We start from the raw sequence: 140,792 nt of genomic DNA, 5'->3' as shown, positions 1-140,792 counted from the left end.
ACAATAAACTTAACCAAGCTTCCCACGACACTGAGTCTGTGATTCTGTGACAGGTGACCGAGATGATTGAAGACAGTTGACATGTAACACAGCTATCAATATTACCACCCTTCCAGTCTCATTCGGAGGCCAAATTGACGTGTTACAACGAATCGCTTTAGCAAAAGCGTTGCTCAATCACCGTGATCTTTCACGGACATTCGGGATGTAACCCAGGGCAGGACGAGATGGCTCACAATGCTGAAAGAGAGCCACCAGCAGGTGTGTTATTGTGTCACGAACACCAGTGCACCCAGCCTCGGAAGGAGGACCCAATTTCATGGAGGCCTAAAATACAGACGATAGTTAAGAGATTATGACGTCCCTTCAAATAGATTTTTCAAATAAAATAAATACATGCATGACTTCCAGTATAGCATGTATTTTCTGAGAAAAAAAATCGACATGTTATTGGCAATTAAATTTGTACAAAATACAAAGCAATTCTTTGGGCTGTCTCTGTGAAGGTAAAGTATATGCAAAGATGGTTCAGATGTGTTCACCTGTGTATCGCAAAATTTACACATTACGTTATTGCACGGATATTAGCCTACGAAATTATACAACTATACAGTATAAGCCAATGACTGGGTAAAGGGACGTAACTCGTACGACCATTTAGAATCAAGATATTGCAATTCGTAATAATCCATCTGGTATCTGGAGGTATTGTTCATAAGTGGGATGAAAATATCTATAAATCTTATGATGTCATTTAAACCATTTTAATGTGTTCGAGAAATAAAAATGTGTCTGTTCAGCCAACTCGGGCGTATTTGAGGATGAAACACGCGTTCTAGCCATGTTCTGTATTATATTTCATATTTAATCTCCTCCTTGGTGACTTTTAACGTGTGTGATTGGAAATTTATTAACTTATGAAACCTTCTTTCCTTAAACATCTATTGTAATTCGCTTGAAAGTCGAGAAAACACATTACCTTACTATTTGTTCTTTTTCTTTCATTTCCTTTATGTTGTAATTATTCAGTCGTACTTAAAAATGTATTTGTTACATTTTGCAGCATATCTATACGTATAGCATTGCGCCTATAAATAGGATAAAATGCAGTAGAAATGTTTAATAGATTTTTTCAAGGAAACAAGAGTTAATTTCATCTGTAAATAACTATCATTGTATGTGATTATGATTATTACATATCGTATCATTGCCTCATTGTTTTGTTCTGGTTTCATGTGTAAACTTTATTTATTTTACAGCAATTCCGAGACAAATAATATCATTTATATTAATCACGCTTGTTGGTCAAGATGGAAGCGCGAGGGGTCTCACTATTGTTGCAGAAAACCGGAGTTCCATTAGGTAAAAGGCAAGTATATTAACACTGTGCAACCCGACCTTCCATGTTTTCCTTTGTATCTACACGAGTATATTGGTTTGTATAATTATAGCTTTGTCCCGGATTTGACCTAGATTTGTCATGTATAATTATAGCTTTGTCCGGGTTTGACCTAGATTTGTATGACACTCACTCTACCGGAACACCTGGTCTCCATTCTCGGCCTCCATTGGCTGTCGAGCTATCGCTTAACCATCCGACAAAATGAAAAAGGGAAGTAACTCTGATAGATCAGTACACTGATCTTATTCTCCTCTCATATGTTTTTACGAGTCTTCAGGATAATGTATATTTTGTTTATATATTGTACCCGTTTAAACGATTTTCAGTTGGAATTATGGTTTCGTTATTATGTCGACACTCTTTTTTTTAATCCATTGTTCTTAATCTATATGATATTGATATACACTAATGCCAAATATATATATGTAAATAATATGACCATAAAAATATTTTGATGTTACATTACACATTATAATTTCGCGGGAATCATTCCTCCGGTTTTTATTTTAACCTCCTTGCTACAGGTTACGTAAAATAAATGAAATTTTTAAATAATGTCACTCAATAAATAATTTTACTTAAGGGTAGAGTTCGACCTGGGGTCAGTCATGGGCTACATATCTGGTTATTTAAAACCAGTTCTAATACTATGGATAACGCGATGTAAGGACAATTTTGAATCCTTGGATGGAGTCCCTGTATCTGCCTAAACATTACGATAATATATATTTGGTCTTTGGCAAACACATATACCGCTAGGTGGCAGGTCCAAATTACCAAAGTCGGTATACATGTGTATAACAGGGTTATATGGCCTAACTTTAAGTAGCTAGTATTTTCAAAGAAAATTTTTGCTAACGTTTTCTTTAAAATCAGAAAAGAAAATATATTTATTCGTGAAGCTTATCGTGGTAATATGTTGCTGTGGATGTATATCAAATGTTCTCGGAAGTAAACAGAATAGCTATACTCCCCTGTACATTCGGAACACCTCGGCCGATTCTCTACGGTCATCTAGCAATCGGAACCCCTCGTCATTCTCCGAAACTAGACATTCGCAGACGGAGGCGAGGTGTTCCGATTGGGTCATCTAGATGACCGTAGAGAATCGGCCGAGGTGTTCCGAATGCTCCCCTGTAGTGTTATCTTGGTTGTCGCCCTTCTGCCGTGACGGAAGTCATGGGGCAAAGTTTGTAGGGCAGTTCTCCTTAACAAAATAAAACCTCCATAATCTTATCATTAATCACACTGGGAAAAAATTAAAGCAAACAGTTGCTTGTCTAAACAAGCGGATACAGTCAAAAGGGGAAAAAACCCCAAAAAAACTGTGAAAGCGTCTGCTAGATAACAAACTGATTTATCTTCTTAAATGTACAAGCTGTAGCCTGACGTCTTTAAATGTATGTAAACAGTTTGTTTAATAAAAAAAAACACACTAAGGGTAGTCATGTTTGTTTTGTCTGAATCCATGATTAAAGTTAGTCAATGGATACACCCGTATATCCTTAATGCGTCTACCAACATCAGTTTAACTAGAATGTTATTCAGTAAACAGTTGTAAGACACTCTCTGTGTTGCAAACGGACGGGTCGGTTACGACATTTTGTATAACTAAAGCAAAGTTATGAACAACCAGTATTGAACACGTCTGACGTCATATAACACAAAGGAATAAAATATTTCCAGACGAAATCATGATGTCGACCTAAAAGTTTCAGTATCATAAATTTTCCGTCAGTTGTTGGCATCAGACACGGAAATCGTGATAAAGGGAACAAGTCTTTGAATATCGATTCAACTTTGACCTGTATCCGCCGTAGGTAGAGGGAGCAGGCATGCTACCATCTAGATAGGGACAATTAATAATTGGGGAATTGAAATCGTCGCGGATTTTCATACAGCTTAGTAGTAAGCTGTGGCTTTGCGAAACGGATATATCAGAAGGAAAGAAAAGACAACGGTGTAAGCAAAACATGGCATGAGATATGATGAACATTGATCAGCTGAAAGTATGGAATAGCGCAATGTTAACAAATGTCACCTGAGTCGAGAAAGATCACTCACTCTGTCTAAAAACAATACTTTAAAACTTTTTTTGTCAAAATTTTTCTCATTATTCTTCAAAAATTGTCAAATAAATTGTAAATGAAGGAAACTTCCTAAATTTTCTCCCTCCATTTCCTTCTAATTATCACCCTATCTCTACTCTTCTTAAACTCACATTTTCAAAAATAAAATCACTTTATTTAAATTCTAATGTCATCTTGTGTAAATATTTGTGTTGCATACTGTTTTTGGGAAAGGGCTTTATATAATTTGGAAAACTTGTGCCCGATCCCTTTGTATATTTATGATACAATAAAATATGTTTAAACTAAAGAAACTATCTCTCCTGGTTACGTTGTAAGTAAAAATCGAATTAAACGGATGATGTTAAAGAGCCTACAATGTCCTTGATATCGACATGGGCAATAAGGTATCTTTAATTTAAAGATAACGTATCAATACTGTAGGAGAAGTTGCAGGAGTTCGTAAAATCTATGTTACCTGTTGTGATAAGCTATCAATGATAATCAGCTTCGTATAAAAACAAAAACAAGTTTGTGAAAGACAGACGCAGTTCTTTTGTTTTCGGCTGTGATTATATCCTTTTTATGTCAAACCAAAAGTGACCCATGCTATGCTAACGCAATCACTATAATCACTGGTTGACATCAAATTAAGTCGTAATGACTTCTGTGATGTATCTTGGGGTTTGCGATGATCTTGTGGCGGTACACGACTTCCTTCCGGTTGTGCAATGTACTGAATATTGGGATTATTATTCAAACATTAAATCCGTTTAGCAAATAAAGTAAACTTTGTCCATCAGGATATATCTTGTCCGTCCGGACCCAGTCTACTTGTAATTAGTCATACCACCCGAAGAAGTTATCTCCCCTGCTGACTCTCCACTTCATTTAACACAGCAGCAGACGACAGTTCCTGCGTAGCAAGTTGGTATAATAAGGGTATCAACTGGTAAAAAAATGTTTTGGCGGCAGGGAAAATTCACCAAAACTGACGGTGATCATCTTGATCCTTGTTGTGTGACTATGTTAACGAATTCAACAGTTTAAAGGTAAATACAGTGAAGTGTGGCCTTTTCAACAGTCACAAAGAGAAACAAACTACTAATTTGTTCCATATGTGACACAGATACTGTACAATTATCAAAGACATCGTGTGAGCTCAAATATTTTGTCATGTCACCTGTTTATAGTTCGAATGTCTTAACTGGATATAGCAATATACTATGTTCCATACCTATTTGAAATTAAAAGAAGGTACATGTATTTGAATTTAATTGTTTTATAATTTTGATATTACACTGTCGAGCGACATATCTGGGCCTATTGAATAAGAATGAAATTCTGAAACTATATTGCACCAGAATTATCATAATCAAGTGCTTTACTGTTGCTTCTAACATTAATTTGGTCGATCATGTAAAATACACATTTGCTGTTCAAAATACGCATTGAGAAAATTGAAAATACACACTTGCTTCCGAATGTATACCCAGGTCTGGTTATGAGACAGGGAGGAGGTTATATCAGATACCCAGAAATTGTTGAAGACAATGATTTATTTTCTGATGGTGTCCATTTAAACAAGTTAGGTAAAGATTTGTTTTGCTTAAGATTACAGAAGGCATTGTATACATTTTTAACATCTTTCCAGAGCCTCTCTCCTCCTCCTGGTGAAAATGGTCATTGACAGGTGTTTAATAGCTCCTTTGACACTCAGTATTGAACAGTCTAACTCTGTTAGTTCAGATAGTCCATAAGTAAGCAAATTCAGGATTGGACCTCTCTGATCTTGCAGGTTATAGTAAAATCAGTCATGATAATTTGAGACTCATTGGAGATCTGTGTATTGGTTGCATAACCAGCTTGGCTGGCTTGTAAGTTAAGATGAGAGCTTGTATTGTCATTTATATATCTGAAATACCTGAACAAATGTGATATAAGTTTAGATTGGCTAGTTCTATTAATGTAACATTTGTTTGTGTGATTAGATTGCCAAAATCGCCTACAAATGGTGGGTCTGTAATCTATAATTGCCATTTGCAATACTTTTGTGGCCCATTTGGCCAGTTATATTTGAATATTGTATTTGAGGCCCATTTGGCCTGTTATTTGAATTTATATTAATGGCCCATTTGGCACCTCGGGGCAGTGATGCCTACCTGTCTCTCGTCACCTTGTGGCCAGCACTGTGTCTGGTGACCACCCATCTTTCCTCCCTCTTCCTCCATATACCCAGATGTTAGCAACCTCTACCTGCCCACTTGCTGCTTGTATCAGGTTCCTCCGATCTGCTCCTATGACTCCCAATAGTCGTAAGGCTCTCCAGACTGATGGACCAGGAAATCTCCTACATCCGACCTCTATAGGCAGACACCATGTCCTCCATCCGTGCTGATGACACTCCTCTACTAGCTGCTGGTACTTCTGTTGCTTCCTTGCATTGGCCTCCTCCATCCTATCTTTCCATGGCACTGTTAATTCAAGCATCACTACCTGCTTGGAGCTATGGGACCACAATACGATGTCTAGGCGGAGCAGTGTTGAGACCACCTCTACTGGAAAACTCATCCATGCAAGTATCCCGCCTGCCTCCACGCTGCTTTTCGCTCCTGCCCCAGACTTCACAAAAGTGACGAATTTTGGCAATTTGGATAAAGTCCATCTCCTCCGTCTGGTGCAGTCGATGCTTGCCACAATCTCCTTCAGAACCTTGTCATGCCTCCATGTGTACCTCCCGTTCGAAAGTTGAGGTTTAAAAAAATGGAAAAATCAACTACAAAAATCAAACTACAATCACAACATAGAGAACAATATATATGTAACCGTAAAATATAAAATTTATCTTATCTTAAACAAATTGTGTAATAGATGTTTTGTCAGTCATTCGATAACATCACACTGAATACCTGTTAAGGTTTATGATGGTTTATATAATGGCATGATTTCCAAAACCAGTCTTCCAGGGGTTGAAAGAGGCGAATTAACTCTTCATTGACTAAACGATAAGGCCAGTTCTTACTGTGAGAGGGAACTGGGAAAGGATTTTGTCTCTCACTTACTTGCTCGAGTTATTGTAATGCATGATCATACTTGTGAGGATGATTATTTATTTAAATAACTATGGTAACTATTAAAATCCCGGATGTTACAGGATTATACTTTATTTCTAACAGTTAAAATATTTGAAAGTAACCCCCATTCATAGATCTACGTCGTATTGCAGGCGACATTCTCAACTTGGAATGTTCAACATTGTCAACAGAAATCTCCTTGAAAATAAGTCTCTCAAATAAGTCATGAAATCCTTACTAAAAGAATACAAACTACGGCTTTAAGGGCGTTATTTTAGATTTAAGACAATTCCCGTTAGAAGCTCGCATCCCACAGTAGATGGAAATGTCTACAAAGAGACCAGCTGACGATGTAAGTATTGAAGGATTTGAATTTTGCCGGACATATTGTAATTTTTTTCAACATAGTCCATTTTAATATCTATACTTTTTTACCAGCGGTGTTTAAGGGCCTCAATGCCACTTACATACAGCTCATTTTCTTGGCTGTTCAGAAAGTCATCCACTGTATGTATGGCGTCATCATCGGACTGAAAGTGGGTGCCTGAAATAGCTGCGTTCAGTTTTGGAAACAGAATAAAGTCTGATGGAGCGAGATCAGATGAATAAGGCGGATGCTCAATCAGTTTAAAGCAACAATCGTGAATGGAGCCATGACAATGACATACTTGTGAACAGGAGCATTATCCTGATGGAATACCACAACTTTAGTGAGCTTTCCACGGCGCTTAGGTTAAATATTTCCCGTAACTGCCTTAGAAGCGAAGCATAGTATGTGCCATTGATTGTTTGTCCCATTTGGAGATAATCTATCAGCAGGATACCGAGGCCATAACTTTCCCAGCTGATGGAACAGTCTTTGCCTTCTTTGGCGAGTGAGAGCCAGGGGGCTTCAGTTGTTTCGATTGTTGTTTGGCCTCTGGGTAAAATGATGGACCCATGTTTCATCCACAGTGACAAATCTCCGAAGAAATTTTAAAAGGATCTTCCTAAAAAGGTAAGATTAGCACGCGATACTGTGCTCCTGGTGTGCTTCTGATCAACTGTCAGACGTCTTGGTACCCATCGGGCCGAAAGCTTTCTCACTGCAAGATCCTCCGTCAGAATGGAATGTACTCTTTCCTGTGAAATGCCAACTCTACTAGCTATATATCTTCCTGTGACTAGTCTGTCATTCATAACAATATCGTGAACATTTCTTGGGTTGCACCATTGACAGGCCTTCCTAGATGGGGGTTATCCTCAAAGCTCTGTAGGCCGGCGCTTAAATTCCTGCACCCACCTTTTCACTATAGCATATGAAGGGGCATCTAATGTTGCAACCATATCATTATGGATAAACCTTTTTATGCAAGTAGTGGATCACTGCTCTTTCATCTATTTTGTCCATTTTACAAAAGCCGCCTGTCTTGTTTACTTTAGAGTGATACCTCATCAATATAAACTAACCAAATGAGACCAGTCCTAGGGTACACCGCCCTATATAGTCAGGAAATAGCAATACTTAAAAATAACATCCTTGAGTACCTCTTTCAATACGAGGCTTACAACATATCATTCATCCTTCGTTCAAAATAGTGCAATACGGTCCATCTGATGCACACACACTTCTATCGCACGTGGGTAAAATGGCGGCTGATATTGACCTGGAGAAGGTTGACGGACTTGGAGGGCGCAAGACTTGCGTCCCCTTGTATTAGGAGGCGCGGCGACGCACTCGGAATAGGACTGAGACCATAATTGAGTACTTCCGGGTTCAGGCCCCACGAATGAAGTCCCTTAAAAAATGTATGTATTGCTGAAAAATAAATCAAATGCCTCTTTGAACCTGATTTTTGTTGATGAATTTAATGTCATCTAATGTCAATCTAGGTTTTGTGATGTAAAATAGACATATTGATCATGTATTTTGTGCTCCAGGATCCTGTGTGAAGAGTCTTGATTTGACCTCTACCTCTGACCTGGATGTTTATCGTCCACATTGGTGACACATGTTGACAGCTATCTCCAGAAAATGCCTAACATGCTGTGTTGAAACTTTTACATTTTGCTTCTCAGATGTTAGTCTTGATGGAAAGTTAGATATGAGATTTTGGGAATTTATTATGCATGGTAATGTTACAATGAAACATATAGCGAAGCTAATTGCTGCCTTAGTCCTTACACTCAGAGGGCACTCGGTACTCCTCGAATGTAACTGAGAAACAGCCGTGGAGTTCCGATTGCACGGGTGAAGCGCGGAGCGTGGATATGGCAAGAGATACGATCCGATCTCGGAGAGATATCGATAGCTAATTTAACTTTAATCAATTTTCGCATGTACAGCAATAGCTAATCTGTCGTTGTGGGATGTTGATTTCAGCGAAAGAGTTCGTGATTCGCTCAAGCTAAGGCACATTAATGACGCAAGTGGAAACGAAGTATCGTTGTTTACGTTTTCGCCGCTAAAAACAGCGAGCCTGTGACGGTCTCGCATACATTACAACTTCAAAAGTAATGAGATTAAGATGTTAATGTAATTATTAATATTCTAACATGCTTTTGGAAGTAAACACATTTTGGTTGCTGTGAAACGTGTCTTTGTTTTCATCGGTCTTGAAGGGACAGTAGTATGAGCAGAGACCTGATATACAAGTCTCTGGTATGAGGGAGAGTCCTTCTAACTGGCGACGGCGAATGAGGAGCACATTCTTTAGACGACTATTGTAGAAATCATACTGGGTCCGTGTAATAACTGTATGCTTAAAATGTTCTAAATATATAAAAGAAACACAGAAATATTTTTGTTATTGACCAGAAATTGACTGCACCGTGTTAATTTTGAGTTTTTAAAGCCATCTAACACTGGATGGTCTCATTCTCCTTGAATTCTACATATGGTTTAAGCTATTATAAAAACAGTTTTAGCAAATTCTGGGTATATCTCGCAGGTGAGAATTGGAGGTCTATAGGTTATCAACTCCCTCCCCACCCCTGCTGATACAGGTGTGCAAAATAAACCTTTTATTATCGGGACAGTACCGGTATAGCCTGAGGAAATCTTTCAATACACTGGCCAATTAGAGTTACACAGACAAGTCAATTATATTCACATGTGTGAGACATTGATCTTCTAGTATGGCAGAAGTAGCTTCCATATCAGTAGGATGACGTAAAATATTTAGCTGAAACCGTTGAATGTCTTATTGTCCAGTAAATCTATATAAAACAAGCTATAACAGCAAGGAAAAGTAAACAAATATTTCATACAGATATTGAATCTAAGTAGTCAATCATATATAGTTCATCATCCTACTGATCATCAAAGTAATGTAATAATATAAACTGGCAATGGCGTCACATTTGTATTATTAATATAGAAGACCACATAAAAACGGAAATCATCACATTTTACTGTGCCCTACACCCAATATGTCTTGCATATTATGTAATATATGTATAACTATGCATAATATGTAAAATCATTTATTGTTTTTCTTATTTTGTATTATACAAGTTCATATGAAATTTGCATAATGAGGCTGTTGGAATTATGAAACATCAATATGTTTAAAAGTTCTGTTGCAGCATAAAAATAATAAGATTTTAAAACATTAAATGAATTCAATTCAGCAACCTTTGTGTTGATTATTGAATTAAATACAGTTTATTCAAGTGTCTTGAATATTTCGATTTATGTCTTAATGATTATATTATTTTAACAACATGTATTAAATTAATATTCAACTCCTGGAAGTGAAGTATGTAACCCTGGTAAATACTAGCAGCAATATACCGCTCAGCCAAGAGAGATCTTCCCTTTAGCTCGATCGGTTAAGTGTAAGACTAGTAAGCCAAAGGTCCCGGGTTCGATCCCTAGTGGAGGCAGTGATTTAAATTTAATCAATCATGCGCTCTGTTACAATATATATACACTTTTATTTATGTAAATATGATCACTGCACGTGCTTAGATTTGTATGCAGTTAATATGATATCTAAATGTGTATATGCAATAATATAGTCATCAACCATCAGCTGATTTCTCATTTCTGGTCTGCCTTATGTAGTCTGGTAAAAGCAGGCATAGATCATCGTCAACCAGAAAAAAATACCCCGAGGCCTTTCGTATGAATTGACCACTACAATAATTTCATCATCATGATATTGCAACGAATAAGGCAAGCTGTATTTCTTAAAATGATAAAAAGAAGGCAATCGATTACTCAGGTATATCCGCTATCTAAATTAGCATACCTGTAAAACAAGAACCTGCATATACAATCTGTGTGTACCCTGCTCCAGTTATACATTTCTAATCGAGGGTAGAGGGAGCAACGAAGCGTGGCAAAATACAATACAGGTATTCTGGTTACAACAAAAGTTTAAAGTAATTATGTACTGGACATGTTCTACCTGAGTTGATTTGGACATAGACTGGGTCAAATCTAGCTGTTATTCGTAGCAGTGTGACCTTCCATTTAAATTACAGAGAAAATATATGTAGTCTACAGATGTAGGATTTGTGTGGACTGGAACCCGTGTAGCAGATTGTGTGCTGTTATCAACACCAGAGTTTTGGGAAACGTTTGATTCTGGAAAATGAATACGTTGGGATATCCGAAAATCAATATAGGTGAGTTTATTGGAGGTGAAATGTTAAAAAATTGCTAAATGACCTGGGTATACACGCTTCAAGGAAGCTCTCAGTCAGGTTGTTTTCTTCCGATGTTTGTCTTTCTTTTTATATCCCTTTTACACATCGGACTTTAGTTTAAAAGTATGCGTGCCGACCTCGAGTTTTAAAGCTTGTACAATGGACATGACACATTTGCGTGTTTACATACCTTTCATTACAATGGGCCATGTTTATTGTAAAAAAGATAACACAGACAGTTACACCCCCTATATTGATTAACTCTGTAAGGAACTCTGCGCTCTGAAGTGGATAATTACAATTTTCACATTGTTCGTAGAGGATATGGAATGCTTTATCGTTCAATAAAATACTTCTGATGGGTACTGGCCAACTTCAACCAACTGACGATACGGTGTATATGTATATTTCACAAGCATGACAGAGTATAGGTATATTCTTGATATGAGTGCAATATATGTGATGTTCAAAATAAAACTATTCTTTTTTTTTTCATTTTGTATTTTAACGCATAGACAAGTAAAAATCAGAACGAAAAATAAATAAAAACAAAACAAAACAAAAATCAAAATCAAAATCATGCAATAAACAATTAGGATAAGAACAATCAAACAAACAAAATGTAATGAATGATGTACGGCATGTCAAACGTTGTAATTTTCATTTTTATTGAATATTTCTCATTTGTATTAAATAAGTTTAGATATGTGTTGTATATTATTTGTATTATATATTTCACTGTCTATGTTCTATTTGTATGACTTATATAATTTTCTATTTATATTCTACATTTGAGTAGTGTATATTCTATATTTCACATTTGTATTGTAAAGAAACAAATATATATATTCAGTGTTTTTTTATCTACATTCTAAAATGTTCCATTGTTATCTTTATTTATTTAACAACAATTGCAAAACGAGTTATACTAACTAAATATATTAATCACTCTCGAATGGAAGCGCTCAAGGATTTGACTGTGGGAGGAAATCAGTGGGAGAACCCAGAGAAAACCCACATAGTCGGACAGGAGACCCATATCTTTTACGTGCAACAGATGTCCTAGCTTTTCATATGTGTTTTTACATCACATTTTGTAATTTGTAACTGATTCATTTATATAGTAAAATGTTATTGAATATAAATGGAAAATGCACAATATAAATGGAAAATACACAATATAAATAGAAAATACACAATATAAATGGAAAATGCACAATATAAATGCAAGCAAATTTAATATAAACATAAAATTATTTACCTATACAACGGTTGACATGCTATGCTAAACGACCCCTTTAATATGTATTTACATATGCAATAATTATGAATAAAACGTTATCTCTCTGTCTCTTTGTTCTGTCCTATCCTAGCATAATGTAAGTTTCATATATTATGATACACCTGTATGTCCTACTATGTCCATATAAAATTCGGTGTTCAGGCGAATTATTTATCCACTGTATTGTTCCTTTTTATCGATTATTGTGATCAAGTTTAACGATCCTTTTACTAACTGCAATTACTTATGTAAATAACTGTCAGAACTGCGCCTCATTATTGGCAAATTACTGTAAAATGCCAATTGTATTGATGAATGAAGAACTGTCTGTATATCATATTTCATATCTATCATATAATATCATGCCAGTGAAACCATGTGTTACCATACAACGCCCTGTTTTGACAGGTAATTGTTTTCAGAGAAATATACTTAACTCTCCTATTGTGTTCACGACAAATGATATACATGCTTATAGGAGGGTGATATACCCCTTTTTCATAGATAGCATTATACTCCAAGCTAGTATGTATTTTGCAGTTGTCCAAGTTAGAACCAATTCAATGGTATTAGATTTATTACAAAATCATGTTAAAATTCTGTAATAGATAGCACGTCTAGGCATCTGTTTGTGTATACAAGTGTATGATACATGTGTATGCATTCATATTAGGTATATGCTTTCGCTCTTTGTGTAATGTCCGCGAACGGCACGGAAATAAAATCCACCGCGATTTTAACCAATTATGCAGTATGTCATTACCCTAGAAAAAAATATAATAAATCCCGAAATAGGCGATAAGCTATATAGTCACAATTAAACAATTTAATGTGTCTCGTTGCAATCTTAACTTCATGTAGGAAGCCTTTCATTTCTTGAGGTTGAGTCAAAAATGTACTTAGAGAATGGTGACATTATTCGTACGATGAGCAGTGCAGAAAACAGTATTTAAAAGGAAGGATTCGGTTGTACTTTGTCTTCGTTTAAGTCTCGTCTTATGTCGGAATGTTTTAGATGATATAAAGCTACTGTGAAACCCTGTACATGCTACACTTTTCTTTGTTTGTTGAATAGATAAATGAATGAGTAAATAAACAGAAACGACACTCATGAATTCAGCATTGTGAAACATGTAACTTAAAGTGTACCCGGAATGGAAATTTATATACATTTAGATATATTCAATTTGTTCCATAAAGAAAGAAGTCGAAAAGTGTATTAAAATCTGTACATCATGAACCGAGATATCGACCCAGGCGCAATTTGCACCTGTCGATTTACTGCTAATCATCGTACTGGTACTGATGCTGATTGAGAGCTTTCTGGCTGTGACGTCACAAGTTCAACCAACGGCAGCCAATATTGTAGCGAATGACAGCTGTACCGGGTCAATTTGCGAATTGAACGTGAATTTTAAGGAATTGGATTATGGTGAAGTGATTGAAATGAAAGTCAGAGAAAATTTTACAATTGGGGTAGCTTTAATTTATATAGAATGTCATGTATACTTTACTTTAGAATTGATAATTAGTAGATAAAAACATTTTAGATACGTGTGTCAGTCACAGTTCGCATTTGGGTTTATTTGTTAGATCAGTAGTATAAAATAACAAATATATATATCATACTGTTACTGATGTATAATCATCCTGCTATTGTCAGCTTCACAATTTGTTTTAGTTTAAACATTATTTTATTCAACAAGACACAATAACATTACATATACAGAAAATTGCAAATGGGATGGGGAAAACAAGCTTAAAGCTTATATTAATTCCTTTCCCAATCTCACAGAAAGCAAATACATCTTCGGAACTAGGACACCTTAATTTTGATAACTAAGAACAAAATAACATTTTACATAGTTATATAAATATACATGTGGTGAATAGAATGGACAGACATGATTTAAGACGCCATTATATTGTTAGACTATAGATAAATGAGTTACCTTTTAGTACGAAGTACAAATGTAACATTTTACATAATATTGTAAAAGTACATGTGTTGAATAGAATTGATTATAAATGATTCATGACACCATTATATTGTATGACCGTGGATATATAAATTTACCCTACAGTACGAAGTACAAATATGTATACGATACCATACAAAACATAAATATTAACTAAAGCGTTTACTTAGATGAATAAATTTTTGTACTGCTAAAAATATTTCCTCGTTTTTCTGCTTTGTAAAAACATCATTACCCCATAAAAGTGTTTTTTCAGTAAGAATAATATCTAACTGTAATAAAGTATTTTGTCTGATCGTGGTGTATTTTTCACATGAGAGCAAATATGACGGGACATCTCGCGTTCGTTTCTTTTTTTAGGTAGAATCTAATAGGGCTGTGTCAACCACATTTAACTTGTGACGTCACAGATCTAAGACACCGAAACGGGGTCATCGCTGTCGGGGCTACAGGTGAGATTGACAGAAAAATCACGATTTCTCTGAGACGGAAGTCGCTAAGAGTTCGCTTTTTCTCGACTTTTTGTTTTATGAAATGGTTAGTTTTCAAACTTAACGTTGTAAATCATTCCGGTATTGCGTACATTGAGCGTATGATATATGCCAATAACGGCAAAGGTTATCTACGACCACACCTGTATAGTACAAAATCATTTCCGTTTAACCAGAGACGTATCTATACGACCATGGTTTATCACTGTGGGCGGTTTTTCTTATCATCTTCGGGACTCGTTAAGTACGTTCACAACAAGATCATGAAACAACGAGATCTTGTTAACTCGTCTTCATGCAAAATTATCTAATAAAGTAAACAACAGTTTCCGGGAATAGATTAGTTCAGACATATTTTATCTTTAAAATTCAAATGAATTAGGAAACAAGTTGTAAAACTTTGTAATGCTCTCTTTCTTAAACTATTAAACAATGGTAAATACATTTTGTTTGAACATCGCTTTATAGAAAGTTTTAGTTATAACAGTTAATCCATGGAAAACAATTGGTATTCTTGTACAAATAATTGTATATCATCATGATCATCGCGGTCCAGATTAATATAACCATTCAACAAAGCATTCGAATCAACAGTTATATACTATACAGACAAAATATAGATAGAAGGTTTATCACGGCAGTGATTATATACATTACACTTAAAAAAATGTAATGAAAATGATTTTCTATCGGTTAAGAACAAATGTTGGTGACAATACTAAGTTACGTTTGAAGATATCTGCATTTAACGTGCTACAGCCGTGCCTGGGTCTAGTGTGTATAATATCAAGTTTTCTATTGCCAACAGACAGTTTAGTAACAGGTTTTCCTTTCCGAGAAACACTGTTTTTGAATTTTTGTACCGATTCTTTAGTCCCGGTAGATACATCTAACGAATTCAACATTTTAAGGTTACCGGTTTCCAAAAACAATTGTCATACAAAACATATCGAAACACATAATATTGACCATTTCTTAAATATTATCTACCATTGTCCTTTACTCTATTGGATAAAACGGCACTTAACTAAAAAGGAGCTAGCTTATTATGCATTTTGTACGCTAACAACTTTATCTGTTTTATTTGTCTTCGAGTAATCCCCAACCAGTTTCTTCATATATCGACTGTCTACTAGAAAATATAGACAAACCTGTAACTATTCTGGCCGCTTCCAGCTATATTTTTCAATCTTATTAGTATCTACAACGTTACAATCATCCCACACTTAACTAGCATATTCTAAAATAGGTCTAATGAATACAATGTATGATTTAGATAAACATTTCTTTTTGAACAGTGAATTTCACTTTTCGTAAAAGAGACAAATGCTTAGAAGCTGATCTGACAATATTAGATATATGTTTTCCCCTTTTGCATTCTCGTTTAAAGTTACCGCTATTTTTTTATGTGTAGCAACCAAATATCAAGCTGTTTGCAACACAACTGTGTAACACAATGTCTTTCCTTTTTTTCATTAAAGGCCAAATGAAGATGAAACACAGACGGAAAAAAGATTCAATCCAGTTATGTATAAATGTTAGGAAATGTGAGTACTTAATACTTTTTTTATATAAAGACCGGAGTTACGTTTTTTCCCATTAATTTGTCAAGAAGGTTAATTTTTTCATTCTTATTCAATACGACTCAAGACCCCCTTTTCCAACTGAGGTTTTCTGACTTCATGAATGTTTGACGTTATAATGGACACTGCCGTTTACAAATAGCTAATTGAATTGGTTATTTAACGTGAAATAACAAACTGAAATAATTTTCAAAAAGTAAAAACAAAAGTCAGGTAAATGTTATGCAGTATGATAGTTATTTTTGTTATTATTAATACTAGATTTTAATAAAATCGATTTGATTTTAGTCAAAGGCCTTTTTTATCATATTATTGCGTATATAGGTGGTAGACGGTGGGCAACATATCAATTTAATCAACAACCGACAAAAACTCTCACTTTGTTATTCGCAAACATTGAGAGATATGAAGAAGAATCTAGTTGCAGTTAGATTAAAATAAAAATCGCAGTGAAAAATAGCACATATCACCAATGAAAATGAATGACATTAATTAATATATAAATGTGACCATTAAGTCTGCTGGATACAAAAGTACACAGATCAGTTCACTATTGATTAGCTTTATTGAACAGAGTATTTTGAGGTACAATTATGTATTAACCAATCCATAAAATATTATTCTTAAAATTAAAAACATTATAAGATATCATATATATATATATATGCTATTCTTTCCATAATGATATGAAACACACAATACATATTTTGGTAACATATTCTTGTTTTGGAGGGTTAGAATATTGTTATATACTAGTATTCATAATTGTTGGAAATCATCCGATTAGTAATATAGTTTTATCATCATGATGGTTGAGTCAATTATGTTTTGTGTTTCAGGGTTTGTTTTCTCTCTTTTCGGCGGTGGTTTGTCTTGTCTTCTTGTTGCTGCATACCTCTTTCCAGCTACAATAAAAGTCAGCTATAAGAAAACTAGTTTGGACTTGAGATTACTTACGTCAAATACCAAGATTGCTGTGGCTTTGTCAACAACACATAGGGGCCTGCCATCTGCTCAAACATTACTGCTTGACTTGCTTGAGAGAAATTTGTCAAGATCTGAATTTTCTAGGACGACTTTACCAGGAAACTTCACAAATAAAAATCGTACTCTGCAAAAATATTCAACAGCAAAAGTTTTCACGACGAATGTTATGAATGAGTCTATAACGTCAAGTAATTTCATACAAAGTGCTAGTATGACCACGAATATGCAAACAATTCAGGCGACTGCAGTGCCAACCTCGAATATCAACGTCATGCTAACGCTTCAGCCTCCATCTGATATAGTTCCCATGGAAACTGCCAATTATAGCGTATGCGCGATTTTAACGGGAGGTCTTGGAAACCAAATGTTCCAGTTTGCAACTACGTATCGCCTTGCGGCCAGAAAAGGAATGTCTGTAGCCATTGACAAAACTGATGACTTGACGAAAGTTTTTAAACTAGATATTGAGGAAAAGGAAAACTACCGAAACGTTTGCAAAACATTCGTTGGCAGAGCAGAAAAACTTAATTGTGGATACGATGAAGAAATGGCCACTTTTTCAGCAAATAATAATTATAGAGTATCAACGTATCTACAGTCATGGATATACTTCTACAATGCCTCAAATTCTCTTCGCAAACAATTTGTGTTCCGAGATCACATTTTAGAATCTAAAAACAAGTTGATTGATTCAGTTTTGAAAAAATATAATTTCACATCTCGTTCCAACGTGACTTTGATAGGTGTCCACATAAGAAGGGGAGATTTGGTCAATCATACGTTTGGATATAGAGTCGTAAGTGAAAGTTACCTTCATAAATCTGTTCACTATTTTCAGTCAAAACGACTTATAAACGTTATATTTATAATTTGCTCCAATGATATGAAATGGACAAAAGAATTCATGCCGAAAGGAATCCGTTCGGAATATATGGAGGGGAATTCCCCTGAAGTTGACATGGCTATTCTAGGTTCCTGTGACCACATGATTAGCAGTGTGGGCACGTTCAGTTGGTGGTCAGCGTGGCTGACCGGTGGAGAAGTCACTTTCTATCAATGGCCAGCTAAAGAAGGGTCATCCCTACGAAAACAATTCAGCAAAGACTACGTAGACTATTTTCACCCCGGTTGGATTGGGTTATCTTAGCATCAAAGTCAAACCGACGTCATATATTAATGATAAATTCCCGGTCATTATTTCTAATGAACCAGGAGAATATAATGAACTCGTTATTGATTTCCATAATTTCTAAATTTTATTTTTACTTTTTTTTTTACTTTTTAAATTTTAATTATTTTAAAACTGATTTCAGACAATGAAAAAAAACCCAGAAAAACCTATGTAAACGAAACCTTAATTCTAAATAAAAACCGATAAAACGGAAAAAAATACGAACAAAATCAAATTTTGCAGGAAGAGCCTTAAAAAAGAACAAAGAAAATAAGACCAGGTATTCAGGGAGGTTAAGCGTCATGCAAGTTTTTATATCCATGTCGGAGAAGTGTGTTATTGTTTTGGTTCATATACCGCGGTGTATAACTACTTTCAAAGCATCCTATTGGTCATTTACGACCTCCAAATATTCTGATTGGCTAACGTCTGACCACGGACTACTTTTCCTACTCCCATTTATGATGCCCCTGCAACGCAGCTAGACCGTGTGACCGTCCGTCTGTCCGGAATATTGTGTCGAGTTATCTAGTAAAGTACTGAAGCAATATTTCTCGAACTTGGCGTACTACATCCCTATGATATATGATTATGTTCTTTTGCTTTTCGTGAAATTTCGACAACATTTGGTAGAGTTATGTCCCCTTTTTGTAGATATACTGAATAGAATACTGTGTCAAGTGTATCTTAAGAAAAACTGAAGCAATACTTCTCAAACTTTGCATTCTTCATTCTTATGATATAATTTTGTGACCTTCTGCAATTTGACAAAATATCTTACAATTATGCCCCTTTCCTTAAAAAATAGGCGACCATCTTGGATTTTGGCCGGGTGTTTGTAATCTCCATTTCTTGATAATTACTTGATGGATCTTTCTCAAATATCAAATGTAAGATCCCCGTGATGCGTAGTTGTGCATTGTGCCTTTTTTGATTGATTCGAAGAATTTTGGCACACATTGCCTGTTCAGCCTTGGTCAAATGGTGTAACTAAACATAGCATATACTGTAGTTTGACATATCAGGTGTTTCCGAAACTATTATCATGACAAAGAAATCCTGGCTTCTGATTTGTCCAAATTTAGATATTGGTCGATTTACTTTTCAAATTTGTTATACAGAGGTATTAGGTTATGTTGAACATTGCTGTATAGGTTTTGTTTCCAAGGCAACCATACTGAAGCAAATAGTGGCCTCTTATCGGTTGAAATCTAGACACTGCTCTATTTCAACCAGATTTCATATTTAGGTAATTAGGGATGCCGTATAAATATTGGTATCTGGAGATTTGGCATGATGAGGAATTCAAGGTTAAACATAAACTATTGTATTCACTGGGTCCGAAACTAAAACAGTAGATGTATAGACAACACCTGCGGAGTGTATAACGTATCCTCAGAATGAAAGTTCTAGTTCTTTTTGTCGTATGTCATTCAAAATATCAAGATGGACACGTTTGGTTGATTTGCCGGGGGGTCAACATTGCCATAACTGAGTGAGAGGAATGTCCGAATGGAAAAGTTGATTAATCTGGGGTTTGAGTCGTATGGAATAGAATTTGATGATGGTAACATGGACTACGCACGGAAGCGAGATATTGCATTAATAATGGCTAACCAAAATTTACATCCCTCTCCCCCGTCATTTTCAATATGCTCTGGATCCCAATTAACATGAATGAATCGCAAAAACAAATAATAAATGTACGAAAATAGAGTTAAATCGCTGTCCCTAATCGTAGTCATTAGAATGAAACGGTCAGCAGCCTCTAACTTAGGCCTAAGCCTCGAGTTTCTCTTACCCTGGTACAGTGGTAGCAAGGTCGGTGTCATTCGGTACGAATATTGTACCAACAGAAACAAAAAACAAATAAACACGTTCCTTGTCATTCTACTTACCTTTATAACGAATGTATATCCCAAACACAAATACGTAAAAATCCGTATTGGAACACTTGTCTAGTGTTCGTAAACTGATAAGAGATTTCGTGTAAACACACAAATGTAGAATATACTCATTGCTCAGCACTTCAGCTCGGTTTCAGAAATATTTTTTTGAAATGTGCAGAGGCCTTTAAACAAGTGATCTATTAATAAAATCATCACTTGTTTGGAAATCTCTATATTAATGTGACCACACTGTTCCATCCGTTAAATTCTACATTGTTTATATTTTACACTCGTTATCTCGATTTTGAGATAAAATCACTGATTTGAATTCACCTTTGCATTGTCGTGTTGTTTTCCTGAGTTTTAGTTGATCAATGTTATTTTAGTTTTGTTGTATATTGTTTCCACGAAGCGGTTGGCGAATGTTGATTTTGTGTGTATTTTTTTTCCAGAAAATACTTCGCATGTACACAAATAAAAGGTAATTATAAGTGCAGTTGTAATTGTTTGATTGTTTTTATCACTATTATTATATTCGTACAAATAAACGAATTCCAGTCGAGACAAGTCTCAGTCCGATAACAAAACAGACGGGGGAATTCTCCATTCACAACAAATGTGGTCATGTCGGCAAGTCATGACAGCGCGTGGTGTCAGCTGATATTTAGCTGGTATTTATGAATAAGCGAGACATATAATCAAACTTGTGTCAAAGGCCTCTTGCTGACATTTCCAAACTCTTACAATCGGGATGAGATATCCCTGTCCACGGAACAGACCTAGGTAAAGGTTATATTAATATCTCCTTTGCAGCCATGGGTCACTATAGATCAGCTATTATCGAATACTTTTAATTTTGTATTTCGCAAACGGAAACAGAAGCATGTCCGAATAAGATCATGCTACATCACACATGTCCTATGCCTTTTCCATTGTTTACATCAACCTTCATCTCTCTGTTGAGTGTTTTTCTACTAGCAGTCGACATCTAACACTGAAATTGTGATATCAGAACAAATAATTCTTTGGTAAACTCCATCTCGCCCAAACCTTTTCCTTCTTTTAGTTTCTCTTTCTCTCTTACACTTTCTCTCCTTTATCTTTTGTGATTACAGTCCTCTTTCTTAGTATAATATCTAGTCACTTCCTCTTCTTTCTTTTTTTACAAAATCAATGCAATGTACTTAATCCTTACTGATGTCACTTCGTTTTTCCCTATTGAAAGATAACAAAATACTGAAATTTCGATCAATTAATGTCTGTATGTTGTAACTTGTAAAATTTGCTGGTAAAAAGTGTTTATTTTAGTATACTTTTCTTCTTTATAACAAAAAACAAACAATGAATTTGGATTTAAATGACCGCAGCCTCATTTAATATGAAACATATACAACCTCAGAATATGGCGAGCAGGCTTATCAATTTATGAATTTTAGTATGACAATGGCCGCAGCCAAAACTTATTATTACAAGTGCATGCAAAGGCAAGGACCCATGCTAAATGTCTACCCGCAGGTACCCGGACATAAAGCCCCTTGCCCTCTGACCTAGCAGATTTTGCCTGCACGTATATATCTGAACATCTAATAGGTGGACAATGCTGTATTAAACAAGATGACCCCTCAGTCTTATCTGTCTGGGTAGGTGAAGGTCAGCCTCATATTAAATGTTACATCAATGCTGATCAGCACATCAAATTTCATGGGACAATAGTGCAAATAGAGTAAATTTTGATTAGATATTGTGTTGAATATTGTATCCTTACATCTTGTTTTTTCGCTATTTTTATTTTTGTGATGATACTCGCAAATGGTTATACAAAAGACACACAGGATATTATCACTTTTTCATACAAATTCAGAGTTCGACAAAGTAAAATCAAAATTAATTAAAATGCATCATTCAGCTGTTTCGACCTTCCAGGACTCGTCAATAATGCTAGGGACATCATACATCTTCTAGGTCTTGTCAGTGGTACTATGGGCCTCAAAATCAATAACTGAACCCAAAACCACCATCATGGAGAAATTTGTAAGGCCTGTCCCTTTCAAAGGACAGATAACCTCCAAATCCTAAGAGCATGGTTCATGGATAGCGGAAAACGCATCCTTTCTTACGCCTATTTCCGATTGTGTCTGCCTGATTGATCGTCACTCGTCCTTCCTAATTCAATGTGTGTGCTATTGGCGACGGATTTGTGTTATCAACGACAATTCCAAGGTGCATGAATTTGATGCGAAACGGCGATGTGTCATGACTTCATTGCATATAAAAGATAACAGAAAGAATAAGAAAGTCAGACTGAAATTGCAGGAAATCTAAGCATAACACATGATTTATTAAATCTGCACATACATTTTTGCCGAGTTGTTTTACCTCACTTTGCCTTTTGCGATACCCTATATAAATATATGTGTATCTGAACGATTTGTCTGTCTGTCTGTCTGTCTGTCTGTCTGTCTGTCTGTCTGTCTCTGTCTCTGTCTCTGTCTCTCTCTCACCCTCTGTCTGTCTGTCTGTCTGTCTGTCTGTCTGTCTGTCTGTCTGTCTGTCTGTCTGTCTGTCTGTCCCTCTCTCTCTCTCTCTCTCTCTCTCTCTCTCTCTCTCTCTCTCTCTCTCTCTCTCTCTCTCTCTGTCTATCAGAAACAAAATTCAATCGAAATATTTGAAATTGAATCAAGAATGAGACAGATTGAATGCGCAGGCGAGTTTTCCAGAGGCTTGTATATCCCCGTGTTTTCCTATGCATGTGGTAATTTGATCATCTCTAATGCATGTTGCTATCGATCTCACGAGTTGTCTTCGTGTCATGAAACATATATGTTTGCACAGTAACCCCTTTTTTCCTGACGTGAATTCATACACAGCTGCCACAGTTGTTCCCTGTAACATGACCCAGCACCAATGAAAGAGGCCGTTAATTGGCAGTCATATAAGATTGTCACTGAATAAAAAAAATATATAAAAAGATTTTTTGATTTTTACTTCATGTTACCAACTAGAAGAAAACAACATCATAAGTGTGTAATTACTTATTTGTGGTTTCATAAGTTTTTTCCTTTCCTTTTTTTCTGCTTCGAGAGCATCGCGCAATCGGTCGCATTTTCTTGTTAAGATTTTTTCTATTATCAAAATTTTCCGGGTTTACAAAGAGCTATCAGCCGTAAGGATTATTTTGTGTGGTAATAAAACGGACCATAATTATTCTTCTCAATTGAGAGAGTTATGTCACACAATGGAATATAATATCATGCAATGAGATCGTGATGTTGACCAAAAAACCTTGGAGTAGTCATTGTGAGATTTTGAGATTACAGCCAGGAAGGTGGAGACATGATATCGCACCTTTATCACGGACGTAAATGTGACCCACTGGATACCAGCAGCTACATATTAGTGAGATTAGAGAGATTTCTATGCATGCTGATTTTTCGGTTATATTTTATGAATTTTCAATGACTATATATTTGTCCCCCGCGGTTTCCGTAACCTCGTATTTCAAGAATAACTTCTTATAATTCCATTGATGCCCAAGTCTGACACTATAAATCCGATATATGCTATCTGCCTCACCTGCTGAGAATTTCGTAAAGAGAATCATTGCATGTGTGCCATTTTACAATCTAATCAGTATTGATCTATGGCAGAAGTTTTGGCTTAGTATTTGTTTAACCAAGAACTCTTACATCAAAGTTTAAGTGCACGTAAAACATCGTTCAAACAATATGTACAATCGTAATAAATCTCGGATACGATCACAGGGATACAATGACTGAACTACAGACAAGAGTGAAATACTGTCACTACGAGATAGGAGACGATACTATAAAGGTCATATCTAACTACACTTTGTATTCGTATCTTTATTGTATGACCTCGTATGTAGGAAATGGACGCCGTGCATTTATAAAAACAATCAAAAAAGAACAGCTCTTTATAAAGAGAATTCGTCAGTCATCATTGATATGACGCCAATAAAGATAATAATGTCTACAGACAAGTCTTCAACGTATAAAACAAATGCCTATCGCTATACGTTGTGGAATTATCAAAGAAACATTGTTAAAAAAAAATGAAAAACTATCCAAATAACAACTATTTTGCAAAAATGCATAAACGAGAGATTTTGAGTATGTATTGTTACATATTAAAACTATCTCTTTAATGTCATAATGACAACTGAACCTGGATTTGGCGATTTGACCTAGATCTACAGAGCGAGCGTCGTTGATGAACCTTAAGACGCCAAACCCTTCCAGAACACATTGATGTTTTCTATTTTTTGATAAATCTGAAAACGCCAAACCCTTCCAAACCACCTGGACATTTTGTATCAATGCTAATCTATCGATCATGTTCCATGAGTTGCGTTAAGAACTATGTAAGTATTGGATCCAGTCAGGATACCAGCGCAAACGTCCAAAATTGTTAAAGGTCGCATATCAAATTCAACGAAGATACTGGCACCACTGTTAAGATCGATAAATGTCTACATATTCAGAAAGGATTCAAGATAAAAGTCAGTGTTGAACAGAAGTACTTCTAATAAGCAAACCAATCTGAATGAAAAACACATCACTTATTTGATCCGTTTGATGAAGCTTTCTCAAGGATTTTTTTAAAAATTGTCCATCAGACGAAAATATCAACAAGGGACGAAACCAAACACTGCCGCATACGTTATTCTGAATGACAGTTCAAGTTCGCAGAAACTTCAATTTTTCGAGCAATCTGATTGGCTGTTAAAAGAAGCGGGAGTAGCTTCAACCTGCAAACTAGCAAAAGATCAAAGATATGTTCATTATGTACATGAATACCCCATGGTACGAATACTCCATGGTAGAGACGGAGATGGTTTTACTAAGTCTGACGTCTTTTCAATATCCTGTTGACTCAAATTATGATGCTTTGCCGACAATTTTTCCAAATTAATCACATGCTTATTTTCCAACGCTAACCCAATGATAATTAGCTGGGTGTTTTGTTGTTTTTGTTGTTGTTTTTTTTTGTTGTTTTTTTTTCTTCTGTTTTTTGGGGTTTTTTTGTTTGTTTGTTTGTTTGTTTGTTTTTGTTTATTAGGTTTCTGGACACCAGTTGACTTTGTCCTCCTGGTCATATAGAGTTCTATTATGTAATGTAAATATATAGTAGGATGAGGTTTGACACATGTCTTTATCAAAGGCTAACATTATTAGCTGCTATGTGTGTTTCGTATGTCTGAGATTTTATCTCGCATCGTGAACATATTGACAATACATATTTGTATAATATTGTTGATATATTTGGTATTGTGTTATTTGTTTAAGATTAAAGATATATGGATGGTATGTGTTATATCAGTATGGATTATCCATTATATCGTTAAACTAGTGTGTATCCACCTGTACTGTACATGTGAGTGTTATCGATGTGGTGTGTCAGTGGTGTGTTAACCCAAGCATAATATACCTGCAGCCACTTCCTGGTTTGTCGAAATCATGCCTAAGTTAATTTAACATATAAGATACTGTAATGTTTGGTATGCGTGTGGTATGTGGCGGTGTGAGTGAGGTAGTGTGTGCATATTAGATACAATTTCTTCAGACAATTTTGATAATGTAAATATAAACAATGTAGATATTAGTCTGATATTGTTAAAGAAGTTAGTTCCAAATCTTAATATGTGCTACGCTATAGTTTTAGTACTACAATATAGTTGGCTTTTCACTGCAGTCAATTATCCTCAATTTTACCTGTCATCAATTTTATAAAAGCATGATAGTGTGCAACATCCTAATATGTAGTACTCCATGAGTATTTATTATTTTCATATGATACTCACTATATGTAATAAGTATACAAGTGAGTGTTATATTTCATTATCAAAAAAAAAAAAAAAAAAAAATGTTTTATTACATTTTTACCAGTGAAATATCCTCTATTTATTCATTCTATAAAAGTGATATTTTTCACTAGTGAAGAATATCATATTTTTCACTAGTGAAAAATATCACTTTTGCTGATTTGACCAATCAAATTAATGATTAGAAAATACCAAAATAATTGACCAATCAGAAAGCCCGACATATATGTCAGCACCTGGACAGGGGAAACTACTTTTTTTGTTTACAAAGTATCGCTGTAGTCCTAGTTAGCAGGTTTTAGTTGATAAAAAATGTAATAAACAGAATATCTAACAGTGTCTTCAGTAAAACCAAATATATTTCACTCGTGCGGCTAATATTTTGATATTTTTCACTCGTGCTGCGCACTCGTGAAAAATATCAAAATATTAGCCCCACTCGTGAAATATATTTGGTATTACTGAAGACACTGTTAGATATCCTCTATATATTTCATGCATATATATTTATTAACAATATCCACAGCAAAACTGTAACAATTGTTACCTGTATTACAGATGTACCTGTATTACAGATGTACTGTGGATATTGTAAGTAAGTTTGACAATATACCGGTATATGTATGGACAGTACATCTGTAATAACTTTTACCTGTATTTACACAGTACTCTCCCTATAATGGCTCTAGTAAATGTTATAAAAGAAAACTATGTAGTTCAAACATGTATTTCATATGGTAAAGGAGACTCGTGTCTTCAATTATTTGTAAATGAAGAAATTATAGATATTGCCTAAAACCTGACGCGACTTTCATTATTTTTTCTCCAAAATAAACTGCGTTGACCTTTTACACCCAAATGAGTTATGTCTATTACCCCATTGCTTAACGTGACTTAACAAGTTATCTTTCATTTTTATATCTCTGTAATGTGGCTTACTCTTTAATATTTTCAACATTTACCGTGACACAGGATATCAAAATCTTTTGCGTTTGCTTTGTTCATCTATAAAGCCGGTTCGCTATCTTGAAAATATATGTTTCTCCTTGTTTGAAAATGGATAATTCGTATATGTGTCACAGAAAAGGGTGTGATGAAATCATTCACATTTATATTCTTTATTTTCATTTTTTGTGACTGCTTGACCGTGGTCGATTGCATCTTTCTGATAAAGCGATTAAATTGTATTGATGTTTTCTAAATCTTGACTTTTCAGTATTTTCAATACTACTTCTATTGTAGAATATGGTCAGAGTGTCCAATCCTAGTCCCAGGCTTGTCGAGCTTTCGATTTTCCAAATGAACGGACACAAGTAAATTTAAGCAACAGCAAGATAAGGTTAACAACATGAAATAGCATGCACGTATACTATTTTACGAAAATATTCATGGTATAATTGAAGCTTTTTTCCACTTCTGATACGAAATCGCACTCATCAAACGACTGCTAAAATCAACTGGTACTTCCCAATCTGTTCCTCTCATTAATACTGTTATCACCAATGATGAAGATAAAACTTACAAGTATATGGTTCTGATATTGAAATACCTGTCATTGAATAAAAGACTGACAAGACGTTCATACTATACACAAGTGAATAATATTGAAATTCGAGACGCATTACAGATACTGGAGCTTGGCAAAACCCAAGGCATCCAAACTTTGAAACATAATTAAGCTTTCCAAGTCATGCCTTCAAAGAAACATTGAAATACATCGTTACCTTCCCTGAATTTGTTCAAAAACTCGATAAACTCAAACTCATAAACTACAATTATGGTGGAAGAAAGTTAAACATTTCATATACTAGACTGAGGCACCATTGTCGTGTTCTGAAAAAGTATCTGTATCAAGTAAATCTTATTTTTGGTCCCTGTGGACATCCTTGCGAAAATGTATTTCAGTGTTTCTTTGAAGGCATGACTTGGAAAGCTTAATTATGTTTCAAAGTTTGAATGCCTTGGGTTTTGTCTTTGATTTAGAACTTCTCTTGTTTGGAAATTCATATTTTTCTGTAGACATAAACTCTCTTGTGTTCTGACATGTACAAAAATAGATAAAATCCAGTACTGGATTTTGATGTGCATTATTGTACTCATCTTTCAAACCTGTGTTTATGTTATATATTCTTGATATCTACTTTATGTTTATGCCTACCTCTATCATTTCATGTAATGCATTTGTATAATAGAAGAGGGTATCCATAAGTTAAAAAAAAACTTTCGCTAATCCCTTGTCTCAATCTAATTGGCAATGAAATATGTTTAAAAAGTCAAGACAATGCAAATGACTCTATAACTGGAGCCTAATCCTCTCAAATATCAATATTAAAACACGATTCCTATAGGTTATCCTGACTCGAGGTCAGATTACCTATTGACAAAGCAAATTTGCTATTTGAACCAAGCCATATAAACATTTGTTAATTTGTTACGTACAAATTGTTTTAATAAGACTAACCTTTACTTTTTTTACTATGTTGAGTATTTGTCTGAATAGATATTCAGTATAGTATGATATTGTGAAATAAATTTTTTTGAAACTATAGGCTTAATATAAATCATCAAAAATATCAACTTCAATTTTTGTGTCAGATGAATGATTGAAAATTAATCAAGCTTTTATCTTTAATTATTTGTCTTTTATTAATTTGTTTTAGTGTTTAAATATAATAAATCATGAGATATCGTTGGGTATCGTAATTCCGTGGATATTGTTTGATTCGTGGATCAGAGTCAATCCGCGATCTTTTTCTCGTGATCTGTAAATAAACAAATCTCTGTCACCCGAACGCTTTAGAACATTCTAGAGAGTGTTTCAACGTACTGCTTTAAGAAAATGCGGTTTAAACAGGTAAGATATAACAATTTTTATAGAAATCATCGTTAGAACACCATATTTCACTATTCCCGTTTCTATAAATAGTATAGACGCTCTATTGTTGGGCACCCCTGCGTTGCACACCAATGAGAAGATGTCGTCTGCATAACTCCGCCCTCCAACTATGAATATTCAATTCCCTATGACTCAAATAAGGCCACGGCTATTGCCCCAGAAATGACCCACGGAATTCCAATACTGTCATGGCGGCTGACACACTTCAAATGTGCATGATGCTTTGAACGCTGGCGTTATGCATGCCGTATCATAGGATGACGAAATATGATCGTTTTGAAGCTTAACAATAGCTAACGTAAATAAAAACACATTAAGTAAGGTAAATGTGAGTTATGACTGTTATTTGTTTCTTTATGTTGTTATGTCCACGGAATTACGATACTCCATGATATATAGTGTATTGTAATCAGACTTTGATTTATTTCTACGTTTACAAGGGACATAACTCGTTGAACATCTATATATAGGACACCTCTTTAAAGGACACTTTTGCCTTGTCCCTTAGGTGTCCTTTATACACAGGTTCGACTGCATTACGTACAAATGATTTACACATACTTCAGACAAATCGTGCTCAACGTGTTACACTCAGCAATATAAATATTTAAAAAAAAAAAAAACGAAAACGAAAAACAAAAAAACACCAATACAAAACAAAACAAACAAAACAAAACCACAAAACGGTGTACAAATAATCTTGCCCGACACTTTCTCCAAACTATTCACATATTTACCATGCTATACTGACCCGATGGTAATTAGCCGTTGTTTTGTTGATTAGGTTTGTGAACACCTGTTGACATGGTCCTCCTGGCTAGTTAGAGTTCTATAACGTAAACAGATATTAGAGAAATGCAGATATAAAGTAGGATGCGGTTGACACATGTCTTAAACAAAGGCTTATGTAATTAGTAGGCAATATCACGGTTACAGCATGATATAGTAACAGGTGGTATCGGGAGTCCATCCCTCATTGTTAGTTTTGTACCTTTGTATCGATGATTTTTATGTCATATGCTGAATAAATTGACGAATGCAGATAAATCTAAAACTACGTTTGGCTTCTAACGAGTATCATATCACAAATATATTTAATTAAATAAATTATTTACTTATTTAACACAATTCAGGCTAAAACATTTTGGTCAGACCACATAAACATACATATATTAGGATGCACAAAACAACAGGTGGCATTTTATACGGTAATATATACTGATACCATCAGCATATTGTAACGAACGAATCCTGAGGCTGGAGAGGATATATCAAAATGTTCTCGATGAAAGTGATATCATATTGATACTTTGCATCATATGGGTCAAATATCAATGTAGCACACTGAGAGAATACTGTCAATGGGGAATACTACCAATCAATATTAGTAGCTTTCATGAGAACACTGTCAATGTGTATTTCTAGCATGCTTGGGGAATACTGTCAATGTGTATTAGTAGCATGCTTGTGGAATACTGTCAATGTGTATTAGTATTAATCTCGGGGAATACTGTCAATGTGTATTAGTAGCATGCTTGGGGAATACTGCCAATGTGTATTAGTAGCATGCTTGGAGAATACTGTCAATGTGTATTAGTAGCATGCTTGGAGAATACTGCCAATGTGTATAAGTAGCATGCATGGGGAATACTGTCAATGTGTATTAGTAGCATGCTTGGGGAATACTGTCAATGTGTATTAGTAGCATGTTTGGGGAATACTGCCAATGTGTATTAGTAGCATGCTTGGAGAATACTGTCAATGTGTATTAGTAGCATGCTTGGAGAATACTGCCAATGTGTATAAGTTGCATGCTTGGGGAATACTGTCAATGTGTATTAGTAGCATGCTTGTGGAATACTGTCAATGTGTATTAGTATTAATCTCGGGGAATACTGTCAATGTGTATTAGTAGCATGCTTGGGGAATACTGCCAATGTGTATAAGTAGCATGCTTGGAGAATACTGTCAATGTGTATTAGTAGCATGCTTGGAGAATACTGCCAATGTGTATAAGTAGCATGCATGGGGAATACTGTCAATGTGTATTAGTAGCATGCTTGGGGAATACTGTCAATGTGTATTAGTAGCATGTTTGGGGAATACTGCCAATGTGTATTAGTAGCATGCTTGGAGAATACTGTCAATGTGTATTAGTAGCATGCTTGGAGAATACTGCCAATGTGTATAAGTAGCATGCTTGGAGAATACTGTCAATGTTGTATTAGTAGCATGCTTGGGGAATACTGTCAATGTGTATTAGTAGCATGCTTGGGGAATACTGTCAATGTGTATTAGTAGCATGCTTGGGGAATACTGTCAATGTGTATTAGTAGCATGCTTGGGGAATACTGTCAATGTGTATTAGTAGCATGCTTGGGGAATACTGTAATGTGTATTAGTAGCATGCTTGGGGAATACTGTCAATGTGTATTGGTAGCAGGTTTGGGGAATACTGTAAATGTGTATTAGTAGCATGCTTGGGGAATACTGTCAATGTGTATTAGTAGCATGCTTGGGGAATACTGTCAATGTGTATTAGAAGCAATCTCGGGGAATACTGTCAATGTGTATTCGCATGCTTGGGGAATACTGTCAATGTGTATTAGTAGCATGCTTGGGGAATACTGTCAATGTGTATTAGTAGCATGCTTGGGGAATACTGTCAATGTGTATTAGAAGCAATCTCGGGGAATACTGTCAATGTGTATTAGTAGCATGCTTTGGGAATACTGTCAATGTGTATTAGTAGCATGCTTGGAGAATAATGTCAATGTGTATTGGTAGCATGCTCGGGGAATACTGCCAATGTGTATTAGTAGCATGCTTGGGGAATACTGTCAATGTGTATTAGTAGAATGTTTGGGGAATAATGTCAATGTGTATTGGTAGCATGCTTGGGAAATACTGTTAATGTGTATTAGTAGCAATATCGGGGAATACCGTCAATGTGTATTAGTAGCAATATCGGCGAATACTGTCAATGTGTATTAGTAGCAATCTCGGGGAATACTGTAAATGTGTATTAGAAGCAATCTCGGGGAATACTGTCATTGTGTGTAACTAGTATGCTTGGAGAATACTGTCAATGTGTATTAGTAGCATGCTTGGGGAATACTGTCAATGTGTATTAGTAGCATGCTTGGGGAATATTGTCAATGTGTATTAGTAGCATGCTTGGGGAATACACTCAATGTGTATTGGTAGCATGCTTGTGCAATACTGTAAATGTGTATTAGTAGCATGCTTGGAGAATACTGGCAATGTGTATTGGTAGCAGGTTTGGGGAATACTGTCAATGTGTATTAGTAGCATGCTTGTGGAATACTGTAAATGTGTATTAGTAGCATGCTTGTGGAATACTGTAAATGTGTATTAGTAGCATGCTTTGGGAATACCGTCAATGTGTATTGGTAGTAGGTTTGGGGAATACTGTACATGTGTATTAGTAGCATTCAGGGGAATACTGCCAATGTGTATTAGTAGCAATCTCGGGGAATACTGTCAATGTGTATTCGCATGCTTGGGGAATACTGTCAATGTGTATTAGAAGCAATCTCGGGGAATACTGTCAATGTGTATTAGTAGCATGCTTTGGGAATACTGTCAATGTGTATTAGTAGCATGCTTGGAGAATACTGTCAATGTGTATTAGTAGCATGCTTGGGGAATACTGTCAATGTGTATTAGTAGCATGTTTGGGGAATAATGTCAATGTGTATTGGTAGCATGCTTGGGGAATACTGTTAATGTGTATTGGTAGCATGCTTGGGGAATACTGTCAAAGTGTATTAGTAGCATGGTTGAGGAATACTGTCAATGTGTATTAGTAGCAATATCGGAGAATACTGTCAATGTGTATTAGTAGCAATATCGGGGAATACTGTCAATGTGTATTAGTAGCAATCTCGGGGAATACTGTAAATGTGTATTAGTAGCAATCTCGGGGAATACTGTCAATGTGTATTAGCATGCTTGGGTAATACTGTCAATGTGTATTAGCATGCTTGGGGAATACTGTCAATGTGTATTAGAAGCAATCTCGGGGAATACTGTAAATGTGTGTTAGTAGCATGCTTGGAGAATACTGTCAATGTGTATTAGTAGCATGCTTGGGGAATACACTCAATGTGTATTGGTAGCATGCTTGTGCAATACTGTCAATGTGTATTAGTATAATGCTTGGGGAATACTGTCAATGTGTATTAGTAGCATGCTTGTGGAATACTGTAAATGTGTATTAGTAGCGTGCTTTGGGAATACCGTCAATGTGTATTGGTAGTAGGTTTGGGGAATACTGTCCATGTGTATTAGTAGCATTCAGAGGAATACTGCCAATGTGTATTAGTAGCACGCTTGAGGAATACTGTCAATGTGTATTGGTAGCACGCTTGAGGAATACTGTCAACGTGTACATATTCAACAATTAGATGGTGGGTTTTAGATCCAGGTTACGTCTGAACATGTTAAAGAGTATTGCTCAGTAGATTATAATGAATTCCATCTACGTATATCTTATTTTGGAATGGCTTCTTTTTAATGGTATCAAATATTACACCACATTAATAAGTCCCGATGAATATTCCACGGCATCCTCGATACTTCAAGAATTTACGCAAAAATCACTCTGTGTACCTCTGGAATATGTCATGGCAAACTCAAAAGAACACTACCATATAATGGTGCCAGGAAAAATCTGGACCAGTCGATAAGCTAATGCATTTCTTTGAAGATCAAATGATCGACAACCGAGAGCAAAGCCAGTCAATATTTGGTCTGTACCAAAGAATCTAATCATTCTTTGGCTGTAAAGTTGTTTTTTTTTTTTTTTTTTTTTTGTTTTGCCATGACATATTGCAGGTGTGTAGTGAACGAAAGTGAGCATAACCCCCGGATTATTGATGGCGATTCTACAGAGACATTATCTAAACCCCCATCAGCATCATTGAACTTATATAATTTTCTTTTGTACAAAAACAAAGAAACCACCAGCGAAGAATTTAATATTTGACTGGGTTGTTAGTGTTGATAATAAATATACCCATATATTAATAGTAATTGTTCATTAATATGTGTTATAATATTTTCAATGAGTAAATGGGACGTAAGTACAATACCTCTGCCATTATAATACAATGATTAAAAGACGTTTCAAATCCATGTTCATCCAACACTAGTTCTTCAAAAGACTGATAAAGATAAATAATTACACAATATGCATATCGGATATAAGTAGCATTGTTGTAGTCAATGTCTGGTTATATTTCCTTTTCCACAGGATCTAGGTAGATAGATGTTTTGTCTCGTGAAGAGATGCCAAGCATAGAAATGCCTCGAGAATCTGTCGTCTTTTCTTCTCATGTCACACTGACTGACGCTGGGGATTTGTATTTACATACACTTATAGACTGCCAAGTGACGTATTTACATACACTTATATACTGCCAAGTGACGTATTTACATACACTTATAGACTGCCATGTGATGTATTTACATACACTCATAGACTGTCATGTGACGTATTTACATACACTCATAGACTGTCATGTGACGTATGTACATACACTCAGACTGTCATGTGATGTATTTACATACACTTATAGACTGTCATGTGACGTATTTACATACACTCATAGACTGCCAAGTGACGTATTAACATACACGCATAGACTGTCATGTGGCGTATTTACATACACTCATAGACTGTCATGTGACGTATTTACATACACTCATTGACTGTCATGTGACGTATTAACATACACACATAGATGGCCAAGTGACGTATTTACATACACTCATAGACTGTCATGTGACGTATTTACATACACTCATTGACTGTCATGTGATGTATTTACATACACTCATAGACTGCCAAGTGACGTATTTACATACACTCATTGACTGTCATGTGACGTATTAACATACACACATAGACTGCCAAGTGACGTATTTACATACACTTATAGACTGTCATGTGACGTATCTACATACACTAATAGACTGCCAAGTGACGTATTCACATACACTCATTGACTGTCATGTGATGTATTTACATACACTCATAGACTGTCATGTGACGTATTTACATACACTCATTGACTGTCATGTAATGTATTTACATACACTCAGACTGTCATGTGACGTATTCACATATACGCATAGACTGTCATGTGATGTATTTACATACACTCATAGACTGTTATGTGACGTATTTACATACACTCATTGACTGTCATGTGATGTATTTACATACACTCATAGACTGTCATGTGATGTATTTACATACACTTATAGACTGTTATGTGACGTATTTACATACACTCATTGACTGTCATGTGATGTATTTACATACACTCATGGACTGTCATGTGATGTATTTACATACACTTATTGACTGTCATGTGACGTATTCACATATAAGCATAGACTGTCATGTGATGCATTTACATACACTCATAGACTCTCATGTGATGTATTTAAATACACTCATAGACTCTCATGTGATATATTTACATACACTCATAGACTGTCATGTGATGTATTTACATACACTCATAGACTGTCATGTGACGTATTAACATACACGCATAGACTGTCATGTGGCGTATTTACATACACGCATAGACTGTCATGTGACGTATCTACATACACTTATAGACTGCCAAGTGACGTATTTACATACTCATTGACTGTCATGTGACGTATTTACATACACTTATAGACTGCCAAGTGACGTATTAACATACACTTATAGACTGCCAAGTGACGTACTTACATACACTTATAGACTGCCAAGTGACGTATTTACATACACTCATAGACTGTCATGTGATGTATTTACATACACGCATAGACTGTCAAGTGACGTATTTACATACACTCATAGACTGTCATGTGACGTATTTACATACACTTATAGACTGTCATGTGATGTATTTACATACACGCATAGACTGCCAAGTGACGTATTTACATACACGCATAGACTGTCATGTGATGTATTTACATACAGTTATAGACTGCCAAGTGACGTATTCACATACACTCATTGACTGTCATGTGATGTATTTACATACACGCATAGACTCTCATGTGATGTATTTACATACACTCATAGACTGTCATGTGACGTATTTACATACACTCAGACTGTCATGTGATGTATTTACATACACTTATAGACTGTCATGTGATGTATTTACATACACTAATAGACTGTCACGTGACGTATTTACATACACTCACAGTTACATAACGTAATAACATAAGTCACACACATATTATTTAGTTTTCCTTTTAGCTGCCCGAACAAGTGTTTATATATATATTAATTTCTTAAAGTGCCTGAAGTCGTTTTTCATTTGTCAAATACGACATTCCATCGTAATCGTTATTGCACCTAATACTCATACATTTCTATACCTGATGCAGTATCAGATCTTGTTTTTGTTGTCTGTCTACCTGTATTTACACGACTTCATATATACATGTATATATAGATATATACATATACCTAAATCGAATAAAGTATGGTCGCTGCATATTGCTAGACGAATTTAGGTACAAGTGCTGTGCATACCTGGTATACAGATAATCACTGAAGTATGAACAGATCAGATATATATATATATATCATCAACGGCTGTACATCTTCGACAAGAGTGAGGGTGTAAATTCCCATTAACCGAATTTCCTGGTTATGAAATAGATTGTTCAGTTAAGCAAAGGACATGGAAAACTAGATGATCTTGATGAGATTCAACAAACTGTAAGTCGTATCTATAGTCGCCATGATGCCGTAGGGCTTTCCTCAGGTACTCCGGTTTTCTCCCACACTGCGACCTCTACTACGCTTCCATCCGCACCAACAAAAGAAATTAATATGTTAACAAAACTAGTATAATATGTTTCGCAACAATGGTAAAGTTCATATTTACACAATAAAATCTCTACACATGCCAAAAGGACGAACAAAATAGGTTTTATTATGAGATTTTAATAAGCATTGATGTCAATTTTTTTTAGTTTCATCGGGGTATAAAAATTTGTTTGTAAACTGTATGAATCCGCGTAGCGGTTTCTTACAGATGTTTGCAAAGACATTTTTTTTCATACCCCTATGAAACTAAAAAATAATTGACATCAACTCTTATAATTATTTTTTGAAAATAATTTTCTAATTTAAAACATGGTTTATGTACAATTTTACTAGTTTTATATGGGATTATTTTTCTCAAATCAATACACAACGTCAATTGTCGTATTGTGACGTCACATTTTTCGCGCCATTCTCGGAATGTTTTTCATAGTGGTATGAAAAAAAACCCTTAACCAATCAGAAAGCCGCATTCTACGTACAAACAATAGAAAATTATTTATAGTAGTTTTTACTTATATTCTTGATATAAACATCTTTTTATCATGCAATTACTAACAATGATGCAATCTTGAAATAAAAAAATAACTGTTGCGGTTCTTAAATGAACGAATGTGCTTTATGCATCAAATTTATTTATACTATACATGCAATATATTAAGCTGCCTTTGATGAAAACATAGAAATTCAATTTATTCTGCAACTACACAGCATGGAACGTTTGATGCGATATGACTTGTTTTACCATTGTTTCATTTTATATAAGTACGAGGGAACCTTATCTTTAGGCTTAGATAAATTTCCTAAGAAATACATTCAGCCTTGTCCTTATTTCAGCAATATTTCACTAAATATGTTCGACAAAACGTAGGCCTTTCTATAGTGTCGGATCTGTATATAAGTCTCCAAGCAGAGCACCAACTCATCTATGATAGAATTTATAGTTCTTTTGTCACCAACCTAGGTCTAATATTCAGAAGGTAACCTAACCCGGATTTCACCCAGCTTTGTATGGCTGGTGTCGTTCATTGGCGAACCAAAAAACGTTTAACCTTTCTGAACGCCTGGTCATTTTCTCCCTGTACTTTTTAAAGGTTCACTGTGCAATTCTATATTTTTTATTGCATTTGCCCTCGTTTGTTTCTATTTTCAGTTAGAAATTATGTTTCCGCTTTAATGTGGGTCTTCTTCGTCGTTGTTGTCGTCATCAATTGTTGTTGTTGTTGCTCAATCAAGGAAATAAGCTTAATCCAATAATGCTTCCCTATGAAACATTTTCACTAAAGGGATAACGCTGATATTGTATATGTCTGTTGCCCTAGATGATAATATAAACAATATTGACATTGTATATGCCTGTTGTCCTAGGGGATAATATAAACAATATTGACATTGTATATGCATGTTGTCCTAGGGGGTAATATAAACAATATTGATATTGTATATGTCTGTTGTCCTCGATGATAATATAAACAATATTGATATTGTATATGTCTGTTGTCCTAGGGGATTATATAACCAATATTGACATTGTATATGCATGTCGTCCTAGGGGATTATATTACCAATACTGATATTTTATGTCTGTTGTCCTAGGGGATAATATATACTGATATTGTATATATCTGTTGTCCTAGGGGATGATATAAACAATATTGACATTGTATATATCAGTTGTCCTAGGGGATAATATAAACAATATTGACATTGTATATATCTGTTGTCCTAGGGGATTATATATACTGATATTGTATATATCTGTTGTCCTAGATGATAATATAAACAATATTGATATTGTATATATCAGTTGTCCTAGGGGGTAATATAAACAATGTTGATATTGTATATGCCTGTTGTCTAAGGGACAAAACAATAAAAACATATTGTTATTGTATATGTTTGTTGTCCTAGGGGATAATATAAACAATACCGATATTGTATATGTCTGTTGTCCTAGATGATAATATAAACAATATTGACATTGTATATGAATGTTGTCTAAGGGGACAATAAAAACATATTGTTATTGTATATGTATGTTGTGCTATGGGATAATATTAACAATACTTACATTGTATATGTATGTTGTCCTTGGGGATAATATAAACAATACTGATGTTGTATATGCATGTTGTATTTGGGGATTATATAAACTGACATTGTTGGAATACAACCTTACCACAACACAAGACAATAGTAACAAAATGTTTAAATTGATATCAAGATGTTTTTATTGTTTCTGTGTTTTAATTCGTACGACTTGATAAACATAAACAACAATGAATTAAAGAACAATAACAATAAGATCAACAGGGTGACTATAAACAAGGAAATATTAAACAGGCGAAGTGAATCCAAAGAGATCAAGGAGCTTGTATAGGAATATTTGTGGAATTCGTGGAATGAATAAGTAAAATCAATAACAGGACTATTATCTGGCGACTATATAGACACGAAATAAAACATAACTACACGAATAAAACCTGTAACAGAAACGAAGAGACTCGTTATATTCATAATGGAAATAAATACAGTCAAACCTGCTCTAACGGCCACCTTTAATAAGCGGCCACCTCCGTTAAGCGGCCAGTCTGTGGTCCGCCCGATTGAAAACGCTATATAATGAACCTTAAATAAGCGGTCACCTGTCTAACGCGGCCAACGGCCACAAAAATCTGTCCCGAGTTGTTATATCGTCCTGTATTAAGCGGCCATTTTGTCCGGAAGTAGACATCCGCGATGATCACATGACCAGGTATTTTTATCAAATTCATCAAAACTTTTATCTTTGTTGGTTTTCATTTCAAAATACACTGTACATGGTATATTGTTATCAATATCAATAAGTGCGTTATAATGTGATAAATTCAATAAACTGTTGAAAAAAAGAATTCGGTAACAGGCCGTTCCTGGCCGACCTGGTTTAAGCAGCCACCTGTCTTAAGCAGCCAATATATGTCGGTCCCTTAGGTGGCCGCTTAATACAGGTTTGACTGTATAGGATTTCTATAACATCTCACCAATGTCCATTCATGGCCCCAGGTGAAAGTCACACTATCACTTATTTAACAAACATAAGGCGACTTTCATCTGAGACCGAGAATGATGAACGTCTATTCAACATTTTATACTAAAAACAGTTACTAACATAAATTATTAATTACTTTCTCGTTCTGTCCTGCAATTTAAACATATAAAATGGAATGTCATTAGTTACGAGGAATGTAACAGTCAAGTTAACTGCACGTTTCGTGGAAGTCATCTATCTAATAAAATCTTTTTTTTTTATAATTCCCAGCATATTGACCAATATAATCCTCTTGCAATTTTCTATAATTGTGCAAGATTGTAGAACAATATTATCATTTATTTTCAGCTGCTATTATTTAAGTGCAGTTTATATTCAAATAATATGCAATTTATAATTTTCATTGATTTTGACAATACATTTACGATTTTCGATAAAACAACAAACAAACAAATCAGTTTGCAAACTATCATTACATTATCATAGATATTACGTCACAAATGCTATGATGCCATGATCAAAAGGCTTCATTAATGTACTCATGATTTTGAAACAGCTGATTAATATTTGAGTTATCAGTTCATCCTTAATATAGATACAACACAGATGTTTATGTTATTTGACCACTTGTGAAGTCATACTATAACAAACAAATGATATTTCATACTTCCAGATAAGTACTATATACCCAAGATGGCATTTACTATTTTCAACCATTTTCCATTTCATATCAAATTCATCAACTTGTCATGTATTTATTTGACTCATTGTATCAGATTAATCATTCTCAAACATTTTAATCATTGTATATATACATTATCATAAACATCAACATCAAACAATTTCGTTATATAGATTAAATTCCATCTTTAAACGTATTGAACATACTCATTGAGCACCAATTGTTGTTTTTTTCCCTTTCAAACCGACTGAAATTATTGAATAAACTACAGTTTTTTACACTCGTTTCATAAATCTCATGACTGTACAGCTAAACGTTTCACCAAACCTACATGTACATATTATGCTAATCATGTTAAATTTTACATTTTGTATTGATAAATATTATGCATTTTCATTAAAATCTGTTTTGAATATTCATATAATGTAATGTTCACTGATGCTCGGTATATGAAGCATAATTAAAAAGGATGTAGAATTATTTAAAGCTGAAACAATTAAATATCACATATATCGTAACAACCCATGTAAACATAAATACGTGTAAATAAACGTGAAAGTAAGGATTTCGATGACGCATTACAAAGGATTGACTGAATAAGTGTAACAAAAGGATAATAATTACGTCCAAAAACGGACAAAACAGATTACACGTCAAATTTTCTAAGGTGACATTTAAATAATGGGGTAAAATATAACCATATATTATATATATATCTTAAATACTTAGAAGTAAGATTGGACGAAAAACCGGGAGGTTTGGTGTATCCGGAAAAGATTTACCGGATAATTGTAAGTGATTTAGGAGTTCGATGAGAACATAATGAAAAAAATGTATTGTTTAAATTTTAATAGATTTTTATATCAAATTCGTCTAAAGTTAAGTCTAAAAGGGTATAATTGTCAATATGTTAGTCAAGTAATTTGCATAGGTCATCGTGTGGAAATTCCTCTCGCGCTAACTAATGTAATTTGTCAGTGACTACTGAAATATATACATTATTTCAATTGTTCAATTAAACACCGTATGAATATCACTCTGGTCGTGTTATGTATTTGAGACCAAACCTAGCAACATGTTGAGAAAGTAAGAATAGGAGTTTAAGATAGTAAAACAAAAAATAAAACGCTGCTTTTCTCGGACAAAAAACAAGATATCAAATAAATTGTGGTCACCAATGTAACAAAAATATATGGAACAAAATATATGTTCGTTAACTCAAATATTGATCACTTACAATGCACTCGTGCACATCTCATGACTCGTTTCCACCCTCTTTTGTCACACAACATTAGAGAAAATCCCCAAAAACATATTAATCTATCGTTCACCTGGCTGTAATGTTAGGGGAATCCAATCCATCCTGGGTAGAAAAAGTCTTTGTAATCTTTGCTAAACTCTTTTCTTAATCCTGACCCTTCTTTAGCTGGCCATTGATAGAAAGTGACTTCTCCACCGGTCAGCCACGCTGACCACCAACTGAACGTGCCTACACTGCTAATCATGTGATCACACGAACCTAGAATAGCCATGTCAACTTCAGGGGAATTCCCCTCCATATATTCCGAACGGATTCCTTTCGGCATGTGTTCTTTTGTCCATTTTAGATCATTAGAACATATAACGAATAAGGGATATTTAAAACCCTTTGACAAAAAATAGTTGACTGCTTTCTTAAGGTAATCCTCACTTGCAACCATATAGCCGAATTTATGATTCACCAAATCTCCTCTCCTTACATGAACACCTATTAAAGTCACGTTTGAACGAGACATCAAATTGTGCTTTTTTAATGTCGAATCAATCACTTTGTTTTTACTTTCAACAATGCGATCCTGAAACGAGAACTGTTTTCGGAGAGATGTTGAAGCATTATAGAAATACATCCATGACTGAAGATAAGCTCCAAGTCTGTAGTTATTATTTGGTGGAAAAGAAGCCAAACGTTCATCATATCCACAGTTGAGTCTTTCACCCCTACCCACATATGTTTTGCATATATCTTTATTTTTTTCTTTAAGGATTACATCAAGTTTGAAAATTTTTGTCAAGTAATCAGTTTGTCCAACTGTTACGGACATTCCCTTTTTGGCAGCCAATCCATAAATGGTTGCAAACATGAACATATGGTTACCTAAGCCACCCATAAAACGAGTACATAAGCTGTAGTTGGCTGACCTGCTCGGGACAATATTTGTAGGTGGTTTTTGTGTTGGCATGGCAACCCCCTCATTGACAGATGTAGAATTTCTGGACATATTTTCAGTACGTGTGACGTCAGCAACAGGTTTTGGAGTGGTATGTTCTGCTTTTACAGTTGGCACAATTTTCGTTGTAAATGTTTTTGTGGTGTTTGTAGCTGTATTCCTGCTTTCTGTGACTTTCTGGGTTGATGTGATAATTGACGTTCCATTTGTTACCGCTTTAGAACTGTTGAAGTTATAACTTCGTACGCTTGGAAGTATATCTATTACTTTAGGAGCTACTTCAAATGTACTAAAGGTTCTGATGATTGTGATATTCTGTTTAAGTAAATACTTTAACATCGATGTATGCCGGAAACCTGGACTGAAATTCATCCCAACGAACAACACCACACAGCACACCATCAGACAATAACCGAAATCTGAAACGATAACAAAAACATAATCTTAACATAAAGGAATGTTAACGAAACAAAAACGGGTATGACAATGCCGATAGCAGAGACATTGCGTAAGTGGGTACCTTCGATGAAGTACTGTAAACGTGGTTATTTTCGCGATTTCGAGACGTAAACTATACGCGTGGAGGTAATTTTCGCGATTGACCCACCTTCGTTTGCAGTTCGAGTTTACTCAAATTAATATCAAATTAGAATTCCCCCCTCGCGTTAATGTCCACGTTTACAGTAGAAGACGCTTATTCTGCCGGAGCATCTGGTTTTATTGTTCTTATGATTGTTCATGGATTTCCATGCAAATCCGTATTTTTCTTCGTATTTTCCCCTCGTTTGATTAATTTTGAGTTGGAATTATAATTTCGTTAATATGTCGGTAATCTTTGCTGTTTCTTTGTGGTATCAAACATATAATCAGATCTTGCATTACCATGGAGATACGTGATACGCCCGTCAAAGTGGTACCAATAACTGAATATGCAATATACATCTAATCTACTCGCAGGCAGGAGACAAGCAGATGAAATATACATACAGTGAAATACAACAAGCATGTTATTTTTTCGCTCCTGCACGAGCTTTCTACAATTATAATATGCTATTTATAGCATAATCAGCCTGATATCCAGTTAATTGCCCATGTAGTATTTTGCATGTCACTGGTGTAATATACCCTGGTGCGTTTTTAATTAGTTAGGTCATTCGGTAATCGATTGTGACGTCATAATATGAACAATGGCGTTACTCATGAATCGAAAATGGATAACAAAACAGCGTCCTCTATTTGATTTTGTCCTCCGTATTTTGACTTTAAAACCTGTCAAACTGTTTTAAGAGTTATATGGGGGAAATAATGCCAAACTTTTCAGTTCAAATGAGATTTTATGAAACTTGGCAAGACTCGCAAAATCAAAACCTCAGAAACTCGTTTATAAAATCTCATATGAAATGAAAAATCATACAAAATCCCAAATATATAGGCCTATAATGTCCGGAAGTATACGTATGTATGTATGTATCTTTGACGTTGTCGTCATAGTAATCTTAGATTTCATTTTCTGCGATAGCTAACCATTTTATTTTTTTTCGCTTTGACAAAATAATGAATGTCTGTGCATACATGTTATACACAAATACTCAAATAATTAATTGCATCCCCAAGAATTTAACCGGACTCCATTCCTTTTTTTTTTTTTGTATGTAACATTTTAGGGCGCTTTCATTATAATCATTAAATATTATTTTATCATTATTAGTAGTAGTATTTGTGATAATCAGATATATTCATACACTGTTTGGTGACATCTTATGCACTTTCAACGTGAAGTGTTAACACTGTCAGTTTGGTTTGGTTTATTTTGTTTAACGTCCTATTAACAGCTAAGGTCATTTAAGGACGGCCTCCCGTGCGTGCGACATGCATGCGTGTGGTGAGTGCGTATGTGTGTTTTGAGAGGCTGCGGTATGTTCGTGTTAAGTCTCCTTGTAATAGGCCGGAATTTTTGCCGATTTATAGTGCTACCTCACTGAAGCATACTGCCGAAGACACCCAGCAGCACACACCACCCGGTCACATTAACACTGTCAGGAGTGTAGCATCTTTAATATCTCACACATTATAATATTATCAATTACAAGATAATGTTCAGCGTTAGAGTCGACCACGTTTCGAGAAACATAAATCCGTTTTGTATCCAAGAAGGGACAATTTTCTATAGTCGTGCAGACTGTCAGAGTAAGCTAAGATACATAAACAAACTTTGGTACTGAACAAGAACATGCACCGGTTCTTTCTCGTGTGGCGATAGAACAAATTGACCAGCTCTCCTAACGTCCTTGTAGGTTCAGGACAATCTAGGCAAAGTAACCACAATTGGTGGTGGATCGTTGGTAGAATGTTCCCAAGAAAGCACGTGTGGAATAGAAGTCGTCAAAGATAAAGACGAAAAGGCCTGAGGATAAGCCAGATATGACGATTACTATATCCTGCATGAAACTTCATCGAGATTTTTACTGAATTCTTTGCACAGTCGAATGATGGAACAGTTTCCCAAATTAATGCATTGCTTACTAAGCACAATTTGTTCCGGAGAATTAGACTTTACCATTTCCGGAGACTTTTCCCCAAAGCCTTACAATTTTTGAGCTTCTGATTTTTACAGTTATTAGCGCATTCAAATATCTCTTTAAATTTTGTTGGTGACATTAGCTTGTAATCACGACACGACACAACATTGAATGTACGTAGGTGCCCTCTCTTATCGGTATTGGACGCTTTTCTTGCACAATCGTATGGAAACACTTCACCTGTCCGTACTTTTGGTTTAATCGATATTTCTTTAGCGGCAAGGTAACTTTTTGCGGCTTTGTCCATAACGCTAACAAAATCCCATTTACTCTTCTTTCTAGCAATACAACATCAGCAGTCCTTGCTCGGCTGACTATGTATTCACTCAGCAATTTAGGAAAGCGGGCACTATAGTTTGTGATTTGCTGTTCAGTATTTTTTGCTTTTCTTTTGTTTTTGTTTTTTTGTTTTGTTTTTTGTTTTTGTTTATAGAATATTTATTGCACTCGCGATCAAGTATGACAACTGGTTCGCGGTACAGTACATGCACCGGTAAATGGTCGGAGACATCCATACGATAGTTGTCCAGGGTAGGTACATTCCTAAAAACAGTCAACTCTTCGCGATTGAATTAAAATTTATCTATAAGAGATCCGTTGACACACCATCTGTTGTCCATACCTGCGTTTGCTGATCTGGGTATTAAAGTTACCAACAATAACAACATTACCTAAGGCCATTCACGCGATACTATATATTAACCTGCTTTGGGACATTACTGGATGTTATCAGAGAGCCTATGAACAAGACAGGTGACCTAATCATGGAGTTAAACAAAGTAGCATATTATTCTACTGCTTTGTTAAACAAAGTAGCATATTATTCTACTGCTATGTTCAGACATACATTTAACTTTCGCAACACTTTAGCCCTATCCACCAAATTCCTGATTATATCTTCTATTATCAAGCTCAATAAGAAATCCACTGCAATATGCTTTTGAGACCCGAGTCAATGCTGTGTAAGAACTTTACTTGTTCGGAGAGCAGCAAGGGCTCAATTATTACCGCAATGTAGCAATGTCAGTTTCTGCTTGTTATGGGTAACCCGATGCCACGAATGTTCCAGCAAAACAAAAACAAAAACAAAAAACGGAAATACAAAATGTACGGTGCAGAGAAAACAAACGTTCCCTTTTGAAACAGCAGTGACTTATACGTTCCCTTTTGCCTGGTGGTATATTACGGTAATCCAATCCATCCTGGGTAGAAAAAGTCTTGGGTTACCTTTGCTAATTTTTTTCGTAATACTGATCCTTGTTTAGCTGGTCATTGAAAGAAAGTGACCTCTCCACCGGTCAGCCACGCAGACCACCAACTAAATGTATCTACACTACTAATCATGTGAATATGTCATGTAAAATCGAAAGCATGCAACAAGCTACTACAATATTTGATTGGAGTCAGGAAAAAGTCCTATCAAATCGCTTAGCTGATATATTTCTTTTGAAGATCGAAAAGGAGCGACCACATAGATCAATATATATATATAGGATGTTCAATGGTTTACCGTTTAATATCAAATATATTTCACGAGTTTGGCAGATTTTTCTTTTATTTATTTATTTTCACGAGTGCGTAGCGCGAGTAAAATTTTGTTTCGTCTGCCATAAGTTTAACCATGATAACATTAAAGTCACGTGATGGATTAGAGAAATCTCCTACTTACAGCGTTTGTAATCCATATAACGGCCTGTGTCTTCTTCCGAAATGGGGCTCAAATATCTACAACAAATAACATAGTGTGTTATATTTTACAAGCGAAAATATCAAAAAGTATTAATATGATAATTAGGTGTCGTTGTATATAACAACACAACCCTCTGTTCTCTGGTCTCCTGGGTGATGTCATAGTCTCATATCATAACTTTATTATTTTTATCCTAATACCAAAAATGTTGTAGAACAGCATAGCTCGTCTTGCAAATGTTTGTCAATAAATAATCAAGATACATCAATTTGTATTGTTTTGCATGTTGGATAAATAGGGGTTACACAACGAGTGACTGTTGGATATGGAATTTATTTCAGACGAGTAAGTTAAATTTTTTTAAAGTTACAAAAGACACGAGCTTTAGTGTGTGACCTGTTTCTACCACAATAATATCGGCTTGAATCAAAGGGAAACGTTGCCAAATATAATTTCGCGTATGCAAATAAAGTGTACCGGTGACGTCCGGGACCCGGTGATGTGACGTCATTAGATTATTGATGACGTCAATAACAATTGCAGCTTGGGTCTAAGTTCGAATTCTTGACCAATCAAAAGACCGGAAGGTCATATACCACAGGTGGTATATAACATATATTTATCCAACAGTCGGCACATTTATACAATGGCTTGAGAGTGGAATAACACGGCGTATTGTGGTAGAAATAAGATTAATGTTAGTTACTTGACGGAATTAATTTGTGTTAATCAACCTGGTATAAATTGTATACAAGCTTAAACAGTATTAAGGCACAATTGGTTGTGACGCATGTAGACATAGAGGACAGAGTTATTCCAAGTCAATTTTAATTATTATGCAAGACTTTTTCAAAATATCAATTTAGTGGGAGAGGAAGGAACTGCAATATACATATCCCCGACACATACATAGGTACATGTTTTTTCTTGTTTTTTTCTTTTCAAAATCGTTCAGTTCAATTCCGGCATGTGATAATCTAGCCACACAGAGACCCTAATGTCAAATACCAGTAGCCTCGCTAATGTTTAAAACTTTCTGACTTCTATTCCGTCCCTAGCCTGTCGTTACCTACATGCGTCATAAAGATTTTCTCCACTTTTTCTTTCTCTGTTTTCTCTAATTGTAAGCGTTAGCCTGAATTTATTACCATACTGACACCGGATATAAAATGATGTTTTCCCCCTTCCCGTCTACTTCTATAGTGAAGTCATCATGCTTATGACGCCGTGAAGTTATGTCGTCACATCATGACTGTAATGATATATCGGCACGGGTTGGAAAAAAACTGATTTATCAACCATTTAAAGAACTCCACTAATCACGTGGTCAATATATATTATGACTGAAAAAATGTGTGCAAATAATGTATCATCACAGCAATGGTAATAAAGGAAGAGCATCGACCAATCAGAACAACGTTTTCTATTCACCACACAGAAATCTGGCCATTTCCCCGACAATCTATGATTATGTAGCAAATGTAGAATAAGCTGTTTTCTAGCAACTTTGCTGCAGAAACTAATATGATTTATAGCAAGACGCAACATGCGCTACTGTTTTGTATAGAAATTCTTACCAGATACAAGAGAAAAATAGCGGTGAGGAGAAAGCCATTATTTTTCAAAATGGCGCTGTCTTTTATCAATCGGAACACCTCGGGTATTCCTTCCTAGCTATCCGGAAAGGCCTGAGGAGTTCCGATTGGTCTTTTTATGTGATGACGTCATTTGAATTCTTCAAATGTTATGCTATTGATTCCCGCGTTTTTTCGGATGTAGATACTTTAGGCCTATCTGTTTCATGGTGGGTTTTTTCCCCAACTGTTTCTCGTTTAGTTTGCGTTCGTTTTTCCTCAGTTCACGTAAATATTTATATATATAATTTATTATAAACAGTCCATTTGTACTGAGTCCAAGGAGAAACTATTACATCTCATATTTATATATAGGTCAATGAGTTGGCCCAGTAAGTATTATCACGTGGGTAAGTACCCTAGGCCGATTCCTCTCACGGCACTAACTTCCACTCGTGTTAAAGACTCTGATATTATAACAAAATTCGCGAAATAACGAAGCAGCTGTCTAGAAGGAAAGTAAATAATGCAGATGTCACGTATAGACTTCAGTACTTACACATTATTGAATAAACGTGAACAATGGATATTTTATTTCGTCATTTTAAAGTAATGGACAAACTACAATACAATATTCCTGGCACAAAATTTACATCTGTCGCGTACCAAAAAAATAAACGTTGTATCTACGTAAAGAGTATCAACATCTATAAAATGTTATAATTACTAATAATCATAAGGACGGCTGTTACACATTGTGGAGTGCGTTAATTAAATACATTAATCAATATAATTTCAGATGAATTCTATGCTCACAGAATCATCAATATTTCTTTAGTTTTCTAGGGGTATTTTTACATTTGCTCCACATGTTCCCATTGGCACAATGCTAAGAGGCAGTTGCCGCCATACGCCTATTACACCCAGTGCTGAGTGGGTGATTTTTTCTCTTTTTTTTTCCTTTTAGCTTAGTGTTTTCCAAAGTTGACGAAAATGTAAATCAGTATTGAGCAGTGATTTCAATGTTGTTATAGTCGATATGAAAGCAAGATGTATGCTTGCCCCAATTACATCTTGCTGTCATATCAACTATAACAACATTGAAAACCACTGTTTATTGCTTGAAATGAAAAAAGTCACGCAATCAGAATGCTGCATTCTGCAAACGAACAACGAAAAAATAATTTAGTTAATAAACATTTCAGCATAAACAGATAGCAAATCTTCATAGCTACTTTTGAAACGAATATCTTTAAATAGTTTATACTTGACTGCAATTTTACTTATTTTAATTTTTATATTGATAATGTGGTTGTCAAACGCCTTGGTAAACTAGACCTAATTTACACGATACAGCTAATATATATATCTCCAAATAAATATAATTCCAACTTGTTCTAACTGTCTCCAACAGTCGACACTCATGGCGGTGCGTCTGCTCAACTAACAAAAATCAGTTTTTAGTTTAGTTTAAACATATTTCATTGTATCATAAATATACAAAGGGATCGGGCACAAGTTTTCCAACTTATATAGAGCCCTTTCCCAAAAACAGTATACAACACAAATATTTACACAAGATGACATTAGAATTTACATAAAGTGATTTTATTTTTGAAAATATGAGTTTAAGAAGAGTAAAGATACTCGGGTGATAATTAGAGGGATATGGAGGAAGAGAATTTAGAAGTCTCCTTCATTTACAATTTAATTTACAATTTTTGAAGAATAATTAGAACATTTTTAACAAGAACGTTTTAAAGTGTTGTTTTTAGACAGAGTGAGTGATCCTTCTCGACTCAGCTGCCAAAATCAGTAAAGTCAGACACGACGTTGAAAAAACCATTTTGGTTGGATTTTCTTCATTACATTTCCTCATCGTTACCCTGTCTGCTCTAACGGACTGAACCCCCAATGGCACAAAAATTTCAAATGTGAATTTCAAATTGACAGTTGGCATTCCAGATAATGCATCCCCGTTGTGAAATAAATATACATGTCATATGCATAGATCCCCAGATAAATGCATTGATTGGTGTGAATTAAAAGTCCTTGCATGAAAACTCCAACGAAGATCGTTTATAAAAAAAGTTATAGTTCATACACTGAAAGACAGCCTATCAGAAATGCTTTGATGGATTGAAACGAGTTTAAATTTTCATAGATAACGTAGGACATTTAAGCTTGTCATATCGCGAGTAGGTTTTGCGAAGAACCAGCCCTTTATTGTATAGCGATATGGAACTGTTCAATGTGCCTCCTAAAAATTAAAATTGATTTTTGTTACACATTTTGGTATCAAAACAATATTTGATAAGAAAGAAAAAAACTTTTTCTCCGCTGAATGTTACATTTTTTGTATAAAAGGTGTAAATTATAACATTGTTCTTGGACAGCAATTTAATTAGAAATGGCTAATTATCATTTCTCTGGTATAGTGTATGCTTCTTGGAAATTGCTGACACGCTGTCGTGAGAAAACCTTAACTTAGTAACTTATACCTTTGTATTGAATTTATCTTTAAACAACAAAAAACAAGTAAAAAATTCGGTCACGTTGCCAAATTCAAATTCATTTATTACCCTGTATCATCATGAATTCCCTGTACCATCATGAATGCCCTGTCCCGTCATGAATGCCCTGTACCATCATGAATGCCCTGTCCCGTCATGAATGCCCTGTACCATCATGAATGCCCTGTACCATCATAAATGCCCTGTCCCGTCATGAATGCCCTGTACCATCATGAATGCCCTGTACCATCATAAATGCCCTGTACCATCATGAATGCCCTGTCCCGTCATGAATGCCCTGTACCATCATGAATGTCAAACTAATCTATTATTCAAAAAATAGTCTTTGTCGATCAATACATCTAACAAAGAAATCTAGTTAACAGGATATCAGGACCGCATTGCTTATACTGGACCTAGTTTAATCTAGTTTTTGAGAGTCATGGTGGCGCTGTTGCTACCACATTTGTCTCTCACCAAGGTATTCAGCAACACGGCCGGTCACTCGGGTTATCGCCCGGTAATCTGGGCCGACTTCTACATTTGGTTTGTTTGTTTTTGTTTAGCGTCCTATTAACAGCTAGGGCCGACTTCTACAATAAGATCACCTAAAACGATACGAATAGTATCGAAACTGTTGTAAAATGAACATTATATGACTTAAATGAAAGCTCCTACTTCTGACCAAATGTTGATATTTTTCAACTTTTTTTTAATAAAATGATTTTATAGTTTAATTGATTCCGTTTGACTAGATTCTGCTTACTAAGGGCTGTGACCATATACATTGTACCGACAATAGACTAACCAGTCCTGGACCCTAAAGCCTAATTGGACGCAGACCACCGAGACCAGGGTTCCAAGCGAACGTGTGCAAAGTTGGACATTCGGAAAGAAAAGAGTAATTAGAAAAGGGGAACTTTGGTTTGGTTTGGTTTATTTGTTTAACGTCCTATTAACAGCTAAAGTCATTTAAGGACGGCCTCCCGTGCGTGCGACATGCATGCGTGTGGTGAGTGCGTATGTGTGTTTTGGGAGGCTGCGGTATGTTCGTGTTAAGTCTCCTTGTGATAGGCCGGAACTTTTGCCGATTTATAGTGCTACCTCACTGAAGCATACCGCCGAAGACACCCAGCAGGACACCCAACCCGGTCACATTATACTGACAACGGGCGAACCAGTTGTCCCACTCCTAATATGCTGAGCGCTAAGCAGGAGTAGCAACGACCATTTTTAATGACTCTGGTATGTCTCGGCCAGGGGACAAACCCAAAGCCTTCCTTACAGGGGCAAACGCTCAACTGACGACCAAAAGTGAGGCATTGTCAAGGGAGACATTAGGAAGAAGAAAGTTGTTCAGAAAAAAAAAGAGAAAAGATAAGATCCCAAATTTAGTCGCCTCTTAAGATCATGCAATGGGGGCAGCAGGTACAATTCTTACGCCCTACCTGCAGGGCAGGAAAAGGGTAACAAATGAGAGAAAATTATCTCAATTATAGCATTGAGTGAAATAGATTTATTATAGAAGTTTCCATGTCCCCGATATGACGACGCGGAAGGCTTTTTTTCCATTTTTCACTCTTCCGAGATTTACCACATTAGTCGCCTCCTATATACAAAAACTGGATAACAGCAGTCGTTATTTATTTTATTTCATTGTTTTCCATTCCCCTGCCTTCACTGTTGATTTTAGAGGAAAACAACCAGAAAGATCGGAAAGAGGACCCAGGACCCCAAAACCTGTCAATTTTCTTTCGGTACTTTTCTTCTAAGTTTTTCTCTGCTTTAAGAAAAAAATAATATCAACGCAGGAAAAAACAAAAAACCAAAAAAAAAAACCCAAAAAACAAAAACAAATACAAATAAAAACTAACAAATATAAATAAAGCAAGCTAAATCTTACAAAGCCCGTTCCAACAATATGTTCGACCTATTAATATTTAATATATTTCACATTGTAACACTGTTGATAGCCTACTGGATTTCTCCCTGGGGTATAGAACTGCCATATAAAACGTCGTCGTTATTATAGCTGCAAATGGCATTTAAATATGTTTTTTATTTACTTTTTTTAGTATCGGTAGTGCTGTTATTTATTCATGATACTCATAGTAACCGGGCGCTTTTAATCGTTTGCTTTTTAACTAGATAATAACACCATTTGAAAGAATTTCGCTGGTCAGAAATGAGTTCGTTCTTTGTATAAGAAACATCTGTTGCATGGCCAAGGTTCTGATGGTCAATTATTTAAATAGAGAACGTTTTGAACTAGCTCCTTACCAAATACAGCTATGTGGCTTACGTGTTTTTTCAAGAACACGAAATAAACATATGATATTGACATGAGCATGGGAAATCAATATCGACCTGTCTGATGAAAGGCGTGTTCTCGAGTGGTATCACGCGAACAACTGTGAAGGTAGTGAAAGTATTTGTTAACGTCGTATTGTCGTGATGAAGTGGCAAAAAGGTTATACCAGAAATATACTGGGGTAAAGTACAAGCCACTCTGTAGATAGTTTAGTCAAATAGAAATCTAGACATAAGTCTGTCGCCTTGTACCCGTTCCATTTGATTTGTAAATTCAATGAAATATTTGAGGAAAAAATGAAAACAGAAGATAACAAAAAAAATTAAAAACATTTTTTTAATTAAAAAAAAAATTAAACTATAACAGTAAGTTACATAATATCTCTTTACATCTTCTTTTTTTCCCGCAGCAACATCATGTGCGTCAGCGATGTAGGCTTTGTATTGCCAGAACCACAATAAACCCGTCATGGATAAGAGACACCTGGAAAAGTGCTGGACTGACGGAGTTGTCATGACCATCATATGTCTAACGCCTCTTTATTTCATGGAAATGTGAAAAAGTGTCGCATCACTTCAATATTATTCTTGTTTTACATGCGTGACAGTTTTCTGTGTATCGAATCCAACTATGTTTGTTTTGGTGTCAAGGTTTCTCCGACTGTAATATCCACAAAATATCTCAGACATCGTGACGGCCTGATACTCTTTAAAAACACATTTCCCCCAGTATTTATTTATTTATTTATTTATTCCTACTTCGGGAAGTTAGAGTTATGCCCATTGGAACCCTGAAACCAAATATCAGACCCCTACAACAATTATATAAAGGAGTTTACTGACGCCTTTCAACGCTTGAACTAAAAACCTAACATTTGGAAGCCAACGCCGACGCTGCGGTAACATAGGCTCGCCCTCTCTTTGACAGGCGAGCTAAAAAAATGTCAGAATACAACATATACGGGAGTTGGAATTCGGAAGTAGGTCAAAGGTCACGGTCAGCAGGTCAGCTAATGTTGTGCCAATGGAAAGGTTTTGTCACAAGGAACACAAACGTCAAATAATCAAGCTTTATTCTGACACCATGTGTGGTGTAGGGGCCCTACACCAGACATTGTGCCAGAGCAAGAGGAAACTCGGGCTAGCAATCCTCATTCATGATCTAACCCTATTAAAAAAAAGTCTTATATGATTTGCATTGTGATGTGTGTACTTGAATGTTAATAAAATATTGTTTAAAAAAAAAAAAGTCTGCACATCAAAAAAAAAAAAAACAGAACCAAAAAAGAAAAATCCAAGGAACGAACTTCTGATGATTCAAATAACATACCATGACTTGATGAAATATCTCATCATAATTGGTTATGATTTCCGGCCCAATTTGACGTCTTCGTCATGAATTTTCCTGTATATTGTATGGAACAGGAAATATGTACTCGTGGGCCGTAAGGCATGCCGTCAATTAAATGAATCGATTTGAAAAGCTATGAACTGGTAAAGTGATATATCTATGTTACAATGAAAATAGAAATACGATGTATATGTATATCAAATATGAGCGAAACAATCAATATTTTCTGTGAAATAGCTAGAATTTAGTGAAATGATAATTGTATTTTGAGGTTTCCGTACTGTTAGTTTGCATCACTACGGAAACGTTTAAGTTCAAATGTCAAAAAAACTATACCGTTAGTTATCTATTTTTCTGTGAAATGAAATCATCCAAATTCTAACCCTACCCTAAGGAAATAGATGTAATATTTGTTTTTAAAAATTCAAATGACTTCTGATTAACCACGCACTTGGATCTCTAAAAGTCCGTGGATTAGCATAAAGGCCTATAATCGAGATGATTGGCTGATTGGTTCCAATGATGACACCCGACAATATTTGGAAAAATAAATGGCTTTAAGTCGCATTTAAGGTCACATGGGTCAAATTTGACAAATTAACTGAAAGACATCAGTCACCAAGCATTGAAAAGCGAGTGAGCTACGTGAACCATTTTGACATCTTCTTTCGGACCAGTTTCAAAAATAAACACGCACAACCATAATATTTTTACGTCCCTGACAGATAAAGCTTATTTCATAGAACGAAGACAACACAGTGTATATGAGTAAAATTTCTGCCATGCGGGCATTAAAATCAAATTTCCCAACGCTTAAAATTTGAAATATGGATAGAAAATATACAACAATGGCGTCTGAAAATTTCTGACGAGCATCGAAGTTTATTGACGATTTATTCAATTAAGTCTGGGTACTCCAGAGATACATGTACACAAGCGGTACAGAATGCTAAAATGATGTTTTTTGAAAGACATGCAGACAATCCTAGGTGATAAAACGCAATTTTTTACTTGCCTTCATCAATCTGCCAAGTCTCGGTTCGCTTCAATAAAGCACAGCTTCAATAAAAGAAATTAAGAAGCTCCGTGGGAATGTGAAAACGTAAAATCAAGGAAGTCCATAAGGGCCGATGACTGATCTAACAATTTGAGTATATTTCCGTCCATACACGGTGTGTATATGAAATATCTCGTATCATATCCTGTATGATCCCCATATAAATAGATTTAAATGCTTTACAGTCATAAACTGACTGTCACTATTTCTAATTCAGATTCGTTCCCCTTGGGAGATGAAATATAAGTTGTATAGACTATAGAGAGAGTATTCTGAAACAAGGTTCGTTTTACACCTAGTACACATCGAATACGCCACATATAAATATGAAACTGACTATGATCCATACGGACCATTGTCGCGGTACAGGTTCCATGCATCCATTTGATCTCAGCTCCTATCAACATGACGTGATAATAATTTATAACCACACACTTTATGTGTGGTACGAATATAGAGGTAAATATTGGCATACTTTATGGTACACCTTATTATGCAATAAAATTTCAATCCCGACAATTACCTCAACATGTGCATCGCTTGGTTTAAAACTTTACTGAGGTTTTATAATTTTATGACTACGTCCATGATCTAGTAAATCATTATACAATGTCTACAATATTTACCCATCCATTGATCCTATACTACAATACTGATATGATTTAATGGTTAATGGGAGGGGGGGGGGGGGGGGGGGGAGGGGGGTGTTCACATCTACCATGCGCGTATCTTATTTGAGTAAGGACGGCCCTCCCAGATTGTTTCGCTAATGTTATGGTCCCCCCATTGATCTCATCAACGTCAATTTCCATTTGAACTTTAATTCAGGACTAATGCCTTCCCCGGTATGGCGATTTAAATGATATAATACTGTGATTTTAAATGTGTCTTTTCGTGACATACACATCGGAAAATCGAAATTTGATTTCAGATAGTGTAAAACAATGATGAAACCTTTAACTTAATTACCGCGAGTGGATATGTCCTTAATTCTCATGATAGCAAATTACCGATCTGTCATTAGAGGTCATAAAGGAACGTACAGCTGTTCAATGAGGGAGCAGAAATGTTCAATATCACAAGTTCCACGTTTGCTCATTGATTTTTAAAACAAACTTTCCATAAAAAAAATCTGGCCCTCAAACATTGATTCCACACCCGACCGAGTGTGAAAACCAAACATTTATCACCGACATATTCTCTGCAGTATTTGGAAAATAAACTGAATAAACGATTATCAATACTGTAGTATTAATACTGTAATTGAATAAAAACCGTATGGCTTCTACTACAAGGATATTCACGTGATTTTTTTTTGATATTTTTATAAATTTAGGGACGGGGTAGCGGGGATATTTCTACATTTCAAATATTTTCTTAAGTTAATTTCTATGTTTGTTTTAATTCAACAAATGCTCATGGTAATTTTTTTATATTCAATATGGTGTATATATCAGTTAATACACATTTAGAAGGTATGTCACCGGTTCCTACTTCAGTTAGACTACATGTAATATGCTAATTAAGTGTCTTTTCATTGGTCGGGGTCATTCTAGCCACTGTGGGCCATGTAAAGTGACACTCGTGCTAAATCCATAGCGTTTGATTGGTCGAGGAGCTCAGCCAATCCCCTGCAAGACAAAGATAATACTCCCCATTATATATATATATATATATATAGAATTAATTCATGGAAGAGTATGGCACCACCATCTTGAATATTTTGTAAAGACTTGCGAATAGTTTCAATTATTAGAAAAAATCAACTTAAGACATTAATGTTTAAGGTAACATCCTTCCACCCCCAAATTCCTCCTTTTATTTGAGAATCATCAGTTTATCACTATCCTTTGATGTACTTGTGTAGTATTTCAATATTTATTCATGTTGATCAGACGTTCTCGTTTGATATTTGCTGTCTGATGTACGTTTGTTGAAAGTTAAGAGATATCGTATGCTGTAACGGTGGTGTCCGCATGCTTCCGCTCTGGTCATTCTGCCTGCGTGCAGGGCGCAGATTTCCTGTTTAAAGGACTCGCACAACTAAATATTTTACTATGTGTTATAACTAGTGACTCCATCCCCCTAATGCGCTTATTTGAAGTTCAAATGATGTGAAATTAATATCAAATTAAAGTTTAAACTTTTCGCTAACTGAAAAATGGTATTATTATATAGATCTAATGGCAAATAAGAGCACACGGGTACTCGAAAGACAGTAACCCTGGCATTTGCAGTGGACGGGAGAACCCCCACCTGAGGAATTCCCGCCTTTTTTCATCTTAGTCATATGTCATTCTATTTGCAGAAAGAGTGCACATTTTTGGGTTTTTTTTTCAAGTCCTACGATATTACTCTTTATTCTCATATATAAGAAATACCTATTCCATATGTTGATTACTAAAGAATCTTCGTTAGGTACTTGGTTCAGTCAGAGACGTATATACCTGATATACAAGTCTCTAGTTCAGTTGAAACAGCAGCTGAATTGGCTGATGTAATTGATGCGAGTCCTAAGGGCTTTTCCGGAAATGCATGATGCCCTCCAAAAGAGGGGTTTAGTTTAACTATAGTTCAAACATGTTGATTAAGGCGAAGGTGTTGTTCTCACTTTTGCTAAAATGTATATAATTCTCTGTTAGCGTAGTTCTCCCTCGCCTTTGCTATATGTAAAGATTCTGTTGATAAGAAAACGATCCACTTTGACAAGGGGTATGCCAAGATGTTTTATCATTCTACAAATTTAGAGCAAACACAGCTCCATGAGTGGACCAGATTGTGTAGTAAATGCTGATATTAGTTTTTATAAGGTTGATCATTTTTGGTCCTTATCACGACCAAAAATTACGGTGAATACATCGTCGGTACTCACGTACCAGTAATCTGTCTTCACAAAGCTCCGATCACAGGGACCTGTCAAGCCTTATGTTATAAAAAAATATATAGGTTGAAATATCTATATATAAAGATCTAATTTTACAATGCAAGAATAAACGATTTTTCAAACCCTTTTTTTCATTTCACTCAGCCACACTTTGTGTGGAACAAGAGGTCACATTTATACAGTGAAGTGATTCACATAATTATTCTTAAACGCAATCTTTGTACACCTGGTATATGCAGTGATGGCTGTATCTCCATTTGCCCACTTTTTAAAATCCTATAATGAGGGAAGTGTTGTGACAAGAATTATAGTCTATTTCAGAGTAGTTAACCTAAATTTACCTGTGTTTTTTACCTGTGTTTTTCACCTGTTACCTGATTATATCATGATGGTAACTTATACCTATAGGATGTACATATCAAGAAAAACTTATTAATTAAAAACAAAATGCAATAAATTACAAAATATATATATATTAATTCCATTTATAGACTATAATGAACTAATTATCTAAAATCAAAGATTTTTTAATAATCATTTTATCATTACTTATAATAACAATAAAATTTACAATGATCATATGTAGCAATGTCCAATAATATTAATGACTGAATGATGGAGATGACTCGCGGATCATCAGCTTTCCAACCACGGACAGCTTATTTGACCTCGCCAACGCCGACACCATCTACTGCGACGGAACATTCTTCACCTTTATTATGCAAACATTTCAGTCTCCATGTTAACTATACCAGTGCGATTTATTGTCTAATGTTAATTATTTGTGTATATTCTGGGTGTCGCTCATGTATCGTATATATGATCTTAGTGTCCAATAAAAAAACTTCTGAAACTTCTGAAACCTGCCCAAGCTTTTCTATCAGATTGATACCATCCATGCAGACATAGACGGCGGGACCCAGCAGACCTACACCCCACCCTTCTGAAGATGACCATGACGAACTACAACCCCCCCCCCCCCCCCCCCCCCCCCCCTTCAGCCCGCCGACGCAGCATCACACCTTCTTCACTTGAGTAAAGATAAAAATCAGGGAAGAAACCTGCGTATGAACTGTAATGACATTAATAATATTGCCATATATACTGTATCTTAGATGTTGTACAAATGTAGATATGTTTTTATAAAAAAAAAATTATGAATTGTTTCCATCTCATGAAATTTACATGTATATGGTAAAATAATGTTTAATTAAAATGTATTAATATGAAACTGTAGTCGATATGTATCGCATAATGTATTTAAAGTAACATATTGTAATGATATCTAAAATATGTCTTAAATGAATGAAGGGATTTGTAGTGTAATATCTTCCATAAAAAAATGAAATTAATGTATTTAGTGCTTTCTTGGTGATATATGTTGCTGATTGAAATGTATTATCTATATACAATTTGTTTGTCTGTCGTTGTATAATTTAGTTTATGTCATTAGTACTCATTACATGTATTCTTTCTAAAAAAAAATAATTTTTAATTAAAATGTATTGATATGTAACTGTAGTTATGTATCGCACAATGTATTTAAAGTAACATATTGTAATGTTATGTAAAATGTGTCTTAAATGAATGAACGCATTTGTTTTATAATATTTTCCATAAAATGAAATTAATGTAATATTAATGTTACATGTCACAGGTATATATATCTCTATTTCCCCACTTTCTCCAGGTAGCACAGGTAAATGACTACAGGTAAAACACAGGTAAAATTAAAATGGAACAGACTATAATTGGTTTTCCTTTGTTCTCCTATATCAACACTTTTCTTTGAATTTAAAAAGTGGGCAAATGGAGAACACCCCGCAGTGGCTCACATTTTCTTAAAGAGGCTTACCGCAGACGGACCGGTAAACGGCACATCTCCGATCACTAAATAAACTTCAGTACACGTTTCTATGTGACAAAATTAGAGGCTTTCCGACTTTATTTCTTGAAAACAATTACAGAATATGTATTTAAAAGACGTTTTAAAACTCAACCTGAGAGGGAAATGTATGGAATCGCCGCTGCCTTTGAAGTTATCACTGTGCGGCACTGTGCACGTGCTTGTTTCTTTAGCAATGTGTCCTCCATAGCATGATGTTACACATCATGTTCATCTTGACTTGATCTTTTTTTTTTTTTTTTTTTTTTTCTTGAAATTATATAAAATGGTATCATGCGTAACGATATGGTTAAATATCAGATGTTTTGATAAACTAATTGATACAGTCTGCGTGTGCATACTTTATACACTGGCTGAACAACTGTATATAACTTTTGTATTGTGTAAATATGTTTTCTCTGTACTGTTATGTATGGTTAAAGAGAAATAAATTGAATTGAAAATTTGATGTGTCAATCAAATTAGACTCCACTTTATAGCGGGGACTTATTACGGGTTGCGATTAAATAAATAATATTTAAAAAATGAGGTTTTAATATCACTTTTCAGCGTTTTATAAGGAAAATAAAATGAAAAACTCAACAATTCCAACAATCTGTCACGTGTAAAAAAATCTTTTTTCTATTAGCCAATTTTTCTGATCTCTCTGCGGGCAAGCCTCTTTAAACGTTATATTTGTACACCTGGTATATGCAGTGATTCACATATTCTAAACATGTCCTTGTGGTCCGATCGCGACAATGTGATCACGTTGCATTTCGCTCGCTAACCGACCCGTGTACAACTACTACACACCACACAACTTATTTAAACAGGTTTGGTTGGTTTTGTGTGGACAATTCGTAATACGGTGTTCAAATAATCATGTTTACATTGTTTTGAAAATAGTTGAAATCCTTCATAGCTTATAGGACGGTGCTGTATAGTATATTCTATACAGTTTCTGGTTTATAGAATACATGTATTTCTTGGTATTTTTCATAGATTAAAATATTTGAACAAACTATGCTTTAACGTTGACAATTTACATGTGATAGCTGGACATGCTTTCTGACCGTTTAACGATGAGACCCCTGGTCAGACTCGGTACACCTGTGGAAATGTCTCCGTCAGTCAACCGTGAAGAGTAATGCGTACTTACCTGCGTAAATCCTTAGAAGATCTATATTCGTTCACGATTCAACAATATTTCAACACGAAATGTCCACCGGAATTTGATGTGTTTTTCCTCCTCACAGTTTCCCTGTCACGGTTACAGGTAAGACACAACTGTTATTGTCACACAACCCCCACACCCATGTGTACCTGTGTACGCCAATATACCCGTAGACTAAGTCGTACTGGCTGGGCCGTGGTCGTTATTGTGTTGTCTATGGGCCGAAAGGCCTAAGGTAATAAACGAATTGAATTGAATATACCGGGCACAATAGCGGTGTAGTAAAATTCAGGGATAATAGAACACTATCAATAGCATTATACCTTATATCCTTATAGATTCCAAGATTTTATTCAACACTCAAACACATCAGATATGTGTAACATGAGGAGGCATACAAATACATTTGACAGAATGGACAGTTAAATTTGGTAATAACAGTTACATGTACATGTGTGTATATAATAACACCAGCCACACACACACCCAATGCATACGTTCAAAACATAATATTCTCATACATGAGCGTGTAATTATACAATTTAGACACGCGCTCGCACACGCACCTACATATAACTCATTCTTATAAATCTACACTATGTTTATAAATGTATACATATAAACAGGGACGTATAATATGTCCCTGATATAAATAGCTTAATATTTAAATCAGAACAGATAAACATTTGCACAAGAATTACAGTCGAACCCACTTAATTTGAAATCGGATATATTGAAATATCGTTTAATTTGAAGTGAAATAAAATCCCCGTCCAAATGCCTTCTTTGTCTTTGTATTGTTTCATCGGTTATTTTGAAATCGGTTTATTTGAAATATCGCTTTATTTGAAAGGAAATTATTGCCCCTGGCAATGCTAAACCATTGTTTATGTACCGCTTAAATTGAAAGTCGCCACGACTAGCTTAGATTATATAATTACCGGCCGTTACGGTACGTGCGTCCGATCAATAGATAGGTAAATATGAAATTCTAATTTACACAATACAAATATATTGTGACTTTTAATCATTAAATGCGTTCGTTATGAGCATGAATCTGTATTTGTTTATGAATATACCTCGAGGGACACAGCTTATTTTGGCTTCTGCTACATATATACATCTAAATCGACTCTCATTTAACTACACGCGAGACAATTACAAACGACGAGGCCATTCTTAGGGATTCGACAGAAAATGAAAACAACGTAACCAGACCAGTGATTTTGACAACGACCCTCAAACAATTCGTGAAAATCCATCTATCATCGACGCACTTGTCTGATTTCAGACGGTAGTTTCTTGGAAATTAGCCCGGATGTACGGAAACTTCTCACGTGTGTCCGCGAACTCAACATAAACAAGCAACAGTCGAAGACTTCTCCCGTCGAACTTAACATTATTTTTAATAAACTGTGAAACTATTATCATTTTGCAACCGATTGTAAATACTGACTAAGTAAAATCAACTATATTGAACAATGGTGTGTTGTTTGACGTAGCGCGGTACTGAAATATGTCGGCAAAAGGCTGGATCCCGGTTATATTGAAAACCGGTTAATTTGAAGTATTTTTTCATTCCCCGAGCATTTCAATATAACCGGGTTCGACTGTAATTACAAAAGAGGAGACATTTTGGTTAGGAAAATAGATAAACCTGTCAGAACTTGTTGGTTGCATATTGATAAAAAAAATCTTTTAACTTATCGATATTTGGGTTTTTATAATAATAGCGAGGTATATATTTGTTTCTTAGGGAAGATAGATAGAGATATTATACCATCTACCCGTTTCTATTGGGAATTTAACATTCGAAGTGCGCAGTTTTGTTATTTGTATTCTGGCATGTTCTGACAGATTTAGTAAATATTTTTCTATACAAAATTCTGTTTTGAATACAGAGTAGAATTGTCCACGAGATGAGTTAGCACAGTCGGAAAACCATCTTTGTATAAACTGATCAATCAGACGTTGTTTCAATACATCTTTGTAGAAATTATCAGGCATCTGTATTTTATTATCGAATATAAAAGAAAATCAAGTTTCGTTAAAAATATTTCGTAAACATTAATCCATTTAAAAGAAAAAACTAGCGTCATTTTGTAATTGTAAGGCTAATTGTAATAAAATGCTACTTAGTTTATTATCATTGCTTTAATAGCAGTCTATTCCAAAAACATACTAATCTTAATTTAACATTTATTTCTAACGGCACACGATCTAGCTCACCATAAATCATAAAATTTGAGGTAGTAGACCTCACTTTCAGAATTCTTTTGCAAAACTTAAGGTGAACCTGCTCAGTCATTTTCAAATTTTCGAATCCCCATACCTCTGATCCATACAATAGAATCGGCTCTACTAAAGAATCAAAAAGTTTTAGTTGTATATCTATCGGAAGAGAAAGATTCCTGATTTTTTTTTATATATAGAAAATATTGACTTTTGTGCCTGACCGATCAGTCTACGTCTCGCGTTGACCAAATTGCCATTGTAATTAAACGTAATTCCTAAGTAAGTGAAATTATCTACGTTTTCTAAAGTTTCATTTTGCAATAAAAATACATGATGTTGTTTGCTTTTTTTCTTACAAAATACCATAACTTTTGTTTTATTTACATTAATTTTAAGCTTCCAAGTTTCACAATAAAGCTGAAATACATTTAAAGCACTTTGAAAACCTTCTGGACTTTCTGAGAATAACACAGTATCATCAGCATAAAAAAGCACAAAAATTTCAACAAAAATATGTAGTTCATTAAAAAGCTTATCCCGTACAGTTTCAAGTGGATGACTACCTAAAGAGGCAAAATAACTTTCAATGTCATTAAGAAATACAGAAAAAAGAAAGGGAGTTAAGTTTTCCCCTTGTCTGACTCCAATTAAGCAGGGGAAGAAATCAGATGTTTTGGAATTGAATTGAACACATGATTTAATATTATTATACATGTTAAAAATAACTTTGAAACATTTACCATTTACATTACTGTTATGTAATTTTTGCCAAAGGCCTGCTCTCCATACAGTATCAAACGCCTTTTTAAAGTCTATAAAGGTACAGTATATTTTTTTTCCACTTGAAAGATATATAGATATGAGAATGTGCATAACGAAAACGTTGTCCATAGTTGAGTGGCCTTTCCTAAAGCCTGCCTGATTTCGAGATATTAAATTAATTTGTTTTTCATATTCATTAAGGCGAGTATTTATTATTGAAGTAAATAATTTGCCAAGACAACTTATCAATGTGATAGCTCTATAGCTATCTGGGTCTTCCGGACTACCTTTATTTTTGTATATCAGTTTGATGATACCGACACTCCAACTATCCGGAATAATCCCCGTGTCTAAAATTATATTGAACAATTAACAGTAAACAGGGAGCATCTCCGGTGGGGAGTTTTTCAAATATTCACTCAAAATACGATCTGGGCCGGACGCTTTGCTATTTTTTAGTAATCGAATCGCTTTCTGTATTTCTAGCTCGTTTATTGGTAGGTTCAGTGTATTATTGACGTCATTATCGTTATCATCAAGGTTATCAATTTCATTTACAACATTATTATTTTCTTCAGATGTGTTAAGTTTTTTTAAATAATCATGTAAAACGTCTATAGGTATGTTCGTTTCCGTTTTCTTGTTTTGTGAAAAATTATTAAGCGTTTTCCAGAACTCTTTTGGGTTCCGTTTCGAGTTCTCCCTTAATTCTTTTGCGCATTTCGCTTGATATTTTTTGTAGTTCTTTCTTAGTTGTTTTCTATATTCTCTCCCTTTTATATTCATCGTGAGCTTAGTTTCTGTTGATTTGTTAAATTTGTACCTTATTTTATATTTATTAAAGGCGTTTCTGGCAAGTTTACAATCTTTGTTAAACCAAGGTTTATTTATATTTTTATTCTTTGTTTTATGGCGGCGAGTCACACCTATCGTGTTTGTAGCGCTATTTGTTAGTACTGTACATATGTCTGTCACTAGACCATTCACTTGATCACTTGTGATAGTATCACTAAGTAACACATTATTTAAATTCACATCAATATTATGCAAGTTGTTTTTAACTTCTCGTGTAAAATCTGTCGATTTCAAGGGATCCCATCTGAATGCGGCTGGTTTCTCCATTTCAATCTCAATAGGAGCTGTCCTCTTTATGCAGATTCGTTCATAATATCACAGAATGATAAGTCCAGCATATGTAGGTATGTGGGATAGGGAAATTCTACCCTCGGGTGTAGAATTTTAGGTCAGAACCAGAGAAGTTTCCTACATATATCGGACTAATTATCTCATTCCTTTTTTTCGTGAAATGCATTGGAAAATCGATCCAACATTGCGAAACCATATAGAAACTTTGATTTTTTTTCCCTCGGTAACCGTTAATAAAACCAATTACATATTTCGAAAGAGGAGAAAAAAGTATGAGATTAAGACATCCAACATTGGTGTACCACATTTGACAAATGTAATATTATGAAACGACTTTCATTCTTCAATGGATTACACCATACTTGATAAAGCTTTTAATAAAACCACGTAATTACAGTGGCGAGTGATTTCGAATAGTTTTATTTCAATAATTCTCAATAATTCAAAATTATTGACCTTTGATGAGGTCGATATGGTTAGCCGATATTAGGCCCTTACTTCTTATATTACATGTGTACATATGTGAATGTGTTGTATTACAGGGCCCAGTTCGTAAACAATTTGCATTTTTGACTTCTTCTCAATATTAAACCAAGAGGCCTTGATACCTATATTGGTCATATAGCAAGCTGGTGTGAAAGGCTATCAAGGTTATTCAAATGAAATTACCTTGATCATCATCCAAGGTCGTAAAGGTCAAATATGCTATAAAATTTTATTTACTACTTCTCATTAAGCAAGAGCCCCAGATACATGGTATTAGGCCTTTATCACTCTTGGATGAAAGACAGTGTCTTCAAAGTCAAGGTCACAGGAATCAAAGTTGCCAAAATATATCAAAACTCACGTGACTGTTTTATCTAGAAACATGGTTTCAATATGCTCTAGTTGTTCTGAATTTAAAATATAGTGTTCGTATGCTCTGGTTGTTCTAAATTTAGAAACATGGTGTTCATATCCTCAGACCGTTCTAAATTAATTCTGATTTAAGAAAAAATGAAGTCCATGTACTCTGGTTTTAAATTTTGAAACGTGGCAACCGTCTAATTCTTTTAAATCACACAGTATTTTAACAGAATTAGACCATTTCAATTGACATTATGTACTAATTCTATAAGAAAATCTCACTCGTAGTTGTAATTTATTAAAATCTAAAAATGGAAAAATTTGAGATACGGCCCTTTACTTCTAAGCACTCCATGTTGGAGATACGTCCTTGTTCCTCTAAACAATTGGTATGGTATGTATCACCATGCATGTCACCATTCTTATCCAATAAGAACAATGGGAAATCTTAGCATATGTCACTAAATATGGTACTAATATACACATGTATTCAAATTGGTTTCAAAATTTTTGTCTCACGAGTAAAGAACCAAAACAAAAATTCAACGTGATTCAATACGAATCAAGGCATCGCAAACGATACAAATCCCCTCGCGTGCTAACACATGAACTCTGACGCAAAATGGGGGGGGGGGGGGGGGGGGGGGGTGTGTTCTCTAGCACCGTTACTATTAATAGGATTTCCTATTAATAGTAACGGTGACCTTGACCTTAACCTTGGCGCCCTGAAACACGAACTTGTTTGAGGTATTGCCATGCTTGACGCATATATGAAGTTTGGTCAGAATCCGTTCAAAAATGAAGTCGCAAGAGCGCTGACAAAAAGTGAACATACGTACGTACGTACGTACGAACGGAACGCTATATCCCCCTCCCCGACTTTCGTCGCGAGGGGATAAAAAAGTGTTTAGTGGTTTCAACAAGTATGAAAAATTCCACTGCATTTTACTTACAAACAACATGCATTGGGTTGAGTTGTAAATAACAACACGAGCACAAACAAATGAAGCAGTGTCTATCTATAGGGGGGTCCGCACTTCAACACTAACATGGTTTCCATTCTCACTCCGAAGAGGGCCTAATCCGGGGAAACAACGAAAATGTAACCCAAATGTTCATAAATTACAGTACGTGTGGGTATCTGATAAAGTTTATGGCATTTTAACAAATAAAAATCGTCGAAGTGCTTGTGTCAGTGTCAGGAATAACAGCTACAGTTCCCTGAAGTTCTCGTACCACTTTATAATGTTTACATCCCAAACTACATGTATACGAAATGAATTGATACTCCTTATAGGTATCCGGGTTGTCAGCGTTGTACCACCAAACATGTCAGTACCTACGGCAGCTCCAAATGTAGCAGTCTTTTTCTATGGGTCACATTGTACATACCACTACAACGTTGGCAAGGTTTCCATTCTCATTTATTACATCAATTAAACCTTCTTCGTAAATCTTGAGAGAAAACCACACTCGAGTACGTGACCAAGTACACAATCTGAATTTGGAATTTCACAACTCAATAGCAAGCAGTTGGTAGTGAACTAAAGCAGGTTCAACACCCCCAAATCTTGAACCGAGTGACAAAGCAAGCGCTATCAGAGTTACTTCCCTTTGTCACTCCGTCAGACAGACAGCTGGTGCCGGTGTCGAGAATGTTGCCCACTGACCCACGGTCAATCTAACATAAAATAGATTGACAATTACCCCTGACATAAAGATATACTGTATACTGGAAGTACAGCAGAGCCGACATACCCTGCTCTTTATGAAGGATCAAGTTTAAAAATAAACAATTTTACAAGTAAAATATTATTACTGTCCTTACAAACTGACACTGTTACACAAACATATACAATGCAAATTCAAACACGTTCCAAACCAATCTTCCGTCCTCCGGAAGACTTTATTATGAAGGTACCCATATTGTGCAATCTTTGGATATAACAAGATAATAATAACAACTGTAGATTTCGTAGTTAAAACATCTGAACTTCAGGCCACAGGCCCTTGTCATCGCTATGACAGTTTTATTGGCTTTTTAGCATTTCAGCTTATCAACATGGACATGTATAACACATAATGTATATTCTAATTGAGTCAATGATTCAGGTTATGTAACGACCAGACAGAGACTCGAACCCAGGACCTCCGAACTTTAATAGACAGCTCTAACCATTTGAGCTACCTGGCCGCCAATCGGATAACCTCGGGCCTTTCCGGCAAGCTCGGATTATTGAAAAGAATACCCGAGGAGTTCCGATTGCCTGGCCGCCGATGTAACGTTGAAAATGGACCCCCGTGGAAAATGGAACCCGGGTCCATTTTCCACGTGGGTCCATTTCCAACGTTACACCGGCGTTCCATCCAGTCCAGTTTTGCTACATTCCTCCCTATTTCCACAAAACCTTCGACCCTGAAGGCACACTCGAGACCTGATACCATTCATTTCAATTTCACATGCGATTTGGGAAGCTTCTCATCGCGAATTAATATATTCACTTTGCCAGAGGCTCGGTCAAATGAAGAATCTCGTGTAAAATCTTGGATATATCACGCATCGTTTAACCAGTGCCAGTACCCATAAATATTAGCTCTTGTAAAATTATTGTTGCTGGAGATGCAGTCAAACCACCACCACCCACCACCACCACCACCACCACCACCAAACACCATCCTTTTTCGGGGGGGGGGGGGGGGGGATAGTTTATGATATCATTTATTACAAGGATTCATTAGAATAAAACTCAATAAAGTATTTTCACAGCCCATGTCTCGTTAATATCTATTTGGTTATATGTGGTGACAGATGTAGAAAAATGGATAGTCCCCTAATTTGAGGATAATACATAGAATTTCCACCATCGGAGGTCTCCCTTGTCTGTCAAATCCCTCGCCAATTCCTCGGGTACTACAACACTGAAAATCGTCCCCAGGGGGAGGGGGGATTTCTCTGACCTACCCTCGATCTGGGGAAATATATCATAGTACCGCGATTGCACTACAGGGTTTCAGACTGTTGTTTCGCGTAGATTCCATATTTAATTATCGTTCAATTCGCTAAGATTTTTTCTTTGCTATTCCATGTCTTTGCGGCCGAAATCTAGAAAGTCGTCTTGCAAGTCTGCATTAAGCATGCTTAAGCAGTACATATCCATGCTTACCCTTACGGGTCAATCGTTTCAAAAGTGTTTTCGATTATACTCGTATCTATGGGAACTAAAGTCATTAATATAAACACAACCTTAGCATTAGCAAAGTACAATGTACTACCAAATCAAGGTTCGCAAAATACGTTATGTACGTAGTAGAAAGATAGAAAAAATACACTTACCAGTTTCAGTAGAAAAACAACAGTTCTAGTCGACGTCAGATACAACATACAGCTCAGATGTATACTTCATTTATTGATAAAGGTACGGACTCACGGTTTGATGTTTTTACCGACAGGCTGAGGGAAAAATCGATATCTTTATAATTAACACACGTGAACAGGTAGTCTGCTTAGAGACCGATGTCAGGTGAGCAGAAATGGCACCGACATTATAACACATTGTATCGATCGTTCTGGCAGATGTATATTTATATGATACTAAGACACCACTTTCTATACAATACCTATCATTAGTATTATCACATTCACATAATGTATCAACAGGTCGGTAAATGACTCACTTTAATATCAACATTTTTAGTCAAAGGTCGATCAGTTATGACGTTTGTTTGTTGTTTATTTGTGTTTGTTTAGTTGGTTTTTTTTTTTTTTTTTTGCTGTTGTTGTTGCTGTTGTTTTTTTGTTTTGTTTTTTTTGACAAATAAAAAAATCGATTGGTTTATATTGAGAAACAGCTAATATTGTGACAGGAAAGAGTGATGTACTGGTGGCCTCTGCTCTCCATGTGGACATCCTATCGTTAAACTTGAGATGGAAATGTAACCTTATGCTCACAGGGATTTGGCTGGCACGAATCTCCAACCCACGGTCCATGTATATATATTTCTCAAACCCAAGGTCCATATACTGTATTTCCCCTACAGGAATCCCCAACCCACGGTCCATGTGTGTATGTATATATAATACATATGTAATTTCTTTCAAGTCCCTGTGCTACCGTGTACCACGGTTGGTGTTGGAGGTTTCTTCCTTATTTGAGTCATAAAAACCCCGACTTTTTAACAATTAATAAACAAGCGTGAATGCACCTCTCGCGTCATATTCACGGACGGGAAGTAACTTACTAATTCAGCAAGAACGAAAAAAATATTACGGCTAATACAAATTATTCAATAAATACCTTCATCTTTGCTGACGAACTTTATAGTAGTACAATATAAGATGTAAATAAAGGTATATGCTATAATCGATGAAATAACATAAATAAATAAAAAGATAAATAAATAAATATAGAGACCACTTTTAAAAGGTGTGCCGAGTCCCTGTGTTAGATAGGAGTTAGACTATCAGGGACGACATTATTGTTTCCTTTATAGTATACATTACATGTCCAGCACATAATTCATAATCGTGCATGTATAACATCTTTTGAAATATCATCCTTGAATGTTATAAGTTCAAGTTCATTTATTACTTTAAGTCTTACGACTCATCAGTGTAAACATATGTATATAGGATATTTACATATATACAAAATGTTAAATTGGCCACAGGAGAATGAACAAAGCTATAATATAATATAATAGTAACATCAATCAATATTATTATTACAATATATATATACATGTATATATATCTCATGCTTGTGATCGGCACTAAGGTAGTCTGTATGGGTTTGTATGATATTGAATCGCTCGCTTCCTGTCAGGTAAACAGTGTAATGGTTTAGAGTAAAAGTCTCCGTCTGTCAATACACAGATTATTGGCACATAATGCCAAAGCACACGTTTCGTATCCGACTTTTGGAAATGCCCGGTATTAAACACCTCAGGTATTAAAAATCTCAGGTAAATATACAGATGATTAATGTTATATACTTCCTTTCTTTGACGTATATATCGCAGTTTAACTTGTGACAGTCTGGCATCTTTAGAAATTGTTTTAAATCCCTATATTGAAATATTTACATATGTATGACATGGATATACCACCGCGTGCTGACAACAATAGAGAAGACCAATTTAATATTAATATATATTTAAAGTTTTAAAAGATAAAAACAAAATGCATCCGCGAGAAAAATGGATTGTTAATATACACACAAGATGAAAAAAACGAGGGAGTTCTTTTCAAATTGTTAAAACTGTAGAAATGTACACAGGCGATCAAAGGTTTGTTTAGACAAATTTAACAATGTCTAGCACGTGGTTAAAGGGAGACCACCTCCGCTTTGTATGAATAACTTAGGATGTGAGTTCTTATATTTAATATAAAGATTTGAATTCGTGTGATCCTGTCACCTTGAACGTCGGTCAAGGTCGTATATTCCAATTCGCTACTGGCTTCTAAATGGAACTGAAAAAGAAGCTTAAAATGTGTTTTTCTTGATGGCGGCCATGGATATTTTGGGTTTAGAACCGACCTGGACAGCTTCACCTCGGGGCCATTCCTTGAAACTTTCAACTCAATCCCACTGGTGGAACTATAGAAGAAGTCCAGCATATGTGTTGTTTACTTAATAGGTGAGTGCGCAATCACATTTCAAAATGGTCTCCGTTGCCATCGTTTTTAACTTTCATGAAATTATCATGAGATTGGGACCGTTTCCAAACAAGAAATATCTTTTTAAAAATTTAAACGGCATAATTTTAATGCTGGTGGTTATAATGTAAAACTGCAGGTGAAATAAATCAACGAACTAATGCGTTTCAGCACGGATAACAAAATTATATCAGTTTGAAATCATTTTGGTGATAATAAGACTGCATTTGAATCAGGAATATAACTGCATAATGTGTCATTTGAAAAGATACATCCATTCATTCAGCCTGCATTCAATCTGAACTTTGTTTCGATTTTTACTGCATATGTGCATTTTTCATTTACCGCTTCATTGACCAATCACATGCTTCATCTTGACCAGGAACGCCACCTGTCGCGTCATATCCGGGACCAAAAGACCAACAGAGTAACAGCGATTTTGGGGGATATAATAATAAAGCTGTCATCTCACTAACCAAAGAGTTACTAAGTATACTGTACAAGTTACCTCCCTTGCGCTATACATATGCATCCAACATTCACTTAGAGATCTCGAAGACAATTTGCAAACGTAATATCATATTCCGTGGAGTAGCATGCCATTTTAACATCGGCAACCGTGATTAAATTCATAATGCGATTGGATTGTAGCCCGAGTGGTAGACTACCTGTCACGTCGATGGTTTACATTTATGTAAGTTTTTTCGGCATAAAAATTATTTCCGTAGTTTTTATTTATTGTTTTAAATATTTCCTTGTTTATGTGTTTTTATGACGCGATTTTATATACCTAATACGCTATAATTCGTATTGTGTTATTTAACGATAAATTAAGCATCTTCTTGTTTATATGTTGTAATTGGATAAATTATGACTAGAGCTCGAGACAGCGTTTATCATCTTAAACAGAAAAGCATATTAAGGGTCATCTATATAGCAGAATAATTTACAAACAGCTTAACAAATTACATGTCAACAGCAAGTCCCAGGGTTTGCCATGATATATACTAAAAGTTCATCATGTTACTTCTGTGACATTGCACCATAATAGGGATTTATAGGCCTGTAAAATATCAATGTTTTGACTGGATTTGCTGTTTAGATGCCCCTTAAGTAGTTCCCTGAGTGTGCATACATCTTCCTACCGTGAGAACCCATATACACGACCCATTCAACTGATATCGAGGTCACATGATATGTTAGCTTATGCTAGGTCAGGTTGACTTTGTTCTGATCGGGCACCTAAACATAGATGTAACTGAATGTCGGTTTAATCTTCTTGTGACAGGTAAGCTCGTCGTAACCATATCTTTTGCTGTTGTAAACATATGTACGCTTTACATTTTACATGACATCCGCGTCTGTATTTAGTTGGCGGTGTTGTGACAAAAAGACACATTAGATCTTCACCCAGTATCCGGGAGCCTTGGTTTTTAATGGACTCACACAACTAAATAATTTACTACATATTATTACTAGTGACCCCATCCCTTCATTCGCTCGTTTGCAGTTCAAATGATGTGAAATTTATATCAAATTAAAATTTGAAGTTTTTTCTATCGGATAAATGTTGTTATTGTATAGGGTTTAATGGCAAATAAGAGCACACGGGTACTCGAAAGACAGTAACCCTGACATTTACAGTGCACTGGGGAACCCCCACCTGGATTCACCTCGAAACCTACGTCGTTCTATTTTCAGTAGGAGTGTATATTCTTGATTTTCCAAATCTCAAGACCCTACTCTTTATTCTCGTACATGGAAAGTGCCCATTTCATATGTTATTTACTCCGGAAGTCCTCAGGGACCCCAGGAGAAAACACCAGCTGATTGGCTTATTTAGTTGTGCGAGTCCTTAAAGTCTATGTCGCGATCGGTTCATCTAAAGTCGGCTTCAGAAATGTTTATGTCCTAGCTAGTCATTCTTTCATATCCTATCATTGAGATAACACTTTAAACTTCTCGTTATCAGCCCGAAAACAAAACCCAATAACTGTATAGGAAATTTATAACAAAGCCTGTGTTACAAGCCTATCCTCTCCTGCCCAATTAGGCGTCTGTTGGTCACTGTCTTGAGCTGTAGTTTAGGAACCTTGTCCAGTTCAATCTCGCCTGATAGTGCATTGGTCAGTTTTCCTTGACCCTAAATGTATATGTTTATAGCAAAATCAGTTATTGTTATCCATTGCGAGTGTTCCGTAGAAACTGCTTTTTGTACTGTAGACTTCATTTTTCCTTTAATCTACCATGCATACCTTCTCAAGGTTAAACTTTGGCGGCGGTTTTGTTTACTATTAAAGTCTCTAAAGTTTCCTTCCCATCTACATTCCTGATGGTCTGAATACCTTTACAGAACAAAGGTAGGTCTTTTTGTGAGTTCTGTAGAAGCCTTTTTACAATCCAAACACACAGCTCTGTTTCCCCTTTTTTTGGATGAAGGAGACAATTTGTGCGTTGTCTGAATCTATGTACATAAGCAAACGTCTGTCATTCGGAATGTGTACTTGTTTTGATCACTTCGCCTCGGCTATTGACAGTAAACTGGTTACATTTCTGAAGCGTGTGTAGCAATCCATGCATTCTTATCCGTGTGCATTCTATCAGTTGAAATCTTAAAATCGTTTTAATCAGCTCGTTCTCATTCAGTGGTGCGTCTGTTATATAAGCGGAAAAAAAGAAACGCAAGTTTATTTTCGATAGTTATTATTTTACATTATTCTTTGATGATGTGTGGGTTTCTTGATTTTTTCATCATTACTGATAACATTTTGATGACATTTGTTGTCCTATCACAAACGGTGTTTGCGTAGATGCCGTTAAAACAAGGATACCCTACGCCGTTTCGTGATCCAAATCAGTAGCGTGTGTGCCCACCCCTGGCATCAGTCACTGCTCTTACTCTCCTTAACATTGACCCCAGCAAGATGTTTTGCCCTTTGATGGATATTATTCCAATCCTTAATAAGGGCCTGTGTGAGTTGAAAGAAGTCATATGGGACGTTGACGCGCTTCCTAACCCTCCTGTCTAACTCGTCACACAAATGATCGATTGGGGACATATCTGGACTGTATGGTGGCCAATAAAGAACTGGAACGTTGTTTTGAACCAGAAAGTCACCACAAACCAAAGCAACATGGGACCTCGCATAGACCTACCGCAACGTAAGGTTACGTTGACGAATAAGAGAATTAACGGGTGGTCTGAAGACCTGACCCCAATATTTTACCTCTGTACGATTACCATCGATAATGACGAGAGGTGTTTCCACGCCTTGAGATATCCCTGCCTATACCATAACAGACCCTCCCCCGAATCCGTTACGCAAGCGTCAGAATATCGCTCACCACGACGTCGATTGACACGTTGTCATCCATCTGACATGTGAAGCGTAAATCGAGACTCATCAGTGAACAACACGCGTCTTCATTGGGCCAAAATGAACCGATTAGGTGCATGTGCACGCAGCCACTGCATTCGACGTTGGCGTTCTCTTTGCGTAAGTGGCGGACCAACATAGGGACGTTGTGGCCTTAAATGAATCTCCCGTAATCGATTCCTAACCGTTCTTGGACACGCTGGCCGACCATGAGTGCCGACAACTTGACCTGCCGTCTCCATCGCCGTCTGAAATCGGTTACGGAGGTGCGAGAGACGTATGCCTCTATCTTGACGTCGCGACGTAATGCGCGGGCGTCCGCTCCTTGGACGGTCAACCAATCTCCCTGTGACTCTGAGACGCCCAACTAAACGCGCAACCCAGAGGTGGAGGGCTAGTGATAAAGTGTCGTGACACCTTAACCACTCGGCAACCGCGGCCCCTTTAAGTTCATGACAATGTTATCACTCCCCAGAAGCTCTAAAAACCCGAAATGTGTACTATCATGTTTTGATTTTTTTCTTTTCAGAATATCAAAGATGGAATTAGTAAAAATTGTTGATGAATATGGCAACAAAATACACTACAAGCGTTACCAAGGGCGGTCATTCCATCCGGATTTTTTGGGTAATGTCCGTGACCACCTGGCCGAGATATCCGCTTACGAGGGCCAGCGTGACGATATTCTCCTGTGTACATTTCCGAAATCAGGTCAGTGAAGGAAGCGAACACGGTTCTTGTAAAATTCTATTACAAATAATGTATCAATAGTACAATTCTAATACAAATAATGTATCAATTGTACAATTCTAATACAAGTCATGTATCAATAGTACAATTCTAATACAAATAATGTATCAATAGTGCAATTCTAATACAAATAATGTATCAAGAGTACAATTCTAATACAAGTCATGTATCAATAGTGCAATTCTAATACAAATAATGTATCAAGAGTACAATTCTAATACAAGTCATGTATCAATAGTACAATTCTAATACAAATAATGTATCAATAGTGCAATTCCACAACTTGTTGTTGTTGTTGTTGTTGTATATAGCGTCATTCATTTAAACGTTAAATTTATCGGTTCGTTATCGACAGGAAGTCACTGGGTTTTCAACATGGTCCAGATGATACGAGCAAATAATTTTGAATACAATGGAACACCAGCTGTGATGGAATTTCAACCAATCAGCGATTTCGAAAAGCTGCCATCACCGCGCATGTATCTCACGCATCTCGGATATCCTTTTATCCCTATGGCTGCAAAGCGGGGTGATATCAAAATCATTCACGTTTTGAGAAACCCAAAGGACACGGCATTATCTTATTACGAGTTCTTCAACAGCATGAGAAATGTGGCCTACGAAGGGACGTTAGGTGGATTCCTGAAGTACTTCCTGTCAGACGAGTGTAAATTTAATTATTCGTTATGATATCATTTGCTTGAAAATTGTCTATTTATCTACTTAAAAATCAACATGTACATGCATATTAATTATGTTAATATACAAATATATAAATATCCATTTTATATCAACCAGACACTGCAAATTTAAACATCTAAATATAAATATTATGTATTAAGACCTCACTTGTATTTTTGGCATATTAATTACTTACGTTTAATGTGGTTTATTTTCACAGTCGTTGCTGTTGGTAGCTCACTGTTCCCTTATATGAAGGAATGGGAAGACGCTAAGCGGAATAACAACAAATTGCAAATTCTAAATCTTCGATATGAAGACCTCAAACAGGTTTGAATAGTTAATGCACACATCCAACATCCAACATTCAGTCTGACGAACTTTAAATACCACTTTATGAAGTCGACACAATGAAGGTTTCATTTTTAACATATCAATCACCATGTCACGTTTCTATGTCTGCATGTTCGTCCTCGATCAATATTACTGGGAGAGATTGTAAGTTTCCTCAGTTACGCCCACCACCACCACCACCACCAAGTTTGCCCCAATATACTACTTGTGCTATGTTTACGCTTGTACTCATCAGATGAGAACAGGAATATATAAGTATCTGACAGTAAACTATCCTTTAGATTTTTACATCAGTTTTTGTTTACAAATTATAACATGGTACCTATCCCTTTACACGTTGTATACGCACATTTGGTATGTAGGCGATCTTAGAAGGTAGATTATGGCTTAACCAATGTAGTTTTCTGATGCCCTATACCTACTTTTAACCATATGATATCAATTGTTAGGAAATTTGATCTAGGTTAAATCGTATGCATACTTTTTTTTACTGTTTCGTGAGATTTATAATTTTAGACTGGTGTATTTTGACAGGAAAACTGTCAACGTAACTATATTGGTGCTCTCAAGCTTGAGCGAAAAACCAGGCAGATAAGCACCAAGATGAATTGGCGCACTTGAGCTTCAGCCATAATAAATTGGAGCAACCACAATGCTTGTCATCAAAACAATACATTTCACTCATAGAAATGCAGAATGCATTCAGCAAGAAAATGGCTAAAATGAGATAACCGCTGAAATATGTACCATTGCAGTAACATACATTGCTTTAATTAGATTTACATTAAACTCATTCATTGTACCTTACCAGTCCATGCGATGCTCCAGATAATTTGATTTACCTTACGTATAATTACTCTTGTGTGACTACGGATTGGCTTACAATTCTTTGCCTTGTTTCATTTTTCCACATTCCAGAATCTGTTTGAAAATATCCTAAAAATTACGAAATTTCTGAACCTCGATCGACCGGATGACTTTCTTCGTGGAGTTGAACAGAACGTGTCGTTTGAACGGCTGAAGGAAAAGCACGACTCCAACCTTGGGGAAACAGAGAGGTGGAAAAATAATGCTGATGGCGGGAGGCTGCCGATATATAGGAAAGGTACTATTTATCAACGATGGCAACAATTACTGTATAGTTGTTAAGTTTCACGGGGATAATATTTCGCGGTTCTCCAGTCGGATCTAGTTCACGGGTATTAAATTTCGCGCAACTCTACAACCAGCTATAATATATGTATTCTACAGTGAACATTTATACAGAATTTGTTTGTATATATGAATATCTGAATATACAGTAAGGATTAGATTTTTAACGATTCGATGTCATTTACCGATTTGAAATTAATTTTTTCCAGTGTTATTATGAGTTAATGATATTAGCTATATATTCCATTATCATTATGTGTTTAGTTATATTGATTTATTCCATTGTTATTATGTGTTTAGTTATGTTATTATTATATAATTCCACAGTTTTTCTATCAGTCGAAACTACACACATGGATATAGTTAAGTTGTAGGATGTTTTACGGTATTTATAAACTAAGATAAAACTGTAAAATGTTAACATCACGCAATGTAATGATAAGTCCATGGCTGCTGACTATAATCACATCGACTATATTACTTTTTTCTCCTTTAGGTAAAATTGGCGATTGGAAGAATAAATTCACTGTGGCGCAGAACGAAATGTTTGATGCCGTCTACAAAGAGAAAATGGAAGAAATGGGGTTGACGCTTGATGAATTTATCTTTGAGTAGTTTAAAATAAGCAACAAGGAAAATGCTAGCAATGATTATGAAACAACTTTATATCTATCTGCTATAGTTCAGCAGTAGAGAAGTTACCTAAGAAAGATAACTCTTGTTAGTTTTTATACGTTTTGGTTGTATTTAAATATAATTTGTTTACCGGTGATGAAAATGATGATATCTTTATGAAAGTATAAACCACATTGAAAATATGAAATTCATTGAATTATGGGTTTATTTCACTTCCCCATTCAGGTTTTGACATTTCCCTTGAACTATTTTCGAGCTTTTCGGTCGCCTCATCCGAGTAACACTTAAGACCCTCGGAATCATTGTCTAGTCGTAGAACAAAACAGTTGTTCTCCTGTATCCAACTTTCAATTTGCTTTTGGAAATAGCACTATTGTCTTTTGTACGTACAATTCTTCGAAGACACTGATAATTCTCATGTATTTTAGTTTAAATCAATATATTGTCCAAATATTAAGTCCCTTTTTTGAACTTTTGAAGAAGACGTCGCTGAATTCTTCATGTGATAGACTCTGATAGATTTAAATGACAAATAGTTGTATGATGCAGTTTTATTTAACATTTTTCATAGGGTTGACTTTTGAGTAAATATATATTTGATAGAGCTATACATGTGTTATATACTCCCTGATAAACGTCAATATAATCTCCTGTCGGAAACTAATGGAGTATGAGCGATCGTTAAATCGGTGGGGTTAACTCATTGTGCCACACAATGTGATGTGAACAACAACAGGTACCATTAGTATGCTCAATGTACCACGTAGCATTGCTTTTGTCCCCTCATCTACAATAGTTATATTTAATATCGATTTTTAGTTGTGCAAGCCAATACAATTATATCAATTAAGAATTGAATAATGTTATGTTGAGGTGTATGGGGGTATAAACCTCAATAAGTCTTGAGACAAATTTATTATGAACTGCGAAGCAGATAAACCTCAATAGGTCTTGAGACAAATTTATCATGAACTGCTGCTTCGCAGTTCATAATAAATTTGTCTCAAGACTTATTGAGGTTTATACCCCCATACACCTCAACATTACTTTATTCAATCCTTATATTTATGGGGTTTTTTTTGTATTTTGTACAATATTGTGTCTTTGACAAATAGGGACTTGTGCAAGTCTACCACAGAACTTACCAAAATATACGTCATCACTCTTCGTCTACATATGGTCAATACTTTAAGGATTTCTTTCGTAAACAAACTTAATAGCGAATTAAAACAAATATTAGTTTTAAAGGAATTTATTTCATATAAATGTGATCACTTTTGAAAAGGAATTAAAAAAAATATAGTCCAAGCTTGACAAATGTATTCCTACGCCGGACTTGATATAGTTCATTGAAAAATGACTCGAGTTAACTGTGGTAGGTTCATTGAGTCTGAATTGAGTGGAAATATAAATATTCTTTAATGTTTAGAATGGTGCTTATTGTATGTATTGTAGCATGTCAATTTTATATCATGTTTAATAAAAACGGCCATTTTCAATCAAACCTGATGTATTTTTTACTATTGTACTATAACATAACCCGCGACAGGACTGACTGATGCTAACCAAACCATACTAATATATATATATGTTTAATACAGCTATTCATAGGTACATTTTATACACTCCTGAATACACAGATGATACTAAAATCAAGGAAACGTCAATATCATCTCCTGTTGGAGTCGTCAAATCACATATATTTATTCAGTTGTAACATATGTCCGGTTCGACAAAATCCAGTGTAAAGTTTGTATTGGTCCATAAAGCATGTAGCTTGACGAGGGGTCCGCGATAACTCACGGACTTACAATGTACACGCTAGACCGGCAGCGAAATCTCAGGGAAGGATCCGAGGTGTGTGGTTCGACGCTCCCTACCCGTGTCGGTTTGTGTTTCGTGTTGTACGACGCTCCCTACCCGTGTCGGTTTGTGTTTCTCGGTAGGATGAGAAATGGGCTGGTCTGTGCTGTCGTGGTTGTGTCCTCGGACAAGACGATTCACCATAATTGCTCTGGATGGCATGAGACTGGACTGCCGTATGTTGTTTAGTGAGTTTATTACCAACTTATAAGGGGACCACCGCTTCAAAATGACTGTCCAACGAGAGATACTCAACAAACAAACAATCTCGACGAGATTAATTCTAAAACCAGAAAGGATAAGATAGTTTTGAACAAAGTTAAAGATGTTACATCCAAGACAAAAAAAGTAAAAATGATAGACAATTGTTAATTCTTCACGCTTATTACCATCCTCCAAAACTTTGGGCTTCCCTTTTTAGTTCTTAAATTAGAAAGTACACGTATTTTCATGCAAACTATAGTGCTTACCACTGAAGGGCTGCAGATTGTCAAAATTGGCAGCCATCCTTTCAATCTTTGGTCACACCTAGTTCCGTAAAATTATCTGCATGTACAATGCCTTGGTATCATTTTTGTTATGCCATAATGGTACCATCCTTTCTCTGTATTCTCACAAAAAAAACTGATTAAGGACGCTTTGTCGCGGAAAATCTAAATAAATATAAGCACCAGTTACTAGAAAGGTAGCATGTATTACAAGCAAATAACACACGAAAACAACATGTAGTAAACAAGTTCATGTTGTTGTCATACAAGTATATTTACATTCTGAGTGTTGATATTTATATGAACATACCAGGTAAAAAAACATTTGACCATGAAAACACTGTGAATACAGTATGAAAATGTCATTTTACTTGCTGATTTTCGACACCATGCATCAGTTAGATATTTATACATCAGATTATTAGCTCGCGTTTCGTTTCCTTAAATTTTGCTTTTGTCATCTATTCACATAAAATCAATCTAAATTTACACGAATTATTATATTTGATGTTAGTTATGTTATTTGATGTCTTTTTGTTTTCAATAAACAAAACAAAAACGACTGGAAACTGCGGAAGGACACGGTAAACGATGGCATGGTGAATTGGCGGGATCACCGACTGTCCTATTAATTTTGAATCTTTTAGTATATAGCTATTAAAAAAAAAAGTTCTTTGTGTTTTGATTCCAAATCACCCTAATTCAATATATGAATTGAACGGAATTTTTCATTTTCATTGTGGCTATGAATAGCAGTAATTATCTTCATACCTGAGGTTAACGTGCACCACCGGATATGAAGATACCTACTGTTATTTAAAGCCGCAATGAAAATGAAAACAATCCATTCAATCACTATAGATCAAGCTGATTTCCAATATTGGTCACAGGATGAAAACATATATGGCATATTGTATATGACAGAGATAATTTGATGAAAATCTATTTGATGTTAATCACGATATGAATCGCATACGGTATATTTTATAGACCTGCAGCCTCCACTTCCCATGCATAGAAGGCTGTCTTTCAGACAATTGTTGGTGAACACATAGAGATTTGCTTGGCAAGTTATTCTAATCCGTAATCGTCTAAAACATCTTGTATTTTTAACTTTACATTCAATAATTGATAAACAAGAAATATCAACTCATATTAATCACATGTAGTTATTGGCCCTGATGAAACTGTGCGAGGGGTATAATTGTGGAACCCGGGGTACCCGGACAAAAACACACGTGGTCGGTCAGGTGATCACATACTGTGACCTTTTCTTGTCCGAACGGGAATCGAACCCCGGTCGTCTATCTGCCTCGACCTTCTCCGCTATCTTCCCTACGTGTTATGTTATCAGTGATTTAGGAAGCTATGTAGGATTATTGTCGGGAAATATAAAATAAATCTGTTTAAAATTTGTCAGAGAGAGGAAATTGAAACCCTACAGATCATATCAGATTTCTAACTAGCACATGTGTGTATATATACAGAGACAGTAAATGTAGGTCGGTTATCTGTGACATGCACAACACTAAGTTATACATGTGTAGTATGAAACCAGACCGGTGTGTAAAGCTCGCCAGACTAGAAAACTACCTTCCTAACGGGTGCTAACATGCTAGCAAACTAGCATATTAGGAACCTATGTAATACATGGAGCGACGTTATAAATAGGTTCGGCTACTTGAACTTCGTTCAAAACGCCTGCTACGATATTGGAATAGACACCATACACAACGACCATTATCGTCCCCTAACAGCTGTCACAAGACATCTGGACAAAACTGCCCCACGAGGCATGCGAGACACAGGAGTTTAGACCAGCCACACGAATAAGTCATGGCGTCCTCTCTAGGTGGAAATACCCGGATCCCTAAGAGAAACAGATCTGGTAAGTATCGGCGGTAAATGACTGTTGTTGTGTGATTTTGTTGATGTTATTCTGTATGACTGTTGATTGAAAACCTGTCCTTAACCATTATGGATATGACGACACCAGTATTTAACAGAAATCAGACGTCTTCACCATTTCTGATTTTGCTTGCCAGAGCATGGATTGTTGAACTGATATATGAGGCAAAAAAGATTTTACGTTCAACATAATAACGAAATTGTCAAGGAAGTTGTTGAACAGGAAGATGTAATAAATTCAACTCACATTAAAACATATAGGAAATTGAAAGTAGAAGAAAATGTGGAAATCCCAAAGTGCCCATTGGAATGTGTGGACCTGCTTTGTGACAGTATCTAGCAGCTATCAGATCACCGGACTACAAATCATTGGCCTATACCCGAACAAGGATTGTACATATACACATATATACAGTGGTGTTTGGTCACTTCACGTATGTCATTGAAACTTCAGGTTTCATCCATGTAACACAATTTATGCAATGTATACACCTACCCTGACAATTATGTATGAGTCATATGTTTAAAATAAATTCAAAGACGTCTCGGCCGATATACTTCATTATATATTTCTTTGTAACGTATTCTCCATTGATGTTCAAGCATTTTACATAAAAAGCTCTTAGCATGTATTCAATACAAGGACAAAACAGGTGCATCTGGTATGGCGTTTTTCACATTTTCCTTACACGAATATCTCAGAATTTTTATTTTGTATTATTGTAGACATGAATTAAGTGTGTATAACATTTTACATATGCAAGTATTATATCAGTGTTATTTCAAAGAGTAGTGCATTTTATGGTAATTGAGTAAATATTGTGCAGTGTATATTTTAGTGGCATCTGTAACTTTTCTAGTCCAGTGTATACTTATCCCGATGTAGTATTTTATGTTTTGTAATCACACCATAGCTATTTTAGTGCAGATAAGTTACTGAATTGTACTTTGTTACATTTTAATACTTCGGTGCGATTCAGTAAAATCTTGGTATTATTTGAGTGCAGTATTGTTACTTTTGTACAACATATTTACTTAAGTAATACATATAATTACTGAATCTTTATTACAATATAGTTACGCTAGTACAAAATACAGTTACTTTAGTACAATACAACTAAGTTACTTTAGTACGATGCAGTTACTTTAATTCAATACTACTTTTGTGCAAACGTTGCTGTATTGCAATACAGCTAGTTTAGTACAATATATAGCTTCTTTAATACAATATTTTTAATTTAGCTCAATATACTTTAGTACAATACAGTTACTTTAGTACAATACAGTTACTTTAGTACAATACAGTTACTTTAGTACAATACAGTTGATTTAGCTCAATATATTTACTTTAGTACAATATAAATGTGGTTACTTTAGTAATCGGGTTGCTTTCGTACAATATAGTTAATTCAGTAATGTAGTTGCTTTAATACAATATAGTTACGTTAAAACAATGCAGTTGTTTTAATTCAAAATATTTTAGTACAGTGTGTTTGATTTAGATCAGCGTAATGATACGTATCTCATTTTGTAGTTTTCTCTTGTTTCCCGTTCCTGTCGTGTTGAAGTGCTTGTGTATGTAATAGAGCGAGCGATGAAAGAGATATGTTAGTAAATAGTGACCGGCCATTTATATTTTACACTCTAAGCATTTCCGTAATGAAATATTATATACTGAAATATTTATATACACTTTAATATGATATACATTGTATTATTAAAGTGAAGAAAATGTCCCATAAAATTACAGATGAAAGTGTAACAAGTAGAAATGTAACAAATAAAAAGTATTTTACTAGAAGGTCCCATATGGTACGCATTTTACATATCATTGCAGTCTCACAGCATCCATAGATCGTCGCAAACTAATGATGATATTCCCCTATAATTGGTAATATTCGTGGAGGATTTAGTTTCGCTATGTTCGCGGTCACTGATTATACCGTAAAAATGAATAACCCGCGAATATTTCTATATACAAAATATGTTGTATACGTGTTTCACTGTAGAATATTTATATATACAAACAAAAGCTGTATACATGTTTCATTGTAGAATATTTATATATACAAACAAATGTTGTATAAGCGTTTCACTGCAAACTATTTATATATACAAACAAATGTTGTATAAGTGTTCACTGTAGAATATTTATATATACAAACAAATGTTGTATAAGCGTTTCACTGTAGAATATTTATATATACAAACAAATGTTATATAAGCGTTTCACTGCAGAATATGAATAACGCGAACTAGGTCCGACTGGAATAACAGCGAATATTACCCCCGTGAAACTGATCTGACTATTTATAAACTCTGTTTTACCTGTCTAAAACCATCGTCGTATTTCTATGACACAACATGTTCTAACGCAATACCTGCCTGTAGCTGCTGTTATCTGTATTACAATCTGTTTTTCAACGACACGTAACAAGGTTTATGCTGATTATTTCAACACGCAAACTCTGGTTGACGTGATAAAGTTTCATTCAGGTCTTATTCAAACTCTCTGTTTGTCCTTCAAGTAAGGATCAAGGTCAAAGTACAATGCTACGTTCTATGTGTGTCTAGTCGGGAACATTATCTGATCACAAATTTGTCAATATCTTCTACAGGATGTGACAGGTACATAAAAGGGTCTATTGTTAAATCCACTTAGGTTTAGAAATGTCGTTGAATATTTTAATTTTCACATTGAAAAATTTCAAGTGAAATTGTTCGTCAATATTATTAAAAAAATGTTATTGATAAGGACTTACTAAGATCATCTCCAAATACTAGATATAGCAATCATAATCGATAGTCTGTTTAGAAATGCGATATATTGTATACTAAATACAATATTTATCTATAATCTGCTAAATATGATCATCATAATCTATAGTCTGTTTAGAAATGCGATATATTTATACTAAATACAATATTTATCTATAATCTGCTAAATATGATCATCATAATCTATAGTCTGCTTATTTTTCGACAACTTTATACCAAATATGAAATTAAATTACATGTATATGTGTAAAAATACAATATGTTCATACTAATTATATGAAACTTAATATATAGCATGTCTACAAATACGACATACTATATACTAGATATAATAATCCTTATCTATAGTCTGTTTAGTAATGGCGATATGTTATGATAAATATAATAATCAAGATATATGATATTCCAGATATTTCAGTTGAGAAATCTATCCCATTTCATGATACATGTGACGGTGGAGTATATGTTATAGGTCACACCGATAAAGGAGATGATTTGTGATAAGATATCAATAGACAGGCTTGTATACGTCTGGCTATAATCTCTTGTTATCTAGACATCACACATTACATGGCACTGTGAGGTGTTCAGAGTACATGGGACTGGTTAGAGTCTAACGGCCCGGGATTAAATGGACGCGTTCGTCTGTAAATAATTAAAACCAATTCAGTTTGATATATTTTGTAAACAATAAAGTAAAACTTGGCAAAATCAACACCTCCATAAAATTCTTAATTTGGTTAATCTGTTTCTATAGTATAACCATATCTATTTGCTTATTCTATAATACCATGAAGATATATATCATATATTAGTATATACAATATTATATATATTATATAGATAATCACCATGTACAGAATAGTCGTAGACATACATAGCAAATACCTTCTACAGAATAGTCGTTATTCATATAAAATACATCGTACACAGTAATCGACATTTATAGAAAAGTACCTTCTATAGACCAGTCATTATCTATAGAAAATACCATCTACCAAATAGCCGGCATTTATAGAAAATACCATCTACAAAATAGCCAGTATTTATAGAAAATACCTTCTACCAAATAGACGCGATTTATCAAAAAATGCCACAAAGTGGCCATTTATATGTAACTTGTTCTAAATAATCTTCATATGTAGAAATTATCTTGTACAGAATAGTCATTATTATCGAAATATACGTTGCACAAGAAGTCGCCATTTATAGAAAATATTTTGTACAGAAGAGTCATTTCTTAAGTACCTTATCCACTAATTATATGAAGAAGTCACCCACGTACCTATAGTGTATTGTCACATTGTACACTGTAAGTACATGTATTGTATTTGTATGTATACAGTTACCAAATATAATATACTTTAGTACTTCCTATATAGTATATATGTATATATATATATCAAAAAGTGTTGAAGGTGACAGAATGCAAGTAATGTATATAAAAAAATAGTAATTAACAATCCAAGGCGTTACATATAACGTCTTGGATTGACAATTACTATTTTTTGATATACATATATACTGAAACGAAAAAGAAACGCAACTTCAAATTGTAGGTTTAATAAAATAATACTTGTGAGCATTATGTTTAAATTTCATATGTAATAGTTAATATTGAATATTGATGTAACATCCTTTAAATGTTTAGAGATTTTTAAGAACAGGTCACTTTGCTAGAAGGTCATGATTGGTAGTACCCTACGTGAATCCAAGTTGAAATGGCAGCAGTTTTGAAACCGTGCCCTAATATCGTGTGTGTCCTCCTCGAACAGTTATCACATCTCTAATTCTTTGTTGCATTGAGTTCATCAGGGCATTGACTTTCCGTATTGGAATGTTATTCCATTCTTGGACGAGTGCATTTGCTAACTGAGGGAGGGTATTTGGGGGGTTACGGCGATTTCGAATTCTTCTGTCTAATTCATCCCACAAATGCTCGATTGGGGACAGGTCGGGGCTATATGGAGGCCAATCTATAGGAACAATGTTCTGTGTCGCAAGAAAGTCTCTACAGACTCTTGCAACGTGTGGTCTCGCGTTATCTTGCTGAAAGGTTAGATGATGCTGCCTAACAAACGGCACAACATGGGGCCTAAGGATCTCATCCCGATAGCGTACGGCCGTTAAATTCCCATTGACTATCACCAAAGGCGTCTTCAAACCATGGGAGATTCCCGCCCAAACCATAACTGATCCACCCCCAAATCGGTCGTGTTCCAAAACACAGGCGTCAGCAAAACGTTCGCCTCGACGCCGGTACACACGTTGACGGCCATCTGCTCGAAATAACGTGAATCGAGATTCATCGGTGAAGAGCATAGACCTCCAACGTCTCATAGGAAAACGTCTGGGCATATGTGCCGTTGCCCATTGCATACGACGTGCTCGACGTTGCGGTGTTAGTGGTAAACCAACGTACTGTCGCCTTGCACGCAAATTAGCCTCACGCAGTCTGTTGATCACTGTTTGGGGATGAATTCGACGGTTATGATTACCAATCGTATTCCTTGCCGTTTCAGCGGCCGTTAATCTCCTGTTACGCAGGTGTGCCAACCTAAGAACCCGGTCTTGACGTCGCGACGTTACGCGTGGACGTCCTGATCTCGGATGGTCATCGACTCTTCCTGTTGCGTTAAGACGTGAAACTAATCGACTAATAGTCGATTTGTGAACTCTGAATTGTCGAGCGACGTGAAGTTGCGTGTTCCCTGCCAGAAGCATCGCTATAGCACGTCCTCTATCAACCTTTGATAACCGTGGCATAATTGTAAAAGGAATTATTGTTTGCAAAAGTATTGGCGATGATGTGGCTCAATGTTAGTGATGAATTGATACTGGTTTGAATGAAAAAAGAACGCATATGTTTGTACAGGCACGGTTTTTTATGTTTTTACCGCGCCGGAAGTGCATAGGTCTCTAGTCACACTTGGGTGATTTTGAAGATTGGTATGGGTGTTAGGCAGGGTGCATGTTTATTTCCGCGATTTTTATACAGATATGTATATTTAATACAAAATTAATCACAATTTTCCATGTTGCGTTTCTTTTTCGTTTCAGTATATAACACCTGACAAGCCCATAGCCAATTTTCATACTAGATTTTATCAAGTTATTTAAGCTGATCAAAGACGTAAACAGACCGATAGAGCTGCATATACACACATAGCCGAAATATTTGGCTTTAATTATTTTTCCATTTACAGCTTATCTATCGTCTGTTCAGTACTGTACATTTAAACGCCTGTAAAATCACACTGACACCAACCCAAACTACCATCCCATTCAATGTTAAAATGCCAAACGACAATTACAACATGTTGATATTGCCACACAACAAAAGCAGTATGGATTGAGTGTATATAAACAGGAAATACACGTTACAATGTACTAGTGTCCCATTGTACAAAGATATGGTTTGTCTAACATGACTCTATTTTCTCAAATCAGTGACGAATTAAATCGTCGATGTTGTAATGTTTAAAACCGATATAAATGTTTTGGTTTTTTTCCATGAAAATGTTCAACAAGAAATACGTTATGAGTTATCATTTACGAGTAATTTTATTCTTTACAATCATATATAAAATTAAATGTCCATTGAAAATGATTCTGAACTCATTTATGATATACGAGCCTCGTATTGAAGGAGGTACTCAAGGATGTTCTTTTTAAGTCCTACTATTCTCTGGCTATATAGGGTAGTGTACCCAAGGACTGGTCTCATTTGGTTAGTTTATATTGACAAGGTAGCACTTTAAAGTAAACTAGACAAGCGCTTTTGCAAAATGGACAAAATCGTTTAAAGAGCTGTGATCCAATATTTGCATAAAAAAAGGTTTAATACCTAAGGCTATCCATAATGATATGGTAGCAACACAACGGAAAGATGCCCCTTCATGTGCTACAGTGAAAAGTTGGGTGGCGGAATTTAAGCGCGGCGGACAGAGCCTTGAGGATGATCCCCGTCCAGGAAGGACTGTCAATGTTGCAACCCCACAAATTGTTAATAAAGTTCATGATATTGTTATGACTGACAGATGAGTCACAGAAAGATTACCAACAGAGTTGGCATTTCACAGGAAAGAGTAACTTCCATTCTAACCGAGGATCTTGCAATGAGAAAGCTTTCAGCCCGATGGGTACCATGACTTCTGACTGTTGGTCAGAAGTACACCAGGCGCACATTATCACGTGCTAATCTTAACCTTTTTGAAAAAGATTCTGCCAACTTTCTTCAGAGATTGGTCACTATGGATGAAACATGGGCCCATCATTTTACCCCAGAGGCCAAACAACAATCGAAGTAATTGAAGCACCCTTGCTCTCCCCGCCAAAGAAGACAAAGACTGTTCAGCTGGGAAGGTTATGGCCTTAGTTTTCTGAGATGCAGATGGTATTCTGCTAATAGATTATCTCCAAACGGGACAACTAATCAATAACACATACTATGCTTCACTTCTGAGCCAGTTACGCGGAAAGCTCACTAAAAATGTGTTATTCCATCCGGACAAAGCTCCTGTTCACAAGTCTATCATTGTCATGGCTGCCATTCACGATTGTGGCTTTAAATTGATTGAGCATCCGCCTTATTCACCTGATCTCGCTCCATCTGACTTCCATCTATTTCCAAAACCGAAAACAGCTATTTCAGGCACCCACTTTTCAGTCAAGATGAGGCTCACAACATATCAAGCATCCCTCGTACAATATGTTTATGTATATCTGTCATTGTTTATTTTGAAAATGTGTAGATAGAATTATTTACTTAAAGACAGATTTTGAGAAAAGGTAAAAAAAACAAAAGTAACCATTATTAGTTCTCTCGCATCAAATTAGCCCTGAATATTCCATTAACACATTAATGGAATCGTCAAGATCCCATGGTAAAATTTTAGTGCGATAATCTCCACCTAAAATTCTTATTTTAATTTTCATTTCACTACAATTTTTTTTATATTGTAGCTACTTAGATTTTCATTCCTTATTTTAATTAATGTGTCCGAAAATATATTTCAGATTATTCTACGTGTAGGATCAAAATTTTGCGAGTTTATTTTAAGTAACCGTTAATTGTAAGTGCGTCATATTTTATATGCATATATATCCACTATAGTAATGTAAATATCTGGGGAGTCATTTCTTCTAAGGTACTTACCATGTGTGTGAGGTCCAGTATGTCTGATGTTTAATCAGGTTGCACAGTTGTTGTGATGGTGTATTTATTCGTTGGTTACTGATATTTGCTTTCATTATTTTAGAACTTATGGAGTTCATTCGTCTTGATTCTCCTGATGCCAAAGAAATATTGCGTGAGTCTCAGCGAACAAACCTGGTAGAAAAAAACACTGAGAGGATATACCGAACAATCTCAATGTGCTTGGTCCGGAACACTGAACTAGCCAGACGATATGAGAGAAGAAGGAAAGCGCTGAGGGACCAGGTACACAAGATCGCTTCCATCCTCAGGTGTCATTAACAACTTCATTATTCAATCATTTCAAGAAGAAACAGAAAAAGTGACAGGATAAATTTGTATGTCATTTGTAATATAAATTCAAAAAAATAAAAGCAACAATTTCTTATTTATGCATGTATTAATTGAAAGAGAAACTAATTAGATCAGTTATTTTACAGGGTAGGAAACCAAAGGAATTGGAGGACAGATTATTGTTTGCTGAAGATTCTTGGCAGGGGATTCAGAAAATCTGCAGGTCGGGACCAAATTGTGAAAAAGCCAGAAACGTTCTAGGAGACAGCCAATTCGGTCTGCATTTAAGCAGAAACTATGACGTACTGTTAAGATACACTGCATGTGCAAACGCCGACGGAATAAGATTCCTTCTTGTCTTTAAGGTAAGATATTTAATCTTGCTTGTATCATGCATGTTCATTGGCTTAAAATTTTATGTGATCAGCACATAACGTAAAAAAAGCCTTGAATTCTCTGATACAAAAGCGTAATGATTTATAAGAGAAAATAATCCATCAATAAAAGCGCATTTTCACAGGGGTTGTGTAGAGTTGATTGAATTATAAGGATTAACTTGAATGAATAGTTATGTTATGGAGCTATAACATAACAACTGAGAGGACTATCAGCATAACCCGCGATTGGTTTGATTAGAGTACGCTTCGTAATATAAGAATATATTGAAGTAAATCCTTAAATAACTTTGATGTCGTTAACATGAACTTACGTTTCCAGTCCATGCGGTTGCAAATTGTTGTTTTTATTTGTGTTCTTTCAAGATCACGAAACTGGATTTTCATTTAACTATGTAACGGAATGACACACTGCTATTTTTTTCCTGTTAGGCTATGTTCGGAAAAGTGAAATCCGTCACACCAAATTTGACTAATGATCAGTGCAGTATCGAACCAACGCCCAACTACGATACACACATATCCGTAACTAAACCAGATGCGGACATGGGGATATGCGATGCGCAAGATAATAACTTCGTAAGTATTGGTAAATATTAACACAGTGTGGAATAACAGTTTCTAAGTTAGATATCTAATATACACATTTGATGCAGCATCTGTATTAATTGGGTTGTCATATAATAACATACACGTCTATGTTTCTCAAGGTGACAACTTGATTTCAATTAAATGCATTTAGTCACTTCCACTATCTGAGGATCTCTGCTTAATGAGTGCCCAGGTTCCCGATAACATTAAAACCAGATCAGATATGACCAGCATATTCATATTTCAAATCAGTAAGAATAAGCTGGTTAAGCAAAATTAACGTTTGGACATCGTTTACGCAAGGGGTCGCGGTGGCCGAGTGGTTAAGGTAGCCCGACACTTTATCACTAGCCCTTCACCTCTTGGTTGCGAGTTCGAAACCTACGTGGGGCAGTTGCCAGGTACTGACTGTAGGCCGGTGGTTTTTCTCTGGGTACTCCGGCTTTCCTCCACCTCCAAAACCTGGCACGTCCTTAAATGACCCTGGCTGTTAATAGGACGTTAAACAAAAACAAACAAACAAATCGTTTACGCAAAGGGAAAAGCCTTTGGATAGCATGGATAGTCAATGTCGAGTAAACGAAGAAAACATCATGCGTTTTGTAGTTTTGTATTTGATTAATTTTTATTCATTTTTAAGTGAATGTACAAAAGACAAAAGTAAATATCACCTTCAAATGTTAACACGATAGCTGCATATTGTGGTTAAAAATGAATTCAGTGAAATATTTAAGCTTATTTCTGTAATTTTGCAGGCATACCTGTATGAATATGACGAGGAAACTACACTACCTAGTATGTCACCGTCACAGATACTACCATTTGCTGTCATTAGCCTTGAAAGAACAGCAGAGAAAATCATTGGACCTCTGCGAACACCGTGGCCAAAACTGAGAAAAAAGAGGCAATCCTCATTTAATCCTACGTTAAAACAACAAATCAGCGAGGAGACACATTCTCCGCCTGTTTCTAATATGGAAGTCCCTTCTAAGGCCAATTTGACATCAACTGCGCTTACGGGAAAAGTTGACACTTCCATGGAGATTACTGATAATTGTGCAAAGAAAGATAGCATTAAGAAAGAAACATTATTTTTGAATGATATACCTACTTCGATATCTAATGGGAAACAGAAGTTACGCCTGGGCACAGCCCGGCGATCAGCCAGGACGGTAATCGGTAAGAGGACAAAATCGGTGGGAGGGAATGAAAATATGCAACATGACTACGAGGAGGAAACAGATTTACAATACACAGAATATTTGTGGGATCCGTTCCTTGAACCAAGGTCTTCGGACAACACAAACGTGTATATGGAAAGTGAAGTATCGCCTCAAAGCCAGAAGGAAAAATCGCCTGAAAACCAGGATGGAAAATCGCTTCAAAACCAGAATGGTTCTCTGCACGATACAGAAACTACATCAGATAAAACCCTAATTATTCAGCGATTAAAAGAAATAGAAAAAGAAATTCATACAAAACAAAAAAAACTTCGAGAACTGCGGCTAAGTCGAAGTACTTCAATGAGGTCAGGAGATTCAATAACATCTGAAGAGGGTTCATGGGTAGATGACGTCGTTAGCGACAATATCACACTGTCACCAAAAAGAGTGGAGTCATGCGATGACAGGAATCAACCATTAGACCTTAGCAAAGCATGTACAATAACATATAAAAAAGAGAATAAAGATGCAAAAACGATGTCTACGAAAATCGTCAACAACCAATCGCAAGGCAACGACTCAATAATTGATCCAGAAAATAGAAACCAACAAAGTGCATATGCTGAAGCAAGCCGCGAACAGAAAGAAATGTCACAGTTACGAACGTCAATTATTGAAAGCGAAGCACATAATTCCGCGGAGGAGAAAGGTAAATTACAACTGAAACTCACAATTGGTTCAGATAATCGTAATTGTGACCCCGATCGTGATACCCCTACACCAACATTGGACGAACCACAAGACATGTATTGGATGCACACTGAACTCCCAGATTCTCAGTGTAGTAGCAACAGATGCAATGGTGCTGCTAAAGAATCTACGGAGGTAAAAGAATTTTATACGGGAGCAAAGGAAAACATACAAAAACATAATTTGGTACCTGTCAATGGTCAAGGTCCTGAATATGATACAAACAGGTATCGAATAGATGAAAGCATGCAATCTTCCTCAAAGAAATGTTCAAGTTTCTATGAAAGTTATATCAGGAAAAAGAAACAAACAATGGGCGATCGTTTCAAACTCGATGAAAAACCAGACATATCTATTGATATTTCCCGACATGACCTCACTAGCAAAAGTGATGTGATAATGGCAAGTCTTTCAGATAATGTGAACACCGATATGAATCCTGTATCTGTTGAAAAACCTTCTGTGTCAGAAATGGATGACCAACAAGTGAAAAGAGAGCTATCAAGCAACACAACATGTCTTTCTTCTCAGTTAAGTTTGCTTCCTTTTCCAAACAACTGCATGACTCTAAATCGAAGAGATCCCAGGGCTCAAAAGCGTTCAACATTAGATACAGAATCCAACCATGATAACGTGTCAGTTCCCCAAACAAATGACAAAGACATAGCACAAGTAAGCAATAAAAATGAAGCTTCTGTCACTAAAGATGATCATGGAGATGATCCTGAATATCATCAGGATAAATCTGACAGTACAAATCCAATCAAGCTCATGTCAGACAAAGTAGATTGCTCCGAAGCACAACACGAGTCTGATAGTGACAGTAAACATTCCATTCTTGCTTGTTCGACATCCGATACTCACAGTTCTTCTTCTTGTGACGAAAACTCTATACCGCATTCGAATGTAATGCAGGTCGATACAGAAGCAAAGAGTCGTCAATCACCTTCTAGAAACCATGGAGATAAAGCAATCGATCCAGTTACGGTATCAAACACTCCGTCCAAAAACTTGTCTTCAGAGGTTGAAAAAGTCTTACAGGGCCTGGGCAATGCTATCAAAGTGATTCAGAAAAAGGTCGCGGAATCTGACGACAATAAGAGTTCATCAGGCACGAATTCTCAAAGTGACGAGGAAATGGAAGTTGACAAATCACAAATAGCAACAATCACTCATGAAGATCAACAAGCGATTTCTACAATTGTCACCGATCGAGTAGTTCGACAGAAGAACGATAGTGCAACTATGAAAACGCCAACAGTGATAGAAGTCACTTGCATAAATATGCAGAAGGACATCGTGGAAAAAAGAGCAGTTCATGACTTCGACTCATCTGTTGAAAATATCAAAAAAGTAAGCGATTTAGACATCGCCTCCCATGATGCGATCATGACAACTGAACAAACGGTCGAAAGCAGTATAACGCCCAACACTCACAACAAAAATGAACCCATTTTAAACATATCAGGTGTTGATATAGACACGTCCGAGAACTTGACCCCCGACGATTCCACACCAAAGCACCAAGGTTCTTCATCTTATATGCCGGATGATCGTTTAAATCCTGGTTGCTATATGTCGGATGCTTGTTCAAAATCTGGTTGTGAAATGGTTTCAAAAACCTTTTCTCGGGATGTTGAAGCTATCAAAGATAGCAAACCGATAACAGAACCACAATCTGCAGCATCCAGTGTGAAAATAGAAGTTACAGAATATGGTTTTGACGAGAAAGTGACGCAAATGGATAAAAACGTGGATAAAACTCCTCAAGAAGAACCAATCGCAAACAATGACCTGGACAATGACAGAACCACACAAACTGGATCAAGTGATTGGACTTTAAGTCAGGAAATTGAAAAAACGTTAGCCGAAATCAAGAATGAATCGTGTGTCCTATATCAATCATATTCACTTGTCAAAGAAAAGAGCTTTCAGGGAAAGGGAACAGAAACAATTACACATCAACTTGACAGATCAATGTCCGAACAAAGACATAGCTCTGACATAAACAGAAGTCGGAGCAAAAGTGTGACTGGTTCGGCTGCTTCTGATTCACATAAACAACACGAATACAGGCCGCGTGAAGTCTCCCCAATTCGGGATCCCTCGTTTGTCCCATTCCATCAAAAAGGCAAAATCCTAAGTGAATATTTCAAAGGTAGGCATAAACGCCTTGGTTTGAAATGGGTTGATAGAAGGCGATCACCAAGTGGTTTCAGGAAACGTGCTATTCAGAAAGCTAAAATAACGTTATATAAAAACTGTTCTTCGAAAGGACAATCAGACAGAACTCAGACTGAAACAACACGGGTTGTCAAAGCAGAAAAGAAAGATTTCGATGACGATGATCGGTCTTCGTGGAAAACAAACCATCCATACAGCAAACCTTATATCAGAAATTTCAGCAGAAACGTCACTGAACGAAAATTCCAAGAAAGGGGAGTAAGTTCTAGGTCAAGCAGGCATACAGAAACACCTTGGCATAGAACTGGAACAGTACATCCAGATAATTTGATAATAGATAGGCATGGTATGATCATTTCACTAGACTCGCCGAGCGACCGGTCTCGGTCGCGTCCTCGGAGTGACTCCAGATCTGATAGTAGAATGCGGGATGATTCGGTTTTTCATAGACGTCAATCTAGAAGAAGTTTCGAAGGACGCAGGGAGGTTACGAGTCATACCGATCCTCCAAGCTCAGAAGCTACTTTGTCAAGGGCCATGACGTCTCTTCTTAAAAGGATCTTGTTTGATGGACCACGAAATGACGGAAGTACTGAAGGTAAAATGGCAGACATGGTATTCGAAATGGTTAAGAAAAAAGTATCTGCAGGTGACCAAGATAAAGCTTATACGTTAGACAATGAAAACACGAACCTGAACAATACACAAGGTGTCAATGATTTGCCTGTAGATAATTTACCAGACCTCGTGACGCCTGATCGACCTGATCACTCGAAAGATCGGTCAAAGCGTCAGGAGAGATATTCAAACAACTGGGAGCGAAGAGAGGTATATGTTGACAGAAAACAATCAAGCAGCTGTGATAACCGGAAGTATTTTGATCAAAGACGAGGATCTAGTCAAACTGGAGAACAACGGGAAAGTCGTGGAGACCGACATTACGATAGGTCAGAAAACCGCTTCGATAGGAATGTTAGAAATGACAGCACAGATCATTTTGAGGACAGATTCGTTGGACGCGGTAGGGGATGGAGCAGAGGCCGTGGAAGATGGAATTCCCCAAGGGGCAACTTCAACAAACCATATACCCGGAGCAATTTTAACAATGATTACAACAAGCAACCATTTCAAAGAAAAGCGGAAAGGTATCCGTCGAGATCATTCAACTCCAATGCATCTCGATTAAAGACCGGAAGTGATTTTTCTTCTAGAAGATATTTTGACAGACCAGGTTTTAACAACAAACCGTATGACAGAAAGTTTGATAAATACTCATTCGACAGAAAATCTCTTCCGAGAGACCGGATCAAAGAGAGTAGCAGAAATTAAAGTCTTTTGATATATGTCAATGGACCACTATGTAAAAAATATCAAAGCATACACGATCAGTAAATTGTCTACGAGTAATGCTGTCATTTAACATATCACAGGTTTACAGCATGTCTCTTCTGCCATGAGTCATCTCAATTCAGTCGTATTTAGTGTACAGGTAAGGCATACTAGTATATTGTTAAATTTGAACGACCGTAATAAACTGTCCATTCAGAGGTCGATGAACCCATACCAAAATTAAAAATTAATTGAACCTACATCCGGAAATCTATTAAGCATCTTTTATCATAGCGTGATGGTGATTGGCTGTAAGCATTCCGTTTGTTAGAGTTATGGGGCCACTAAAGGGTGAAAACTATTACGAAAAGACACTTTATAATGTAAATGTATTGTATTAAGTCAAATTTTTAAAATTCAAATCAATCAGGCTAAAGAGATACTTTCGTAAGTGTTTGCAGCCAATAGGTGATACAGAGAACATGACGTTCTTTTAAATAATGTCATGGAATTTTATCGTTAGAAAACAATTCCACACGAAACATTTGTATATATATACGTCAATTGTCACCAGATGAAAGGTGGATAAACTAAGCATAGAATATAAGCATATTTAACGTCAGGGTGCCTTTGGCACCTGCCGTTATAGGCGTGGTGGGGAAATGTTGTTACTGACAGATCTCTTCCGGCTAACTATTCCTCTTTTCTGTCATACAAATGATATACATCCGCAGCCTAATATAGTTCCTATTTTGATAGCAATTATTGACACAATTTAAGTGATGTAAACCGTGTTTACTGCAATTATTTAAAATGAAATGTTAATGTTTGGTGTTCTAGACTATTTTAGTGTATAATTATTAACCTTTTTCCTCGTCAGTATATGCAATTTTGTTGGCGTAGTAATTCTGTCTCGATACTGCCTTGAAAACGAAAGTAGAAAAATCAGTTTGATCGTCGTGGAAATTTACATGCATTCACAGAGAAACTAGAAACAGAGTTCATATGCAGGAACATTTGATAGCTTAAAACCAATCCTATTTACGTAGTCAAATGCACCCGAGCATTCCACGAGATAACTTCAGCTGTCACGTGACTCTTCACTAGTCAGCCAAAATGGCGGATATGTCTACTGTAACTAAACCAACGACCGTTCGCAGTTTCATATTCATTTGTAAGTCGCTAGAATACGCAAGAAATATGACCAGGAATTGAGGGCAAGTTGTCACAAACAACATTGCCGTTTTTCGTGAAGATTTTATTAAATAAGGTTATTATTTGTTGTTTGAAAAGAATCTAATGATTATGATCCGTGACTGATGTACTGGCGGTGTCAAAACTAGATATGTCTCGTCGGACAACGCGACCGCAATTTTCTATCAGAGTTAAAATGTGTTACTTAAGGGGTCATAAAATAGATGTTTGATAGGCCTTATTAATAACTTATAGTATAAATAAAATTAAAAAAAACTTCGGCTGTGTTCATCTTGGATTTTATCTTTAGTTGTAGTTACAACATGTTCTGTTAATAGACTGATTTGTCGCTCAGTTGATTCTTTTTTCAAAGTTTACAAGCAACTTTACTGATTCAGGAGTATATCAATAATCTTTCACAAGCATTAAAGAAATGGGGAAAGAACTATACTCAGCTATTGTAAAGTTGTCAGCTGATATATATATATGTTATACATGTTTTCTTGAATATATATAGAATAGAAATACCAGGGCCAGATGAAGACATTTCATCTGATACAAATGTAACTGTCTGACTATAAAATCCAATTTTAAATTTCTTATAATATGACCTCAGACCCTGACGTTTCTCAGGGCCTTTGGCCCTTTGATTTAATCTTAAAAAACAAAAAAAATATAATGTCCATCTGTGTATTCAACACTATTTCTATGCTTGTGCGAAATACAAAATATCGATTCAACAATGAAAGCATGGATCTCAATATGGGTCCTGTATTTAGGTCTCTACTAAAAGCGAGCACAAGAAAACAGATCGCAGTACAGTGGCATGCTTCAGTATTTTTCTATAGATATATGTCAAACAAAATTGAGATTTACCATTGGATGTATGTTGTTTTCATTTTTTGCATGATTCTATCGTATGATATGAATAATCTTCCTATGTGTTTCCTTTTCTAACCAATCAAGTCACCGCAATGTTTATGGCCGTGTAAATATAAAGTCAGTCAACCGCAGTTCAAGTCTACATTAAACCTTATTGGTAAAACACTTCCAAAATTATGATTAAAAACACATTTTGGTTGACCTGTTTCTGACAATCAATTAAATAATCTTAAGCTTCGCGTCAATAGAATTTTAGCTTATCTAAAATTAAGGATGAAAATGTCATCTGATCCATTTTAACCAATCACCCTATCGGGATTTGTGAGTCCGTTCTGCGATGACTGATTTAGATCCTTATTCAGTTTCATATCTAACATATATATTAATCGTAATACTTTTATGTCGGGTAATATTTAAACCGTATTGAATTTTAACATAATACCAACAGAGTTTTTTTACGACGAGTTTTGCCTTTCGCAGGATTACACATACTTGTTTTTATGTGTGACGTATAAAAATTTGAAATATTGTTTCTTTTCTTTGTTTGTTTGTTTGGGTTTTTTCATTTTGCAAAGAGCACACTAGTTTTGAATGATACATCATGAACATGACATTTTAAGTTATTGTTTACTACAATGGCTAATACTGATCACTTCATATTTACAGCAGAGCGATCATTCAACTGATTGTGTTATTTATTGTTTATGTCGTTTTTGTTGTTCTTAACCGAGGGCTGTATACAATCTGGAGGCTACTAGATGCTTCCCTCGCCATATAATAAAACAAAAACATTTACACACTTACACTTGGAAAGGAGAAGAAGAGGAAAGAAAATGACAGAAAGAAAAGAAACGGACACGTCTGATGGACTTGGTAATGAATTCGTGTACATGATCAAAACGTTTTTGAAGCGTAGTTAATTGTATCACAACCTTGTAAGAGTAACTTAAGAAGAACATCAGGCATCAACTATACGTTGAGGTCTGGATTGAAATTTGATGCAAAGTCATTACCTGCTTCTCGAAGCCTTTTTTTCATGAATAATGCTGTGTTTTGACAAATTAAGAAGAATTGTTTTCATCTTCGCAAGAATTCACACAGATGTCACAGAATTCATCTGGAGTGATAGGAAAGTCTCGGTTTGTTCAATGTGCTGTTTTTTCAATGGGCTGTTTGTTCAATGTACGGATGTTCGGATTTCCTCAGGTAAGTTGTTCTAATCCCTCATTGGTTTAAGGAGGGGTTTTATTGAGTATAAGATGAATGATGTTAAACTTCCTGAAATTGTAGTTAAAAGTCAGAATAAGGTAGATAGAGTTCAGTACGGGGACAGAGGCCATTCTGAATTTTGTATAACATTTTTGAGTCTATTGTTTTTCCTTCTATCACTTGGTGATTCCCGACATAATTCACTTAGGAGTTTAATATATATTTCGTTACTTTATAACGGTACCAGTGCATGTCCGGGCTGCTTTTCTTTGTATGCTATTTATACTAACGGTTGCTATGGTGAAATTGTATGGCCGTCTTTGTCTTCCGTATGGAACGCAAAAGCTGTCATATATGGTAAAGAAAATAATAAATATTCTAATTACATTTTGGAAATCCTCCATTAAATAATTTGGTTTTTTCATGATGACAATATATATATATTATATATATAGTAATGTCATCATTATATTATGTGATCTTTGTGTTACATGATGTCATAAGTATATTATTTGGGATGTTATCGTTATATTATGTGATATCAACATTATATTATATACTTTGTTCATTATATTATTTAGCACATTAATTATATGATTAGATATTGTATCATTATACCATCCCGTCATTATATTATTCATAAGCATCATGATATTTGCAATATACAATTATATTATTATATAACTTCATTATATGTCAGATACGAATCTGATAAATGCTGCACCAGCAGCATCGCTTCGTTCAAATCTCTGCCCAAAATTGTCGTTTCTTTTACACCCCTTAGTGTAAGGGACGACAACTCTAGGCAGAGATTGTGTTTCGTTCGGCTGAAATGGGGGCAGTTCGAATTCGTGTCAGAAAAAAATAACACCGTGAAAAGTTCCGTTTACTAAGGATCCAGGGGGACGCTTGTCAGATTAGTGTCCAACATATCATGAAGTTATACAATGATATCATGAAGTTGTACAATGATATCATGACGTTGTACAATAATATCATGAAGTTGCTTGCACAATATTATAAAGAAGTTGTACAATGATATAATGAAGTTGTACAATAATATAATAAAAGCATACAATAATATAATAAAGTTACACAATAATATAATAAAATTATACTATAATAATATATTAAAATTATACAATAATACTATGAAGTTATACAATAATATAATGAAGTTACGCATTAATGGTATTTATAAATGATATAAAGACAAAATAATATAGCTATTACATTAAATGATACAAAAATGAAAACATGTGATATAATGTTGAAAACTAAATAATATAACGATAACATCCAATCATGTATTGATGAAATCGAATAATAAAACGAAATAACCAAAGTGTATAAAGATAATACATGTAGCTTATAATATAATGGTGTAACTCAATCATATAATGATAGCATTAAATCATATAATGATAAAATCAAATAATATGATTATGAAAGTATACAACATAAAGATAGAACCATATACAATGGAAACCAAATCAAATAATAATAAATTCAAAACATATATTGCTGATATCAAATGGTATATTGAGGAAATAAAATGATAATGGTGACATTCTGTAATTTTGATAATTGTGAAATCATACTCATGATAAGATTAATAATGCATCACTGATATCAAATTTTAAACTGATGAAATCAAATCATATATTTATGAAATCAATAATATAATGACAAAACAAATAACACAATGACAAAAATCAAATAATAGAATGATAAAGTAAATATAAAATAATGAGAATATTGTTGTGATCAGTTGGTCCGAGTTGGTATTATTTAGAGACTAGTCTTCGCCAACTCGGACCGGAAGTGATGTCTTAAATTTTGTGACATATACGATAAACGCATGCGCACAACAAACTAAAACACATGGAAACAAAAATGGCTTCCAATGTGAATCGACTGCGGTTGAAAACGATAACAGCTTCCGCAATGAAGAGAATAATAGGAAAATGGGTCAAACACTATCCTAGAATTAAACTTGAGAAGCAGTACAATAGACTGTAACAGTTCAAACATGAAAACAGCAGTAATACGGACGCCGCTGGTATTCTGCTTGATTGTTTGATAGTAGGTCATGACAATCTCGGTAATATTTACAAAAAACTCGGTAAGATTTCCACAATCTTGGTAATATTTACACAAACTCGGTAATATTAACACAAACTCGGTAATAGTTCCACAAACTCGGTAATATTTATACAGTCTGTACCAGTACATCGCTACATGTACTGTCACTATACTATATGAACAATGTTTACACTTATTTACACATAAATATGTGTGCCGTAATATATACAGAACGTGTTATTTAACATTTAGACCACTGTATAATATCGTTATCCAACTAACCCAGATTGAATATAGATATCGCCTTGTAAACTATCGTGTGTTTGTGCTGCCACGATTTCAAAACAGTCACGTAATGATTTAAGAATAATTTCGCGCTAAATTTAGAGGGGGATTCCCAACTAAATCGAGTGGTCAAGCTGGACATAGGGACTGACTGTGAACATTGGGACAGCACAGAAACATAACTGGAAAGGAACAAAACGTGCACATTCAGTGAAAATTGCAACGTTTTTACCGTGATGTCCCTTTTAAATTGAATGCAAGCTGAATAAGTGGATGCATCTATTCAAATGACACATTTGCAGTCTTATTATCACCAAAAATGATTCAAACTGATATAATTTTGTCATCCGTGCTGAAACAGCGCATTTATTAATTACAATGTAGTTCGTTAACTTATTTCACCAGTAGTTTTACATTATAACCACCAGCATTAAAACTATGCCGTTTATCTTTTTTTAAAGATATTTCTTGTTTATATTTGTTTACATCCTTTCGAACTAAATTTAGGAATGAAACCCATTCTTTTGATCTTTATTAAGATGATGATTCCTTTAGGACCCATTTGACCACACCGTACAATATACTGTTAACATTGTTCTTTCGTGGTATGTTATTTACAAGTAATGCTAAGATGAGTGTCTTTAAAATACGTGACTTGAGATTACTTCAATCAATTGTATATCACCTACAAAGAAAAACATTATTTTACTCTGTCTACGTGCAGAATCATACGGATTTGGCCATGTATTACAGTTTAAATTTTATATATAGGAATAAAGATGTTACGTATTATTCAAATGATAGATAAATTAAGATGACCAGATAACATATTTTCCGTCTGAGTAACACAGCCCTGAAATAAAAACATAGATAGCCTATCTCAGTATCAATATTTGTAAGTTTATCTGAGAAAATGAACTATCTCTATGCACATTACTTCATGACGTCGAAATTTATTTTTAGTGGATAGTGCATGTTTTTGTTTTGTTTTTTGTTTTTCATGGAGAGGCAAAAACCAGACCATACCATGTTATATGTTTTTCATTATTTGTAATACTAGTATTCAAGATTCATTATAACGTGGATTAGTTTATACTTATAAAATAATACAAATCCGTGGATTATATCACATTGGTACATGTATGTACAGAAACCGTTACTGGGGAGCTGATGAACTATTTACTGTGGGTCAGCAGCAGTACCTTGGACTTCATTAGAAATATAAACAAATAGACCATTAGGATGACAGCAACGTCAAAGTATTGGAAAGCATAGGAAAGAATATTAATAGATTAAAGGGCAATAAGACATTTCTTACTTATGCAGGAATTATCCTTAACCATCTATAGAGGATAAACGCGGATAAATGCTGGTCGTAACATACAACAGTATATTCAGAAGGCACACTGTGAACTACATATTGAACACCCGTTAGAGATCGAGTTTACCAACGCTCTTGTTGATTTATAAATGGAACCAAGAATAATTGTTCAATTCTGAACTTAATGCCAGTTTAGTTTTTAATAATGTCAATATTGACTTTATCGAACATCGGAAACATTTAGATTTTTTCCTAGATGCTAAATATAAATGGACTCATCATATTGAGTTAGATATTGATAATATCTATAAAATTGTTATGAAACAAATAGGGATACTTCGCAAGTTAAAATATACTTTGAATCATAAGACATTAAACAAAATTTGTCTTACTTTTATATTATCCCTACTTGAATAACACTGTTGTGAAGTTGGGACACTTGTACAATTGCTCATTCAGATAAACCTGAAAAACTCCAGCTTGAAGCGGTGTGTATTGTCACCGGTCTGCCTTCTCTTGCTAGTAGCGCATCTCTTTACTTTGAATCTGACTGGGAAGTCTGGTCACAACGAGGCTCCGTCTTACCTAACAGACTTTCTCCCTCCAATACTGCCGTGACTCAGAGATGTATATATATGATGTACAGTTATATGTCTTTACTTCTGAAATCTATTCCATTCCTAACATCCGTTTACAATTTTAAAGATAGTTTTGTCCATCAAAATGAAACATTTAAAGTACCAGATCACTATCTAGTTGGTGACCGGAAGTTAGTTAACCAACTCCTATGATGATCTTATCAACACTCCTATATATGTGTTTGTGGATATCCAAATGAAAAGGTTCATCATTTCTTCTTTTCATGTAGTAGATATATTGATGAACGTGTTCAGTGGTTTAGAAACTTCAAGAAATAGTTGCCTCTAGCCTTTGATTTAAACGCATTTTATTTGTCAAAACACAAATGGCAGTGGCGTAGGAAGTCGTCAAATAGTGTGTGTGTGTGTGTGTGCGTGTGTGCGTGTGTGTGTGTGTGTGTGTGTGTGTAAGGGGGGGGGGGGGGGGGGGGGGGCAACATTTTTTTTTAACCTTAAATTTTACGCACTAAACAAATCGTATGCCATCTCCGCAAAATTAGCCAATAATTATCATTTCAACATCCCATGATAATTTTGATGATTTATGTAGTACAAAATAAGTTATTTACGCAAATCAGGATATATTATTTATGGCAAAACATGAATCACCAGGCCCGGCCAGGATTTTCGAAAGCGCGGGGGGTCCAGTAAATCAGTAATAATGCGAGCGCCGTATGGGATTTTTTTTTCTTTTTTAACGAGGGGTCTGAGGGGCCGCCCAGCGGGTCCAGGGCAGCGCCCTGATAGGGGGTTCAATGGGGGTCTAAGCCCTCCGCGGAAAATGAAATATAGCACATTTCCAATAATTCGGGATCAGGCGCGGATCCAGGAGTTTTCGAAAGGGGGGTCCAGTAATTAAGTGATCATGCGAGCGCCGTAGGCGCGAGACGATTTTTTTCCCCTTTTTGCGAGAGGTCTGGGGGCCGCCAAGCGGGTACCAGGGTGGCAAAGCCCCCCTGTGGATCTGCAATCGAAAGGGGGGGGGGGGCAGTAATTTAGTGATAAAGCGAGCGCCGTAGGCGCGAGTCGATTTTTTTTTTGTATTTCCTCGTACCTGTTGGTAAATAGTATCACTCGATTCACGTTAAAACCGCGCATTCTTATTCATGTTGTGTTTCTGTCTTGTTCTCATTATGAACTCAATTAACTTCACAAATTATCATCAACTTATTGAATCTATGTGATGAAGTTAAGCAAAATTTCGTATTAAGATATAAATATTGACTTACCAGGCTAGTGCAGACGACCGACACACAGGTCTGAGGATTGATATAGTATAAAAGTCGGAATGTTCCGGATGTACAAGATAAAGTTTTTATCGTTGCCTTCAAGAAAACATTATCGGTTCGAAAATATACAGATATTAATCGAAATGAATATATAAATTCGTGTTTTTTCCCCTTTTTTAGATTTTGGATGTCAAAAAGTGGGGGGTCAAAAAGATATGTTTGGATTGAATATGAATTAACTTACAATGTAAAGCTATGGAGATACATGGTGTTTTTTTTTTTTATTATTTGACCACGAGAGTTGCCGGAAATTTCTCCGAGATGTTGCGATTGAGTGATACAAAGCTGGTTGTGGAATATATTTAAGTATGTTCACAAGACACACACGTGGGACTACATTGAGCGTTCATTAGAGATCGAGTTCCGCTAACGCTTAAGCCTAGACAGTATTTTATAAATACAAATCGTGTAGTTAACGTGCCGGTAACACAATTCATCAACAACAATAACGGTCAAAACCAACACTATTTTAATGGCAAATGCAAAAGGGATTCGGTACACATAACGCCATCAATTCGGCCATCAGTGGTCAAGATGCACAAATATAGAACTCGCCAATACAATAAACACGAAAACAACATGTAACTAACTGATCCAACCTAATGTACATTAATATCCAGGGTGTGATCAACATGTAAATATATCGGGGTCATGATCGGTTCTATCTAACTGATCCAACCTAATGTACATTAAAATCCAGGGTGTGATCAACATGTAAATATATCGGGGTCATGATCGGTTCTATCTAACTGATCCAACCTAATGTACATTAAAATCCAGGGTGTGATCAACATGTAAATATATCGGGGTCATGATCGGTTCTATCTAACTGATCCAACCTAATGTACATTAAAATCCAGGGTGTGATCAACATGTAAATATATCGGGGTCATGATCGGTTCTATCTAACTGATCCAACCTAATGTACATTAATATCCAGGGTGTGATCAACATGTAAATATATCGGGGTCATGATCGGTTCTATCTAACTGATCCAACCTAATGTACATTAAAATCCAGGGTGTGATCAACATGTAAATATATCGGGGTCATGATCGGTTCTATCTAACTGATCCAACCTAATGTACATTAAAATCCAGGGTGTGATCAACATGTAAATATATCGGGGTCATGATCGGTTCTATCTAACTGATCCAACCTAATGTACATTAATATCCAGGGTGTGATCAACATGTAAATATATCGGGGTCATGATCGGTTCTATCTAACTGATCCAACCTAATGTACATTAAAATCCAGGGTGTGATCAACATGTAAATATATCGGGGTCATGATCGGTTCTATCTAACTGATCCAACCTAATGTACATTAATATCCAGGGTGTGATCAACATGTAAATATATCGGGGTCATGATCGGTTCTATCTAACTGATCCAACCTAATGTACATTAAAATCCAGGATGTGATCAACATGTAAATATATCGGGGTCATGATCGGTTCTATCTAACTGATCCAACCTAATGTACATTAATATCCAGGGTGTGATCAACATGTAAATATATCGGGGTCATGATCGGTTCTATCTAACTGATCCAACCTAATGTACATTAATATCCAGGGTGTGATCAACATGTAAATATATCGGGGTCATGATCGGTTCTATCTAACTGATCCAACCTAATGTACATTAATATCCAGGGTGTGATCAACATGTAAATATATCGGGGTCATGATCGGTTCTATCTAACTGATCCAACCTAATGTACATTAAAATCCAGGGTGTGATCAACATGTAAATATATCGGGGTCATGATCGGTTCTATCTAACTGATCCAACCTAATGTACATTAAAATCCAGGATGTGATCAACATGTAAATATATCGGGGTCATGATCGGTTCTATCTAACTGATCCAACCTAATGTACATTAAAATCCAGGGTGTGATCAACATGTAAATATATCGGGGTCATGATCGGTTCTATCTAACTGATCCAACCTAATGTACATTAAAATCCAGGGTGTGATCAACATGTAAATATATCGGGGTCATGATCGGTTCTATCTGAACTGATCCAACCTAATGTACATTAATATCCAGGGTGTGATCAACATGTAAATATATCGGGGTCATGATCGGTTCTATCTAACTGATCCAACCTAATGTACATTAATATCCAGGGTGTGATCAACATGGAGTAATCGCAAAAATCGCCCACACAACGTCTTTTCCAACATCTACTCTCGTCGGGAACATTCTCGTTGCAATAAATCTGTAAAAGATGAATACATAATTATAGTGGATATATATATAAATATGTTTAATGTAACGGGTAAAAAACATCATCGCCGCCGTCATCATCATCATCATCATCAATCATCATCATCATCATCATCATCATCACCATCATCATCACCATCATCATCATCATCATCCTCAATTATACATACCTAGCGAGGAACGGGATACCAATAGTCGATTTGTCGCCGGATGCACAGTGGAAATAAAACCATATGCTTCTCCTCAAAATTATGACAGAACTTTCTCTCCCAGTACGTGTCATCCTGAGGGAGTTCTTTAGTTAAAACCACAGACAGCTCGAGCCCATAGTTAAATAACATCATTGCGTTGGAACGTTTTGCGAAATTTGCCTCATCCTTTCTACGAGATCCGGAGGGTTTCCATAGCGACCGCCTTTTAACCTGGCATGGGGCAGTTCCACAATGACGACAGCGGGAAGGACCTGTACAAATATAGGTATTTTAAATCACATCTTCAGGAAACAAGGGTTCAGTCCATGGTATACTTACATGTATATTTTCTTCCGAGTAAAATCAACGCGAATAATTTTAAGAGGATAGCAATCCATTGAAAGTTAAAAAAGTGAATAGAACTTACGGGTTCTCCATGCCTGGAACATGGAAAACATGGTTGTCCATTTCTCCTTGGCGCCGTTTCTAATCGACGGTGCATAACCCAACAGTAAAGTTATCAGCACGAGCAGGAGGGTAATAAAAACCTCTTTCCCGATTCGCTAAAATGAAAGAAATTTATTTCACGATCACTTTATATTTTTTAACAGTAAACTTTCCAACAGCACAGATTTTTGTTTTATATTATTATTTTCTCGGGTCTGAAGTAAAGAATGGCGTCTGGTGACCAATGAATGCAATGTTCACGTAGCAGAAACGGATAAAACGAAATGCATGTGCATTCATCAACAACTATATCATTACTTTTAAACTGATGAAATATTCATGAAATGTTCCTTTCAGTATATATTTGCACATACTATTTATACGTAGATTATAAAACAATTACCCATATCAAATCAGCTCCCGCTGGACAGATTCTCTCCACATCTCTTGAGGTAAAATAATAAAACAACCTTTTGGCATATCCTGGTTCGGGCTCCACACTACACAAATAAATACATATATAAAGGTGAAGTAATTTTAAAAAATACCATTACAGTATTCATAAACTTAGAAACATCGACATCAATTTGAGGATACATTAGTGCACATGGTAATCGACGGCCAAACCAAATATAAGAAAACAGTTCTTACTTACCACGTAAAGTCCCGATAAGCAGCAGGGCCTTGGTGCATCGCGCTCAACATTACCACAAATATCAGAAACAACCTGATATTCATCGTGGTAATCCAAGATTTAATATAAAAAAATGTAAATATTAGGGGAGAGACTGATCATCTCCGCCTTGCAGATTGCTAAGCAATCTCAGCAACAGATGTGTGACGTCACAAATGGGTTAATATATTTTACCGATCATGACGTCATACTATTGTCTTCGTTTCACATGGGAGCGACCCGGTAGGACAGACGCTCGTATGATACAGATGTTTCGATTAAACATTAAATTTGATTGATTGATTTATTCATTTATTTATGCGTGTGTGTTATATCTTTTCTTTACTCTGGACAAGAAACAATTTAAACCCATAAACATTATCTGAAGAGAATAAAGAATTAGGTCAAGGGTAAGGTTGACAGGAAAACTATTCCAGGTATATTCTTCTTAAATTTTTGACAATTTATGGTCATGATATTTGGCCATTAAATTCTTCATATAATCGACATTGACCCTACTTTCAATGTCACAAGCATACAATATGTAATCCACGTTATTGGCATAACTAACCTCGAGGTTTTTGAGATATCCTAGAAATTCCTGGAAATCTCAAAGTGGGTTTACATTAATGATGGTTTCGGAGTGCCTATGCTCAAGTTTGGCTTCGGATACAGTAAGTAATTTTTGTAAACGAGATTTTTTTTCAGAATATGCTGACAGTTCCAGGTTGCGAATACTACTAAATTAAACTTCGACCCTAACTTAACAAAAAATTTTAATTTGAAATTTTCCATTGGAAAGCAATATTGGATTGAAAGCAGTAAGATACCTTAATTTAAATACGTTACCTATTACCGTCCCCCAAACGAACGAGAATCATGTGACGAATATTGTAATGTGTTGTTGTTGTTTTTTGTTGTTGTTTATTTGTTGTTTTCCCCTACATCTTTATTCTTCTAAAAACTGGATGTTTCAATATGCATTTGATTATCCATGATTCGTGTAAAGTGTTTTAGCAGTGGATATATATTCGTAAATATAATTCTGTTAGAGATCAGTGGGGAATATATAGTCTGCATTCCGACAACTGATTAAAATATAAGGATGGTCATTCTCGACGATGCTGGACGAGCTGACCTTAGTGGCTGGGTTGACATGATATATGTAAATGGTCAGTTTGACCTGTTCATTTTATCAGCAGATATAACAGTTTAATGTAGGCCGAGAATGTTAGGAAGGGGCTGCCAGGGACCTACACTAAACGTACGTTAGAGTATGCAGGGACGCGCCCCTGGAGTATGGAAGTGAAGACAGGCTTACAGGAATTTTAATTAGGAACTGAAAATAAGCTAGTTCAGAGACAAAGTAGTGTCATTTTTGTGAGTAGTTTGTGGTGGACATTTGTTTGTAGTTTAATCCGGGTACACAAGACAACTAGACTAGTCACCAGACACGAAGTTTTTTGTCAAGAATTCTTCAGCTAAATTATCCCCCTAGCTTGAAACTCCAGTATCAGACATATTCTATAGAGACCAAAATCATAAAGCTCAAATTTATTTATGATTTTAATATTCTAGAGACAGGGTCCAGTCTAACCAGACAGCATTCTCATCTGAATCTGACCTATCAGAGTTACTCCCCTTAGTAACAATAGACCAGACATCTATATCTGTCGGAATGTCTGGTATATATAAGGGCCAGAGGAAACTCAGACTAAATTTTATAATTATTACATTATGTTATATTATTTACCACGGTCGAAATGTTATTATTTTGCATTAATTGCACGAACTTAGATTACATAAATCAGAAAACCATCATGTATAAATATTAAGAATTTTTTAACAAGTTGAGTTGGAACTACATTTTCTTTCTACAGGCGATATACACACAGTCAGACTGTGCCAAGTCCAGTTTTCCCCTTTCAAGTTTAGTACGTGTATGTGTGGCTTCCACCTGGACATCTCGTCCCCCACTGCCCCGAGGCCGTGTCCATCTGTATGGATGTCGGCGAGCTTTGATGCTGGCCTGTCGGTGTGTGGTGAAGGGATCGCACGCCAAACGGGAGAACAAAATTTCACGTCATATATAAGTAGTCAGTATCTCTGGTTTTACTAATGTTTATTTTCTAGGACTTTTTTTTTTTTTTTTTTACACAATTTTGATATATTCTATCAGAGACGTCTCTGATTCTATGTACTTATATATATATATATATATCTATATAAAAGGAAAAATATTCCTCCTTCAACTGACTTAGATATACATGTCCCATTTTATCGTTAAGATCAATTTTAGGAACTCATTCTCGGTTTTATAGATGTGAAAATAAAGCGGTACCTAGTGCGATACGGTAGGAATTTGTTGTCATATTTGTTAAATGATTCACGTTTACAAGTAGATAGAGTGCAAAAAAAACCCCCAAAAAACCCAACAAACAAACAAACAAACAACTATGCTTGGAAAAGAATTTTCATTAATTTATTTCAACAGATTTTATTGACAAACAATTTTTACAAAAGGACAATTATAGTACAATGTAGTTCATAGGTTATGTACAGGTTAGATTAACATTAAAACACATAATGATGAAAATAGGAGATCAAGTGATCATTGAATTTATCATAATTTAGATTACTAGCAATAATTCGTAATTGACACAATAATACATTGAGATTTCTTGGATTACAGAAGATGAAATCACCTGAAATGTTTCTGAAAGTTGTTTGCTTTATGTTAATTTTCTTTTTGAGAGTCATCTCTCAAATGAGTGACGAAGAATGCCGGCTTGCTCTGTATAGGCGCATGGAATCGGGGAAGAAACGACTGCTGTAGATTCAAGTTCTGGATTAAGGGATATTAAAAAAATATATATATTTTTCTGCAAATGGTGATTGTAGTTTCTATGTTAATATAAAGTTCAACGATATCAAATAAAAAAATCAGGTGGTTGGTGATTTTATACATTAAAACTATCTAGTTTATGTTTAAAATGCGTAACTTTTAATTTTTTTTCAAAACCTGTTTCATTATATTTATATAAATGTCTCAGATATAATCTTTATTACTACTATTTGAACATCCAAGAAGTTTTTCATCACCAATGTTACAGAAGTTGAACAGACCAGAGATCGTGTATATAAGGCTGTATAATGTCACACGTCTCTGAACAGACAGAGGAGTCAAATTCTAAAAAAGGACTCATAAAAGAGATACTTGTATATAGAGATTCTAAAGAATTCACACTTAAAATGAGTTAGACTTATGTATCGTCTATATGTAACCCACATGAAAATTAGACTATCAAAACTGAATGGAAAAACTTTGAAGAGTTTCAGCCGAACCGCAAGTTCCCATCTGCCGAACTGTTGAAAACAGCGATTTGATTGGTCCATTGATATTTCCCGCAATCAGTCGAGACCCCAAGCTGCCATCTGACAGGAAGGAGTCTGTAGTACACACGAAGTTGAAGAGGAGACATTTGGCGGAGAAAACGACGGTTTTTCACGGTAATTACTCGCAGAAAATATTATTTACAATACTAGCGTTGTTTGTATAACACAATGCTAAACATGACCAAGACAGCATGTCATAATAATGGTTTTCACTGTCGTATCAGGGCAAAACAAGTTTATAACGGATAAGTCCGTCAATGTTTGTCAACATTAGGTACTTTGCTGTAGGAATGAAACGCTGCCATGATTTTTGTCGTTAAAATATAAGGTTTATTTTGAAGAGCAACAATACAGTAAAATATAGTGATATTTTATATATAGTGAAAATGTAAAGCGAGTAGACATAGGTCTCCTTTGTGAGTCTTGCTTGTTAGACATTCTTATTTTTCTTCAGACACATCTGCAGATTGTTTGAGATGCTGCGAGTCTAAAATATCACTGACAAGGTAGAGTAGATCCGGGTATTATCGGACAGTCCCGGCTGCTTCTTCGTGTCTCGACCACAGCGTTATTTCTCGTCAGGTGTTAACCGTGCTCTCCTCTAATGCTATCCTTCTACTTCATTTATTTCGTGTACTCTCGGGAGGTTACATAGTATTATCATAGATACATGTAATACAAAAGCAGAATCCGGAAAGGGGTACCATCGGACAGATTTGGGTATTATCGGACGGGGTTCTGGGGTGGTATCGGACATGTAGGGGAGTATCGGACACTAATTAATTTCATTAACAAAATTTTAGCAAACTAATCCAACAAAGAAATATCAGCTTAAAAATAAAGAAATAAAGAGTAACGGAGGCGGTCATCGACAGTTAAGCGTAAGTTGTTGGCGAATCACGGGAGAAATCATTGTTTTTGTTACGTTTAATAACATGCATGGGCAGTAGGACCTACTCGACAAGCGGAAAAAATAGTTATCGACAGCGTAATCAATATGTTGATATTTTTTTTTATCAAAACCTTCATCAAACATACAATTATTCTGAAGTGTGTTCTTATCTATACTTAAAAATTGATGCAAAGTAATTTGGGCCAAGTAATGCCCCCCCCCCCCCCCCCCCCCCCCCCCCCCCCCCCCCCCCCCCCCCCCCTTTTTGTACACGCATGCGCAAAACAGTCACCATTACAGAGCACTGAGATCGTAGAGCAGACGATCACATTGGTTGATGCGATTAAGTGGCTAACATTTGAACAGTATGAATGCAATGACATATACAATAGAAACTCAAACAGGAGAACATAACGTTTCAGAAGAGGAGAACATAATGAAAACGGTCAGGTTGACATGTAAGTTGTTTTACTACTAAATCGATAATTGAATTCTACAGGTGCCCGTCGTGGCGTTGAATTTACAGGTCCTGATCAGAACATGTTTGTAAACTTTAAAAAACCACTTCCAATGCTTTAATTGTAGTGTTTTGTACTGTTTGTAAGCTAAAAAAATATCTTAGTCATACTTAAGTTCTATTCAATTTTAATTGCTCCTCATCAGAAATTTTGAAACTGTATTAAAATTATTTCATAATGTATGTACAGTACACATTATACAGATTTGTAAGGATACACACATTTATAGATATTGTTAGTTTTCACTCATAACTCGTTTTGAATTTTTTCAACATAAACAATCACCATTATTTTTGTAATTTGATGTTATTACATGTATATATACATTATTTCATCAATATCATCAGTAACGAAAAACGACGGCTGTCAGTTTTTCAACATGTGTCCCAAATAAAACTGGACATATTACTGTTTATAAATAAAGAGTGAATGAATACATTAAAGATTTCAGATTATAATACAATTTTTTTTACTATGCTTTTTTCACTTTGAGTTTTTTGCTTTCTTTCAACTCTTTGACCTCTGCCCGTCTCTTTTCTCGTTGAAGCTTTCTGTCTTCCTTTGCTTGCTCCTGTCTATCCTTTGCCTCCTTTTCAGCTCTTTTGTTTAAATATATCTCGTCTGCAGTCAGCAGTCTATGGCTTGTTCTTTTTGTTTGCAGGCTTGCTTGCTGCGTTTGCTGCACTTGCCGGAAGTTTGAAGATGTTTTCAATTTCTGTGTTCCATGATGGCAACACGCTGGAAACTGACACTGGGTCGGCCGCTGGTGTTTCGAAAACACTCAACTGTCCAGTTGTGATGAGTTGTAATAAGGCACTCGCGTCCTCGATATCCACAATACCATCTTGCCCAGCAGTGGCGACTACTGACCCTTCAAACATGTTACAGATGGTAGATGGCGATTGGGACAACCCATCACCAGAAGGCGTTGAAGGTGCAGATAATGGGGATGTAAGCGCTAAAGGTGCAGATAGTGGTGATGTAAGCGCAGAAGGCGCTAGAGGCGCGGACAGAGAAGATATTGGCTGAGAAGGCAAAGACAGGTGAGATATGGCCTCAGGAGGTGCTTGAGACACAGACAGATGATCGTCAGATACCGGTATGACCACAAAAGTCGCTGGGGGTGCAGACAGATGAGATATAGTCTCGGAAGGCACAGAGGGCGCAGACGGATGAGATATAGTCTCGGAAGGCACAGAGGGCGCAGACGGATGAGATATAGTCTCGGAAGGCACAGAGGGCGCAGACGGATGAGATCCTCTCTCAGAAGCCGTTGGGTGAGCGGACGGTTGCAATCCATCAACGGAAGTTGCGGGTATAGCGGACATATTGTCGAACGGGAAAGATGGAGCAAAGGCTGATTGAGCGATTCTCTCGGCGTTGAAAGGATGAATCCCACAAACCTCAAAACCCTTTGTAATGTTATCTTTATTGACAGTTTTTATGTATGCGTTTTTGAAAAGCCTGGGCCATTCCCACTTGGTCACCATGTTGTTAGGAGAGAGGCTCATAAAATCTGTACATTGCCGATTGTACTCGCGCTGAAAGGGTCCAAAGACAGTTTTATCAAGCGGATTTAAATACTGTGTTGTGTGGGGTGGAAGGGCAAATAGATTTATATTGTTCTGTCTGGCAGCTTCTATGAGACCTAGAGTTTCGTGGGAGCTATGGCTGTCTAGGATGATCAGTTGAGGCCTCTCTGGTCCGCAATGTTTTAAGAAATGGTTCTCGAACCATTGAACACCCAAAACATCCTCCATCCATGCCTTTTTCTGGTACGTAAATTTCGTGCCATTTGGACTCTCTGATACATTATAAGCTCGTAAGGCTTTTTCTGTCAGACCCTTCACTATTACCAAAGGTGGTATGTCTTCTCCCGCTGCGTTTATGCACGCAAGCACCGTCACCCCATCCCGACAATTCCCCACTCTCCCTGGAACATTCCTCTGTCCTAACTCTGCGAGGACTTTTGAAGGCTTGTGAGTTAAAGACACATTGGTCTCATCTATGTTCCAGATAGCTTTTGGTTTTTGATGTAGGTTAAGAGATATTAGGGTTTGATTTAACGAATGGAAGTACTTCCTCGTCACCTCTAGATTTAGCATGCGCGCTCTCACATTGTTAAGAGGAGTTGGTGAACGAAGGGACACGTCGGGATGCCTCTTTGAAAAACCTTCAAGCCAGTCATTCCCCGGTACACCATTTCTAAATGGCGACTTGAGTTTCATGGCTGTGACGAGCCGAGCCATTTTTAAACATAATTGGCTCCTAGTGATGCCGAAGCCCATCCGGCCTGCGATCTTAATTTTCTCCGCGACCTCGTTCTCGACCTCCAGTGGGAAAAAGGGACGCTTCCCTGGGCTTGAACCCTCCTCTACCCGACCGGACAAACGATCTCCCAAAGTTGACTTTGGTACCCCAAATGTTATAGCTGCCTGTCGTATAGATAAGTCATGAGCTTTAACAGCGGTGACAGCTTTGTCCATTGACATATGATCATATTGGACCCGGATTCCTTTTCCTTTACGTGGCATTGTCTTTGATCTATATTGCGAAAAAAAAAACTTATTAATCGAAATTTAAAACCATGAAAAAATCAGACAAAAATCTGCCTCTACTTTCACGAACTTTCCTCATATATAATATATTAATTTAAAAAAATGTTTGTAAAGCTTTTGCCAGTTTAAAATGAACCAAAGGCAAAATCTAATATTTTTATGCTTGATACTAGTTTATTATGTCATCTGCTGATTTCAATGCGTGTCCAAAACTACTAAATGCTGCATTTTCTTTTTGACTTGAGCAAGTCCCTTATGTATAAAGAACAAACATGTATATTTTACTCAACTTTTTTATATGGTTGTACCAACATTGTGTGTTTTATTTGTATGTTGAAAAATGGTAGATGCAGTCTTAAATAAAGTTTGAATGCCTTTTCCAGTGATTCAATTGTAATATTTTGTAATTTGTGCAAGCTAACAGGGCTTAGCAATAATTCTGCTTCTTTTGATAGACAAACAATGTAGACGCCTACATTGTCATAATTGTTACTACTGACTATGTATGCAGTTTCAATATGTGGGTTAGTCCTGTTTTGAACAGACATGGAGTCCAGCAATGTCAAATGAATTGCTATATGGAGTGTCCGATGAACCCCTAAAACAAATTTGACTTCAATTTTGTATTAGGGGTTTATCGGACACTTTTTAAATGGATATTTCTTGCTTTTTATGATCATTTATTACAAATGTTATATGAATATAGATTAAATTGAGTTACATATATTTGTTTGACTGTAAATTGTATCAGTGTGACCGTTACGACATAAGGACTTTGATAGTTTGACTTACGTCGTGTGTCAGTAGCAGACGCTCTTTTCTGTGCAGGAAACGGAAGTAGAACCCGAATGCGTATCGATACTCCTCGGGAATTATTAGGACACGAACATGTATTCATTGTCGGTGAATACGGGTCTGTCAACGGGTGGGAAAGAAACAAAGGCACGCTGCATACAAAACCCGAACGGCAACTACCGCCGATGAAATAAGTATTGGATGATACAAAATAGTGTCCGATGAACCCCGGGTGTCCGATAATACCCGGATCTACTCTATGTTGTTTCCGTCGAATGATAATTTATTTGATATGAAAGTGCAATTTTAACGAGAAATATTAACTTTAGACGAATACTTTTAATAAAAACATATCGGTTGATGACTTAATTTGCATTTGTTGTAGGCTACAAATTACAGAAAAAATGAAAATAGATGAATATCATATTGGAGACAAATTTCCTTCATCGTGTATTGTCATGTCTAGAATTTCGTTAAAATTGCACCACTGTCTTTCTTTTGTTTTTAATATCATCTATATCATAAATTGTATTAGTGTAATTTACAAATGCCACCATCAAAGACACCAAAAAACTACGACAAATGCACTCAAACCTTGGAGGTCTGTCGCAGAACACAGAAGAAGAAAACAAGAAGACCAACGAAGAATTTGAAGAAGGGAAACGACTATATGATATTACCTCTTCCTCTTCGACATGATTAGTAAACTTGTAGCAAATTAGGAAATTGTGTAAACTTTTGAGACTGAAATATATATTCATAATATACTTAAGGTTTAACATAATTCTTTAAGGTTTAACATAATTCCTTCCCCTCGTTCATGCAAATATGGTCATGAATCATTGAATGCGCGTGAAAATAAATTTCAGGTAAGCATTGAGGTTACCAAATTGCTATTGATAATTTGATAGCATCTGAATGGTCAAGGACAAATGAGAAAGATAAGCCTTTGCAATGGATCGATCTATCCTTCATCATTTTTTAACTTTATGCAAACTTCTCAATAACCAATGCAGGGGACTCAGGACCAGGATACTGGGATGATAGTAAAAAGGGGTGAAAATTTAATTTGTTCAAATGAATGACCTTGAGGCTACTTTGAAGATCTCTGGGGTTCAATTATTAGTCAAAGGAATCCTGTCCAAGGTCATGATATTGTGACTGGATGGTTCTATATTTTGTCATAATATTGTGCCAGTTACATAGTGGGATAAAGATTAGGGTAACCTGTTTGTTCAAATAAGTGACCATGACATACTAGTAGTTCAGCAAGTTCACAGAGGTCAAAAGTGTTATAGTGCTTAAACAAATTAAACTAAATGGGCAAGGGACCTGGAGTTATGATATTTGGGAGTTTATCAAAATGAAAATTACTTGTAAGGTCACAGGGGTAAGATATGTCAAGTTTTCAGATACCAATAGTATGCTTGTAAGAAAATGTATTAAAGTTCTTAAAATTAATTGCTTTAAATTTTAAGGTTGCAAGTGGCAGATGTGTTGAAATTTTAATCAATTTCTTCTAAGTTACCATGCTATTTGGTACCGTGAGATGCGCACACACATTAGAATGAATAGAAGTATGGGGATTATTCAAATGAATGACCTTGTCCTACTTTGCAAGGTCACAGGGTGTTGGTACTTTGATGTAGGTTCCCTGCATGCTTCTGTATCAATTGGCCAAAAAATGATTAATATGAGTTTGATACTTGTTTCATTAAAAGTTTGTAAAATTAATAGTTTTAATTAGGAATTTGTCCAGGTTGCTGGAATTAAAGTGAATTGTGTTAAAATCTTTTAGATGACTTTTCAACTAACCAAGAGTCCAATTTTTTTTTTGTATGCTGGGGTAGTTAAAGGGCCATCAAACTTGTGCAAATGAAAGACCCTTGATAGTTTCAAGATCACTATACATAGAGAAATTCTATGTTGCCATCTTTCATGCAATTTGTTCTAATTAATGAACCAGTCGATGGTTCAAATAGGACATGCTGTTACTTTCCGCTATGGCCGATTGGTTAAGATGTCCCAACACTTAATCACTAGCCATCCACTTCTAGGTTGCGGGTTCAAAACCCACGTTGGGCAGTTGCCTGGCACTGACTGTAGGTCAGTGGTTTTTCTCTGGGAATTCTGGCTTTCCTCCACAGACACATCCTTAAATGACCCTGGCTGTTAATAGGACATAAAACAAAATAAACTAATCCAAATGTTGCTTTCTCATCATAACCAACTTTTTCAACTATCAGAACTTAAGTTTCCATTAATGCCATAAAAATGTTAGGTTCAACAAGGAAAAGTTAAAGCTAGTAGGGGAATATATTTGATATGCTTGAATAAGTATATGATTCCAGTGAATTTTTTGTTATCGTGAATCTGGAATATTTAAAAAAAAAAGTCTTGAAAGGAAAATTTCAAAGGTTATCACTTTTGGCAACAGCTGTAAAGTTTCTATTTACAAACAAAGGATTTGTATGTAAATTGATGAAAAAAAGGTGACACTGATGCATGGAAAAAAAACATGTCGCTCTAAAACACTGCTCATAGACTTCTGTCGTGACAAAACAAAATTCTAAGATACTTTGAGATCTTTCGTTTGTATATGTACCCTTGTTTTTCGAGACTCTATTTTCCATTTATGTTACATGTTCTCATCCTCTCGCTGATATTATCCCACAGTCTTATATCCAATCAAATGTCTGCTTTCATTTTCAGTTTGACCAATCATGAAATAGAATGACCCTCCTATGGGAGTGATGGTGTGTTATTTTGCTAAAAATAGCATTTAAAAGAGAAAAAAAAGAAAGGATAAACATGTACAAAATAGCATTGATTCAAAGTGCCAGTCAATACTAAATTCCTTTTTGGAAATGTCATAATGTGACTGAATGCAAATCCAGCAATCACGGACGAGTAGAAAGCTTAATGATAATGAATGGAGTTGCATAATTGGTGAAGATGACAACAAAATCAGAGGTTCCTCCTTTGACATTATTAATGGCCCATGAAGCCTGCGTCATATCAATCATCAAACTGTCAGAAAACCTAACAATGTTGAAGAATGTAGAGTTTGACTTGCTGAATGTCTTGAATGAAAAAAAAAGATCATTTGCATTCATTTTGTCTGTGTGACAAAAACTAATGTTTTTGTGAAAGGTACTCGTAATATTTTGATAACAGGATTGAATGAATTATATAGGCATTAGCCTGTAGTCCAAACCCATTGAATTCATTAAATCTTCGTGAAATGAAATTTAAAAAAAGGATTGAATGAATTGTGATCAATCATTAAAACAATCTTATCCGAGACAAAAAAGGTATTGCAACAGAGAAAAACACTGGGAATTCTGCAGCAGATTTTACTGCTACCAAAGATATGTGCAAATATTCTGCAAATTGAGTTAAGATTTGCATCAGAAGCAAGAAACAAAATCCATTTTGAGTAAATAATTGAATGAAATGTAAATTTTAATATCATTTTACTTTGTTCTGTGTGATTTTTTTTGGGGGGGGGGGGGGGGGGGGGGGGCAATAATAATTAGTAATACACATAATTGATAAAAACTGCTTCTTAGTGTTGCCTTGTATAAGCAACAGGTGATACCTTGACAACAAAACTGGAAAGTTTTTAGAGTTACACCTTGAGGATGAAGCTCGTATCAATACAGTCTGTTGTTCTGTCTGTGTGTCTGTCCAGATGTTGGTTTCCAGAAGATAACTTTAGAAAAGATGGATAGATTTAAATGAAAATTCATTTTCATGTTAGGTTATGAGGTAATACAGAATGGGAATGAGGATGGGGTCGAAAGGTCAACTGTGAAGGTCACTTGCTAAAAAAATATTTCGTCAAATTTTGGTTTCGGGATGATAAATTGTGAAAGGGTTGACCAATTGTATTGAAACTTGATGCAATCTAATATTATCAGAAAAGACATAGGGCTAAATTGAGTTTGGGGTCAAAATGTCAACTGTGCAGGTCACTTGCTAGAATATATGTCTATCAACATTTTTAGGGACCTGCATCAAAGATTAAAATTAAAAAAATTGTCAGAATAACACCAGTAGTCTATGACCTAACTTGCCAAGTCAAAAACTTGAACACAAAGTCAAAGGTCACTGTCACCATACTAACTGTAAGCTTGTTTAAAATGTAAATAAACATATCTGTTTTGATGTGTACATTTTAAGAAAGTATTATTTGCATGTTATGTTTCAATACAATGATTAAAATGCTCTACTTTTGGAATTACAGTAACACAATTTAGTAAAACCAAGAACTGGCTACAATTGCCACTGTTCAGTTGGAATAGGGTCTCGGTGTTGAACTGTCAAATGTAACACTGAAAACATGATGAACATGTCATTCTGTTTAAATTTACTGACAGTGGAATACTGAAACAATTACTGGTTAAATTTGAGCAGTCCCTGTGAGACCAGCTTTATGTTCTGTTCTCTAACCTAGATATTCCTGAGTATAAAACTGGTAGTTATTCAGGACTGCTAAATTCTTAACAGTGGGAGGACTGGTTTATCTGCCAATATGATATGTATGATGTGATAAAGTGTTGGTGTCATGCTGATTGTTGGTGAGCTTCAAACAGCAGCATAATTCAGTGAGGTAGCATTACTAAATTAAACTTCTCAATTATCCCAAGGATGCAGATACAAACATGTCACATTTTACCAAAACACACGTACAGCTCTCAGACTGGAATAGTTTGAAAATTAGAAAAGAATAATCGTATCTGTGTCAGTTTATAAAAGAACAAAGATTCTTTAACAAGCAAGGCCAGTGTTTGGCCATGTGTGCATCACATACCTGCTGCGTCTGTTGAAACAAGTGAGCAATATCTAAGTTAAGAGACAAACTATCATAACAAACTGCTCTTTACCTTAGTCTGAACCTCCAGGCATGTCCAAGCATACCTTCCATCAAAATACTTTCATCCAAATGATATAAGTTGATTGTAGTTACTGCTGGTAAGTATAGATATCTCATAAACAGGGGTTTAAGAATAAAAAAAAGAACCTCCCAATTCCAACCATTTACATTGAATTATGCTTACAACTAAAGAAAACGTGAAAAAAATGTGCATTTAAAAAAAGCCTGTAATTGAATACTTTATCATGATATTTCTGATGGTCCCTAGCTGGTTTTGCTAGAATACACAACACAATACCAAATCACTAAGGAAATACCTTATATAAGTTTTAAATCTTGTATTAAAGTTGAATGAAATTTGTGATTTATTTGACTCATTGATTCCAAGGGATATTTGACTTGTTTGGATGCATCTGAGTTTTGTGATATTAGTAATTAAACTATTAAATTTTAACCATTGATCAAAATGAAACCCTGGACTTACCACTGGGCCATGCAAAGAAAAACAAATCTTCCCAAAGTAGCTTTCAACAAGTATGATAACCTAGGTATCTTTTTTCACCTTTGAACAATTTACTTTCATATATTACATAAACTTGAATTTCTTTGATAATGATATTCATATTTTGTGGTCATTTCTATGTAAAATTTGATATTTTGGTTTTCTGATTTCAGAAGTGCATTTCATTGGAGAACCATGGCTCATCGTAAGAAAAAGCTTTCATTGTCGGAGAGGTTTGGGACCATTGGATCTGGTACAGACTTTCATAATAAGGCCCGTAACAATTCAGAAATGGTCAGCAAGCTACAGAAACAGATCACAGAAGTAGTGAGGAAAAGAACTGGAGAATATGACCGGGAATCCCAAGCAAAAATGATAAGCGAGGAGATTTCTGATATCCAGCAAAGGTTTGATGATGTTCCTGTGGCCAGTCAGAAGTTCAAACCATTTAAAGTTGAGCTTAAAGTAAACATCAGCAACAAGAATGCAGAACAACAAATAAACATGAATAGAAATGAAACTGCATGTAATGCCAGGAACCTGAATGAGTCATACATTCCTCCATCATGTAAGGCTGATCAAAAAGAGAAACGTCTAGGAAGATGGGATTGGATTTTCATCCAAGTATATTTCTGATTCGGAATGTAATCTTATGAAAGACTGTCAATCAAAGAGCAATGAAAGGAGTATGACTGCAACAGGTTCCATAAAAGATGAACTAAATGTCAAGATAATTTTGCAAGAAACCTCTGGTAAATGTGAGAGTGATGAAAGAGGTGCTATTATTCCACCATTGCCAGAAGTATACCTGAAAACATCACCATCTGATTCACTTCAGTCTTGTGATAGTGAATTGAACTCGCAAAATACAGCGAAATTAATGCCAGCATTTCAAGAAGAGCAGGAAGTAAATCTAAGCAAAAGCCAAGACCACAAACAGAATCCTCAGTCCTGGAAGAAAACAAGTAATGCTGACAACTATACTGAAACCAACAGTGATAAACAAGAAGCAGATTTCAACAAAACAAACAGTGATGATCAGCTCTTCAATATTAATAATGACTGTGCTCAGTCTAGTCAGAAAAATAGAACAGGCTCTGAGGCAAGTCCAGATTTCAAAAAGAAACAAGTCTACAAGAAGACAAGCCCAAACTTCAAGAATAGGAAAATATTTAAAAACAAGCCCAAATGTCGACAGAGGACAAGCTTCAAAAACAAGCCCAAATGTCAACAGAGGACACACTTCAAAAACAAGCCCAAATGTCGACAGAGGACACGCTTCAAAAACAAGTCCAAATGTCAACAGAGGACACACTTCAAAAACAAGTCCAAATGTCAACAGAGGACACACTTCAAAAACAAGCCCAAATGTCAACAGAGGACACGCTTCAAAAACAAGTCCAAATGTCAACAGAGGACACACTTCAAAAACAAGTCCAAATGTCGACAGAGGACAAAGTTTAAAGACAAGTCCCAATTTCAACAAAGGAATAGGCATTCAAAACTTCAACACTGATCAAGATTGCATGGCAAGTCCAAATATGAATAAAGAAAAAGGCTTTCAGACAAGTCTTGATTTAAACAAAAACAACAATGCTCTGGTATCTGAAAACTTCAGTAAAGGACAAGGTAGTAAAAATAGTCCAAGCTTCAGCAATGCTCCAAATTTCTGCAGGAGACGAAACAATATTCAGACCAATCCAAACATGAGACAATGTTCTGATGCCAGTCCATACCCTAACAAGGGACAAGAGTTTCAACCGAGTTCAAACATTACCAGGGAGAAAGGCTTTAAAGGCAGTCCAAACTTCAACCAGACAGTAGGATTTCAGACAAGCCCAAATTTTAAACGGAATGTTCCAAAATCCTTTGGGCCAGGGAAGCTACAGGATACAGAGACTAATGTTCAGCGAAATCATGCCAGTACCTTCTCAACTGATGACTCGCATGCAATTTATGACACTCAGGACCAGTTCTACAACCACCAGAGAGGAAATTGGCTACCGAAAGGTAGACAAAAAAGAGTCCACTTTCAAAACAAGACTGGATTTGGAGGTCATCCAATGAATCAGCAAGGGCCATATACCTCCAATTCCATACGCCATTACCATGGTAACCAACCAAGACAAAGAAATCCTGAAACATCCTACAAGCACGAACAGCCTGTTGGGTGCTCTCCCAGTAAACAGTTAGACAATACAGGTGGTTTTGGCAAGAGACATGCATCTCCACTTCCTTCCAACCAGTATATGGCACCAGCAAAGAAAAGAGTTCTCAACTCTGATCCTTTGAACAAGGACGTTCCTTCATTTCAGAGCAGACTTTCATATGCAGAAAAGAATATGCCATCCAACCCACCATGGCAGGGAAAGCAATATGCTACCTCTGGTAATGCTTATGCTGGAAATTGCAATCATCCATATGGATATTACCCAGGTCATGTTGGACCAAATGCACCACCTCAACCATCTGTTGCTGGTAACTACGGGCTGGCACTCCATGGCCCTTTCACACCAAAGACTTGGAACATGTCAGACCAGAAGTTTACACCAGCCTATGAAAGTACAAACATACACACCCTTGACAACACATTTCACAATTTGAATGAAACTTCTTCTACAAAGCAATACCTTTTCAGCAAGATGCTCGGCCAAAATGATGCAATGAAACCTGCAGGAGATCTATTGAAACATACTGAAGATGCTGTGAAGCCTTTCGGAGTTAACATGAAATCTGCTGTGAAGCCCACTGGAGATGTCCTGAAACCCACTGGTTTTTATCAGGAAATAGCAAATGAAACTTCAGGAACAGGACAAAATGAAAAGGAAGAAACTGAATTAGTTTCCACTCTTCTAACACAATGCCAAGCAATGGCTCAAAAAGATGATGACAGACAAGCATTAAATACAATTTTTAACATCATCCATCAAGAGATGGGTCACCAGACTCTTCAAACTGCTGTTAAGAACAATATCTCGAGTACTGACCATATGCCAGAACAAACAAGAAGCACTTCAGATTCATATGGTGATGACGCTAGATTCAGCCCGACCTCTTCAAGCCCAGATGCTGCTTCTAAACTTGGTGGAAACATTCGATTTGAAGGAAGAACACTTCTCAAAGGGGGAGTGAAACCACGCCATATACCGAAGACATTGGTCAACAAACAGGATGATGATCCACCGAGGGATCCCAGACCAGAAAAAGATGGTAAATCAAAACCATTGCAAGCCAGAAAAATGAAGGATTTGCCACTGCCGCCTTTTTTCATTGAATTTGTTGCAACAGAGAAATTTGGCAAGAAGAGAATTGAAGGGAAACCAAACCAAGTGATTGAAGGTAATGCTGAGAAGAGTATGAATGCAGTCAGCAACTCGTGTATTCTATCATCTGAGTTTGAAACAAAGGATCTCAAAATTGACTTTGGGAAAGTGGACAGCTTGAATATAGTTTCAAACAATGGTATTGAACAACAACAGACAGCACATGGTGGCCTGATTTCAGACACTAAACCACAGGATTGTGACGCTGATCGTTTGGAGAGGAGAAAAACTGAAGTGATATCTCCTATCTTGCCACTTATTACTGTAAGGCGAGAGCCAGGTTTGAATGTAAAAGATAATGCTTGTGTTGATGTGTGTCCTCGAGACCCTCGATTGAGGGCCACAAGTATTTCCAAGAAAAGGGAGAATAATCCAATTGTTGACTTACCAGTAATTAGGTATGAGGAATACAGTGTGGAAAAACCGGAACCTCCAGATAATGGTCGTGAGAAAGGTCAGGAATGTGTTCCAGAGCCAAAAAATGCACTTTGTGGTGATTTCAAAGGACAGGATGAAGCCTATCTATTGACAAATGTAAATAGAGATGGGCCTAGATCTCTCCAAAGAAACAGTTCACCATTTTACAGAGATACCAACAAAAGGGAGACCAGCATTCCTAGGAGTGTTTGCGAGAGAAATTCACATCACTCGGATCGAAAGGATTCAGCTAAACAGTTTTCTGAGAATTTACCTACACAGCAACGTAGGTACTCTGGTAGCTACAGTACTAAAGAGGTTGATAGATTCAGTGGTTCTCCGTCTAGAAGGTGCAGTAGATTTTCTACTGAACGTTCGTTAAGTAGATCTAGAAGTAGTTCTAGAAGTAGGGATGAAGAATGGACTGAAAAGGAAGTGGCAGTAAGGAGGACTGACAGAGTCAACTTCTCCCATGGAAATGTGCACCAATCACATTCCTATGAACGAGAAACTTTAGTATACAAAGACAGACATGGCGAGTGTTATGAAAACCAATTTCATGAAAGACACGAGTATGACAGGAGGAACAGTGAGAGACGTTCCATGTCCCCTGGAACTTGTAGGTATTTGAAAAGGAGAGATTTTGAGAGGAAGAACACACCTCCATCATCTATAAATAGAAATGTATACAGAAATAGGTATCACGGTAGCAGAAACCGTAACTACTCTGAAGGAAGCGATTATCCAGAATCATGCTCATCACCTTTACGCTGAACACTTAAGAGTTTTCATTTTCATTTTGGCAAATAATGGATCTATCCATGTATGTATCATCTTCTCAGGGAGAGATTAATTTGTGTGTATTTTACAAATCTGTACTAGTGCTAGACGGATAGTTGATACCCGTGTTTCTGTTAATTGAGAGATTATCTAGATTCTGGATCTCCACTTCTATACAGATTCCATAGCTTTGCTCCAAGCATTTTGGTACTCCTAAATTTGGCGATGTTTTCATTTTTATGCTGCTTGACCGTAAAAATATTCCAGAAAGTTTATATACTATTATAATATTTATTTTGTTCTCTAAAGTGAGAGAACAGCAGAGTTGTGGTTTACACTGAACATTGTAGGTGTTCAGGTGTTCTATACTCATGATAGGAGTGATTTACTGATAATGTTAATAATCATAAGATTTAAGGTTCACTAGTGACGTGTACAGAATGTAGTACATTACTTTGTTAGACTGATGTTTCTATCATCATGTGATCTTTATTATTTTATGTTTTTGTTCTACCTCTGTACGTAGATCCAATGAGAACAATTCTATTGAAGGAATATATGTCGAGTACTATATCAATACACATACATGTACAGTAAACCTAGTCTAATATTGGTACAGTGTATATTGGGTAACTGTTCAATTTTTTTCTTGTGAAAAGAACCAATTAAGATGAGTATACAAGCATTCTGACATCCTATAGCCTGACCAGTTACATGCATGAATGATCTAATCATAGCTTCTTGCTCCAGTACATTTTTCCTTTGAATGAATGTTGGGCATATTTTTTTTATGACTAGTTATTTTTCTAATGCTAAATCTAACTAAAGATATCTTCAGACTTAATGAAACTTCAAACAAATGAACTGAAATTAAGTCACTGTGACCTTCACCTAAAGGTCATGTTCAAGATGTTAGGGCAGTTTATGTTCATCAAGGTAAAACTCTTGAAAGATATTTTGATTAAACTTTTAACTTGCCTTTATCACCCCGAGTGTTTGTGCAGTCAGTTCAATACATGTAATGTATGTACAGTGCAACTTCCGAAAACCGAACCTTCTAAAAACCGAACACCTCTGAATACCGAACGAATTGTCATTGTACGGAATTGGTCCTTCTTTATTATAGTATTAAAAAACTTCCAAATACCGATCCCTCTGAATTCCGAACACCGGACTGATTTTGTATCCGGTTCCTGTTAAAATATACCAAAAATTACTTCTGAAAACCGGCCTTACCTGGGCGATTATGACACGAGGTCAGGCCAGTCAACCGTGAAACAACAACTGTGACGGGTATTGTGTGAAGCCTTATTGTCTCGGGACCTACGTAGGTGATTTGTACAGGTATCCAATATATACCCCAAGGGGGCATTATGACTGAAGGCCTAGTGTATAATCAACACGACAATTATGAAACAATGCCACACTTCATTGAAGCGCGTCGGTTCGTTTATCTTCTCAATGCAAGTAGAGCTAGAAGCCTGAGTTTCGCATTTAATTTAAATGAGGCCCAAAAGGGGTTGTTTTCGTAAAGAAGCCCGTGATGTTTTTTTAGACAACAGCGATGTCGGAAATACGACCAGTATCATCTGATCAATTTTAATTGATATTGAAACAAAACATCTTCACACCCTTTAATATTATTTGATGTGTAAAATATTCTGTATCGGACTATTGGCCCCATCCACATGACGTGGCTTCACCGGATGTAACAAAATGTAGGCCGATCGTAAAGTGTAGTTGTACATGTGAAAATACTGTTTAAAACTATTGTTATAGTCATTTGCCTTTCTTATATATTCTGCAATATATACATTGATTAACTTTCATAATATGCATATTATTCAGACAATCCAAATTGTCTAAGTATGTACGTGCCGTTTTGTAATCGGGTGCATTCTAATAAAACATCGTCCAACTAATTATATCCGGAATTTGACCGGTCATTTTTCGATCAACTTCTCCAAACCGAACCCTCTATAAACCGAACAAATAGTCATGTCCCATGCATGTTCGGTTTATAGAGGTTCCACTGTATTGCATTCAGTGCTGAGGCGGATTGTAAAACAAAATGGCTGACATTTGACTGTTCTTATTATGGGTGGTTATATTGGCTGTTGCTATTTTTCAAGAATAAATGGATTGTTTCATTTAGGTGCTTAATTAGACTGATGGGATGGCCTGATGGCCAACAGGCAGTCATCTGGGATTTTTACATTTGCAAGTTAATTGTCACTATTTCTTGGAATCTCCAGACAATTTAAAGTGACTTAGATAGAACATCTCAAGAAATCGTTACAAAAATCAAACATGTTATATCTTTTGTACGTACAAGTACAAATGATTTTCTTGGCAGGAATAGCAATATTGTTGTGCAATATTGGTTCTTGCAATGTGCATATCAAGAGATCTGTTCATACATTTTGTTTAAAATTGAAATTTTATCCTACATAATGCATTTAATTTGCAGCTATTCAAAATTGTGAGATCAATTTCAAATCCTTTGTTTTCAATAATTACATTACTAAAAAATTTATGAAGTTGATCATCAAAAATATTTTCCTATGAAAAGCAATTTATAGATCAATATGCTGTATTTTTTTTATGTACTTGAGGCATTTTGTTTGTCATGAATATGGATATACATGCATCTTGCATTCTATGTTTATGTCTGCATGTAGAGCACATGTACTTACTTTGTGATAAAATAACCAGTAGCTAGTGTGAAGTATTCTTACTGAGTAATACAAAAATCACAGATACAAGATGTATATTATATTATGATGTAACTTATGAAAATTGCAATGCACATGTTGTTGAATATGTACTTTATTGATGGGATTGATGATGGCATTGTTTGAATGTACCAGATAGTTTAATTTGAATTTAAATGCATAAGATGGATGATTGTTGAATGCTGTTTTAAGGGCAGTAAAAATTACTTTGCAAGAATTAATGCACCAGTATCCTTGTATATATATATATATATATATATGTGATGAGAAATCGCATATCAAATAGTTCTGAAATTTGAATTCAAATTTTCAGTGTCAAGAATTTTTTTAGATATTACAAAAACACCATTCTCAATTATTTTCAAAGTGTGTAATCATTCAATCATTGTCTCAATATTGTTATGTAATTACATTGTGATCTCAAATTCTTAAAGAGTTAATTTCTCCATATAACTGCACTGTCACATGTTCAAAGGCCAAGGCCAATAACAATTATTTATGTGTACAGTGTATAGTGTAACTGGCTTAGCGGTCCGTGTCTTAAATTTGGATCCCTGTCTATACTATTTTCAATATCTCGTCTATGTTTTTTTCCTTCTGAGTTATGTCGTATTTAAAATGTGTCAAATCCAGACCCAGTTTGTAAAACCAGTGGTTATATTCCCAAAAACTGAGGTCATCAATTTGAAGATAATTCACCCTGTCTAAAAATGTGTTGTATATCATTATCATATTTTACTATTATTTTTTAAAATGTATTATATGTTTAGGTATTAATGTCAGTATAACTAAATCTTAAAAAAGACTGACGGTAATAATAAAACATTTTATATATATGTACAAAATTTAATCCATACAATGATGTTTGAAATTCCCACTTCTACTATAACCCCCAATTAGGAGTCGGACACCTAAAATTTAAACTAGCCAGATATATTTCAGTCATGACATCTGGTTTAGACAGGTTTAACTTCGGTTCTAACACAAAGTTTGTGTGAATTACACGAAAGATTGTGAACTTGTATAATACCTGCTGAATATAAGATCATGCGGGAAGATTAAAAACATGTCACTTAGTATTTCCTATAATTTGATGCATTCCAAGTAAAACAATCCTAGGTGTGGTAGAAATTGACCAATTTTGGCATTTTCTGTGCGCAATAATACAGTCGAGTACAGTCATTCCACAAATTTGCTAATTTTTTAGAAGAAAACGAGTGTGAATGAGACGGTAAAGATTTTAAATTCTATTTTAAGATTTGCTTGAATTCCACATGTGCATTCCAGAAAAAATACAGTGTAATTAAAAGAAAGATGTTTTAAGATCAGATTATTTTTATGTTTTTTAACTTTTTATCATAGGACATTTGTCTGTAGAATGTTTTCAATAATGTTTAAATGTGTAAATGGTGTGCAGCTGAATGAAAATGTATTAGAATAAGCTTGGAAACTTATTCTTCACAAAGAAAGCTTGAGAGTGAATGTGTATGTATGATAGGCTTATTTTGCATCAGATATTATTTCCATTCCAGTGGCAATCCAAATGATGTCCAACTCATTTTTAAAGAGAACTTCAGATTTGTTATTATTATTGAAGCCTCAACCACCACCACCAGAAAATATGTTAGTTTGGACTCAGTATCTTGTACACCATTTGCAATTGTCACTGAAACTTCATACTTGGGCCATGATTTTAAACTCGGTGAAGATGTGATGTCAGTGACCTACATTCTGTGGGGGACTGTACTTCACTGTATTGTCTTATCATATACAGTTATCAAGAAATCCATGAAGTCTATTGTGATTCACTGTGTATACGTACCTGAAGTATACATAATGTGAAAGAACTTTGAAGTCTGTAATGCATCTCTCATGATACTTCCCCACTTTAAGAAAGTTCAATTGACAAATGTTTTTAAATTTTACATTTCTTCTCAATTACTGTAATGCTATGTGTATCATTCAGTATGCCAAGTTTAGGTGTGATTTCTATGTTTGTGAATTGATATATTTTAAGCAATAACATGATTCAAGTGATTATGTAGACAGGGATAAATATCTCATTTAAAAAAACTTAAACAACTAGTGCTTTGAAGTTGTTACGATTTGGCTGGACCGGACATTGTTTTCCATTATTTGTATATTGTGTACACCAGTTACCAATGATTCATTGACATACTCATGATTGCTGCAATAGAAAACGATACAAGAAATCATGGTTATAGTCGCTAGTTCATATTTAGAACTCAAATTAGTGCCCTTTAAAATACATGTATGTTGAATGATTGATGTGTTGTGTGATCAAAGAGGATAAGTTTCTGTGGTTGTCTCAGTTTTAAAGAGACAACTGAGATGCAGGTTTTGTTGATGTATCTATAATGATAAGATGAGTAGATTAAATTACAGTATAGAAAGTTAGGAATACATGTGATTGTTCATTTCTTGTATTTGTTTAGTAAAAATGACTACTTTTAATTCTACTTAATGTTGATTAAACATTTGTTAGCACCAGTTTTATTTGTTCAGTGAATTCCTTTCAGGGTATGTTTACATGCATGTAATTTAAGGGGTTCTATTATTCAGCCCACCTTACAGGAAGTGAACTTAAGCCAAATTACGAGACATGATATTGAGTCACTAACTTCCTGAGCTGGATCCCTACAAAGTTTGTGAAAAAGGTGACCATTTTCAAGATAAAGGGGTCAAGTTCTGATTGTTCATAAGGCCTTCACTCATGATATTTGGCTAGTTCGCTCCAAGGATAAGGCCCAACAAAGATCTACAAAAAAAAAAAAAAAAAAATTATTAGAACACCTTAACTGAGATATTCAAGGTCAACTATGCTGAAGCATTTAGAACAACATCTTATTTACTGGAAAGCTTGCAACCCTGATATTTGGCAAGTAATGCCTCAGAAAATCCCAACAAAGTTTGAAAAGAATGTACCTTGTCCACATTCAAGGTGAAGCACTTTGAAAGACTTGAGTGAAATGACTAGTTTCTGCATCCAAGTTTGTGAAAATAAATAACCTTGACCCATATTCGAGATCAACTTTATTAAAATGCTACAAAGTCTAATTTAACAGAATAGTCTAGAATCGCGACATCTGGCTAGAAGCTTCCCAGGGTTAATCTGGCTAAGTTGACTAAAGGAAAAACCATTCAGTTACATGGGATATTTTTTCATTGTTGCAACACTCAAATGACTTCTAAACTTTAGTCTTCTTCCATTACTATACCTATGTCAAATAGTTTCACCAGGACAGTTTGTAGGTCACAGAAATGAAATGTTACGAATATAATTGAATATCAGGTGAATGATACAGACCTATCAAACCTCTTGTTGCTAATTTTGAGGATGGAATGTTACTGTCATCAGATGTGCTATAATCTGGCTTTCATCTACATAGTAAATTGTCCCCAGACTCAACGTTTAGGTCACCTGAGATGGAGGTGAGATCAGAGGGATCAAATGTGTTGAAACCAAGAGGCCTAGGTTCATGACATTAGGCAATTAGCATGCTGGAATAAATGGTAAAGTTTGTTCAGGTGAACTTTATCTACTTTCACAGGTCACAGGGCGAGATGTGTTAAATTTTGAATTAAAGGCACATCTATCAGTATACTTGAGAACTACTGATAAGGCCCATGGATCGATATGCCGATATGTCTTTAAGAGAACTGAGCATATCTTTCTCAAATTCATGTACAAATTTCTCTTTGACCTATTGCGATTGCCTTTTGTCTGGCGTGCTTTGTAAACAATTAACATTTCCAACTTCTTCTCAGTAACCAACGGGCACAAAGACCTGATATTGGGTCTGTAGCATGCTGGGCTGAAGGGCTACCAAGTTTGTTCAAATGGATAACCTTGACCGTCATTCAGGTCACAGGGTTAAATATGCTAAAGCCTTTAAACGACTTCTTGATAACCAAAAGGCCAAGAGACCCAGTATTAGGTCCGTTACATGCTGGGATAAAGGGCTACGAAGTTTGTTCAAATGGATGACCTTGACCTTCAATCAAGGTCACAGAGTTCAAATGTGCTAACATCTTTAAACGACTTCTTGATAATCAATAGGCCAAGATACCCAATATTAGGTCTGTAGCATGCTGGGATAAAGTGTTACCAAGTTTTTAGCCCACCATCATCAGATGGTGGGCTGTTCAAATCGCCCTGCGTCCGTGGTCCGTCGGTCCCTCCGTCCGTCCGTCCGTCCGTCCCTCCGTCCGTAAACAATTCTTGTTATCGCTATTTCTGAGAAAGTACTGAAGGGATCTTTCTGAAATTTCATATGTAGGTTCCCCTTGGTGCCTAGTTATGCATATTGCGTTTTGAGACCAATCGGAAAACAACATGGCCGACAGGCAGCCATCTTGGATTTTGACAATTGAAGTTTGTTATCGCTATTTCTGAGAAAGTACTGAAGGGATCTTTCTCAAATTTCATATGTAGGTTCCCCTTGGTGCCTAGTTATGCATATTGCGTTTTGAGACCAATCGGATAACAACATGGCCGACAGGCAGCCATCTTGGATTTTGACAATTGAAGTTTGTTATCGCTATTTCTGAGAAAGTACTGAAGGGATCTTTCTGAAATTTCATATGTAGGTTCCCCTTGGTGCCTAGTTATGCATATTGCGTTTTGAGACCAATCGGAAAACAACATGGCCGACAGGCAGCCATCTTGGATTTTGACGATTGAAGTTTGTTATCGCTATTTCTGAGAAAGTACTGAAGGGATCTTTCTTAAATTTCATATGTAGGTTCCCCTTGGTGCCTAGTTATGCATATTGCGTTTTGAGACCAATCGGATAACAACATGGCCGACAGGCAGCCGTCTTGGATTTTGACAATTGAAGTTTGTTATCGCTATTTCTGAGAAAGTACTGAATGGATCTTTCTGAAATTTCATATGTAAGTTTCCCTTGGTGCCTAGTTATGCATATTGCGTTTTGAGACCAATCGGAAAATAACATGGCCGACAGTCAGCCATCTTGGATTTTGACAATTGAAGTTTGTTATCGCTATTTCTGAGAAAGTACTGAAGGGATCTTTCTCAAATTTCATATGGAGGTTCCCCTTGGTGCCTCTTTATGCTTATTGCATTTTGAGACCAATCTGAAAATAACATGGCCGACAGGCAGCCATCTTGGATTTTGACAATTGAAGTTTGTTATCGCTATTTCTGAGAAAGCACTGAAGAGATCTTTCTCAAATTTCATATGGAGGTTCCCCTTGGTGCCTCTTTATGCTTATTGCATTTTGAGATCAATTGGAAAACAATATGGCCGACAGACCGCCATCTTGGATTTTGACAATTGAAGTTTGTTATCTCTATTTCTCAAAGTACTGAATGGATCTTTCTCAAATTTCATAAGTAGGTTCCCCTTGGTCCCTTGTATTGCATTTTTGGACCAGTCTGTCCTGAAAACAACCTGGCAAACAAACAGCCATTATCGTAAAATCTCAAATTTCTTATATAGCTAGGATTCCCTTGTTTGAAAAGTACTGGTGGGATGTCTCAATTTGCACAGATTAGTAAAATGAAGGGAAAAGTAGAGAAAAGATCAATCTGACATGGAACTTACGAAGATCATTCAATGGTGGGCGCCAAGATCCCTCTGGGATCTCTTGTTATAAATGAATGACCTTGACCTTCATTCAAGATCACAGGGGCCAAATGTGCTAAAATATATCAAAACTCAGGGAGACCATTAACGCCTATGGGCCTCTTGTTGTGCACATACATGTATAACTTGTTAACTTATGCCCTGGTGAAACATCTGTTCTCTCCAGCATCAACTTTTCCCCAGTACAGCTTATTCTCAATAACCAAGGAGCCAAATTATACTTTGTTGGTATCAAGATGGGTTGAAGGGCTACCAAGTTTGTTCATTAAATGAATCGGGTTGACCTACTTTCAAGGTCACGGGTCAAAAGGTGTTTAACCAGCGTCCTCTCATATTAGCCAGTATAGTGCTGGAAAGAACAACCTTTATCTATTTTCCAAGCTCAAATGAGCAAAAATCTTTTGAACAGCTTCTCGTGTAACAAGAGGTCGAAGGTCTCTTTTGTTCAAATAAATAACCTTGACCTACATTAAAGATCATTGGGGTCAAATGTTTTGAGATCTTAAATCGACTTCTGATTAATATAGAGGCCCAGGTTCATGATATTTAGCTTTTAGCATGCAGAGATCAAGGCTGAAAGTTTTGTTCAAATGAATGACCTTGACAAACTCATCAGCAATTGTATTTTTAGCCCACCATCATTAGATGGTGGGCTATTCAAATCGCCCTGCGTCTGTGGTCCGTCCGTCCCTCCGTCCGTAAACAATTCTTGTTATCGCTATTTCTCAGGAAGCACTGAAGGGATCTTTCTCAAATTTCATATATAGGTTTCCCCTTGGTGCCTAGTTATGCATATTGCATTTTGAGACCGATCGGAAAACAACATGGCGGACAGGCAGCCATCTTGGATTTTGACAATTGAAGTTTGTTATCGCTATTTCTAAGAAAGCACTGAAGGGATCTTTCTCAAATTTCATATGTAGGTTCCCTTTGGTGCCTAGTTATGCATATTACATTTTGAGATCAATTGGAAAACAACATGGCCGAGAGGCAGCCATCTTGGATTTTGACAATTGAAGTTTGTTATTGCTATTTCTCAGAAAGCACTGAAGGGATCTTTCTCAAATTTCATATGTAGGTTTCCCTTGGTGCCTAGTTATGCATATTACATTTTGAGATCAATTGGAAAATAACATGGCCGACAGGCAGCCATCTTGGATTTTGACAATTGAAGTTTGTTATCGCTATTTCTTAGAAAGCACTGAAGGGATCTTTCTCAAATTTCATATGTAGGTTCCCTTGGTGCCTAGTTATGCATATTGGATTTTGAGACCAATCGGAAAACAACATGGCCGACAGGCAGCCATCTTTGATTTTGACAATTAAATTTTGTTATAGCTATTTCTCAGAAAGCTCTGAAGGGATCTTTCTCAAATTTCATATGTAGGTTCCCTTTGGTGCTTAGTTATGCATAGTGCATCTTGGGACCAATATTTTTTGACTAGTAGCGATTTGAAGCAAATGTTGACGGACGGACGGACGACGCGCCATGACATAAGCTCACCGGACCTTCGGTCCAGGCGAGCTAAAAATCTGTCCAAATTCGCCAATTTTCTTCCAAAAATGAGACAAAAAGGCATGCATTCATCACTTTATGACTAGTAGCGATTTAAAGGAATTACCTCGTTTCCCCTATTGGGCCCCACCCTTTTGGCCCCTCGGGGGTCAGAGTCAACATTTATGCAAAATCTGTTCCCCTTTCCCCTAGGATGTTTCTGTCTAAACTGGATTCAAATCCATTCATAACTTTATGACAAGTAGCGATTTAAAGGAATTACCTCTATTTCCCCTATTGGGCCCCGCCCTTTTGGCCCCTTTGGGGTCAGAACCACCATTTATGCAAAATCTGTTCCCCTTCCCCCAAGGATGTCTCTGACCAAATTGGGTTAAAATCCATTCATAACTTTATGACTAGTAGCAATTTAAAGGAATTACCTCTATTTCCCCTATTGGGCCCCGCCCCTTTGGCCCCTCGGGGGTCAGAGTCACCATTTATGCAAAATCTGTTCCCCTTCTGCCAAGGATGTTTCTGACCAAATTGGGTTCAAATCCATTCATAACTTTATGACTAGTAGCGATTTAAAGGCATTACCTCTATTTCCCCTATTGGGCCCTGCCCCTTTGGCCTCTTTGGGGTCAGAGTCACAATTTATGCAAAATCTGTTCCCCTTCCCCCAAGGATGTTTCTGACCAAATTGGGTTCAAATCCATTCATAACTTTATGACAAGTAGCGATTTAAAGGAATTACCTCTATTTCCCCTATTGGGCTCCGCCCCTTTGGCCCCTCCGGGGTCAGAGCCACCATTTATGCAAAATCTGTTCCCCTTCCCCTAAGGATGTCTCTGACCAAATTGGGTTAAAATCCATTCATAACTTTATGACAAGTAGCAATTTAAAGGAATTACCTCTATTTCCCCTATTGGGCCCCGCCCTTTTGGCCCCTTTGGGGTCAGAGCCACGTACCATTTATGCAAAATCTGTTCCCCTTCCCCCAAGGATGTCTCTGACCAAATCGGGTTAAAATCCATTCATAACTTTATGACTAGTAGCGATTTAAAGGAATTGCCTCTATTTCCCCTATTGGGCCCGCCCCTCCGGCCCCTGAGGGGTCAGAGCCACGATTTATGAAAATTCTGATCCCCTTCTGCCAAGGATGTTTCTGACCAAATTTGGTAAAAATCCAATAAGAACTTTTTGACTAGTAGCGATTTGAAGCAAATGTTGACGGACGGACGACAGACGGACGACGGACGGACGGACGGACGACGGACGGACGACGGACGCCGCGCCATGACATAAGCTCACCGGACCTTCGGTCCAGGTGAGCTAAAAAACATGGCCAATAGGCAGCCATCTTGTATTTTGACAATTGAAGTTTGTTATCGCTATTTTACAGAAGGTACTGAAGGGATCTTTCTCAAATTTCATATGTAGGTTCCCCTTGGTCCCTGGTATTGCATTTTTTGGACCAATCCGAAAACAACATGGCCGACAGACAGCCATTATCGCTAAATCTTAAATTTTATATATAGATTACTCTTGTTTGAAAAGTACTAGAGGGCTGTTTCTGAATTTACACAGATTAGTAAGACTTAGAGGAAGGGAAAAGTAGAGAAAAGATCAATCTGACATGGAACCTATAAAGATCATTCAATGGTGGGCGCCAAGATCCCTCTGGGATCTCTTGTTGAGACTGTTGTGACAAAAGATGGATCTTTCTTAATGCAATGGTATTTCATGGCATTCAAGTAGACTTCAGG

General features: G+C 35.9%; 8 protein-coding genes across 10 annotated transcripts; 5 read left to right on the top strand and 3 right to left on the bottom strand.

Annotated features, from left to right (window-relative positions):
• The first annotated feature begins 11,010 nt into the window (after positions 1-11,010).
• Positions 11,011-21,058, top strand: LOC117336348 (galactoside 2-alpha-L-fucosyltransferase 2-like). Its single transcript, XM_033896845.1, has 3 exons — positions 11,011-11,159; positions 16,414-16,479; positions 17,355-21,058. Exons 1-3 carry the CDS (start codon positions 11,126-11,128, stop codon positions 18,647-18,649), a joined length of 1,395 nt encoding a protein of 464 aa, XP_033752736.1. The 5' UTR covers positions 11,011-11,125; the 3' UTR covers positions 18,650-21,058.
• Positions 21,059-39,383: 18,325 nt separating this feature from the next.
• LOC117336315 (galactoside 2-alpha-L-fucosyltransferase 2-like) lies at positions 39,384-70,511 on the bottom strand. 2 transcript variants are annotated; one of them, XM_033896817.1, is made up of 3 exons: positions 70,437-70,511; positions 47,342-47,397; positions 39,384-43,512 (listed from the first exon to the last, which is right to left on the bottom strand). In XM_033896817.1, exons 2-3 carry the CDS (start codon positions 47,355-47,357, stop codon positions 42,230-42,232), a joined length of 1,299 nt encoding a protein of 432 aa, XP_033752708.1. In that variant the 5' UTR covers positions 47,358-47,397; positions 70,437-70,511; the 3' UTR covers positions 39,384-42,229. The 2 variants fall into 2 exon arrangements, with proteins under 2 accessions (XP_033752708.1, XP_033752700.1); XM_033896809.1 differs by lacking the exon at positions 70,437-70,511 and adding an exon at positions 62,099-62,239.
• Positions 62,103-80,597, top strand: LOC117336333 (sulfotransferase 1 family member D1-like). 2 transcript variants are annotated; one of them, XM_033896826.1, is made up of 6 exons: positions 62,103-62,215; positions 76,665-76,846; positions 77,241-77,552; positions 77,787-77,896; positions 78,839-79,025; positions 79,569-80,597. In XM_033896826.1, exons 1-6 carry the CDS (start codon positions 62,175-62,177, stop codon positions 79,685-79,687), a joined length of 951 nt encoding a protein of 316 aa, XP_033752717.1. In that variant the 5' UTR covers positions 62,103-62,174; the 3' UTR covers positions 79,688-80,597. The 2 variants fall into 2 exon arrangements, with proteins under 2 accessions (XP_033752717.1, XP_033752726.1); XM_033896835.1 differs by lacking the exon at positions 62,103-62,215 and adding an exon at positions 73,957-74,046.
• Positions 80,598-83,592: 2,995 nt separating this feature from the next.
• On the top strand, positions 83,593-98,715 carry LOC117336308. The gene is made up of 5 exons (XM_033896799.1): positions 83,593-83,947; positions 92,007-92,188; positions 92,383-92,601; positions 93,064-93,210; positions 93,978-98,715. The coding sequence occupies exons 1-5, from the start codon at positions 83,896-83,898 to the stop codon at positions 98,646-98,648; spliced, it is 5,271 nt and encodes a 1,756-aa protein (XP_033752690.1). The 5' UTR covers positions 83,593-83,895; the 3' UTR covers positions 98,649-98,715.
• A 10,845-nt stretch (positions 98,716-109,560) lies between these two features.
• Positions 109,561-111,293, bottom strand: LOC117328195. Its single transcript, XM_033885664.1, has 4 exons — positions 111,086-111,293; positions 110,834-110,930; positions 110,411-110,546; positions 109,561-110,255 (listed from the first exon to the last, which is right to left on the bottom strand). Exons 1-4 carry the CDS (start codon positions 111,166-111,168, stop codon positions 109,963-109,965), a joined length of 609 nt encoding a protein of 202 aa, XP_033741555.1. The 5' UTR covers positions 111,169-111,293; the 3' UTR covers positions 109,561-109,962.
• Positions 111,294-114,527: 3,234 nt separating this feature from the next.
• Positions 114,528-130,171, top strand: LOC117336290. Its single transcript, XM_033896781.1, has 3 exons — positions 114,528-114,613; positions 114,954-115,005; positions 124,817-130,171. The coding sequence occupies exon 3, from the start codon at positions 125,612-125,614 to the stop codon at positions 129,155-129,157; it is 3,546 nt and encodes a 1,181-aa protein (XP_033752672.1). The 5' UTR covers positions 114,528-114,613; positions 114,954-115,005; positions 124,817-125,611; the 3' UTR covers positions 129,158-130,171.
• Positions 115,651-118,845, top strand: LOC117336298. The gene is made up of 2 exons (XM_033896791.1): positions 115,651-115,849; positions 116,571-118,845. The coding sequence occupies exons 1-2, from the start codon at positions 115,759-115,761 to the stop codon at positions 116,936-116,938; spliced, it is 459 nt and encodes a 152-aa protein (XP_033752682.1). The 5' UTR covers positions 115,651-115,758; the 3' UTR covers positions 116,939-118,845.
• Positions 116,966-118,443, bottom strand: LOC117315461. Its single transcript, XM_033869695.1, has 2 exons — positions 117,080-118,443; positions 116,966-116,975 (listed from the first exon to the last, which is right to left on the bottom strand). Exons 1-2 carry the CDS (start codon positions 118,441-118,443, stop codon positions 116,966-116,968), a joined length of 1,374 nt encoding a protein of 457 aa, XP_033725586.1.
• Positions 130,172-140,792: the final 10,621 nt, after the last annotated feature.

The sequence above is a fragment of the Pecten maximus genome, chromosome 1 (assembly GCF_902652985.1).
Source record: "Pecten maximus chromosome 1, xPecMax1.1, whole genome shotgun sequence".
Classification (NCBI taxonomy): domain Eukaryota; kingdom Metazoa; phylum Mollusca; class Bivalvia; order Pectinida; family Pectinidae; genus Pecten; species Pecten maximus.
This window is presented reverse-complemented; position numbering and strand designations above follow the sequence as displayed.

What these genes read in the sequence shown, in the direction of transcription:
- LOC117336348 (XM_033896845.1), top strand. Translation starts at nt 11,126, where the DNA reads ATGAATACGTTGGGATATCCGAAAATCAATATAG. An exon ending in ATATCCGAAAATCAATATAG is followed by an intron (nt 11,160 to 16,413) that starts GTGAGTTTATTG and finishes TTTTCATTAAAG; the next exon opens with GCCAAATGAAGATGAAACAC. An exon ending in ATGTATAAATGTTAGGAAAT is followed by an intron (nt 16,480 to 17,354) that starts GTGAGTACTTAA and finishes TTTGTGTTTCAG; the next exon opens with GGTTTGTTTTCTCTCTTTTC.
- LOC117336333 (XM_033896826.1), top strand. Translation starts at nt 62,175, where the DNA reads ATGTGTTTTTCCTCCTCACAGTTTCCCTGTCACGGTTACAG. An exon ending in GTGTACATTTCCGAAATCAG is followed by an intron (nt 76,847 to 77,240) that starts GTCAGTGAAGGA and finishes CGTTATCGACAG; the next exon opens with GAAGTCACTGGGTTTTCAAC. An exon ending in GCTGCCGATATATAGGAAAG is followed by an intron (nt 79,026 to 79,568) that starts GTACTATTTATC and finishes TTTCTCCTTTAG; the next exon opens with GTAAAATTGGCGATTGGAAG.
- LOC117336308 (XM_033896799.1), top strand. Translation starts at nt 83,896, where the DNA reads ATGGCGTCCTCTCTAGGTGGAAATACCCGGATCCCTAAGAGAAACAGA. An exon ending in GATTCCTTCTTGTCTTTAAG is followed by an intron (nt 92,602 to 93,063) that starts GTAAGATATTTA and finishes TTTTCCTGTTAG; the next exon opens with GCTATGTTCGGAAAAGTGAA. An exon ending in ATGCGCAAGATAATAACTTC is followed by an intron (nt 93,211 to 93,977) that starts GTAAGTATTGGT and finishes GTAATTTTGCAG; the next exon opens with GCATACCTGTATGAATATGA.
- LOC117328195 (XM_033885664.1), bottom strand. Translation starts at nt 111,168, where the DNA reads ATGAATATCAGGTTGTTTCTGATATTTGTGGTAATGTTGAGCGCGATG. An exon ending in CGGGAGCTGATTTGATATGG is followed by an intron (nt 110,547 to 110,833) that starts GTAATTGTTTTA and finishes CTTTCATTTTAG; the next exon opens with CGAATCGGGAAAGAGGTTTT. An exon ending in GTTCCAGGCATGGAGAACCC is followed by an intron (nt 110,256 to 110,410) that starts GTAAGTTCTATT and finishes ATATTTGTACAG; the next exon opens with GTCCTTCCCGCTGTCGTCAT.
- LOC117336298 (XM_033896791.1), top strand. Translation starts at nt 115,759, where the DNA reads ATGAATGCAATGACATATACAATAGAAACTCAAACAGGAGAACATAAC. An exon ending in GAAAACGGTCAGGTTGACAT is followed by an intron (nt 115,850 to 116,570) that starts GTAAGTTGTTTT and finishes TTTTGTTTGCAG; the next exon opens with GCTTGCTTGCTGCGTTTGCT.
- LOC117315461 (XM_033869695.1), bottom strand. Translation starts at nt 118,443, where the DNA reads ATGCCACGTAAAGGAAAAGGAATCCGGGTCCAATATGATCATATGTCA.
- LOC117336290 (XM_033896781.1), top strand. Translation starts at nt 125,612, where the DNA reads ATGCTGACAACTATACTGAAACCAACAGTGATAAACAAGAAGCAGATT.